The sequence below is a fragment of the Osmia lignaria genome, chromosome 1 (assembly GCF_051020975.1).
Source record: "Osmia lignaria lignaria isolate PbOS001 chromosome 1, iyOsmLign1, whole genome shotgun sequence".
In the NCBI taxonomy this organism is placed as follows: domain Eukaryota; kingdom Metazoa; phylum Arthropoda; class Insecta; order Hymenoptera; family Megachilidae; genus Osmia; species Osmia lignaria.
Genome location: NC_135032.1, coordinates 3,175 through 147,353, shown reverse-complemented (window position 1 = coordinate 147,353; position 144,179 = coordinate 3,175).

Below are 144,179 nucleotides of genomic sequence, written 5' to 3'. Positions count from 1 at the left end.
GGCCCCTTTCTTTGAGATAACTCTGCACTATTGCGAGCTGGAAATGCCACTTCCAGTTTAGCTGTGCAGAAGAAGAATAACAAGAAGAAGAAATATCCCGAAATATGTCCGTCAGGACCCTTCCCTTGAGATAAATCTGCAAATATCTCGGAAACGACGCGAGCTATGGCAAAATGTTAAGAGACCTTTTTTGTAGAGAATTATGTTTCCTACAATTTATGTTCTATGATATTTTTTGATCAGAAGCGTAGTTTTCGAGATATATCGAGATATTTAATAGTTCCGAAGCCGCACCAACATAATAGAGATACAGAAACACCGTGGCCCCTTTCTTCGGGATAACTCTGCACTATTGCGAGCTGGAAATGCCACTTCCAGTTTAGCTGTGCAGAAGAAGAACAACAAGAAGAAGAAATATCTCGAAATATATCCGTCAGGACCCTTCCCTTGAGATAAATCTGCAAATATCTCTGAAACGAAGCGAGCTATGGCAAAATGTTAAGAGACCTTATTTGTAGAGAATTAAGTGTCCTACTTTTTATGTTCTATGATATTTTTTGATCAGATGCGTAGTTCTCGAGATATATCAAGATATTTAAAAGTTCCGAAGCCGCACCAACATAATAGAGATACAGAAACACCGTGGCCCCTTTCTTTGACATAACTCTGCACTATTGCGAGCTGCAAATGCCACTTCCAGCTTAGCTGTGCAGAAGAAGAACAACAAGAAGAAGAAAAATCTCAAAATATGTCCGTCAGGCCCCTTCCCTTGAGATAAATCTGCAAATATCTCGGGAACGAAGCGAGCTATGGCAAAATGTTAAGAGACCTTATTTGTAGAAAATTAAGTGTCCTACTTTTTATGTTCTATGATATTTTTTGATCAGATGCGTAGTTCTCGAGATATATCAAGATATTTAAAAGTTCCGAAGCCGCACCAACATAATAGAGATACAGAAACACCGTGGCCCCTTTCTTCGGGATAACTCTGCACTATTGCGAGCTGGAAATGCCACTCCCAGCTTAGCTGTGCAGAAGAAGAACAACAAGAAGAAGAAATAACTCGAAATATGTCCGTCAGGCACCTTCCCTTGAGATAAATCTGCAAATATCTCGGAAACGAAGCGAGCTATGGCAAAATGTTAAGAGACCTTTTTTGTAGAGAATTATGTTTCCTACAATTTACGTTCTATGATATGTTTTGATCAGAAGCGTAGTTTTCGAGATATATCGAGATATTTAAAAGTTCCGAAGCCGCACCAACATAATAGAGATTCAGAAACACCGTGGCCCCTTTCTTTGAGATAACTCTGCACTATTGCGAGCTGGAAATGCCACTTCCAGTTTAGCTGTGCAGAAGAAGAACAACAAGAAGAAGAAATATCTCGAAATATGTCCGTCAGGCCCCTTCCCTTGAGATAAATCTGCAAATATCTCGGAAACGAAGCGAGCTATGGCATAATGTTAAGAGACCTTTTTTGTAGAGAATTAAGTGTTCTACTTTTTATGTTCTATGATATTTTTTGATCAGATGCGTAGTTCTCGAGATATATCAAGATATTTAAAAGTTCCGAAGCCGCACCAACATAATAGAGATACAGAAACACCGTGGCCCCTTTCTTTGAGATAACTCTGCACTATTGCGAGCTCCAAATGCCACTTCCAGCTTAGCTGTGCAGAAGAAGAACAACAAGAAGAAGAAAAATCTCAAAATATGTCCGTCAGGCCCCTTCCCTTGAGATAAATCTGCAAATATCTCGGGAACGAAGCGAGCTATGGCAAAATGCTAAGATACCTTTTTTGTAGAGAATTAAGTTTCCTACTTTTTATGTTCTATGATATTTTTGGATCAGATGCGTAGTTCTCGAGATATATGAAGATATTTAAAAGTTCCGAAGCCGCACCAACATAATAGAGATACAGAAACACCGTGGCCCCGTTCTTCGGGATAACTCTGCACTATTGCGAGCTGGAAATGCCACATCCAGTTTAGCTGTGCAGAAGAAGAACAACAAGAAGAAGAAATATCTCGAAATATGTCCGTCAGGACCCTTCCCTTGAGATAAATCTGCAAATATCTCGGAAACGAAGCGAGCTATGGCAAAATGTTAAGAGACCTTATTTGTAGAGAATTAAGTGTCCTACTTTTTATGTTCTATGATATTTTTTGATCAGTTGCGTAGTTCTCGAGATATATCAAGATATTTAAAAGTTCCGAAGCCGCACCAACATAATAGAGATACAGAAACACCGTGGCCCCTTTCTTTGAGATAACTCTGCACTATTGCGAGCTGCAAATGCCACTTCCAGCTTAGCTGTGCAGAAGAAGAACAACAAGAAGAAGAAATATCTCGAAATATGTCCGTCAGGCCCCTTCCCTTGAGATAAATCTGCAAATATCTCGGAAACGAAGCGAGCTATGGCAAAATGTTAAGAGACCTTTTTTGTCGAGAATTATGTTTCCTACAATTTATGTTTTATGATATTTTTTGATCAGAAGCGTAGTTTTCGAGATATATCGAGATATTTAAAAGTTCCGAAGCCGCACCAACATAATAGAGATACAGAAACACCGTGGCCCCTTTCTTCGGGATAACTCTGCACTATTGCGAGCTGGAAATGCCACTTCCAGCTTAGCTGTGCAGAAGAAGAACAACAAGAAGAAGAAATATTTCGAAATATGTCCGTCAGGCCCCTTCCCTTGAGATAAATCTGCAAATATCTTGGAAACGAAGCGATCTACGGCAAAATGTTAAGAGACCTTTTTTGTAGAAAATTAGGTTTCCTACTTTTTATGTTCTATGATATTTTTTGATCAGATGCGTAGTTCTCGAGATATATCAAGATATTTAAAAGTTCCGAAGCCGCACCAACATAATAGAGATACAGAAACACCGTGGCCCCTTTCTTTGAGATAACTCTGCACTATTGCGAGCTGCAAATGCCACTTCCAGCTTAGCTGTGCAGAAGAAGAACAACAAGAAGAAGAAATATCTCGAAATATGTCCGTCAGGCCCCTTCCCTTGAGATAAATCTGCAAATATCTGGGAAACGAAGCGAGCTATGGCAAAATGTTAAGAGACCTTTTTTGTCGAGAATTATGTTTCCTACAATTTATGTTTTATGATATTTTTTGATCAGAAGCGTAGTTTTCGAGATATATCGAGATATTTAAAAGTTCCGAAGCCGCACCAACATAATAGAGATACAGAAACACCGTGGCCCCTTTCTTCGGGATAACTCTGCACTATTGCGAGCTGGAAATGCCACTTCCAGCTTAGCTGTGCAGAAGAAGAACAACAAGAAGAAGAAATATTTCGAAATATGTCCGTCAGGCCCCTTCCCTTGAGATAAATCTGCAAATATCTCGGAAACGAAGCGATCTACGGCAAAATGTTAAGCGACCTTTTTTGTAGAAAATTAGGTTTCCTACTTTTTATGTTCTATGATATTTTTTGATCAGATGCGTAGTTCTCGAGATATATCAAGATATTTAAAAGTTCCGAAGCCGCACCAACATAATAGAGATACAGAAACACCGTGGCCCCTTTCTTTGAGATAACTCTGCACTATTGCGAGCTGCAAATGCCACTTCCAGCTTAGCTGTGCAGAAGAAGAACAACAAGAAGAAGAAATATCTCGAAATATGTCCGTCAGGCCCCTTCCCTTGAGATAAATCTGCAAATATCTCGGAAACGAAGCGAGCTATGGCAAAATGTTAAGAGACGTTTTTTGTCGAGAATTATGTTTCCTACAATTTATGTTTTATGATATTTTTTGATCAGAAGCGTAGTTTTCGAGATATATCGAGATATTTAAAAGTTCCGAAGCCGCACCAACATAATAGAGATACAGAAACACCGTGGCCCCTTTCTTCGGGATAACTCTGCACTATTGCGAGCTGGAAATGCCACTTCCAGCTTAGCTGTGCAGAAGAAGAACAACAAGAAGAAGAAATATTTCGAAATATGTCCGTCAGGCCCCTTCCCTTGAGATAAATCTGCAAATATCTCGGAAACGAAGCGATCTACGGCAAAATGTTAAGAGACCTTTTTTGTAGAAAATTAGGTTTCCTACTTTTTATGTTCTATGATATTTTTTGATCAGATGCGTAGTTCTCGAGATATATCAAGATATTTAAAAGTTCCGAAGCCGCACCAACATAATAGAGATACAGAAACACCGTGGCCCCTTTCTTTGAGATAACTCTGCACTATTGCGAGCTGCAAATGCCACTTCCAGCTTAGCTGTGCAGAAGAAGAACAACAAGAAGAAGAAAAATCTCAAAATATGTCCGTCAGGCCCCTTCCCTTGAGATAAATCTGCAAATATCTCGGGAACGAAGCGAGCTATGGCAAAATGCTAAGATACCTTTTTTGTAGAGAATTAAGTTTCCTACTTTTTATGTTCTATGATATTTTTGGATCAGATGCGTAGTTCTCGAGATATATGAAGATATTTAAAAGTTCCGAAGCCGCACCAACATAATAGAGATACAGAAACACCGTGGCCCCGTTCTTCGGGATAACTCTGCACTATTGCGAGCTGGAAATGCCACATCCAGTTTAGCTGTGCAGAAGAAGAACAACAAGAAGAAGAAATATCTCGAAATATGTCCGTCAGGACCCTTCCCTTGAGATAAATCTGCAAATATCTCGGAAACGAAGCGAGCTATGGCAAAATGTTAAGAGACCTTATTTGTAGAGAATTAAGTGTCCTACTTTTTATGTTCTATGATATTTTTTGATCAGTTGCGTAGTTCTCGAGATATATCAAGATATTTAAAAGTTCCGAAGCCGCACCAACATAATAGAGATACAGAAACACCGTGGCCCCTTTCTTTGAGATAACTCTGCACTATTGCGAGCTGCAAATGCCACTTCCAGCTTAGCTGTGCAGAAGAAGAACAACAAGAAGAAGAAATATCTCGAAATATGTCCGTCAGGCCCCTTCCCTTGAGATAAATCTGCAAATATCTCGGAAACGAAGCGAGCTATGGCAAAATGTTAAGAGACCTTTTTTGTCGAGAATTATGTTTCCTACAATTTATGTTTTATGATATTTTTTGATCAGAAGCGTAGTTTTCGAGATATATCGAGATATTTAAAAGTTCCGAAGCCGCACCAACATAATAGAGATACAGAAACACCGTGGCCCCTTTCTTCGGGATAACTCTGCACTATTGCGAGCTGGAAATGCCACTTCCAGCTTAGCTGTGCAGAAGAAGAACAACAAGAAGAAGAAATATTTCGAAATATGTCCGTCAGGCCCCTTCCCTTGAGATAAATCTGCAAATATCTTGGAAACGAAGCGATCTACGGCAAAATGTTAAGAGACCTTTTTTGTAGAAAATTAGGTTTCCTACTTTTTATGTTCTATGATATTTTTTGATCAGATGCGTAGTTCTCGAGATATATCAAGATATTTAAAAGTTCCGAAGCCGCACCAACATAATAGAGATACAGAAACACCGTGGCCCCTTTCTTTGAGATAACTCTGCACTATTGCGAGCTGCAAATGCCACTTCCAGCTTAGCTGTGCAGAAGAAGAACAACAAGAAGAAGAAATATCTCGAAATATGTCCGTCAGGCCCCTTCCCTTGAGATAAATCTGCAAATATCTCGGAAACGAAGCGAGCTATGGCAAAATGTTAAGAGACCTTTTTTGTCGAGAATTATGTTTCCTACAATTTATGTTTTATGATATTTTTTGATCAGAAGCGTAGTTTTCGAGATATATCGAGATATTTAAAAGTTCCGAAGCCGCACCAACATAATAGAGATACAGAAACACCGTGGCCCCTTTCTTCGGGATAACTCTGCACTATTGCGAGCTGGAAATGCCACTTCCAGCTTAGCTGTGCAGAAGAAGAACAACAAGAAGAAGAAATATTTCGAAATATGTCCGTCAGGCCCCTTCCCTTGAGATAAATCTGCAAATATCTCGGAAACGAAGCGATCTACGGCAAAATGTTAAGAGACCTTTTTTGTAGAAAATTAGGTTTCCTACTTTTTATGTTCTATGATATTTTTTGATCAGATGCGTAGTTCTCGAGATATATCAAGATATTTAAAAGTTCCGAAGCCGCACCAACATAATAGAGATACAGAAACACCGTGGCCCCTTTCTTTGAGATAACTCTGCACTATTGCGAGCTGCAAATGCCACTTCCAGCTTAGCTGTGCAGAAGAAGAACAACAAGAAGAAGAAACATCTCGAAATATGTCCGTCAGGCCCCTTCCCTTGAGATAAATCTGCAAATATCTCGGAAACGAAGCGAGCTATGGCAAAATGTTAAGAGACCTTTTTTGTCGAGAATTATGTTTCCTACAATTTATGTTTTATGATATTTTTTGATCAGAAGCGTAGTTTTCGAGATATATCGAGATATTTAAAAGTTCCGAAGCCGCACCAACATAATAGAGATACAGAAACACCGTGGCCCCTTTCTTCGGGATAACTCTGCACTATTGCGAGCTGGAAATGCCACTTCCAGCTTAGCTGTGCAGAAGAAGAACAACAAGAAGAAGAAATATTTCGAAATATGTCCGTCAGGCCCCTTCCCTTGAGATAAATCTGCAAATATCTCGGAAACGAAGCGATCTACGGCAAAATGTTAAGAGACCTTTTTTGTAGAAAATTAGGTTTCCTACTTTTTATGTTCTATGATATTTTTTGATCAGATGCGTAGTTCTCGAGATATATCAAGATATTTAAAAGTTCCGAAGCCGCACCAACATAATAGAGATACAGAAACACCGTGGCCCCTTTCTTTGAGATAACTCTGCACTATTGCGAGCTGCAAATGCCACTTCCAGCTTAGCTGTGCAGAAGAAGAACAACAAGAAGAAGAAAAATCTCAAAATATGTCCGTCAGGCCCCTTCCCTTGAGATAAATCTGCAAATATCTCGGGAACGAAGCGAGCTATGGCAAAATGCTAAGATACCTTTTTTGTAGAGAATTAAGTTTCCTACTTTTTATGTTCTATGATATTTTTGGATCAGATGCGTAGTTCTCGAGATATATGAAGATATTTAAAAGTTCCGAAGCCGCACCAACATAATAGAGATACAGAAACACCGTGGCCCCGTTCTTCGGGATAACTCTGCACTATTGCGAGCTGGAAATGCCACATCCAGTTTAGCTGTGCAGAAGAAGAACAACAAGAAGAAGAAATATCTCGAAATATGTCCGTCAGGACCCTTCCCTTGAGATAAATCTGCAAATATCTCGGAAACGAAGCGATCTACGGCAAAATGTTAAGAGACCTTTTTTGTAGAAAATTAGGTTTCCTACTTTTTATGTTCTATGATATTTTTTGATCAGATGCGTAGTTCTCGAGATATATCAAGATATTTAAAAGTTCCGAAGCCGCACCAACATAATAGAGATACAGAAACACCGTGGCCCCTTTCTTTGAGATAACTCTGCACTATTGCGAGCTGCAAATGCCACTTCCAGCTTAGCTGTGCAGAAGAAGAACAACAAGAAGAAGAAAAATCTCAAAATATGTCCGTCAGGCCCCTTCCCTTGAGATAAATCTGCAAATATCTCGGGAACGAAGCGAGCTATGGCAAAATGCTAAGATACCTTTTTTGTAGAGAATTAAGTTTCCTACTTTTTATGTTCTATGATATTTTTGGATCAGATGCGTAGTTCTCGAGATATATGAAGATATTTAAAAGTTCCGAAGCCGCACCAACATAATAGAGATACAGAAACACCGTGGCCCCGTTCTTCGGGATAACTCTGCACTATTGCGAGCTGGAAATGCCACATCCAGTTTAGCTGTGCAGAAGAAGAACAACAAGAAGAAGAAATATCTCGAAATATGTCCGTCAGGACCCTTCCCTTGAGATAAATCTGCAAATATCTCGGAAACGAAGCGAGCTATGGCAAAATGTTAAGAGACCTTATTTGTAGAGAATTAAGTGTCCTACTTTTTATGTTCTATGATATTTTTTGATCAGTTGCGTAGTTCTCGAGATATATCAAGATATTTAAAAGTTCCGAAGCCGCACCAACATAATAGAGATACAGAAACACCGTGGCCCCTTTCTTTGAGATAACTCTGCACTATTGCGAGCTGCAAATGCCACTTCCAGCTTAGCTGTGCAGAAGAAGAACAACAAGAAGAAGAAATATCTCGAAATATGTCCGTCAGGCCCCTTCCCTTGAGATAAATCTGCAAATATCTCGGAAACGAATCGAGCTATGGCAAAATGTTAAGAGACCTTTTTTGTCGAGAATTATGTTTCCTACAATTTATGTTTTATGATATTTTTTGATCAGAAGCGTAGTTTTCGAGATATATCGAGATATTTAAAAGTTCCGAAGCCGCACCAACATAATAGAGATACAGAAACACCGTGGCCCCTTTCTTCGGGATAACTCTGCACTATTGCGAGCTGGAAATGCCACTTCCAGCTTAGCTGTGCAGAAGAAGAACAACAAGAAGAAGAAATATTTCGAAATATGTCCGTCAGGCCCCTTCCCTTGAGATAAATCTGCAAATATCTTGGAAACGAAGCGATCTACGGCAAAATGTTAAGAGACCTTTTTTGTAGAAAATTAGGTTTCCTACTTTTTATGTTCTATGATATTTTTTGATCAGATGCGTAGTTCTCGAGATATATCAAGATATTTAAAAGTTCCGAAGCCGCACCAACATAATAGAGATACAGAAACACCGTGGCCCCTTTCTTTGAGATAACTCTGCACTATTGCGAGCTGCAAATGCCACTTCCAGCTTAGCTGTGCAGAAGAAGAACAACAAGAAGAAGAAATATCTCGAAATATGTCCGTCAGGCCCCTTCCCTTGAGATAAATCTGCAAATATCTCGGAAACGAAGCGAGCTATGGCAAAATGTTAAGAGACCTTTTTTGTCGAGAATTATGTTTCCTACAATTTATGTTTTATGATATTTTTTGATCAGAAGCGTAGTTTTCGAGATATATCGAGATATTTAAAAGTTCCGAAGCCGCACCAACATAATAGAGATACAGAAACACCGTGGCCCCTTTCTTCGGGATAACTCTGCACTATTGCGAGCTGGAAATGCCACTTCCAGCTTAGCTGTGCAGAAGAAGAACAACAAGAAGAAGAAATATTTCGAAATATGTCCGTCAGGCCCCTGCCCTTGAGATAAATCTGCAAATATCTCGGAAACGAAGCGATCTACGGCAAAATGTTAAGAGACCTTTTTTGTAGAAAATTAGGTTTCCTACTTTTTATGTTCTATGACATTTTTTGATCAGATGCGTAGTTCTCGAGATATATCAAGATATTTAAAAGTTCCGAAGCCGCACCAACATAATAGAGATACAGAAACACCGTGGCCCCTTTCTTTGAGATAACTCTGCACTATTGCGAGCTGCAAATGCCACTTCCAGCTTAGCTGTGCAGAAGAAGAACAACAAGAAGAAGAAAAATCTCAAAATATGTCCGTCAGGCCCCTTCCCTTGAGATAAATCTGCAAATATCTCGGGAACGAAGCGAGCTATGGCAAAATGCTAAGATACCTTTTTTGTAGAGAATTAAGTTTCCTACTTTTTATGTTCTATGATATTTTTGGATCAGATGCGTAGTTCTCGAGATATATTAAGATATTTAAAAGTTCCGAAGCCGCACCAACATAATAGAGATACAGAAACACCGTGGCCCCTTTCTTTGAGATAACTCTGCACTATTGCGAGCTGGAAATGCCACTTCCAGTTTAGCTGTGCAGAAGAAGAACAACAAGAAGAAGAAATATCTCGAAATATGTCCGTCAGGCCCCTTCCCTTGAGATAAATCTGCAAATATCTCGGAAACGAAGCGAGCTATGGCAAAATGTTGAGAGACCTTTTTTGTAGAGAATTAAGTTTCCTACTTTTTATGTTCTATGATATTTTTTGATCAGATGCGTAGTTCTCGAGATATATCAAGATATTTAAAAGTTCCGAAGCCGCACCAACATAATAGAGATACAGAAACACCGTGGCCCCTTTCTTTGAGATAACTCTGCACTACTGCGCGCTGCAAATGCCACTTCCAGCTTAGCTGTGCAGAAGAAGAACAACAAGAAGAAGAAATATCTCGAAATATGTCCGTCAGGCCCCTTCCCTTGAGATAAATCTGCAAATATCTCGGAAACGAAGCGAGCTATGGCAAAATGTTAAGAGACCTTTTTTGTAGAGAATGAAGTTTCCTACTTTTTATGTTCTATGATATTTTTTGATCAGATGCGTAGTTCTCGAGATATATCAAGATATTTCAAAGTTCCGAAGCCGCACCAACATAATAGAGATACAGAAACACCGTGGCCGCTTTCTTTGTGATAACTCTGCACTATTGCGAGCTGCAAATGCCACTTCCAGCTTAGCTGTGCAGAAGAAGAAGAACAAGAAGAAGAAATATCTCGAAATATGTCCGTCAGGCCCCTTCCCTTGAGATAAATCTGCAAATATCTCGGAAACCAAGCGAGCTATGGCAAAATGTTAAGAGACCTTTTTTGTAGAGAATTAAGTTTCCCACTTTTTATGTTATATGATATTTTTTGATCAGATGCGTAGTTCTCGAGATATATCAAGATATTTAAAAGTTCCGAAGCCGCACCAACATAATAGAGATACAGAAACACCGTGGCCCCTTTCTTTGAGATAACTCTGCACTATTGCGAGCTGCAAATGCCACTTCCCGCTTAGCTGTGCAGAAGCAGAAGAACAAGAAGAAGAAATATCTCGAAATATGTCCGTCAGGCCCCTTCCCTTGAGATAAATCTGCAAATATCTCGGAAACGAAGCGACCTATGGCAAAATGTTAAGAGACCTTTTTTGTAGACAATTAAGTTTCCTACTTTTTATGTTCTATGATATTTTTTGATCAGATGCGTAGTTCTCGAGATATATCCAGATATTTAAAAGTTCCGAAGCGGCACCAACATAATAGAGATACAGAAACACCGTGGCCCCTTTCTTTGAGGTAACTCTGCACTATTGCGAGCTGGAAATGCCACTTCCAGTTTAGCTGTGCAGAAGAAGACAACAAGAAGAAGAAATATCTCGAAATATGTCCGTCAGACCCCTTCCCTTGAGATAAATCTGCAAATATCTCGGAAACGAAGCGAGCTTTGGCAAAATGTTAAGAGACCTTTTTTGTAGAGAATTAAGTGTCCTACTTTTTATGTTCTATGATATTTTTTGATCAGATGCGTAGTTCTCGAGATATATCAAGATATTTAAAAGTTCCGAAGCCGCACCAACATAATAGAGATACAGAAACACCGTGGCCCCTTTCTTTGAGATAACTCTGCACTATTGCGAGCTGCAAATGCCACTTCCAGCTTAGCTGTGCAGAAGAAGAACAACAAGAAGAAGAAAAATCTCAAAATATGTCCGTCAGGCCCCTTCCCTTGAGATAAATCTGCAAATATCTCGGGAACGAAGCGAGCTATGGCAAAATGCTAAGACACCTTTTTTGTAGAGAATTAAGTTTCCTACTTTTTATGTTCTATGATATTTTTGGATCAGATGCGTAGTTCTCGAGATATATGAAGATATTTAAAAGTTCCGAAGCCGCACCAACATAATAGAGATACAGAAACACCGTGGCCCCGTTCTTCGGGATAACTCTGCACTATTGCGAGCTGGAAATGCCACTTCCAGTTTAGCTGTGCAGAAGAAGAACAACAAGAAGAAGAAATATCTCGAAATATGTCCGTCAGGACCCTTCCCTTGAGATAAATCTGCAAATATCTCGGAAACGAAGCGAGCTATGGCAAAATGTTAAGAGACCTTATTTGTAGAAAATTAAGTGTCCTACTTTTTATGTTCTATGATATTTTTTGATCAGATGCGTAGTTCTCGAGATATATCAAGATATTTAAAAGTTCCGAAGCCGCACCAACATAATAGAGATACAGAAACACCGTGGCCCCTTTCTTTGAGATAACTCTGCACTATTGCGAGCTGGAAATGCCACTTCCAGCTTAGCTGTGCAGAAGAAGAACAACAAGAAGAAGAAATATTTCGAAATATGTCCGTCAGGCCCCTTCTCTTGAGATAAATCTGCAAATATCTCGGAAACGAAGCGAGCTATGGCAAAATGTTAAGAGACCTTTTTTGTCGAGAATTATGTTTCCTACAATTTATGTTTTATGATATTTTTTGATCAGAAGCGTAGTTTTCGAGATATATCGAGATATTTAAAAGTTCCGAAGACGCACCAACATAATAGAGATACTGAAACACCGTGGCCCCTTTCTTCGGGATAACTCTGCACTATTGCGAGCTGGAAATGCCACTTCCAGCTTAGCTGTGCAGAAGAAGAACAACAAGAAGAAGAAATATTTCGAAATATGTCCGTCAGGCGCCTTCCCTTGAGATAAATCTGCAAATATCTCGGAAACGAAGCGATCTACGGCAAAATGTTAAGAGACCTTTTTTGTAGAACATTAGGTTTCCTCCTTTTTATGTTCTATGATATTTTTTGATCAGATGCGTAGTTCTCGAGATATATCAAGATATTTCAAAGTTCCGAAGCCGCACCAACATAATAGAGATACAGAAACACCGTGGCCCCTTTCTTTGAGATAACTCTGCACTATTGCGAGCTGCAAATGCCACTTCCAGCTTAGCTGTGCAGAAGAAGAACAACAAGAAGAAGAAATATTTCGAAATATGTCCGTCAGGACCCTTCCCTTGAGATAAATCTGCAAATATCTCGGAAACGAAGCGATCTACGGCAAAATGTTAAGAGACCTTTTTTGTAGAAAATTAGGTTTCCTACTTTTTATGTTCTATGATATTTTTTGATCAGATGCGTAGTTCTCGAGATATATCAAGATATTTAAAAGTTCCGAAGCCGCACCAACATAATAGAGATACAGAAACACCGTGGCCCCTTTCTTTGAGATAACTCTGCACTACTGCGAGCTGCAAATGCCACTCCCAGCTTAGCTGTGCAGAAGAAGAACAACAAGAAGAAGAAATAACTCGAAATATGTCCGTCAGGCACCTTCCCTTGAGATAAATCTGCAAATATCTCGGAAACGAAGCGAGCTATGGCAAAATGTTAAGAGACCTTTTTTGTAGAGAATTATGTTTCCTACAATTTACGTTCTATGATATGTTTTGATCAGAAGCGTAGTTTTCGAGATATATCGAGATATTTAAAAGTTCCGAAGCCGCACCAACATAATAGAGATTCAGAAACACCGTGGCCCCTTTCTTTGAGATAACTCTGCACTATTGCGAGCTGGAAATGCCACTTCCAGTTTAGCTGTGCAGAAGAAGAACAACAAGAAGAAGAAATATCTCGAAATATGTCCGTCAGGCTCCTTCCCTTGAGATAAATCTGCAAATATCTCGGAAACGAAGCGAGCTATGGCATAATGTTAAGAGACCTTTTTTGTAGAGAATTAAGTGTCCTACTTTTTATGTTCTATGATATTTTTTGATCAGATGCGTAGTTCTCGAGATATATCAAGATATTTAAAAGTTCCGAAGCCGCACCAACATAATAGAGATACAGAAACACCGTGGCCCCTTTCTTCGGGATAACTCTGCACTATTGCGAGCTGGAAATGCCACTTCCAGCTTAGCTGTGCAGAAGAAGAACAACAAGAAGAAGAAATATTTCGAAATATGTCCGTCAGGCCCCTTCCCTTGAGATAAATCTGCAAATATCTCGGAAACGAAGCGATCTACGGCAAAATGTTAAGAGACCTTTTTTGTAGAAAATTAGGTTTCCTACTTTTTATGTTCTATGATATTTTTTGATCAGATGCGTAGTTCTCGAGATATATCAAGATATTTAAAAGTTCCGAAGCCGCACCAACATAATAGAGATACAGAAACACCGTGGCCCCTTTCTTTGAGATAACTCTGCACTATTGCGAGCTGCAAATGCCACTTCCAGCTTAGCTGTGCAGAAGAAGAACAACAAGAAGAAGAAATATCTCGAAATATGTCCGTCAGGCCCCTTCCCTTGAGATAAATCTGCAAATATCTCGGAAACGAAGCGAGCTATGGCAAAATGTTAAGAGACCTTTTTTGTCGAGAATTATGTTTCCTACAATTTATGTTTTATGATATTTTTTGATCAGAAGCGTAGTTTTCGAGATATATCGAGATATTTAAAAGTTCCGAAGCCGCACCAACATAATAGAGATACAGAAACACCGTGGCCCCTTTCTTCGGGATAACTCTGCACTATTGCGAGCTGGAAATGCCACTTCCAGCTTAGCTGTGCAGAAGAAGAACAACAAGAAGAAGAAATATTTCGAAATATGTCCGTCAGGCCCCTTCCCTTGAGATAAATCTGCAAATATCTCGGAAACGAAGCGATCTACGGCAAAATGTTAAGAGACCTTTTTTGTAGAAAATTAGGTTTCCTACTTTTTATGTTCTATGATATTTTTTGATCAGATGCGTAGTTCTCGAGATATATCAAGATATTTAAAAGTTCCGAAGCCGCACCAACATAATAGAGATACAGAAACACCGTGGCCCCTTTCTTTGAGATAACTCTGCACTATTGCGAGGTGCAAATGCCACTTCCAGCTTAGCTGTGCAGAAGAAGAACAACAAGAAGAAGAAAAATCTCAAAATATGTCCGTCAGGCCCCTTCCCTTGAGATAAATCTGCAAATATCTCGGGAACGAAGCGAGCTATGGCAAAATGCTAAGATACCTTTTTTGTAGAGAATTAAGTTTCCTACTTTTTATGTTCTATGATATTTTTGGATCAGATGCGTAGTTCTCGAGATATATGAAGATATTTAAAAGTTCCGAAGCCGCACCAACATAATAGAGATACAGAAACACCGTGGCCCCGTTCTTCGGGATAACTCTGCACTATTGCGAGCTGGAAATGCCACATCCAGTTTAGCTGTGCAGAAGAAGAACAACAAGAAGAAGAAATATCTCGAAATATGTCCGTCAGGACCCTTCCCTTGAGATAAATCTGCAAATATCTCGGAAACGAAGCGAGCTATGGCAAAATGTTAAGAGACCTTTTTTGTAGAGAATGAAGTTTCCTACTTTTTATGTTCTATGATATTTTTTGATCAGATGCGTAGTTCTCGAGATATATCAAGATATTTCAAAGTTCCGAAGCCGCACCAACATAATAGAGATACAGAAACACCGTGGCCGCTTTCTTTGTGATAACTCTGCACTATTGCGAGCTGCAAATGCCACTTCCAGCTTAGCTGTGCAGAAGAAGAAGAACAAGAAGAAGAAATATCTCGAAATATGTCCGTCAGGCCCCTTCCCTTGAGATAAATCTGCAAATATCTCGGAAACCAAGCGAGCTATGGCAAAATGTTAAGAGACCTTTTTTGTAGAGAATTAAGTTTCCCACTTTTTATGTTATATGATATTTTTTGATCAGATGCGTAGTTCTCGAGATATATCAAGATATTTAAAAGTTCCGAAGCCGCACCAACATAATAGAGATACAGAAACACCGTGGCCCCTTTCTTTGAGATAACTCTGCACTATTGCGAGCTGCAAATGCCACTTCCCGCTTAGCTGTGCAGAAGCAGAAGAACAAGAAGAAGAAATATCTCGAAATATGTCCGTCAGGCCCCTTCCCTTGAGATAAATCTGCAAATATCTCGGAAACGAAGCGACCTATGGCAAAATGTTAAGAGACCTTTTTTGTAGACAATTAAGTTTCCTACTTTTTATGTTCTATGATATTTTTTGATCAGATGCGTAGTTCTCGAGATATATCCAGATATTTAAAAGTTCCGAAGCGGCACCAACATAATAGAGATACAGAAACACCGTGGCCCCTTTCTTTGAGGTAACTCTGCACTATTGCGAGCTGGAAATGCCACTTCCAGTTTAGCTGTGCAGAAGAAGACAACAAGAAGAAGAAATATCTCGAAATATGTCCGTCAGACCCCTTCCCTTGAGATAAATCTGCAAATATCTCGGAAACGAAGCGAGCTTTGGCAAAATGTTAAGAGACCTTTTTTGTAGAGAATTAAGTGTCCTACTTTTTATGTTCTATGATATTTTTTGATCAGATGCGTAGTTCTCGAGATATATCAAGATATTTAAAAGTTCCGAAGCCGCACCAACATAATAGAGATACAGAAACACCGTGGCCCCTTTCTTTGAGATAACTCTGCACTATTGCGAGCTGCAAATGCCACTTCCAGCTTAGCTGTGCAGAAGAAGAACAACAAGAAGAAGAAAAATCTCAAAATATGTCCGTCAGGCCCCTTCCCTTGAGATAAATCTGCAAATATCTCGGGAACGAAGCGAGCTATGGCAAAATGCTAAGACACCTTTTTTGTAGAGAATTAAGTTTCCTACTTTTTATGTTCTATGATATTTTTGGATCAGATGCGTAGTTCTCGAGATATATGAAGATATTTAAAAGTTCCGAAGCCGCACCAACATAATAGAGATACAGAAACACCGTGGCCCCGTTCTTCGGGATAACTCTGCACTATTGCGAGCTGGAAATGCCACTTCCAGTTTAGCTGTGCAGAAGAAGAACAACAAGAAGAAGAAATATCTCGAAATATGTCCGTCAGGACCCTTCCCTTGAGATAAATCTGCAAATATCTCGGAAACGAAGCGAGCTATGGCAAAATGTTAAGAGACCTTATTTGTAGAAAATTAAGTGTCCTACTTTTTATGTTCTATGATATTTTTTGATCAGATGCGTAGTTCTCGAGATATATCAAGATATTTAAAAGTTCCGAAGCCGCACCAACATAATAGAGATACAGAAACACCGTGGCCCCTTTCTTTGAGATAACTCTGCACTATTGCGAGCTGGAAATGCCACTTCCAGCTTAGCTGTGCAGAAGAAGAACAACAAGAAGAAGAAATATTTCGAAATATGTCCGTCAGGCCCCTTCTCTTGAGATAAATCTGCAAATATCTCGGAAACGAAGCGAGCTATGGCAAAATGTTAAGAGACCTTTTTTGTCGAGAATTATGTTTCCTACAATTTATGTTTTATGATATTTTTTGATCAGAAGCGTAGTTTTCGAGATATATCGAGATATTTAAAAGTTCCGAAGACGCACCAACATAATAGAGATACTGAAACACCGTGGCCCCTTTCTTCGGGATAACTCTGCACTATTGCGAGCTGGAAATGCCACTTCCAGCTTAGCTGTGCAGAAGAAGAACAACAAGAAGAAGAAATATTTCGAAATATGTCCGTCAGGCGCCTTCCCTTGAGATAAATCTGCAAATATCTCGGAAACGAAGCGATCTACGGCAAAATGTTAAGAGACCTTTTTTGTAGAACATTAGGTTTCCTCCTTTTTATGTTCTATGATATTTTTTGATCAGATGCGTAGTTCTCGAGATATATCAAGATATTTCAAAGTTCCGAAGCCGCACCAACATAATAGAGATACAGAAACACCGTGGCCCCTTTCTTTGAGATAACTCTGCACTATTGCGAGCTGCAAATGCCACTTCCAGCTTAGCTGTGCAGAAGAAGAACAACAAGAAGAAGAAATATTTCGAAATATGTCCGTCAGGACCCTTCCCTTGAGATAAATCTGCAAATATCTCGGAAACGAAGCGATCTACGGCAAAATGTTAAGAGACCTTTTTTGTAGAAAATTAGGTTTCCTACTTTTTATGTTCTATGATATTTTTTGATCAGATGCGTAGTTCTCGAGATATATCAAGATATTTAAAAGTTCCGAAGCCGCACCAACATAATAGAGATACAGAAACACCGTGGCCCCTTTCTTTGAGATAACTCTGCACTACTGCGAGCTGCAAATGCCACTCCCAGCTTAGCTGTGCAGAAGAAGAACAACAAGAAGAAGAAATAACTCGAAATATGTCCGTCAGGCACCTTCCCTTGAGATAAATCTGCAAATATCTCGGAAACGAAGCGAGCTATGGCAAAATGTTAAGAGACCTTTTTTGTAGAGAATTATGTTTCCTACAATTTACGTTCTATGATATGTTTTGATCAGAAGCGTAGTTTTCGAGATATATCGAGATATTTAAAAGTTCCGAAGCCGCACCAACATAATAGAGATTCAGAAACACCGTGGCCCCTTTCTTTGAGATAACTCTGCACTATTGCGAGCTGGAAATGCCACTTCCAGTTTAGCTGTGCAGAAGAAGAACAACAAGAAGAAGAAATATCTCGAAATATGTCCGTCAGGCTCCTTCCCTTGAGATAAATCTGCAAATATCTCGGAAACGAAGCGAGCTATGGCATAATGTTAAGAGACCTTTTTTGTAGAGAATTAAGTGTCCTACTTTTTATGTTCTATGATATTTTTTGATCAGATGCGTAGTTCTCGAGATATATCAAGATATTTAAAAGTTCCGAAGCCGCACCAACATAATAGAGATACAGAAACACCGTGGCCCCTTTCTTCGGGATAACTCTGCACTATTGCGAGCTGGAAATGCCACTTCCAGCTTAGCTGTGCAGAAGAAGAACAACAAGAAGAAGAAATATTTCGAAATATGTCCGTCAGGCCCCTTCCCTTGAGATAAATCTGCAAATATCTCGGAAACGAAGCGATCTACGGCAAAATGTTAAGAGACCTTTTTTGTAGAAAATTAGGTTTCCTACTTTTTATGTTCTATGATATTTTTTGATCAGATGCGTAGTTCTCGAGATATATCAAGATATTTAAAAGTTCCGAAGCCGCACCAACATAATAGAGATACAGAAACACCGTGGCCCCTTTCTTTGAGATAACTCTGCACTATTGCGAGCTGCAAATGCCACTTCCAGCTTAGCTGTGCAGAAGAAGAACAACAAGAAGAAGAAATATCTCGAAATATGTCCGTCAGGCCCCTTCCCTTGAGATAAATCTGCAAATATCTCGGAAACGAAGCGAGCTATGGCAAAATGTTAAGAGACCTTTTTTGTCGAGAATTATGTTTCCTACAATTTATGTTTTATGATATTTTTTGATCAGAAGCGTAGTTTTCGAGATATATCGAGATATTTAAAAGTTCCGAAGCCGCACCAACATAATAGAGATACAGAAACACCGTGGCCCCTTTCTTCGGGATAACTCTGCACTATTGCGAGCTGGAAATGCCACTTCCAGCTTAGCTGTGCAGAAGAAGAACAACAAGAAGAAGAAATATTTCGAAATATGTCCGTCAGGCCCCTTCCCTTGAGATAAATCTGCAAATATCTCGGAAACGAAGCGATCTACGGCAAAATGTTAAGAGACCTTTTTTGTAGAAAATTAGGTTTCCTACTTTTTATGTTCTATGATATTTTTTGATCAGATGCGTAGTTCTCGAGATATATCAAGATATTTAAAAGTTCCGAAGCCGCACCAACATAATAGAGATACAGAAACACCGTGGCCCCTTTCTTTGAGATAACTCTGCACTATTGCGAGGTGCAAATGCCACTTCCAGCTTAGCTGTGCAGAAGAAGAACAACAAGAAGAAGAAAAATCTCAAAATATGTCCGTCAGGCCCCTTCCCTTGAGATAAATCTGCAAATATCTCGGGAACGAAGCGAGCTATGGCAAAATGCTAAGATACCTTTTTTGTAGAGAATTAAGTTTCCTACTTTTTATGTTCTATGATATTTTTGGATCAGATGCGTAGTTCTCGAGATATATGAAGATATTTAAAAGTTCCGAAGCCGCACCAACATAATAGAGATACAGAAACACCGTGGCCCCGTTCTTCGGGATAACTCTGCACTATTGCGAGCTGGAAATGCCACATCCAGTTTAGCTGTGCAGAAGAAGAACAACAAGAAGAAGAAATATCTCGAAATATGTCCGTCAGGACCCTTCCCTTGAGATAAATCTGCAAATATCTCGGAAACGAAGCGAGCTATGGCAAAATGTTAAGAGACCTTTTTTGTAGAGAATGAAGTTTCCTACTTTTTATGTTCTATGATATTTTTTGATCAGATGCGTAGTTCTCGAGATATATCAAGATATTTCAAAGTTCCGAAGCCGCACCAACATAATAGAGATACAGAAACACCGTGGCCGCTTTCTTTGTGATAACTCTGCACTATTGCGAGCTGCAAATGCCACTTCCAGCTTAGCTGTGCAGAAGAAGAAGAACAAGAAGAAGAAATATCTCGAAATATGTCCGTCAGGCCCCTTCCCTTGAGATAAATCTGCAAATATCTCGGAAACCAAGCGAGCTATGGCAAAATGTTAAGAGACCTTTTTTGTAGAGAATTAAGTTTCCCACTTTTTATGTTATATGATATTTTTTGATCAGATGCGTAGTTCTCGAGATATATCAAGATATTTAAAAGTTCCGAAGCCGCACCAACATAATAGAGATACAGAAACACCGTGGCCCCTTTCTTTGAGATAACTCTGCACTATTGCGAGCTGCAAATGCCACTTCCAGCTTAGCTGTGCAGAAGAAGAACAACAAGAAGAAGAAATATCTCGAAATATGTCCGTCAGGCCCCTTCCCTTGAGATAAATCTGCAAATATCTCGGAAACGAAGCGAGCTATGGCAAAATGTTAAGAGACCTTTTTTGTCGAGAATTATGTTTCCTACAATTTATGTTTTATGATATTTTTTGATCAGAAGCGTAGTTTTCGAGATATATCGAGATATTTAAAAGTTCCGAAGCCGCACCAACATAATAGAGATACAGAAACACCGTGGCCCCTTTCTTCGGGATAACTCTGCACTATTGCGAGCTGGAAATGCCACTTCCAGCTTAGCTGTGCAGAAGAAGAACAACAAGAAGAAGAAATATTTCGAAATATGTCCGTCAGGCCCCTTCCCTTGAGATAAATCTGCAAATATCTCGGAAACGAAGCGATCTACGGCAAAATGTTAAGAGACCTTTTTTGTAGAAAATTAGGTTTCCTACTTTTTATGTTCTATGATATTTTTTGATCAGATGCGTAGTTCTCGAGATATATCAAGATATTTAAAAGTTCCGAAGCCGCACCAACATAATAGAGATACAGAAACACCGTGGCCCCTTTCTTTGAGATAACTCTGCACTATTGCGAGGTGCAAATGCCACTTCCAGCTTAGCTGTGCAGAAGAAGAACAACAAGAAGAAGAAAAATCTCAAAATATGTCCGTCAGGCCCCTTCCCTTGAGATAAATCTGCAAATATCTCGGGAACGAAGCGAGCTATGGCAAAATGCTAAGATACCTTTTTTGTAGAGAATTAAGTTTCCTACTTTTTATGTTCTATGATATTTTTGGATCAGATGCGTAGTTCTCGAGATATATGAAGATATTTAAAAGTTCCGAAGCCGCACCAACATAATAGAGATACAGAAACACCGTGGCCCCGTTCTTCGGGATAACTCTGCACTATTGCGAGCTGGAAATGCCACATCCAGTTTAGCTGTGCAGAAGAAGAACAACAAGAAGAAGAAATATCTCGAAATATGTCCGTCAGGACCCTTCCCTTGAGATAAATCTGCAAATATCTCGGAAACGAAGCGAGCTATGGCAAAATGTTAAGAGACCTTTTTTGTCGAGAATTATGTTTCCTACAATTTATGTTTTATGATATTTTTTGATCAGAAGCGTAGTTTTCGAGATATATCGAGATATTTAAAAGTTCCGAAGCCGCACCAACATAATAGAGATACAGAAACACCGTGGCCCCTTTCTTCGGGATAACTCTGCACTATTGCGAGCTGGAAATGCCACTTCCAGCTTAGCTGTGCAGAAGAAGAACAACAAGAAGAAGAAATATTTCGAAATATGTCCGTCAGGCCCCTGCCCTTGAGATAAATCTGCAAATATCTCGGAAACGAAGCGATCTACGGCAAAATGTTAAGAGACCTTTTTTGTAGAAAATTAGGTTTCCTACTTTTTATGTTCTATGACATTTTTTGATCAGATGCGTAGTTCTCGAGATATATCAAGATATTTAAAAGTTCCGAAGCCGCACCAACATAATAGAGATACAGAAACACCGTGGCCCCTTTCTTTGAGATAACTCTGCACTACTGCGCGCTGCAAATGCCACTTCCAGCTTAGCTGTGCAGAAGAAGAAGAACAAGAAGAAGAAATATCTCGAAATATGTCCGTCAGGCCCCTTCCCTTGAGATAAATCTGCAAATATCTCGGAAACCAAGCGAGCTATGGCAAAATGTTAAGAGACCTTTTTTGTAGAGAATTAAGTTTCCCACTTTTTATGTTATATGATATTTTTTGATCAGATGCGTAGTTCTCGAGATATATCAAGATATTTAAAAGTTCCGAAGCCGCACCAACATAATAGAGATACAGAAACACCGTGGCCCCTTTCTTTGAGATAACTCTGCACTATTGCGAGCTGCAAATGCCACTTCCCGCTTAGCTGTGCAGAAGCAGAAGAACAAGAAGAAGAAATATCTCGAAATATGTCCGTCAGGCCCCTTCCCTTGAGATAAATCTGCAAATATCTCGGAAACGAAGCGACCTATGGCAAAATGTTAAGAGACCTTTTTTGTAGACAATTAAGTTTCCTACTTTTTATGTTCTATGATATTTTTTGATCAGATGCGTAGTTCTCGAGATATATCCAGATATTTAAAAGTTCCGAAGCGGCACCAACATAATAGAGATACAGAAACACCGTGGCCCCTTTCTTTGAGGTAACTCTGCACTATTGCGAGCTGGAAATGCCACTTCCAGTTTAGCTGTGCAGAAGAAGAACAACAAGAAGAAGAAATATCTCGAAATATGTCCGTCAGACCCCTTCCCTTGAGATAAATCTGCAAATATCTCGGAAACGAAGCGAGCTTTGGCAAAATGTTAAGAGACCTTTTTTGTAGAGAATTAAGTGTCCTACTTTTTATGTTCTATGATATTTTTTGATCAGATGCGTAGTTCTCGAGATATATCAAGATATTTAAAAGTTCCGAAGCCGCACCAACATAATAGAGATACAGAAACACCGTGGCCCCTTTCTTTGAGATAACTCTGCACTATTGCGAGCTGCAAATGCCACTTCCAGCTTAGCTGTGCAGAAGAAGAACAACAAGAAGAAGAAAAATCTCAAAATATGTCCGTCAGGCCCCTTCCCTTGAGATAAATCTGCAAATATCTCGGGAACGAAGCGAGCTATGGCAAAATGCTAAGACACCTTTTTTGTAGAGAATTAAGTTTCCTACTTTTTATGTTCTATGATATTTTTTGATCAGATACGTAGTTCTCGAGATATATCAAGATATTTAAAAGTTCCGAAGCCGCACCAACATAATAGAGATACAGAAACACCGTGGCCCCTTTCTTTGAGATAACTCTGCACTACTGCGAGCTGCAAATGCCACTCCCAGCTTAGCTGTGCAGAAGAAGAACAACAAGAAGAAGAAATAACTCGAAATATGTCCGTCAGGCACCTTCCCTTGAGATAAATCTGCAAATATCTCGGAAACGAAGCGAGCTATGGCAAAATGTTAAGAGACCTTTTTTGTAGAGAATTATGTTTCCTACAATTTACGTTCTATGATATGTTTTGATCAGAAGCGTAGTTTTCGAGATATATCGAGATATTTAAAAGTTCCGAAGCCGCACCAACATAATAGAGATTCAGAAACACCGTGGCCCCTTTCTTTGAGATAACTCTGCACTATTGCGAGCTGGAAATGCCACTTCCAGTTTAGCTGTGCAGAAGAAGAACAACAAGAAGAAGAAATATCTCGAAATATGTCCGTCAGGACCCTTCCCTTGAGATAAATCTGCAAATATCTCGGAAACGAAGCGAGCTATGGCAAAATGTTAAGAGACCTTATTTGTAGAAAATTAAGTGTCCTACTTTTTATGTTCTATGATATTTTTTGATCAGATGCGTAGTTCTCGAGATATATCAAGATATTTAAAAGTTCCGAAGCCGCACCAACATAATAGAGATACAGAAACACCGTGGCCCCTTTCTTTGAGATAACTCTGCACTATTGCGAGCTGGAAATGCCACTTCCAGCTTAGCTGTGCAGAAGAAGAACAACAAGAAGAAGAAATATTTCGAAATATGTCCGTCAGGCCCCTTCTCTTGAGATAAATCTGCAAATATCTCGGAAACGAAGCGAGCTATGGCAAAATGTTAAGAGACCTTTTTTGTCGAGAATTATGTTTCCTACAATTTATGTTTTATGATATTTTTTGATCAGAAGCGTAGTTTTCGAGATATATCGAGATATTTAAAAGTTCCGAAGACGCACCAACATAATAGAGATACTGAAACACCGTGGCCCCTTTCTTCGGGATAACTCTGCACTATTGCGAGCTGGAAATGCCACTTCCAGCTTAGCTGTGCAGAAGAAGAACAACAAGAAGAAGAAATATTTCGAAATATGTCCGTCAGGCGCCTTCCCTTGAGATAAATCTGCAAATATCTCGGAAACGAAGCGATCTACGGCAAAATGTTAAGAGACCTTTTTTGTAGAACATTAGGTTTCCTCCTTTTTATGTTCTATGATATTTTTTGATCAGATGCGTAGTTCTCCAGATATATCAAGATATTTCAAAGTTCCGAAGCCGCACCAACATAATAGAGATACAGAAACACCGTGGCCCCTTTCTTTGAGATAACTCTGCACTATTGCGAGCTGCAAATGCCACTTCCAGCTTAGCTGTGCAGAAGAAGAACAACAAGAAGAAGAAATATTTCGAAATATGTCCGTCAGGACCCTTCCCTTGAGATAAATCTGCAAATATCTCGGAAACCAAGCGATCTACGGCAAAATGTTAAGAGACCTTTTTTGTAGAAAATTAGGTTTCCTACTTTTTATGTTCTATGATATTTTTTGATCAGATACGTAGTTCTCGAGATATATCAAGATATTTAAAAGTTCCGAAGCCGCACCAACATAATAGAGATACAGAAACACCGTGGCCCCTTTCTTTGAGATAACTCTGCACTACTGCGAGCTGCAAATGCCACTCCCAGCTTAGCTGTGCAGAAGAAGAACAACAAGAAGAAGAAATAACTCGAAATATGTCCGTCAGGCACCTTCCCTTGAGATAAATCTGCAAATATCTCGGAAACGAAGCGAGCTATGGCAAAATGTTAAGAGACCTTTTTTGTAGAGAATTATGTTTCCTACAATTTACGTTCTATGATATGTTTTGATCAGAAGCGTAGTTTTCGAGATATATCGAGATATTTAAAAGTTCCGAAGCCGCACCAACATAATAGAGATTCAGAAACACCGTGGCCCCTTTCTTTGAGATAACTCTGCACTATTGCGAGCTGGAAATGCCACTTCCAGTTTAGCTGTGCAGAAGAAGAACAACAAGAAGAAGAAATATCTCGAAATATGTCCGTCAGGCCCCTTCCCTTGAGATAAATCTGCAAATATCTCGGAAACGAAGCGAGCTATGGCATAATGTTAAGAGACCTTTTTTGTAGAGAATTAAGTGTCCTACTTTTTATGTTCTATGATATTTTTTGATCAGATGCGTAGTTCTCGAGATATATCAAGATATTTAAAAGTTCCGAAGCCGCACCAACATAATAGAGATACAGAAACACCGTGGCCCCTTTCTTTGAGATAACTCTGCACTATTGCGAGCTGCAAATGCCACTTCCAGCTTAGCTGTGCAGAAGAAGAACAACAAGAAGAAGAAAAATCTCAAAATATGTCCGTCAGGCCCCTTCCCTTGAGATAAATCTGCAAATATCTCGGGAACGAAGCGAGCTATGGCAAAATGCTAAGATACCTTTTTTGTAGAGAATTAAGTTTCCTACTTTTTATGTTCTATGATATTTTTGGATCAGATGCGTAGTTCTCGAGATATATGAAGATATTTAAAAGTTCCGAAGCCGCACCAACATAATAGAGATACAGAAACACCGTGGCCCCGTTCTTCGGGATAACTCTGCACTATTGCGAGCTGGAAATGCCACATCCAGTTTAGCTGTGCAGAAGAAGAACAACAAGAAGAAGAAATATCTCGAAATATGTCCGTCAGGACCCTTCCCTTGAGATAAATCTGCAAATATCTCGGAAACGAAGCGAGCTATGGCAAAATGTTAAGAGACCTTATTTGTAGAGAATTAAGTGTCCTACTTTTTATGTTCTATGATATTTTTTGATCAGTTGCGTAGTTCTCGAGATATATCAAGATATTTAAAAGTTCCGAAGCCGCACCAACATAATAGAGATACAGAAACACCGTGGCCCCTTTCTTTGAGATAACTCTGCACTATTGCGAGCTGCAAATGCCACTTCCAGCTTAGCTGTGCAGAAGAAGAACAACAAGAAGAAGAAATATCTCGAAATATGTCCGTCAGGCCCCTTCCCTTGAGATAAATCTGCAAATATCTCGGAAACGAAGCGAGCTATGGCAAAATGTTAAGAGACCTTTTTTGTCGAGAATTATGTTTGCTACAATTTATGTTTTATGATATTTTTTGATCAGAAGCGTAGTTTTCGAGATATATCGAGATATTTAAAAGTTCCGAAGCCGCACCAACATAATAGAGATACAGAAACACCGTGGCCCCTTTCTTCGGGATAACTCTGCACTATTGCGAGCTGGAAATGCCACTTCCAGCTTAGCTGTGCAGAAGAAGAACAACAAGAAGAAGAAATATTTCGAAATATGTCCGTCAGGCCCCTTCCCTTGAGATAAATCTGCAAATATCTTGGAAACGAAGCGATCTACGGCAAAATGTTAAGAGACCTTTTTTGTAGAAAATTAGGTTTCCTACTTTTTATGTTCTATGATATTTTTTGATCAGATGCGTAGTTCTCGAGATATATCAAGATATTTAAAAGTTCCGAAGCCGCACCAACATAATAGAGATACAGAAACACCGTGGCCCCTTTCTTTGAGATAACTCTGCACTATTGCGAGCTGGAAATGCCACTTCCAGTTTAGCTGTGCAGAAGAAGAATAACAAGAAGAAGAAATATCCCGAAATATGTCCGTCAGGACCATTCCCTTGAGATAAATCTGCAAATATCTCGGAAACGACGCGAGCTATGGCAAAATGTTAAGAGACCTTTTTTGTAGAGAATTATGTTTCCTACAATTTATGTTCTATGATATTTTTTGATCAGAAGCGTAGTTTTCGAGATATATCAAGATATTCAAAAGTTCCGAAGCCGCACCAACATAATAGAGATACAGAAACACCGTGGCCCCTTTCTTTGAGATAACTCTGCACTATTGCGAGCTGCAAATGCCACTTCCAGCTTAGCTGTGCAGAAGAAGAACAACAAGAAGAAGAAATATCTCGAAATATGTCCGTCAGGCCCCTGCCCTTGAGATAAATCTGCAAATATCTCGGAAACGAAGCGAGCTATGGCAAAATGTTAAGAGACCTTTTTTGTAGAGAATTAAGTGTCCTACTTTTTATGTTCTATGATATTTTTTGATCAGATGCGTAGTTCTCGAGATATATCAAGATATTTAAAAGTTCCGAAGCCGCACCAACATAATAGAGATACAGAAACACCGTGGCCCCTTTCTTTGAGATAACTCTGCACTATTGCGAGCTGCAAATGCCACTTCCAGCTTAGCTGTGCAGAAGAAGAACAACAAGAAGAAGAAAAATCTCAAAATATGTCCGTCAGGCCCCTTCCCTTGAGATAAATCTGCAAATATCTCGGGAACGAAGCGAGCTATGGCAAAATGCTAAGATACCTTTTTTGTAGAGAATTAAGTTTCCTACTTTTTATGTTCTATGATATTTTTGGATCAGATGCGTAGTTCTCGAGATATATTAAGATATTTAAAAGTTCCGAAGCCGCACCAACATAATAGAGATACAGAAACACCGTGGCCCCTTTCTTTGAGATAACTCTGCACTATTGCGAGCTGGAAATGCCACTTCCAGTTTAGCTGTGCAGAAGAAGAACAACAAGAAGAAGAAATATCTCGAAATATGTCCGTCAGGCCCCTTCCCTTGAGATAAATCTGCAAATATCTCGGAAACGAAGCGAGCTATGGCAAAATGTTGAGAGACCTTTTTTGTAGAGAATTAAGTTTCCTACTTTTTATGTTCTATGATATTTTTTGATGAGATGCGTAGTTCTCGAGATATATCAAGATATTTAAAAGTTCCGAAGCCGCACCAACATAATAGAGATACAGAAACACCGTGGCCCCTTTCTTTGAGATAACTCTGCACTATTGCGCGCTGCAAATGCCACTTCCAGCTTAGCTGTGCAGAAGAAGAACAACAAGAAGAAGAAATATCTCGAAATATGTCCGTCAGGCCCCTTCCCTTGAGATAAATCTGCAAATATCTCGGAAACGAAGCGAGCTATGGCAAAATGTTAAGAGACCTTTTTTGTAGAGAATGAAGTTTCCTACTTTTTATGTTCTATGATATTTTTTGATCAGATGCGTAGTTCTCGAGATATATCAAGATATTTCAAAGTTCCGAAGCCGCACCAACATAATAGAGATACAGAAACACCGTGGCCGCTTTCTTTGTGATAACTCTGCACTATTGCGAGCTGCAAATGCCACTTCCAGCTTAGCTGTGCAGAAGAAGAAGAACAAGAAGAAGAAATATCTCGAAATATGTCCGTCAGGCCCCTTCCCTTGAGATAAATCTGCAAATATCTCGGAAACCAAGCGAGCTATGGCAAAATGTTAAGAGACCTTTTTTGTAGAGAATTAAGTTTCCCACTTTTTATGTTATATGATATTTTTTGATCAGATGCGTAGTTCTCGAGATATATCAAGATATTTAAAAGTTCCGAAGCCGCACCAACATAATAGAGATACAGAAACACCGTGGCCCCTTTCTTTGAGATAACTCTGCACTATTGCGAGCTGCAAATGCCACTTCCCGCTTAGCTGTGCAGAAGCAGAAGAACAAGAAGAAGAAATATCTCGAAATATGTCCGTCAGGCCCCTTCCCTTGAGATAAATCTGCAAATATCTCGGAAACGAAGCGACCTATGGCAAAATGTTAAGAGACCTTTTTTGTAGACAATTAAGTTTCCTACTTTTTATGTTCTATGATATTTTTTGATCAGATGCGTAGTTCTCGAGATATATCCAGATATTTAAAAGTTCCGAAGCGGCACCAACATAATAGAGATACAGAAACACCGTGGCCCCTTTCTTTGAGGTAACTCTGCACTATTGCGAGCTGGAAATGCCACTTCCAGTTTAGCTGTGCAGAAGAAGAACAACAAGAAGAAGAAATATCTCGAAATATGTCCGTCAGACCCCTTCCCTTGAGATAAATCTGCAAATATCTCGGAAACGAAGCGAGCTTTGGCAAAATGTTAAGAGACCTTTTTTGTACAGAATTATGTTCCCTACAATTTACGTTCTATGATATTTTTTGATCAGAAGCGAAGTTTTCGAGATATATCGAGATATTTAAAAGATCCGAAGCCGCACCAACATAATAGAGATACAGAAACACCGTGGCCCCCGTTTCTTTGAGATAAATCTGCACTATTGCGACCTGCAAATGCCACTTCCAGCTTAGCTGTGCAGAAGAAGAACAACAAGAAGAAGAAATATCTCGAAATATGTCCGTCAAGCCCCTTCCCTTGAGATAAATCTGCAAATATCTCGGAAACGAAGCGAGCTATGGCAAAATGTTAAGATATCTTTTTTGTAGAGAATTAAGTTTCCTACTTTTTATGTTCTATGATATTTTTTGATCAGATGCGTAGTTCTCGAGATATATCAAGATATTTAAAAGTTCCGAAGCTGCACCATCATAATAGAGGTACAGAAACACCGTGGCCCCTTTCTTTGAGATAACTCTGCACTATTGCGAGCTGCAAATGCCACTTCCAGCTTAGCTGTGCAGAAGAAGAACAACAAGAAGAAGAAATATTTCGAAATATGTCCGTCAGGCCCCTTCCCTTGAGATAAATCTGCAAATATCTCGGAAACGAAGCGATCAACGGCAAAATGTTAAGAGACCTTTTTTGTAGAAAATTACGTTTCCTACTTTTTATCTTCTATGATATTTTTTGATCAGATGCGTAGTTCTCAAGATATATCCAGATATTTAAAAGTTGCGAAGCGGCACCAACATAATAGAGATACAGAAACACCGTGGCCCCTTTCTTTGAGGTAACTCTGCAGTATTGCGAGCTGGAAATGCCACTTCCAGTTTAGCTGTGCAGAAGAAGAACAACAAGAAGAAGAAATATCACGAAATATGTCCGTCAGGACCCTTCCCTTGAGATAAACCCGCAAATATCTCGGAAACGAAGCGAGCTATGGCAAAACGTTAAGAGACCTTGTTTGTAGAGAATTATGTTTCCTACAATTTATGTTCTATGATATTTTTTAATCAGAAGCGTAGTTTTCGAGATATATCGAGATATTTAAAAGTTCCGAAGCCGCACCAACATAATAGAGATACAGAAACACCGTGGCCCCTTTCTTTGAGATAACTCTGCACTACTGCGAGCTGCAAATGCCACTTCCAGCTTAGCTGTGCAGAAGAAGAACAACAAGAAGAAGAAATATCTCGAAATATGTCCGTCAGGCCTCTTCCCTTGAGATATATCTGCAAATATCTCGGAAACGAAACGAGCTATGGCAAAATCTTAAGAGACCTTTTTTGTAGAGAATTATGTTTCCTACAATTTATGTTCTATGACATTTTTTGATCAGAAGCGTAGTTTTCGAGATATATCGAGATATTTAAAAGTTCCGAAGCCGCACCAACATAATAGAGATACAGAAACACCGTGGCCCCTTTCTTTGAGGTAACTCTGCACTATTGCGAGCTGGAAATGCCACTTCCAGTTTAGCTGTGCAGAAGAAGAACAACAAGAAGAAGAAATATCTCGAAATATGTCCGTCAGACCCCTTCCCTTGAGATAAATCTGCAAATATCTCGGAAACGAAGCGAGCTATGGCAAAACGTTAACAGACCTTTTTTGTAGAGAATTATGTTTCCTACGATTTATGTTCTATGATATTTTTTGATCAGAAGCGTAGTTTTCGAGATATATCGAGATATTTAAAAGTTCCGAAGCCGCACCAACATAATAGAGATACAGAAACACCGTGGCCCCTTTCTTTGAGATAACTCTGCACTATTGCGAGCTGGAAATGCCACTTCCAGTTTAGCTGTGCAGAAGAAGAACAACTAGAAGAAGAAATATCCCGAAATATGTCCGTCAGGACCCTTCCCTTGATATAAATCTGCAAATATCTCGGAAACGAAGCGAGCTATGGCAAAATATTAAGAGACCTTTTTTGTAGAGAATTAAGTTTCCTGCTTTTTATGTTCTATGATATTATTTGATCAGATGCGTAGTTCTCGAGATATATCAAGATATTTAAAAGTTCCGAAGCCGCACCAACATAATAGAGATACAGAAACACCGTGGCCCCTTTCTTTCAGATAACTCTGCACTATTGCGAGCTGGAAATGCCACTTCCAGTTTAGCTGTGCAGAAGAAGAACAACAAGATGAAGAAATATCTCGAAATATGTCCGTCAGGCCCCTTCCCTTGAGATATATCTGCAAATATCTCGGAAACGAAGCGAGCTATGGCAAAATGTTAAGAGACCTTTTTTGTAGAGAATTATGTTTCCTACAATTTATGTTCTATGATATTTTTTGATCAGACGCGTAGTTTTCGAGATATATCGAGATATTTAAAAGTTCCGAAGCCGCACCAACATAATAGAGATACAGAAACACCGTGGCCCCTTTCTTTGAGATAACTCTGCACTATTGCGAGCTGCAAATGCCACTTCCAGCTTAGCTGTGCAGACGAAGAACAACAAGAAGAAGAAATATCTCGAAATATGTCCGTCAGGCCCCTTCCCTTGAGATAAATCTGCACATATCTCGGAAACGAAGCGAGCTATGGCAAAATGTTGAGAGACCTTTTTTGTAGAGAATTAAGTTTCCTACTTTTTATGTTCTATGATACTTTTTGATCAGATGCGTAGTTCTCGAGATATATCAAGATATTTAAAAGTTCCGAAGCCGCACCAACATGATAGAGATACAGAAACACCGTGGCCCCTTTCTTTGAGATAACTCTGCACTATTGCGAGCTGGAAATGCCACTTCCAGTTTAGCTGTGCAGAAGAAGAACAACAAGAAGAAGAAATATCTCCAAATATGTCCGTCAGGCCCCTTCCCTTGAGATATATCTGCAAATATCTCGGAAACGAAACGAGCTATGGCAAAATCTTAAGAGACCTTTTTTGTAGAAAATTATGTTTCCTACAAGTTATGTTCTATGATATTTTTTGATCAGATGCGTAGTTCTCGAGATGTATCAAGATATTTAAAAGTTCCGAAGCCGCACCAACATAATAGAGATACAGAAACACCGTGGCCCCTTTCTTTGAGATAACTCTGCACTATTGCGAGCTGCAAATGCCACTTCCAGCTTAGCTGTGCAGAAGAGGAAGAACAAGAAGAAGAAATATCTCGAAATATGTCCGTCAGGCCCCTTCCCTTGAGATAAATCTGCAAATATCTCGGAAACGAAGCGAGCTATGGCAAAATGTTAAGAGACCTTTTTTGTAGAGAATTAAGTTTCCTACTTTTTATGTTGTATGATATTTTTTGATCAGATGCGTAGTTCTCGAGATGTATCGAGATATTTAAAAGTTCCGAAGCCGCACCAACATAATAGAGATACAGAAACACCGTGGCCCCTTCCTTTCAGATAACTCTGCACTATTGCGAGCTGGAAATGCCACTTCCAGTTTAGCTGTGCAGAAGAAGAACAACAAGAAGAAGAAATATCTCGAAATATGTCCGTCAGGCCCCTTCCCTTGAGATATATCTGCAAATATCTCGGAAACGAAGCGAGCTATGGCAAAATGTTAAGAGACCTTTTTTGTAGAGAATTATGTTTCCTACAAGTTATGTTCTATGATATTTTTTGATCAGATGCGTAGTTCTCGAGATATATCAAGATATTTAAAAGTTCCGAAGCCGCACCAACATAATAGAGATACAGAAACACCGTGGCCCCTTTCTTTGAGATAACTCTGCACTAGTGCGAGCCGCAAATGCCACTTCCAGCTTAGCTGTGCAGAAGAAGAACAACAAGACGAAGAAATATCTCGAAATATGTCCGTCAGGCCCCTTCCCTCGAGATAAATCTGCACATATCTCGGAAACGAAGCGAGCTATGGCAAAATGTTAAGAGACCTTTTCTGTAGAGAATTAAGTTTCCTACTTTTTATGTTCTATGATATTTTTTGATCAGATGCGTAGTTCTCGAGATATATCAAGATATTTAAAAGTTCCGAAGCCGCACCAACATAATAGAGATACAGAAACACCGTGGCCCCTTTCTTTGAGATAACTCTGCACTATTGCGAGCTGGAAATGCCACTTCCAGTTTAGCTGTGCAGAAGAAGAACAACAAGAAGAAGAAATATCCCGAAATATGTCCGTCAGGACCCTTCCCTTGATATAAATCTGCAAATATCTCGGAAACGAAGGGAGCTATGGCAAAATGTTAAGAGACCTTATTTGTAGAGAATTAAGTTTCCTACTTTTTATGTGCTATGATATTTTTTGATCAGATGCGTAGTTCTCGAGATATATCAAGATATTTAAAAGTTCTGAATCCGCACCAACATAATAGAGATACAGAAACACCGTGGCCCCTTTCTTTGAGATAACTCTGCACTATTGCGAGCTGCAAATGCCACTTCCAGCTTAGCTGTGCAGAAGAGGAAGAACAAGAAGAAGAAATATCTCGAAATATGTCCGTCAGGCCCCTTCCCTTGAGATAAATCTGCAAATATCTCGGAAACGAAGCGAGCTATGGCAAAATGTTAAGAGACCTTTTTTGTAGAGAATTAAGTTTCCTACTTTTTATGTTGTATGATATTTTTTGATCAGATGCGTAGTTCTCGAGATGTATCGAGATATTTAAAAGTTCCGAAGCCGCACCAACATAATAGAGATACAGAAACACCGTGGCCCCTTTCTTTCAGATAACTCTGCACTATTGCGAGCTGGAAATGCCACTTCCCGTTTAGCTGTGCAGAAGAAGAACAACAAGAAGAAGAAATATCTCGAAATATGTCCGTCAGGCCCCTTCCCTTGAGATATATCTGCAAATATCTCGGAAACGAAGCGAGCTATGGCAAAATGTTAAGAGACCTTTTTTGTAGAGAATTATGTTTCCTACAATTTATGTTGTATGATATTTTTTGATCAGAAGCGTAGTTTTCGAGATATATCGAGATATTTAAAAGTTCCGAAGCCGCACCAACATAATAGAGATACAGAAACACCGTGGCCCCATTCTTTGAGATAACTCTGCACTATTGCGTGCTGCAAATGCCACTTCCAGCTTAGCTGTGCAGAAGAAGAACAACAAGAGGAAGAAATATCTCGAAATATGTCCGTCAGGCCCCTTCCCTTGAGATAAATCTGCACATATCTCGGAAACGAAGCGAGCTATGGCAAAATGTTAAGAGACCTTATTTGTAGAGAATTAAGTTTCCTACTTTTTATGTTCTATGATATTTTTTGATCAGATGCGTAGTTCTCGAGATATATCAAGATATTTAAAAGTTCCGAAGCCGCACCAACATAATAGAGATACAGAAACACCGTGGCCCCTTTCTTTCAGATAACTCTGCACTATTGCGAGCTGTAAATGCCACGTACAGCTTAGCTGTGCAGAAGAAGAACAACAACAAGAAGAAATATCTCGAAATATGTCCGTCAGGCCCCTTCCCTTGAGATAAATCTGCAAATATCTCGGAAACGAAGCGAGCTATGGCAAAATGTTAGGAGACCTTTTTTGTAGAGAATTAAGTTTCCTACTTTTTGTGTTCTATGATATTTTTTGATCAGATGCGTAGTTCTCGAGATGTATCAAGATATTTAAAAGTTCCGAAGCCGCACCAACATAATAGAGATACAGAAACACCGTGGCCCCTTTCTTTGAGATAACTCTGCACCAGTGCGAGCCGCAAATGCCGCTTCCAGCTTAGTTGTGCAGAAGAAGAACAACAAGTAGAAGAAATATCTCGAAATATGTCCGTCAGGCCCCTTCCCTCGAGATAAATCTGCAAATATCTCAGAAACGAAGCGAGCTATGGCAAAATGTTAAGAGACCTTTTTTGTATAGAATTATGTTCCCTACAATTTATGTTGTATGATATTTTTTGATCAGAAGCGTAGTTTTCGAGATATATCGAGATATTTAAAAGTTCCGAAGCCGCACCAACATAATAGAGATACAGAAACACCGTGGCCCCTTTCTTTGAGATAACTCTGCACTAGTGCGAGCCGCAAATGCCACTTCCAGCTTAGCTGTGCAGAAGAAGAACAACAAGAAGAAGAAATATCTCGAAATATGTCCGACAGGCCCCTTCCCTCGAGATAAATCTGCAAATATCTCGGAAACGAAGCGAGCTATGGCAAAATGTTAAGAGACCTTTTTTGTAGAGAATTAAGTTTCCTACTTGTTATGTTCTATGATATTTTTTGATCAGATGCGTAGTTCTCGAGATGTATCAAGATATTTAAAAGTTCCGAAGCCGCACCAACATAATAGAGATACAGAAACACCGTGGCCCCTTTCTTTGAGATAACTCTGCACTATTGCGAGCTGCAAATGCCACTTCCAGCTTAGCTGTGCAGAAGAGGAAGAACAAGAAGAAGAAATATCTCGAAATATGTCCGTCAGGCCCCTTCCCTTGAGATAAATCTGCAAATATCTCGGAAACGAAGCGAGCTATGGCAAAATGTTAAGAGACCTTTTTTGTAGAGAATTAAGTTTCCTACTTTTTATGTTGTATGATATTTTTTGATCAGATGCGTAGTTCTCGAGATGTATCGAGATATTTAAAAGTTCCGAAGCCGCACCAACATAATAGAGATACAGAAACACCGTGGCCCCTTTCTTTCAGATAACTCTGCACTATTGCGAGCTGGAAATGCCACTTCCCGTTTAGCTGTGCAGAAGAAGAACAACAAGAAGAAGAAATATCTCGAAATATGTCCGTCAGGCCCCTTCCCTTGAGATATATCTGCAAATATCTCGGAAACGAAGCGAGCTATGGCAAAATGTTAAGAGACCTTTTTTGTAGAGAATTATGTTTCCTACAATTTATGTTGTATGATATTTTTTGATCAGAAGCGTAGTTTTCGAGATATATCGAGATATTTAAAAGTTCCGAAGCCGCACCAACATAATAGAGATACAGAAACACCGTGGCCCCATTCTTTGAGATAACTCTGCACTATTGCGAGCTGCAAATGCCACTTCCAGCTTAGCTGTGCAGAAGAAGAACAACAAGAGGAAGAAATATCTCGAAATATGTCCGTCAGGCCCCTTCCCTTGAGATAAATCTGCACATATCTCGGAAACGAAGCGAGCTATGGCAAAATGTTAAGAGACCTTATTTGTAGAGAATTAAGTGTCCTACTTTTTATGTTCTATGATATTTTTTGATCAGATGCGTAGTTCTCGAGATATATCAAGATATTTAAAAGTTCCGAAGCCGCACCAACATAATAGAGATACAGAAACACCGTGGCCCCTTTCTTTCAGATAACTCTGCACTAGTGCGAGCCGCAAATGCCACTTCCAGCTTAGCTGTGCAGAAGAAGAACAACAAGAAGAAGAAATATCTCGAAATATGTCCGTCAGGCCCCTTCCCTCGAGATAAATCTGCAAATATCTCGGAAACGAAGCGAGCTATGGCAAAATGTTAAGAGACCTTTTTTGTAGAGAATTAAGTTTCCTACTTGTTATGTTCTATGATATTTTTTGATCAGATGCGTAGTTCTCGAGATGTATCAAGATATTTAAAAGTTCCGAAGCCGCACCAACATAATAGAGATACAGAAACACCGTGGCCCCTTTCTTTGAGATAACTCTGCACTATTGCGAGCTGCAAATGCCACTTCCAGCTTAGCTGTGCAGAAGAGGAAGAACAAGAAGAAGAAATATCTCGAAATATGTCCGTCAGGCCCCTTCCCTTGAGATAAATCTGCAAATATCTCGGAAACGAAGCGAGCTATGGCAAAATGTTAAGAGACCTTTTTTGTAGAGAATTAAGTTTCCTACTTTTTATGTTGTATGATATTTTTTGATCAGATGCGTAGTTCTCGAGATGTATCGAGATATTTAAAAGTTCCGAAGCCGCACCAACATAATAGAGATACAGAAACACCGTGGCCCCTTTCTTTCAGATAACTCTGCACTATTGCGAGCTGGAAATGCCACTTCCCGTTTAGCTGTGCAGAAGAAGAACAACAAGAAGAAGAAATATCTCGAAATATGTCCGTCAGGCCCCTTCCCTTGAGATATATCTGCAAATATCTCGGAAACGAAGCGAGCTATGGCAAAATGTTAAGAGACCTTTTTTGTAGAGAATTATGTTTCCTACAATTTATGTTGTATGATATTTTTTGATCAGAAGCGTAGTTTTCGAGATATATCGAGATATTTAAAAGTTCCGAAGCCGCACCAACATAATAGAGATACAGAAACACCGTGGCCCCATTCTTTGAGATAACTCTGCACTATTGCGAGCTGCAAATGCCACTTCCAGCTTAGCTGTGCAGAAGAAGAACAACAAGAGGAAGAAATATCTCGAAATATGTCCGTCAGGCCCCTTCCCTTGAGATAAATCTGCACATATCTCGGAAACGAAGCGAGCTATGGCAAAATGTTAAGAGACCTTATTTGTAGAGAATTAAGTTTCCTACTTTTTATGTTCTATGATATTTTTTGATCAGATGCGTAGTTCTCGAGATATATCAAGATATTTAAAAGTTCCGAAGCCGCACCAACATAATGGAGATACAGAAACACCGTGGCCCCTTTCTTTCAGATAACTCTGCACTATTGCGAGCTGTAAATGCCACGTACAGCTTAGCTGTGCAGAAGAAGAACAACAAGAAGAAGAAATATCTCGAAATATGTCCGTCAGGCCCCTTCCCTTGAGATAAATCTGCAAATATCTCGGAAACGAAGCGAGCTATGGCAAAATGTTAGGAGACCTTTTTTGTAGAGAATTAAGTTTCCTACTTTTTGTGTTCTATGATATTTTTTGATCAGATGCGTAGTTCTCGAGATGTATCAAGATATTTAAAAGTTCCGAAGCCGCACCAACATAATAGAGATACAGAAACACCGTGGCCCCTTTCTTTGAGATAACTCTGCACTAGTGCGAGCCGCAAATGCCGCTTCCAGCTTAGCTGTGCAGAAGAAGAACAACAAGTAGAAGAAATATCTCGAAATATGTCCGTCAGGCCCCTTCCCTCGAGATAAATCTGCAAATATCTTGGAAACGAAGCGAGCTATGGCAAAATGTTAAGAGACCTTCTTTGTAGGGAATTATGTTCCCTACAATTTATGTTGTATGATATTTTTTGATCAGAAGCGTAGTTTTCGAGATATATCGAGATATTTAAAAGTTCCGAAGCCGCACCAACATAATAGAGATACAGAAACACCGTGGCCCCTTTCTTTCAGATAACTCTGCACTATTGCGAGCTGGAAATGCCACTTCCAGTTTAGCTGTGCAGAAGAAGAACAACAAGAAGAAGAAATATGTCGAAATATGTCCGTCAGGCCCCTTCCCTTGAGATATATCTGCAAATATCTCGGAAACGAAGCGAGCTATGGCAAAATGTTAAGAGACCTTTTTTGTAGAGAATTATGTTTCCTACAAGTTCTGTTCTATGCTATTTTTTGATCAGATGCGTAGTTCTCGAGATATATCAAGATATTTAAAAGTTCCGAAGCCGCACCAACATAATAGAGATACAGAAACACCGTGGCCCCTTTCTTTGAGATAACTCTGCGCTATTGCGAGCTGGAAATGCCACTTCCAGTTTAGCTGTGCAGAAGAAGAACAACAAGAAGAAGAAATATCTCGAAATATGTCCGTCAGGCCCCTTCCCTCGAGATAAATCTGCAAATATCTCGGAAACGAAGCGAGCTATGGCAAAATGTTAAGAGAGCTTTTTTGTAGAGAATTAAGTTTCCTACTTTTTATGTTCTATGATATTTTTTGATCAGATGCGTAGTTCTCGAGATGTATCGAGATATTTAAAAGTTCCGAAGCCGCACCAACATAATAGAGATACAGAAACACCGTGGCCCCTTTCTTCGAGATAACTCTGCACTAGTGCGAGCCGCAAATGCCGCTTCCAGCTTAGCTGTGCAGAAGAAGAACAACAAGAAGAAGAAATATCTCGACATATGTCCGTCAGGCCCCTTCCCTCGAGATAAATCTGCAAATATCTCGGAAACGAAGCGAGCTATGGCAACATGTTGAGAGACCTTTTTTGTAGAGAATTAAGTTTCCTACTTGTTATGTTCTATGATATTTTTTGATCAGATGCGTAGTTCTCGAGATGTATCAAGATATTTAAAAGTTCCGAAGCCGCACCAACATAATAGAGATACAGAAACACCGTGGCCCCTTTCTTTGAGATAACTCTGCGCTATTGCGAGCTGGAAATGCCACTTCCAGTTTAGCTGTGCAGAAGAAGAACAACAAGAAGAAGAAATATCTCGAAATATGTCCGTCAGGCCCCTTCCCTTGAGATATATCTGCAAATATCTCGGAAACGAAGCGAGCTATGGCAAAATGTTAGGAGACCTTTTTTGTAGAGAATTAAGTTTCCTACTTTTTGTGTTCTATGATATTTTTTGATCAGATGCGTAGTTCTCGAGATGTATCAAGATATTTAAAAGTTCCGAAGCCGCACCAACATAATAGAGATACAGAAACAACGTGGCCCCTTTCTTTGAGATAACTCTGCACTGGTGCGAGCCGCAAATGCCGCTTCCAGCTTAGCTGTGCAGAAGAAGAACAACAAGTAGAAGAAATATCTCGAAATATGTCCGTCAGGCCCCTTCCCTCGAGATAAATCTGCAAATATCTTGGAAACGAAGCGAGCTATGGCAAAATGGTAAGAGACCTTTTTTGTAGGGAATTATGTTCCCTACAATTTATGTTGTATGATATTTTTTGATCAGAAGCGTAGTTTTCGAGATATATCGAGATATTTAAAAGTTCCGAAGCCGCACCAACATAATAGAGATACAGAAACACCGTGGCCCCTTTCTTTCAGATAACTCTGCACTATTGCGAGCTGGAAATGCCACTTCCAGTTTAGCTGTGCAGAAGAAGAACAACAAGAAGAAGAAATATCTCGAAATATGTCCGTCAGGCCCCTTCCCTTGAGATATATCTGCAAATATCTCGGAAACGAAGCGAGCTATGGCAAAATGTTAAGAGACCTTTTTTGTAGAGAATTATGTTTCCTACAAGTTATGTTCTATGATATTTTTTGATCAGATGCGTAGTTCTCGAGATATATCAAGATATTTAAAAGTTCCGAAGCCGCACCAACATAATAGGGATACAGAAACACCGTGGCCCCTTTCTTTCAGATAACTCTGCACTATTGCGAGCTGTAAATGCCACGTACAGCTTAGCTGTGCAGAAGAAGAACAACAAGAAGAAGAAATATCTCGAAATATGTCCGTCAGGCCCCTTCCCTTGAGATATATCTGCAAATATCTCGGAAACGAAGCGAGCTATGGCAAAATGTTAAGAGACCTTTTTTGTAGAGAATTATGTTTCCTACAAGTTATGTTCTATGCTATTTTTTGATCAGATGCGTAGTTCTCGAGATATATCAAGATATTTAAAAGTTCCGAAGCCGCACCAACATAATAGAGATACAGAAACACCGTGGCCCCTTTCTTTGAGATAACTCTGCGCTATTGCGAGCTGGAAATGCCACTTCCAGTTTAGCTGTGCAGAAGAAGAACAACAAGAAGAAGAAATATCTCGAAATATGTCCGTCAGGCCCCTTCCCTTGGGATATATCTGCAAATATCTCGGAAACGAACCGAGCTATGGCAAAATGTTAAGAGACCTTTTTTGTAGAGAATTATGTTTCCTACAGTTTATGTTCTATGATATTTCTTGATCAGAAGCGTAGTTTTCGAGATATATCGAGATATTTAAAAGTTCCGAAGCCGCACCAACATAATAGAGATACAGAAACACCGTGGCCCCTTTCTTCGAGATAACTCTGCACTATTGCGAGCCGCAAATGCCGCTTCCAGCTTAGCTGTGCAGAAGAAGAACAACAAGAAGAAGAAATATCTCGAAATATGTCCGTCAGGCCCCTTCCCTCGAGATAAATCTGCAAATATCTCGGAAACGAAGCGAGCTATGGCAAAATGTTAAGAGAGCTTTTTTGTAGAGAATTAAGTTTCCTACTTTTTATGTTCTATGATATTTTTTGATCAGATGCGTAGTTCTCGAGATGTATCGAGATATTTAAAAGTTCCGAAGCCGCACCAACATAATAGAGATACAGAAACACCGTGGCCCCTTTCTTTGAGATAACTCTGCACTAGTGCGAGCCGCAAATGCCACTTCCAGCTTAGCTGTGCAGAAGAAGAACAACAAGAAGAAGAAATATCTCGAAATATGTCCGTCAGGCCCCTTCCCTCGAGATAAATCTGCAAATATCTCGGAAACGAAGCGAGCTATGGCAACATGTTGAGAGACCTTTTTTGTAGAGAATTAAGTTTCCTACTTGTTATGTTCTATGATATTTTTTGATCAGATGCGTAGTTCTCGAGATGTATCAAGATATTTAAAAGTTCCGAAGCCGCACCAACATAATAGAGATACAGAAACACCGTGGCCCCTTTCTTTGAGATAACTCTGCGCTATTGCGAGCTGGAAATGCCACTTCCAGTTTAGCTGTGCAGAAGAAGAACAACAAGAAGAAGAAATATCTCGAAATATGTCCGTCAGGCCCCTTCCCTTGAGATATATCTGCAAATATCTCGGAAACGAAGCGAGCTATGGCAAAATGTTAAGAGACCTTTTTTGTAGAGAATTATGTTTCCTACAAGTTATGTTCTATGATATTTTTTGATCAGAAGCGTAGTTTTTGAGATATATCGAGATATTTAAAAGTTCCGAAGCCGCACCAACATAATAGAGATACAGAAACACCGTGGCCCCTTTCTTTGAGATAACTCTGCACTATTGCGAGCTGCAAATGCCACTTCCAGCTTAGCTGTGCAGAGGAAGAACAACAAGAAGAAGAAATATCTCGAAATATGTCCGTCAGGCCCCTTCCCTTGAGATAAATCTGCATATATCTCGGAAACGAAGCGAGCTATGGCAACATGTTAAGAGACCTTTTTTGGAGAGAATTAAGTTTCCTACTTTTTATGTTCTATGATATTTTTTGATCAGATGCGTAGTTCTCGAGATATATCAAGATATTTAAAAGTTCCGAAGCCGCACCAACATAATAGAGATACAGAAACACCGTGGCCCCTTTCTTTGAGATAACTCTGCACTATTGCGAGCTGCAAATGCCACTTCCAGCTTAGCTGTGCAGAAGAAGAACAACAAGAAGAAGAAATATCTCGAAATATGTCCGTCAGGCCCCTTCCCTTGAGATGAATCTGCAAATATCTCGGAAACGAAGCGAGCTATGGCAAAATGTTAAGAGACCTTTTTTGTAGAGAATTAAGTTTCCTACTTTTTGTGTTCTATGATATTTTTTGATCAGATGCGTAGTTCTCGAGATATATCAAGATATTTAAAAGTTCCGAAGCCGCACCAACATAATAGAGATACAGAAACACCGTGGCCCCTTTCTTTGAGATAACTCTGCACTAGTGCGAGCCGCAAATGCCACTTCCAGTTTAGCTGTGCAGAAGAAGAACAACAAGAAGAAGAAATATCTCGAAATATGTCCGTCAGGCCCCTTCCCTTGGGATATATCTGCAAATATCTCGGAAACGAACCGAGCTATGGCAAATTGTTAAGAGACCTTTTTTGTAGAGAATTAAGTTTCCTACTTTTTATGTTCTACGATATTTTATGATCAGATGCGTAGTTCTCGAGATATATCAAGATATTTTAAAGTTCCGAAGCCGCACCAACATAATAGAGATACAGAAACACCGTGGCCCCTTTCTTTCAGATAACTCTGCACTATTGCGAGCTGGAAATGCCACTTCCAGTTTAGCTGTGCAGAAGAAGAACAACAAGAAGAAGAAATATCTCGAAATATGTCCGTCAGGCCTCTTCCCTTGAGATATATCTGCAAATATCTCGGAAACGAAGCGAGCTATGGCAAAATGTTAAGAGACCTTTTTTGTAGAGAATTATGTTTGCTACAATTTATGTTGTATGATATTTTTTGATCAGAAGCGTAGTTTTCGAGATATATCGAGATATTTAAAAGTTCCGAAGCCGCACCAACATAATAGAGATACAGAAACACCGTGGCCCCTTTCTTTGAGATAACTCTGCACTATTGCGAGCTGCAAATGCCACTTCCAGCTTAGCTGTGCAGAAGAAGAACAACAAGAAGAAGAAATATCTCGAAATATGTCCGTCAGGCCCCTTCCCTTGAGATAAATCTGCACATATCTCGGAAACGAAGCGAGCTATGGCAACATGTTAAGAGACCTTTTTTGTAGAGAATTAAGTTTCCTACTTTTTACGTTCTATGATACTTTTTGATCAGATGCGTAGTTCTCGAGATATATCAAGATACTTAAAAGTTCCGAAGCCGCACCAACATAATAGAGATACAGAAACACCGTGGCCCCTTTCTTTGAGATAACTCTGCACTATTGCCAGCTGGAAATGCCACTTCCAGTTTAGCTGTGCAGAAGAAGAAATATCTCGAAATATGTCCGTCAGGCCCCTTCCCTTGAGATATATCTGCAAATATCTCGGAAACGAAACGAGCTATGGCAAAATCATAAGAGACCTTTTTTGTAGAGAATTATGTTTCCTACAATTTATGTTCTATGATATTTTTTGATCAGAAGCGTAGTTTTCGAGATATATCGAGATATTTAAAAGTTCCGAAGCCGCACCAACATAATAGAGATACAGAAACACCGTGGCCCCTTTCTTTGAGATAACTCTGCACTAGTGCGAGCCGCAAATGCCACTTCCAGCTTAGCTGTGCAGAAGAAGAACAACAAGAAGAAGAAATATCTCGAAATATGTCCGTCAGGCCCCTTCCCTTGAGATAAATCTGCAAATATCTCGGAAACGAAGCGAGCTATGGCAAAATGTTAAGAGACCTTATTTGTAGAGAATTAAGTTTCCTACTTTTTATGTTCTATGATATTTTTTGATCAGATGCGTAGTTCTCGAGATATATCAAGATATTTAAAAGTTCCAAAGCCGCGCCAACATAATAGAGATACAGAAACACCGTGGCCCCTTTCTTTCAGATAACTCTGCACTATTGCGAGCTGGAAATGCCACTTCCAGTTTAGCTGTGCAGAAGAAGAACAACAAGAAGAAGAAATATCTCGAAATATGTCCGTCAGGCCCCTTCCCTTGAGATATATCTGCAAATATCTCGGAAACGAAGCGAGCTATGGCAACATGTTAAGAGACCTTTTTTGTAGAGAATTATGTTTCCTACAAGTTATGTTCTATGATATTTTTTGATCAGAAGCGTAGTTTTCGAGATATATCGAGATATTTAAAAGTTCCGAAGCCGCACCAACATAATAGAGATACAGAAACACCGTGGCCCCTTTCTTTGAGATAACTCTGCACTATTGCGAGCTGCAAATGCCACTTCCAGCTTAGCTGTGCAGAAGAAGAACAACAAGAAGAAGAAATATCTCGAAATATGTCCGTCAGGCCCCTTCCCTTGAGATAAATCTGCACGAAGCGAGCTATGGCAAAATGTTAAGAGACCTTTTTTGTAGAGAATTATGTTTCCTACAAGTTATCTTCTATGATATTTTTTGATCAGATGCGTAGTTCTCGAGATATATCAAGATATTTAAAAGTTCCGAAGCCGCACCAACATAATAGAGATACAGAAACACCGTGGCCCCTTTCTTTCAGATAACTCTGCACTATTGCGAGCTGTAAATGCCACGTACAGCTTAGCTGTGCAGAAGAAGAACAACAAGAAGAAGAAATATCTCGAAATATGTCCGTCAGGCCCCTTCCCTTGAGATATATCTGCAAATATCTCGGAAACGAAGCGAGCTATGGCAAAATGTTAAGAGACCTTTTTTGTAGAGAATTATGTTTCCTACAAGTTATGTTCTATGCTATTTTTTGATCAGATGCGTAGTTCTCGAGATATATCAAGATATTTAAAAGTTCCGAAGCCGCACCAACATAATAGAGATACAGAAACACCGTGGCCCCTTTCTTTGAGATAACTCTGCGCTATTGCGAGCTGGAAATGCCACTTCCAGTTTAGCTGTGCAGAAGAAGAACAACAAGAAGAAGAAATATCTCGAAATATGTCCGTCAGGCCCCTTCCCTTGGGATATATCTGCAAATATCTCGGAAACGAACCGAGCTATGGCAAAATGTTAAGAGACCTTTTTTGTAGAGAATTATGTTTCCTACAGTTTATGTTCTATGATATTTCTTGATCAGAAGCGTAGTTTTCGAGATATATCGAGATATTTAAAAGTTCCGAAGCCGCACCAACATAATAGAGATACAGAAACACCGTGGCCCCTTTCTTCGAGATAACTCTGCACTATTGCGAGCCGCAAATGCCGCTTCCAGCTTAGCTGTGCAGAAGAAGAACAACAAGAAGAAGAAATATCTCGAAATATGTCCGTCAGGCCCCTTCCCTCGAGATAAATCTGCAAATATCTCGGAAACGAAGCGAGCTATGGCAAAATGTTAAGAGAGCTTTTTTGTAGAGAATTAAGTTTCCTACTTTTTATGTTCTATGATATTTTTTGATCAGATGCGTAGTTCTCGAGATGTATCGAGATATTTAAAAGTTCCGAAGCCGCACCAACATAATAGAGATACAGAAACACCGTGGCCCCTTTCTTTGAGATAACTCTGCACTAGTGCGAGCCGCAAATGCCACTTCCAGCTTAGCTGTGCAGAAGAAGAACAACAAGAAGAAGAAATATCTCGAAATATGTCCGTCAGGCCCCTTCCCTCGAGATAAATCTGCAAATATCTCGGAAACGAAGCGAGCTATGGCAACATGTTGAGAGTCCTTTTTTGTAGAGAATTAAGTTTCCTACTTGTTATGTTCTATGATATTTTTTGATCAGATGCGTAGTTCTCGAGATGTATCAAGATATTTAAAAGTTCCGAAGCCGCACCAACATAATAGAGATACAGAAACACCGTGGCCCCTTTCTTTGAGATAACTCTGCGCTATTGCGAGCTGGAAATGCCACTTCCAGTTTAGCTGTGCAGAAGAAGAACAACAAGAAGAAGAAATATCTCGAAATATGTCCGTCAGGCCCCTTCCCTTGAGATATATCTGCAAATATCTCGGAAACGAAGCGAGCTATGGCAAAATGTTAAGAGACCTTTTTTGTAGAGAATTATGTTTCCTACAAGTTATGTTCTATGATATTTTTTGATCAGAAGCGTAGTTTTTGAGATATATCGAGATATTTAAAAGTTCCGAAGCCGCACCAACATAATAGAGATACAGAAACACCGTGGCCCCTTTCTTTGAGATAACTCTGCACTATTGCGAGCTGCAAATGCCACTTCCAGCTTAGCTGTGCAGAGGAAGAACAACAAGAAGAAGAAATATCTCGAAATATGTCCGTCAGGCCCCTTCCCTTGAGATAAATCTGCATATATCTCGGAAACGAAGCGAGCTATGGCAACATGTTAAGAGACCTTTTTTGGAGAGAATTAAGTTTCCTACTTTTTATGTTCTATGATATTTTTTGATCAGATGCGTAGTTCTCGAGATATATCAAGATATTTAAAAGTTCCGAAGCCGCACCAACATAATAGAGATACAGAAACACCGTGGCCCCTTTCTTTGAGATAACTCTGCACTATTGCGAGCTGCAAATGCCACTTCCAGCTTAGCTGTGCAGAAGAAGAACAACAAGAAGAAGAAATATCTCGAAATATGTCCGTCAGGCCCCTTCCCTTGAGATAAATCTGCAAATATCTCGGAAACGAAGCGAGCTATGGCAAAATGTTAAGAGACCTTTTTTGTAGAGAATTAAGTTTCCTACTTTTTGTGTTCTATGATATTTTTTGATCAGATGCGTAGTTCTCGAGATATATCAAGATATTTAAAAGTTCCGAAGCCGCACCAACATAATAGAGATACAGAAACACCGTGGCCCCTTTCTTTGAGATAACTCTGCACTAGTGCGAGCCGCAAATGCCACTTCCAGTTTAGCTGTGCAGAAGAAGAACAACAAGAAGAAGAAATATCTCGAAATATGTCCGTCAGGCCCCTTCCCTTGGGATATATCTGCAAATATCTCGGAAACGAACCGAGCTATGGCAAATTGTTAAGAGACCTTTTTTGTAGAGAATTAAGTTTCCTACTTTTTATGTTCTACGATATTTTATGATCAGATGCGTAGTTCTCGAGATATATCAAGATATTTTAAAGTTCCGAAGCCGCACCAACATAATAGAGATACAGAAACACCGTGGCCCCTTTCTTTCAGATAACTCTGCACTATTGCGAGCTGGAAATGCCACTTCCAGTTTAGCTGTGCAGAAGAAGAACAACAAGAAGAAGAAATATCTCGAAATATGTCCGTCAGGCCTCTTCCCTTGAGATATATCTGCAAATATCTCGGAAACGAAGCGAGCTATGGCAAAATGTTAAGAGACCTTTTTTGTAGAGAATTATGTTTGCTACAATTTATGTTGTATGATATTTTTTGATCAGAAGCGTAGTTTTCGAGATATATCGAGATATTTAAAAGTTCCGAAGCCGCACCAACATAATAGAGATACAGAAACACCGTGGCCCCTTTCTTTGAGATAACTCTGCACTATTGCGAGCTGCAAATGCCACTTCCAGCTTAGCTGTGCAGAAGAAGAACAACAAGAAGAAGAAATATCTCGAAATATGTCCGTCAGGCCCCTTCCCTTGAGATAAATCTGCACATATCTCGGAAACGAAGCGAGCTATGGCAACATGTTAAGAGACCTTTTTTGTAGAGAATTAAGTTTCCTACTTTTTACGTTCTATGATACTTTTTGATCAGATGCGTAGTTCTCGAGATATATCAAGATACTTAAAAGTTCCGAAGCCGCACCAACATAATAGAGATACAGAAACACCGTGGCCCCTTTCTTTGAGATAACTCTGCACTATTGCGAGCTGGAAATGCCACTTCCAGTTTAGCTGTGCAGAAGAAGAAATATCTCGAAATATGTCCGTCAGGCCCCTTCCCTTGAGATATATCTGCAAATATCTCGGAAACGAAACGAGCTATGGCAAAATCATAAGAGACCTTTTTTGTAGAGAATTATGTTTCCTACAATTTATGTTCTATGATATTTTTTGATCAGAAGCGTAGTTTTCGAGATATATCGAGATATTTAAAAGTTCCGAAGCCGCACCAACATAATAGAGATACAGAAACACCGTGGCCCCTTTCTTTGAGATAACTCTGCACTAGTGCGAGCCGCAAATGCCACTTCCAGCTTAGCTGTGCAGAAGAAGAACAACAAGAAGAAGAAATATCTCGAAATATGTCCGTCAGGCCCCTTCCCTTGAGATAAATCTGCAAATATCTCGGAAACGAAGCGAGCTATGGCAAAATGTTAAGAGACCTTATTTGTAGAGAATTAAGTTTCCTACTTTTTATGTTCTATGATATTTTTTGATCAGATGCGTAGTTCTCGAGATATATCAAGATATTTAAAAGTTCCAAAGCCGCGCCAACATAATAGAGATACAGAAACACCGTGGCCCCTTTCTTTCAGATAACTCTGCACTATTGCGAGCTGGAAATGCCACTTCCAGTTTAGCTGTGCAGAAGAAGAACAACAAGAAGAAGAAATATCTCGAAATATGTCCGTCAGGCCCCTTCCCTTGAGATATATCTGCAAATATCTCGGAAACGAAGCGAGCTATGGCAACATGTTAAGAGACCTTTTTTGTAGAGAATTAAGTTTCCTACTTTTTACGTTCTATGATACTTTTTGATCAGATGCGTAGTTCTCGAGATATATCAAGATACTTAAAAGTTCCGAAGCCGCACCAACATAATAGAGATACAGAAACACCGTGGCCCCTTTCTTTGAGATAACTCTGCACTATTGCGAGCTGGAAATGCCACTTCCAGTTTAGCTGTGCAGAAGAAGAAATATCTCGAAATATGTCCGTCAGGCCCCTTCCCTTGAGATATATCTGCAAATATCTCGGAAACGAAACGAGCTATGGCAAAATCATAAGAGACCTTTTTTGTAGAGAATTATGTTTCCTACAATTTATGTTCTATGATATTTTTTGATCAGAAGCGTAGTTTTCGAGATATATCGAGATATTTAAAAGTTCCGAAGCCGCACCAACATAATAGAGATACAGAAACACCGTGGCCCCTTTCTTTGAGATAACTCTGCACTAGTGCGAGCCGCAAATGCCACTTCCAGCTTAGCTGTGCAGAAGAAGAACAACAAGAAGAAGAAATATCTCGAAATATGTCCGTCAGGCCCCTTCCCTTGAGATAAATCTGCAAATATCTCGGAAACGAAGCGAGCTATGGCAAAATGTTAAGAGACCTTATTTGTAGAGAATTAAGTTTCCTACTTTTTATGTTCTATGATATTTTTTGATCAGATGCGTAGTTCTCGAGATATATCAAGATATTTAAAAGTTCCGAAGCCGCGCCAACATAATAGAGATACAGAAACACCGTGGCCCCTTTCTTTCAGATAACTCTGCACTATTGCGAGCTGGAAATGCCACTTCCAGTTTAGCTGTGCAGAAGAAGAACAACAAGAAGAAGAAATATCTCGAAATATGTCCGTCAGGCCCCTTCCCTTGAGATAAATCTGCACATATCTCGGAAACGAAGCGAGCTATGGCAACATGTTAAGAGACCTTTTTTGTAGAGAATTAAGTTTCCTACTTTTTACGTTCTATGATACTTTTTGATCAGATGCGTAGTTCTCGAGATATATCAAGATACTTAAAAGTTCCGAAGCCGCACCAACATAATAGAGATACAGAAACACCGTGGCCCCTTTCTTTGAGATAACTCTGCACTATTGCGAGCTGGAAATGCCACTTCCAGTTTAGCTGTGCAGAAGAAGAAATATCTCGAAATATGTCCGTCAGGCCCCTTCCCTTGAGATATATCTGCAAATATCTCGGAAACGAAACGAGCTATGGCAAAATCATAAGAGACCTTTTTTGTAGAGAATTATGTTTCCTACAATTTATGTTCTATGATATTTTTTGATCAGAAGCGTAGTTTTCGAGATATATCGAGATATTTAAAAGTTCCGAAGCCGCACCAACATAATAGAGATACAGAAACACCGTGGCCCCTTTCTTTGAGATAACTCTGCACTAGTGCGAGCCGCAAATGCCACTTCCAGCTTAGCTGTGCAGAAGAAGAACAACAAGAAGAAGAAATATCTCGAAATATGTCCGTCAGGCCCCTTCCCTTGAGATAAATCTGCAAATATCTCGGAAACGAAGCGAGCTATGGCAAAATGTTAAGAGACCTTATTTGTAGAGAATTAAGTTTCCTACTTTTTATGTTCTATGATATTTTTTGATCAGATGCGTAGTTCTCGAGATATATCAAGATATTTAAAGGTTCCGAAGCCGCGCCAACATAATAGAGATACAGAAACACCGTGGCCCCTTTCTTTCAGATAACTCTGCACTATTGCGAGCTGGAAATGCCACTTCCAGTTTAGCTGTGCAGAAGAAGAACAACAAGAAGAAGAAATATCTCGAAATATGTCCGTCAGGCCCCTTCCCTTGAGATATATCTGCAAATATCTCGGAAACGAAGCGAGCTATGGCAAAATGTTAAGAGACCTTTTTTGTAGAGAATTATGTTTCCTACAAGTTATGTTCTATGATATTTTTTGATCAGAAGCGTAGTTTTCGAGATATATCGAGATATTTAAAAGTTCCGAAGCCGCACCAACATAATAGAGATACAGAAACACCGTGGCCCCTTTCTTTGAGATAACTCTGCACTATTGCGAGCTGCAAATGCCACTTCCAGCTTAGCTGTGCAGAAGAAGAACAACAAGAAGAAGAAATATCTCGAAATATGTCCGTCAGGCCCCTTCCCTTGAGATAAATCTGCACATATCTCGGAAACGAAGCGAGCTATGGCAACATGTTAAGAGACCTTTTTTGTAGAGAATTAAGTTTCCTACTTTTTACGTTCTATGATACTTTTTGATCAGATGCGTAGTTCTCGAGATATATCAAGATACTTAAAAGTTCCGAAGCCGCACCAACATAATAGAGATACAGAAACACCGTGGCCCCTTTCTTTGAGATAACTCTGCACTATTGCGAGCTGGAAATGCCACTTCCAGTTTAGCTGTGCAGAAGAAGAAATATCTCGAAATATGTCCGTCAGGCCCCTTCCCTTGAGATATATCTGCAAATATCTCGGAAACGAAACGAGCTATGGCAAAATCATAAGAGACCTTTTTTGTAGAGAATTATGTTTCCTACAATTTATGTTCTATGATATTTTTTGATCAGAAGCGTAGTTTTCGAGATATATCGAGATATTTAAAAGTTCCGAAGCCGCACCAACATAATAGAGATACAGAAACACCGTGGCCCCTTTCTTTGAGATAACTCTGCACTAGTGCGAGCCGCAAATGCCACTTCCAGCTTAGCTGTGCAGAAGAAGAACAACAAGAAGAAGAAATATCTCGAAATATGTCCGTCAGGCCCCTTCCCTTGAGATAAATCTGCAAATATCTCGGAAACGAAGCGAGCTATGGCAAAATGTTAAGAGACCTTATTTGTAGAGAATTAAGTTTCCTACTTTTTATGTTCTATGATATTTTTTGATCAGATGCGTAGTTCTCGAGATATATCAAGATATTTAAAAGTTCCGAAGCCGCGCCAACATAATAGAGATACAGAAACACCGTGGCCCCTTTCTTTCAGATAACTCTGCACTATTGCGAGCTGGAAATGCCACTTCCAGTTTAGCTGTGCAGAAGAAGAACAACAAGAAGAAGAAATATCTCGAAATATGTCCGTCAGGCCCCTTCCCTTGAGATATATCTGCAAATATCTCGGAAACGAAGCGAGCTATGGCAAAATGTTAAGAGACCTTTTTTGTAGAGAATTATGTTTCCTACAAGTTATGTTCTATGATATTTTTTGATCAGAAGCGTAGTTTTCGAGATATATCGAGATATTTAAAAGTTCCGAAGCCGCACCAACATAATAGAGATACAGAAACACCGTGGCCCCTTTCTTTGAGATAACTCTGCACTATTGCGAGCTGCAAATGCCACTTCCAGCTTAGCTGTGCAGAAGAAGAACAACAAGAAGAAGAAATATCTCGAAATATGTCCGTCAGGCCCCTTCCCTTGAGATAAATCTGCATATATCTCGGAAACGAAGCGAGCTATGGCAAAATGTTAAGAGACGTTTTTTGTAGAGAATTAAGTTTCCTACTTTTTATGTTCTATGATATTTTTTGATCAGATGCGTAGTTCTCGAGATATACCAAGATATTTAAAAGTTCCGAAGCCGCACCAACATAATAGAGATACAGAAACACCGTGGCCCCTTTCTTTGAGATAACTCTGCACTATTGCGAGCTGTAAATGCCACGTCCAGCTTAGCTGTGCAGAAGAAGAACAACAAGAAGAAGAAATATCTCGAAATATGTCCGTCAGGCCCCTTCCCTTGAGATAAATCTGCAAATATCTCGGAAACGAAGCGAGCTATGGCAAAATGTTAAGAGACCTTTTTTGTAGAGAATTAAGTTTCCTACTTTTTATGTTCTATGATATTTTTTGATCAGATGCGTAGTTCTCGAGATATATCAAGATATTTAAAAGTTCCGAAGCCGCACCAACATAATAGAGATACAGAAACACCGTGGCCCCTTTCTTTGAGATAACTCTGCACTATTGCGAGCTGTAAATGCCACGTCCAGCTTAGCTGTGCAGAAGAAGAACAACAAGAAGAAGAAATATCTCGAAATATGTCCGTCAGGCCCCTTCCCTTGAGATAAATCTGCAAATATCTCGTAAACGAAGCGAGCTATGGCGAAATGTTAAGAGACCTTTTTTGTAGAGAATTAAGTTTCCTACTTTTTGTGTTCTATGATATTTTTTGATCAGATGCGTAGTTCTCGAGATGTATCAAGATATTTAAAAGTTCCGAAGCCGCACCAACATAATAGAGATACAGAAACACCGTGGCCCCTTTCTTTGAGATAACTCTGCGCTATTGCGAGCTGGAAATGCCACTTCCAGTTTAGCTGTGCAGGAGAAGAACAACAAGAAGAAGAAATATCTCGAAATATGTCCGTCAGGCCCCTTCCCTTGGGATATATCTGCAAATATCTCGGAAACGAACCGAGCTATGGCAAATTGTTAAGAGACCTTTTTTGTAGAGAATTATGTTTCCTACAAGTTATGTTCTATGATATTTTTTGATCAGAAGCGTAGTTTTCGAGATATATCGAGATATTTAAAAGTTCCGAAGCCGCACCAACATAATAGAGATACAGAAACACCGTGGCCCCTTTCTTTGAGATAACTCTGCACTATTGCGAGCTGCAAATGCCACTTCCAGCTTAGCTGTGCAGAAGAAGAACAACAAGAAGAAGAAATATCTCGAAATATGTCCGTCAGGCCCCTTCCCTTGAGATAAATCTGCATATATCTCGGAAACGAAGCGAGCTATGGCAAAATGTTAAAAGACCTTTTTTGTAGAGAATTAAGTTTCCTACTTTTTATGTTCTATGATATTTTTTGATCAGATGCGTAGTTCTCGAGATATATCAAGATATTTAAAAGTTCCGAAGCCGCACCAACATAATAGAGGTACAGAAACACCGTGGCCCCTTTCTTTGAGATAACTGTGCACTATTGCGAGCTGCAAATGCCACTTCCAGCTTAGCTGTGCAGAAGAAGAACAACAAGAAGAAGAAATATCTCGAAATATGTCCGTCAGGCCCCTTCCCTCGAGATATATCTGCAAATAGATCGGAAACGATACGAGGTATGGCAAAATGTTAAGAGACCTTTTTTGTAGAGAATTATGTTTCCTACAATTTATGTTCTATGATATTTTTTGATCAGAAGCGTAGTTTTCGAGATATATCGAGATATTTAAAAGTTCCGAAGCCGCACCAACATAATAGAGATACAGAAACACCGTGGCCCCTTTCTTTGAGATGACTCTGCACTATTGCGAGCTGCAAATGCCACTTCCAGCTTAGCTGTGCAGAAGAAGAACAACAAGAAGAAGAAATATCTCGAAATATGTCCGTCAGGCCCCTTCCCTTGAGATAAATCTGCACATATCTCGGAAACGAAGCGAGCTATGGCAACATGTTGAGAGACCTTTTTTGGAGAGAATTAAGTTTCCTACTTTTTATGTTCTATGATACTTTTTGATCAGATGCGTAGTTCTCGAGATATATCAAGATTTTTAAAAGTTACGAAGCCGCACCAACATAATAGAGATACAGAAACACCGTGGCCCCTTTCTTTGAGATAACTCTGCACTATTGCGAGCTGGAGATGCCACTTCCAGTTTAGCTGTGGAGAAGAAGAACAACAAGAAGAAGAAATATCTCGAAATATGTCCGTCAGGCCCCTTCCCTTGAGATATATCTGCAAATATCTCGGAAACGAAACGAGCTATGGCAAAATCTTAAGAGACCTTTTTTGTAGAGAATTATGTTTCCTACAATCTATATTCTATGATATTTTTTGATCAGAAGCGTAGTTTTCGAGATATATCGAGATATTTAAAAGTTCCGCAGCCGCACCAACATAATAGAGATACAGAAACACCGTGGCCCCTCTCTTTGAGATAACTCTGCACTAGTGCGAGCCGCAAATGCCACTTCCAGCTTAGCTGTGCAGAAGAAGAACAACAAGAAGAAGAAATATCTCGAAATATGTCCGTCAGGCCCCTTCCCTCGAGATAAATCTGCAAATATCTCGGAAACGAAGCGAGCTATGGCAAAATGTTAAGAGACCTTTTTTGTAGAGAATTAAGTTTCCTACTTTTTATGTTCTATGATATTTTTTGATCAGATGCGTAGTTCTCGAGATATATCCAGATATTTAAAAGTTCCGAAGCGGCACCAACATAATAGAGATACAGAAACACCGTGGCCCCTTTCTTTGAGGTAACTCTGCACTATTGCGAGCTGCAAATGCCACTTCCAGCTTAGCTGTGCAGAAGAAGAACAACAAGAAGAAGAAATATCTCGAAATATGTCCGTCAGGCCCCTTCCCTTGAGATAAATCTGCAAATATCTCGGAAACGAAGCGAGCTATGGCAAAATGTTAAGAGACCTTTTTTGTAGAGAATTATGTTTGCTACAATTTACGTTCTATGATATTTTTTGATCAGAAGCGTAGTTTTCGAGATATATCGAGATATTTGAAAGATCCGAAGCCGCACCAACATAATAGAGATACAGAAACACCGTGGCCCCTTTCTTTGAGATAACTCTGCACTATTGCGAGCTGCAAATGCCACTTCCAGCTTAGCTGTGCAGAAGAAGAAGAACAAGAAGAAGTAATATCTCGAAATATGTCCGTCAGGCCCCTTCCCTTGAGATAAATCTGCAAATATCTCGGAAACGAAGCGAGCTATGGCAAAATGATAAGAGACCTTTTTTGTAGAGAATTAAGTTTCCTACTTTTTATGTTCATTGATATTTTTTGATCAGATGCGTAGTTCTCGAGATACATCCAGATATTTAAAAGTTCCGAAGCGGCACCAACATAATAGAGATACAGAAACACTGTGGCCCCTTTCTTTGAGGTAACTCTGCTCTATTGCGAGCTGTAAATGCCACTTCCAGCTTAGCTGTGCAGAAGAAGAACAACAAGAAGAAGAAATATCTCGAAATATGTCCGTCAGGCCCCTTCCCTCGAGATAAATCTGCAAATATCTCGGAAACCAAGCGAGCTATGGCAAAATGTTAAGAGACCTTTTTTGTAGAGAATTAAGTTTCCTACTTTTTATGTTCTATGATATTTTTTGATCAGATGCGTAGTTCTCGAGATATATCCAGATATTTAAAAGTTCCGAGGCGGCACCAACATAATAGAGATACAGAAACACCGTGGCCCCTTTCTTTGAGGTAACTCTGCACTATTGCGAGCTGCAAATGCCACTTCCAGCTTAGCTGTGCAGAAGAAGAACAACAAGAAGAAGAAATATCTCGAAATATGTCCGTCAGGCCCCTTCCCTTGAGATAAATCTGCAAATATCTCGGAAATGAAGCGAGCTATGGCAAAATGTTAAGAGACCTTTTTTGTAGAGAATTATGTTTCCTACAATTTACGTTCTATGATATTTTTTGATCAGAAGCGTAGTTTTCGAGATATATCGAGATATTTAAAAGTTCCGAAGCCGCACCAACATAATAGAGATACAGAAACACCGTGGCCCCTTTCTTCGAGATAACTCTGGACTATTGCGAGCCGCAAATGCCGCTTCCAGCTTAGCTGTGCAGAAGAAGAACAACAAGAAGAAGAAATATCTCGAAATATGTCCGTCAGGCCCCATCCCTTGAGATATATCTGCAAATATCTCGGAAACGAAACGAGCTATGGCAAAATGTTAAGAGACCTTTTTTGTAGAGAATTATGTTTCCTACAATTTATGTTCTATGATATTTTTTGATCAGAAGCGTAGTTTTCGAGATATATCGAGATATTTAAAAGTTCCGAAGCCGCACCAACATAATAGAGATACAGAAACACCGTGGCCCCTTTCTTTGAGATAACTCTGCACTATTGCGAGCTGCAAATGCCACTTCCAGCTTAGCTGTGCAGAAGAAGAACAACAAGAAGAAGAAATATCTCGAAATATGTCCGTCAGGCCCCTTCCCTCGAGATAAATCTGCAAATATCTCGGAAACGAAGCGAGCTATGGCAAAATGTTAAGAGACCTTTTTTGTAGAGAATTAAGTTTCCTATTTTTTATGTTCTATGATATTTTTTGATCAGATGCGTAGTTCTCGAGATGTATCAAGATATTTAAAAGTTCCGAAGCCGCACCAACATAATAGAGATACAGAAACACCGTGGCCCCTTTCTTTGAGATAACTCTGCACTAGTGCGAGCCGCAGATGCCACTTCCAGCTTAGCTGTGCAGAAGAAGAACAACAAGAAGAAGAAATATCTCGAAATATGTCCGTCAGGCCCCTTCCCTCGAGATAAATCTGCAAATATCTCGGAAACGAAGCGAGCTATGGCAAAATGTTAAGAGACCTTTTTTGTAGAGAATTAAGTTTCCTACTTTTTATGTTCTATGATATTTTTTGATCAGATGCGTAGTTCTCGAGATATATCAAGATATTTAAAAGTTCCGAAGCCGCACCAACATAATAGAGATATAGAAACACCGTGGCCCCTTTCTTTGAGATAACTCTGCACTATTGCGAGCTGCAAATGCCACTTCCAGCTTAGCTGTGCAGAAGAAGAACAACAAGAAGAAGAAATATCTCGAAATATGTCCGTCAGGCCCCTTCCCTTGAGATAAATCTGCAAATATCTCGGAAACGAAGCGAGCTATGGCAAAATGTTAAGAGACCTTATTTGTAGAGAATTAAGTTTCCTACTTTTTATGTTCTATGATATTTTTTGATCAGATGCGTAGTTCTCGAGATATATCCAGATATTTAAAAGCTCCGAAGCGGCACCAACATAATAGAGATACAGAAACACCGTGGCCCCTTTCTTTGAGGTAACTCTGCACTATTGCGAGCTGCAAATGCCACTTCCAGCTTAGCTGTGCAGAAGAAGAACAACAAGAAGAAGAAATATCTCGAAATATGTCCGTCAGGCCCCTTCCCTTGAGATAAATCCGCAAATATCTCGGAAACGAAGCGAGCTATGGCAAAATGTTAAGAGACCTTTTTTGTAGAGAATTATGTTTCCTACAATTTACGTTCTATGATATTTTTTGATCAGAAGCGTAGTTTTCGAGATATATCGAGATATTTGAAAGATCCGAAGCCGCACCAACATAATAGAGATACAGAAACACCGTGGCCCCTTTCTTTGAGATAACTCTGCACTATTGCGAGCTGCAAATGCCACTTCCAGCTTAGCTGTGCAGAAGAAGAAGAACAAGAAGAAGTAATATCTCGAAATATGTCCGTCAGGCCCCTTCCCTTGAGATAAATCTGCAAATATCTCGGAAACGAAGCGAGCTATGGCAAAATGATAAGAGACCTTTTTTGTAGAGAATTAAGTTTCCTACTTTTTATGTTCTATGATATTTTTTGATCAGATGCGTAGTTCTCGAGATACATCCAGATATTTAAAAGTTCCGAAGCGGCACCAACATAATAGAGATACAGAAACACTGTGGCCCCTTTCTTTGAGGTAACTCTGCTCTATTGCGAGCTGTAAATGCCACTTCCAGCTTAGCTGTGCAGAAGAAGAACAACAAGAAGAAGAAATATCTCGAAATATGTCCGTCAGGCCCCTTCCCTCGAGATAAATCTGCAAATATCTCGGAAACGAAGCGAGCTATGGCAAAATGTTAAGAGACCTTTTTTGTAGAGAATTAAGTTTCCTACTTTTTATGTTCTATGATATTTTTTGATCAGATGCGTAGTTCTCGAGATATATCAAGATATTTAAAAGTTCCGAAGCCGCACCAACATAATAGAGATATAGAAACACCGTGGCCCCTTTCTTTGAGATAACTCTGCACTATTGCGAGCTGCAAATGCCACTTCCAGCTTAGCTGTGCAGAAGAAGAACAACAAGAAGAAGAAATATCTCGAAATATGTCCGTCAGGCCCCTTCCCTTGAGATAAATCTGCAAATATCTCGGAAACGAAGCGAGCTATGGCAAAATGTTAAGAGACCTTATTTGTAGAGAATTAAGTTTCCTACTTTTTATGTTCTATGATATTTTTTGATCAGATGCGTAGTTCTCGAGATATATCCAGATATTTAAAAGCTCCGAAGCGGCACCAACATAATAGAGATACAGAAACACCGTGGCCCCTTTCTTTGAGGTAACTCTGCACTATTGCGAGCTGCAAATGCCACTTCCAGCTTAGCTGTGCAGAAGAAGAACAACAAGAAGAAGAAATATCTCGAAATATGTCCGTCAGGCCCCTTCCCTTGAGATAAATCTGCAAATATCTCGGAAACGAAGCGAGCTATGGCAAAATGTTAAGAGACCTTTTTTGTAGAGAATTAGGTTTCCTACAATTTACGTTCTATGATATTTTTTGATCAGAAGCGTAGTTTTCGAGATATATCGAGATATTTGAAAGATCCGAAGCCGCACCAACATAATAGAGATACAGAAACACCGTGGCCCCTTTCTTTGAGATAACTCTGCACTATTGCGAGCTGCAAATGCCACTTCCAGCTTAGCTGTGCAGAAGAAGAAGAACAAGAAGAAGTAATATCTCGAAATATGTCCGTCAGGCCCCTTCCCTTGAGATAAATCTGCAAATATCTCGGAAACGAAGCGAGCTATGGCAAAATGATAAGAGACCTTTTTTGTAGAGAATTAAGTTTCCTACTTTTTATGTTCTATGATATTTTTTGATCAGATGCGTAGTTCTCGAGATACATCCAGATATTTAAAAGTTCCGAAGCGGCACCAACATAATAGAGATACAGAAACACTGTGGCCCCTTTCTTTGAGGTAACTCTGCTCTATTGCGAGCTGTAAATGCCACTTCCAGCTTAGCTGTGCAGAAGAAGAACAACAAGAAGAAGAAATATCTCGAAATATGTCCGTCAGGCCCCTTCCCTCGAGATAAATCTGCAAATATCTCGGAAACCAAGCGAGCTATGGCAAAATGTTAAGAGACCTTTTTTGTAGAGAATTAAGTTTCCTACTTTTTATGTTCTATGATATTTTTTGATCAGATGCGTAGTTCTCGAGATATATCCAGATATTTAAAAGTTCCGAGGCGGCACCAACATAATAGAGATACAGAAACACCGTGGCCCCTTTCTTTGAGGTAACTCTGCACTATTGCGAGCTGCAAATGCCACTTCCAGCTTAGCTGTGCAGAAGAAGAACAACAAGAAGAAGAAATATCTCGAAATATGTCCGTCAGGCCCCTTCCCTTGAGATAAATCTGCAAATATCTCGGAAACGAAGCGAGCTATGGCAAAATGTTAAGAGACCTTTTTTGTAGAGAATTATGTTTCCTACAATTTACGTTCTATGATATTTTTTGATCAGAAGCGTAGTTTTCGAGATATATCGAGATATTTAAAAGTTCCGAAGCCGCACCAACATAATAGAGATACAGAAACACCGTGGCCCCTTTCTTCGAGATAACTCTGGACTATTGCGAGCCGCAAATGCCGCTTCCAGCTTAGCTGTGCAGAAGAAGAACAACAAGAAGAAGAAATATCTCGAAATATGTCCGTCAGGCCCCATCCCTTGAGATATATCTGCAAATATCTCGGAAACGAAACGAGCTATGGCAAAATGTTAAGAGACCTTTTTTGTAGAGAATTATGTTTCCTACAATTTATGTTCTATGATATTTTTTGATCAGAAGCGTAGTTTTCGAGATATATCGAGATATTTAAAAGTTCCGAAGCCGCACCAACATAATAGAGATACAGAAACACCGTGGCCCCTTTCTTTGAGATAACTCTGCACTATTGCGAGCTGCAAATGCCACTTCCAGCTTAGCTGTGCAGAAGAAGAACAACAAGAAGAAGAAATATCTCGAAATATGTCCGTCAGGCCCCTTCCCTCGAGATAAATCTGCAAATATCTCGGAAACGAAGCGAGCTATGGCAAAATGTTAAGAGACCTTTTTTGTAGAGAATTAAGTTTCCTACTTTTTATGTTCTATGATATTTTTTGATCAGATGCGTAGTTCTCGAGATGTATCAAGATATTTAAAAGTTCGAAGCCGCACCAACATAATAGAGATACAGAAACACCGTGGCCCCTTTCTTTGAGATAACTCTGCACTAGTGCGAGCCGCAGATGCCACTTCCAGCTTAGCTGTGCAGAAGAAGAACAACAAGAAGAAGAAATATCTCGAAATATGTCCGTCAGGCCCCTTCCCTCGAGATAAATCTGCAAATATCTCGGAAACGAAGCGAGCTATGGCAAAATGTTAAGCGACCTTTTTTGTAGAGAATTAAGTTTCCTACTTTTTATGTTCTATGATATTTTTTGATCAGATGCGTAGTTCTCGAGATATATCAAGATATTTAAAAGTTCCGAAGCCGCACCAACATAATAGAGATACAGAAACACCGTGGCCCCTTTCTTTGAGATAACTCTGCACTATTGCGAGCTGCAAATGCCACTTCCAGCTTAGCTGTGCAGAAGAAGAACAACAAGAAGAAGAAATATCTCGAAATATGTCCGTCAGGCCCCTTCCCTTGAGATAAATCTGCAAATATCTCGGAAACGAAGAGAGCTATGGCAAAATGTTAAGAGACCTTATTTGTAGAGAATTAAGTTTCCTACTTTTTATGTTCTATGATATTTTTTGATCAGATGCGTAGTTCTCGAGATATATCAAGATATTTAAAAGTTCCGAAGCCGCACCAACATAATATAGATACAGCAACACCGTGGCCCGTTTCTTTCAGATAACTCTGCACTATTACGAGCTGGAAATGCCACTTCCAGTTTAGCTGTGCAGAAGAAGAACAACAAGAAGAAGAAATATCTCGAAATATGTCCGTCAGGCCCCTTCCCTTGAGATATATCTGCAAATATCTCGGAAACGAAACGAGCTATGGCAAAATGTTAATAGACCTTTTTTGTAGAGAATCATGTTTCCTACAATTTACGTTCTATGATATTTTTTGATCAGAAGCGTAGTTTTCGAGATATATCGAGATATTTAAAAGATCCGAAGCCGCACCAACATAATAGAGATACACAAACACCGTGGCCCCTTTCTTTGAGATAACTCTGCACTATTGCGACCTGCAAATGCCACTTCCAGCTTAGCTGTGCAGAAGAAGAACAACAAGAAGAAGAAATATTTCGAAATATGTCCGTCAGGCCCCTTCCCTTGAGATAAATCTGCAAATAGCTCGGAAACGAAGCGAGCTATGGCAAAATGTTAAGAGACCATTTTTGTAGAGAATTAAGTTTCCTACTTTTTATGTTCTATGATATTTTTTGATCAGATGCGTAGTTCTCGAGATATATCAAGATATTTAAAAGTTCCGAAGCCGCACCAACATAATAGAGATACAGAAACACCGTGGCCCCTTTCTATGAGATAACTCTGCACTACTGCGAGCTGCAAATGCCACTTCGAGCTTAGCTGTGCAGAAGAAGAACAACAAGAAGAAGAAATATCTCGAAATATGTCCGTCAGACCCCTTCCCTTGAGATAAATGTGCAAATATCTCGGAAACGAAGCGAGCTATGGCAAAATGTTAAGAGACCTTTTCTGTAGAGAATTATGTTTCCTACAATTTACGTTTTATGATATATTTTGATCAGACGCGTAGTTTTCGAGATATATCGAGATATTTAAAAGATCCGAAGCCGCACCAACATAATAGAGATACAGAAACACCGTGGCCCCTTTCTTTGAGATACCTCTGCACTCTTGCGAGCTGCAAATGCCACTTCCAGCTTAGCTGTGCAGAAGAAGAACAACAAGAAGAAGAAATATTTCGAAATATGTCCGTCAGGCCCCTTCCCTTGAGATAAATCTGGAAATATCTCGGAAACGAAGCGAGCTATGGCAAAATGTTAAGAGACCTTTTTTGTAGAGAATTAAGTTTCCTACTTTTTATGTTCTATGATATTTTTTGATCAGATGCGTAGTTCTCGAGATATATCCAGATATTTAAAAGTTCCGAAGCGGCACCAACATAATAGAGATACAGAAACACCGTGGCCCCTTTCTTTGAGGTAACTCTGCACTATTGCGAGCTGCAAATGCCACTTCCAGCTTAGCTGTGCAGAAGAAGAACAACAAGAAGAAGAAATATCTCAAGATATGTCCGTCAGGCCCCTTCCCTTGAGATAAATCTGCAAATATCTCGGAAACGAAGCGAGCTATGGCAAAATGTTAAGATACCTTTTTTGTAGAGAATTAAGTTTCCTACTTTTTATGTTCTATGATATTCTTTGATCAGATGCGTAGTTCTCGAGATATATCAAGATATTTAAAAGTTCCGAAGCTGCACCAACATAATAGAGATACAGAAACACCGTGGCCCCTTTCTTTGAGATAACTCTGCACTAGTGCGAGCCGCAATAGCCACTTCCAGCTTAGCTGTGCAGAAGAAGAACAACAAGAAGAAGAAATATCTCGAAATATGTCCGTTGGGCCCCTTCCCTTGAGATAAATGTGCAAATATCTCGGAAACGAAGCGAGCTATGGCAAAATGTTGAGAGACCTTTTTTGTAGAGAATTAAGTTTCCTGCTATTTATCTTCTATGATATTTTTTGATCAGATGCGTAGTTCTCGAGATATATCAAGATATTTAAAAGTTCCGAAGCCGCACCAACATAATAGAGATACAGAAACACCGTGGCCCCTTTCTTTGAGATAACTCTGCACTATTGCGAGCTGCAAATGCCACTTCCAGCTTAGCTGTGCAGAAGAAGAACAACAAGAAGAAGAAATATCTCGAAATATGTCCGTCAGGCCCCTTCCCTTGAGATAAATCTGCAAATATCTCGGAAACGAAGCGAGCTATGGCAAAATGTTAAGAGACCTTTTTTGTAGAGAATTATGTTTCCTACAATTTATGTTCTATGATATTTTTTGATCAGAAGCGTAGTTTTCGAGATATATCGAGATATTTAAAAGTTCCGAAGCCGCACCAACATAATAGAGATACAGAAACACCGTGGCCCCTTTCTTTGAGATAACTCTGCACTATTGCGAGCTGCAAATGCCACTTCCAGCTTAGCTGTGCAGAAGAAGAACAACAAGAAGAAGAAATATCTCGAAATATGTCCGTCAGGCCCCTTCCCTTGAGATAAATCTGCACATATCTCGGAAACGAAGCGAGCTATGGCAACATGTTGAGAGACCTTTTTTGGAGAGAATTAAGTTTCCTACTTTTTATGTTCTATGATACTTTTTGATCAGATGCGTAGTTCTCGAGATATATCAAGATATTTAAAAGTTACGAAGCCGCACCAACATAATAGAGATACAGAAACACCGTGGCCCCTTTCTTTGAGATAACTCTGCACTATTGCGAGCTGGAAATGCCACTTCCAGTTTAGCTGTGCAGAAGAAGAACAACAAGAAGAAGAAATATCTCGAAATATGTCCGTCAGGCCCCTTCCCTTGAGATATATCTGCAAATATCTCGGAAACGAAACGAGCTATGGCAAAATGTTAAGAGACCTTTTTTGTAGAGAATTATGTTTCCTACAATTTATGTTCTATGATATTTTTTGATCAGAAGCGTAGTTTTCGAGATATATCGAGATATTTAAAAGTTCCGAAGCCGCACCAACATAATAGAGATACAGAAACACCGTGGCCCCTTTCTTTGAGATAACTCTGCACTATTGCGAGCTGCAAATGCCACTTCCAGCTTAGCTGTGCAGAAGAAGAACAACAAGAAGAAGAAATATCTCGAAATATGTCCGTCAGGCCCCTTCCCTTGAGATAAATCTGCACATATCTCGGAAACGAAGCGAGCTATGGCAACATGTTGAGAGACCTTTTTTGGAGAGAATCAAGTTTCCTACTTTTTATGTTCTATGATACTTTTTGATCAGATGCGTAGTTCTCGAGATATATCAAGATATTTAAAAGTTACGAAGCCGCACCAACATAATAGAGATACAGAAACACCGTGGCCCCTTTCTTTGAGATAACTCTGCACTATTGCGAGCTGGAAATGCCACTTTCAGTTTAGCTGTGCAGAAGAAGAACAACAAGAAGAAGAAATATCTCGAAATATGTCCGTCAGGCCCCTTCCCTTGAGATATATCTGCAAATATCTCGGAAACGAAACGAGCTATGGCAAAATCGTAAGAGACCTTTTTTGTAGAGAATTATGTTTCCTACAATTTATGTTCTATGATATTTTTTGATCAGAAGCGTAGTTTTCGAGATATATCGAGATATTTAAAAGTTCCGAAGCCGCACCAACATAATAGAGATACAGAAACACCGTGGCCCCTTTCTTCGAGATAACTCTGCACTAGTGCGAGCTGCAAATGCCACTTCCAGCTTAGCTGTGCAGAAGAAGAAGAACAAGAAGAAGAAATATCTCGAAATATGTCCGTCAGGCCCCTTCCCTTGAGATAAATCTGCAAATATCTCGGAAACGAAGCGAGCTATGGCAAAATGTTAAGAGACCTTTTTTGTAGAGAATTAAGTTTCCTACTTTTTATGTTCTATGATATTTTTTGATCAGATGCGGAGTTCTCGAGATATATCCAGATATTTAAAAGCTCCGAAGCCGCACCAACATAATAGAGATACAGAAACACCGTGGCCCCTTTCTTCGGGATAACTCTGCACTATTGCGAGCTGGAAATGCCACTTCCAGTTTAGCTGTGCAGAGGAAGAACAACAAGAAGAAGAAATATCTCGAAATATGTCCGTCAGGCCCCTTCCCTTGAGATAAATCTGCAAATATCTCGGAAACCAAGCGAACTATGGCAAAATGTTAAGAGACCTTTTTTGTAGAGAATTAGGTTTCCCACTTTTTATGTTCTATGATATTTTTTGATCAGATGCGTAGTTCTCGAGATATATCAAGATATTTAAAAGTTCCGAAGCCGCACCAACATAATAGAGATACAGAAACACCGTGGCCCCTTTCTTCGGGATAACTCTGCACTATTGCGAGCTGGAAATGCCACTTCCAGTTTAGCTGTGCAGAGGAAGAACAACAAGAAGAAGAAATATCTCGAAATATGTCCGTCAGGCCCCTTCCCTCGAGATAAATCTGCAAATATCTCGGAAACGAAGCGAGCTATGGCAAAATGTTAAGAGACCTTTTTTGTAGAGAATTAAGTTTCCTGCTTTTTATGTTTTATGATATTTTTTGATCAGATGCGTAGTTCTCGAGATATATCAAGATATTTAAAAGTTCCGAAGCCGCACCAACATAATAGAGATACAGAAACACCGTGGCCCCTTTCTTTGAGATAACTCTGCACTATTGCGAGCTGCAAATGCCACTTCCAGCTTAGCTGTGCAGAAGAAGAACAACAAGAAGAAGAAATATCTCGAAATATGTCCGTCAGGCCCCTTCCCTTGAGATAAATCTGCAAATATCTCGGAAACGAAGCGAGCTATGGCAAAATGTTAAGAGACCTTTTTTGTAGAGAATTATGTTTCCTACTTTTTATGTTCTATGATATTTTTTGATCAGATGCGTAGTTCTCGAGATATATCAAGATATTTAAAAGTTCCGAAGCCGCACCAACATAATAGAGATACAGAAACACCGTGGCCCCTTTCTTTGAGATAACTCTGCACTATTGCGAGCTGCAAATGCCACTTCCAGCTTAGCTGTGCAGAGGAAGAACAACAAGAAGAAGAAATATCTCGAAATATGTCCGTCAGGCCCGTTCCTTTGAGCTGAATCTGCAAATATCTCGGAAACGAAGCGAGCTATGGCAAAATGTTAAGAGACGTTTTTTGTAGAGTATTAAGTTTCCTACTTTTTATGTTCTATGATATTTTTTGATCAGATGCGTAGTTCTCGAGATATATCAAGATATTTATAAGTTCCGAAGCCGCACCAACATAATAGAGATACAGAAACTCCGTGGCCCCTTTCTTTGAGATAACTCTGCACTATTGCGAGCTGCAAATGCCACTTCCAGCTTAGCTGTGCAGAGGAAGCACAACAAGAAGAAGAAATATCTCGAAATATGTCCGTCAGGCCCCTTCCCTTGAGATAAATCTGCAAATATCTCGGAAACGAAGCGAGCTATGGCAAAATGTTAAGAGAGCTTTTTGGTAGAGAATTAAGCTTCCTACTCTTTTTGTTCTATGATATTTTTTGATCAGGTGCGTAGTTCTCGAGATATATCAAGATATTTAACAGTTCCGAAGCTGCACCAACATAATAGAGGTACAGAAACACCGTGGCCTCTTTCTTTGAGATAACTCTGCACTATTGCGACCTGCAAATGCCACTTCCAGCTTAGCTGTGCAGAAGAAGAACAACAAGAAGAAGAAATATTTCGAAATATGTCCGTCAGGCCCCTTCCCTTGCGATAAATCTGCAAATAGCTCGGAAACGAAGCGAGCTATGGCAAAATGTTAAGATACCTTTTTTGTAGAGAATTAAGTTTCCTACTTTTTATGTTCTATGATATTTTTTGATCAGATGCGTAGTTCTCGAGATATATCAAGATATTTAAAAGTTCCGAAGCTGCACCAACATAATAGTGGTACAGAAACACCGTGGCCCCTTTCTTTGAGATAACTCTGCACTATTGCGAGCTGCAAATGCCACTTCCAGCTTAGCTGTGCAGAAGAAGAACAACAAGAAGGAGAAATATTTCGAAATATGTCCGTCAGGCCCCTTCCCTTGAGATAAATCTGCAAATATCTCGGAAACGAAGCGATCTACGGCAAAATGTTAAGAGACCTTTTTTGTAGAAAATTAGGTTTCCTACTTTTTATGTTCTATGATATTTTTTGATCAGATGCGTAGTTCTCGAGATATATCCAGATATTTAAAAGTTCCGAAGCGGCACCAACATAATAGAGATACAGAAACACCGTGGCCCCTTTCTTTGAGGTAACTCTGCACTATTGCGAGCTGCAAATGCCACTTCCAGCTTAGCTGTGCAGAAGAAGAACAACAAGAAGAAGAAATATTTCGAAATATGTCCGTCAGGCCCCTTCCCTTGAGATAAATCTGCAAATATCTCGGAAACGAAGCGATCTACGGCAAAATGTTAAGAGACCTTTTTTGTAGAAAATTAGGTTTCCTACTTTTTATGTTCTATGATATTTTTTGATCAGATGCGTAGTTCTCGAGATATATCAAGATATTTAAAAGTTCCGAAGCCGCACCAACATAATAGAGATACAGAAACACCGTGGCCCCTTTCTTTGAGGTAACTCTGCACTATTGCGAGCTGCAAATGCCACTTCCAGCTTAGCTGTGCAGAAGAAGAACAACAAGAAGAAGAAATATCCCGAAATATGTCCGTCAGGACCCTTCCCTTGAGAGAAATCTGCAAATATCTCGGAAACGAAACGAGCTATGGCAAAATGTTAAGAGACCTTTTTTGTAGAGAATTATGTTTCCTACAATTTATGTTCTATGATATTTTTTGATCAGAAGCGTAGTTTTCGAGATATATCGAGATATTTAAAAGTTCCGAAGCCGCACCAACATAATAGAGATACAGAAACACCGTGGCCCCTTTCTTCGGGATAACTCTGCACTATTGCGAGCTGGAAATGCCACTTCCAGTTTAGCTGTGCAGAAGAAGAACAACAAGAAGAAGAAATATCTCGAAATATGTCCGTCAGGCCCCTTCCCTTGAGATAAATCTGCAAATATCTCGGAAACGAAGCGAGCTATGGCAAAATGTTAAGAGACCTTTTTTGTAGAGAATTAAGTTTCCTACTTTTTATGTTCTATGATATTTTTTGATCAGATGCGTAGTTCTCGAGATATATCCAGATATTTAAAAGTTCCGAAGCGGCATCAACATAATAGAGATACAGAAACACCGTGGCCCCTTTCTTTGAGGTAACTCTGCACTATTGCGAGCTGGAAATGCCACTTCCAGTTTAGCTGTGCAGAAGAAGAACAACAAGAAGAAGAAATATCTCGAAATATGTCCGTCAGGACCCTTCCCTTGAGATAAATCTGCAAATATCTCGGAAACGAAGCGAGCTATGGCAAAACGTTAAGAGACCTTTTTTGTAGAGAATTATGTTTCCTACAATTTATGTTCTATGATATTTTTTGATCAGAAGCGTAGTTTTCGAGATATAACGAGATATTTAAAAGTTCCGAAGCCGCACCAACATAATAGAGATACAGAAACACCGTGGCCCCTTTCTTTGAGGTAACTCTGCACTATTGCGAGCTGGAAATGCTACTTCCAGTTTAGCTGTGCAGAAGAAGAACAACAAGAAGAAGAAATATCTCGAAATATGTCCGTCAAGCCCCTTCCCTTGAGATAAATCTGCAAATATCTCGGAAACGAAGCGAGCTATGGCAAAATGTTAAGATACCTTTTTTGTAGAGAATCAAGTTTCCTACTTTTTATGTTCTATGATATTTTTTGATCAGATGCGTAGTTCTCGAGATATATCAAGATATTTAAAAGTTCCGAAGCTGCACCAACATAATAGAGGTACAGAAACACCGTGGCCCCTTTCTTTGAGATAACTCTGCACTATTGCGAGCTGCAAATGCCACTTCCAGCTTAGCTGTGCAGAAGAAGAACAACAAGAAGAAGAAATATTTCGAAATATGTCCGTCAGGCCCCTTCCCTTGAGATAAATCTGCAAATATCTCGGAAACGAAGCGATCTACGGCAAAATGTTAAGAGACCTTTTTTGTAGAAAATTAGGTTTCCTACTTTTTATGTTCTATGATATTTTTTGATCAGATGCGTAGTTCTCGAGATATATCCAGATATTTAAAAGTTCCGAAGCGGCACCAACATAATAGAGATACAGAAACACCGTGGCCCCTTTCTTTGAGGTAACTCTGCACTATTGCGAGCTGCAAATGCCACTTCCAGCTTAGCTGTGCAGAAGAAGAACAACAAGAAGAAGAAATATCCCGAAATATGCCCGTCAGGACCCTTCCCTTGAGAGAAATCTGCAAATATCTCGGAAACGAAGCGATCTACGGCAAAATGTTAAGAGACCTTTTTTGTAGAAAATTAGGTTTCCTACTTTTTATGTTCTATGGTATTTTTTGATCAGATGCGTAGTTCTCGAGATATATCCAGATATTTAAAAGTTCCGAAGCGGCACCAACATAATAGAGATACAGAAACACCGTGGCCCCTTTCTTTGAGGTAACTCTGCACTATTGCGAGCTGCAAATGCCACTTCCAGCTTAGCTGTGCAGAAGAAGAACAACAAGAAGAAGAAATATCCCGAAATATGTCCGTCAGGACCCTTCCCTTGAGAGAAATCTGCAAATATCTCGGAAACGAAGCGAGCTATGGCAAAATGTTAAGAGACCTTTTTTGTAGAGAATTATGTTTCCTACAATTTATGTTCTATGATATTTTTTGATCAGAAGCGTAGTTTTCGAGATATATCGAGATATTTAAAAGTTCCGAAGCCGCACCAACATAATAGAGATACAGAAACACCGTGGCCCCTTTCTTTGAGGTAACTCTGCACTATTGCGAGCTGGAAATGCCACTTCCAGTTTAGCTGTGCAGAAGAAGAACAACAAGAAGAAGAAATATCTCGAAATATGTCCGTCAGGACCCTTCCCTTGAGATAAATCTGCAAATATCTCGGAAACGAAGCGAGCTATGGCAAAACGTTTAGAGACCTTTTTTGTAGAGAATTATGTTTCCTACAATTTATGTTCTATGATATTTTTTGATCAGAAGCGTAGTTTTCGAGATATAACGAGATATTTAAAAGTTCCGAAGCCGCACCAACATAATAGAGATACAGAAACACCGTGGCCCCTTTCTTTGAGATAACTCTGCACTAGTGCGAGCCGCAAATGCCGCTTCCAGCTTAGCTGTGCAGAAGAAGAACAACAAGAAGAAGAAATATCTCGAAATATGTCCGTCAGGCCCCTTCCCTCGAGATAAATCTGCAAATATCTCGGAAACGAAGCGAGCTATGGCAAAATGTTAAGAGACCTTTTTTGTAGAGAATTAAGTTTCCTACTTTTTATGTTCTATGATATTTTTTGATCAGATGCGTAGTTCTCGAGATATATCAAGATATTTAAAAGTTCCGAAGCGGCACCAACATAATAGATACAGAAACACCGTGGCCCCTTTCTTTGAGATAACTCTGCACTATTGCGAGCTGCAAATGCCACTTCCAGCTTAGCTGTGCAGAAGAAGAACAACAAGAAGAAGAAAAATCTCAAAATATGTCCGTCAGGCCCCTTCCCTTGAGATAAATCTGCAAATATCTCGGGAACGAAACGATCTATGGCAAAATGCTAAGATACCTTTTTTGTAGAGAATTAAGTTTCCTACTTTTTATGTTGTATGATATTTTTGGATCAGATGCGTAGTTTTCGAGATATATCGAGATATTTGAAAGATCCGAAGCCGCACCAACATAATAGAGATACAGAAACACCGTGGCCCCCGTTTCTTTGAGATAACTCTGCACTATTGCGACCTGCAAATGCCACTTCCAGCTTAGCTGTGCAGAAGAAGAACAACAAGAAGAAGAAATATCTCGAAATATGTCCGTCAAGCCCCTTCCCTTGAGATAAATCTGCAAATATCTCGGAAACGAAGCGAGCTATGGCAAAATGTTAAGATACCTTTTTTGTAGAGAATTAAGTTTCCTACTTTTTATGTTCTATGATATTTTTTGATCAGATGCGTAGTTCTCGAGATATATCAAGATATTTAAAAGTTCCGATGCTGCACCAACATAATAGAGGTACAGAAACACCGTGGCCCCTTTCTTTGAGATAACTCTGCACTATTGCGAGCTGCAAATGCCACTTCCAGCTTAGCTGCGCAGAAGAAGAACAACAAGAAGAAGAAATATCTCGAAATATGTCCGTCAGGCCCCTTCCCTTGAGATAAATCTGCAAATATCTCGGAAACGAAGCGAGCTATGGCAAAATGTTAAGAGACCTTTTTTGTAGAGAATTAAGTTTCCCACTTTTTATGTTCTATGATATTTTTTGATCAGATGCGTAGTTCTCGAGATATATCAAGATATTTAAAAGTTCCGAAGCCGCACCAACATAATAGAGATACAAAAACACTGTGGCCCCTTTCTTTGAGATAACTCTGCACTACTGCGAGCTGCAAATGCCACTTCCAGCTTAGCTGTGCAGAAGAAGAACAACAAGAAGAAGAAATATCTCGAAATATGTCCGTCAGGCCCCTTCCCTTGAGATATATCTGCAAATATCTCGGAAACGAAGCGCGCTATGGTAAAATGTTAAGAGACCTTTTTTGTAGAGAATTAAGTTTCCTACTTTTTATGTTCTATGATATTTTTTGATCAGATGCGTAGTTCTCGAGATATATCTAGATATTTAAAAGTTCCGAAGCGGCATCAACATAATAGAGATACAGAAACACCGTGGCCCCTTTCTTTGAGGTAACTCTGCACTATTGCGAGCTGGAAATGCCACTTCCAGTTTAGCTGTGCAGAAGAAGAACAACAAGAAGAAGAAATATCTCGAAATATGTCCGTCAGGACCCTTCCCTTGAGATAAATCTGCAAATATCTCGGAAACGAAGCGAGCTATGGCAAAACGTTAAGAGACCTTTTTTGTAGAGAATTATGTTTCCTACAATTTATGTTCTATGATATTTTTTGATCAGAAGCGTAGTTTTCGAGATATAACGAGATATTTAAAAGTTCCGAAGCCGCACCAACATAATAGAGATACAGAAACACCGTGGCCCCTTTCTTTGAGGTAACTCTGCACTATTGCGAGCTGGAAATGCCACTTCCAGTTTAGCTGTGCAGAAGAAGAACAACAAGAAGAAGAAATATCTCGAAATATGTCCGTCAGGCCCCTTCCCTTGAGATAAATCTGCAAATATCTCGGAAACGAAGCGAGCTATGGCAAAATGTTAAGAGACCTTTTTTGTAGAGAATTAAGTTTCCTACTTTTTATGTTGTATGATATTTTTGGATCAGATGCGTAGTTTTCGAGATATATCGAGATATTTGAAAGATCCGAAGCCGCACCAACATAATAGAGATACAGAAACACCGTGGCCCCCGTTTCTTTGAGATAACTCTGCACTATTGCGACCTGCAAATGCCACTTCCAGCTTAGCTGTGCAGAAGAAGAACAACAAGAAGAAGAAATATCTCGAAATATGTCCGTCAAGCCCCTTCCCTTGAGATAAATCTGCAAATATCTCGGAAACGAAGCGAGCTATGGCAAAATGTTAAGATACCTTTTTTGTAGAGAATTAAGTTTCCTACTTTTTATGTTCTATGATATTTTTTGATCAGATGCGTAGTTCTCGAGATATATCAAGATATTTAAAAGTTCCGATGCTGCACCAACATAATAGAGGTACAGAAACACCGTGGCCCCTTTCTTTGAGATAACTCTGCACTATTGCGAGCTGCAAATGCCACTTCCACCTTAGCTGTGCAGAAGAAGAACAACAAGAAGAAGAAATATTTCGAAATATGTCCGTCAGGCCCCTTCCCTTGAGATAAATCTGCAAATATCTCGGAAACGAAGCGATCTACGGCAAAATGTTAAGAGACCTTTTTTGTAGAAAATTAGGTTTCCTACTTTTTATGTTCTATGATATTTTTTGAACAGATGCGTAGTTCTCGAGGTATATCCAGATATTTAAAAGTTCCGAAGCGGCACCAACATAATAGAGATACAGAAACACCGTGGCCCCTTTCTTTGAGGTAACTCTGCACTATTGCGAGCTGCAAATGCCACTTCCAGCTTAGCTGTGCAGAAGAAGAACAACAAGAAGAAGAAATATTTCGAAATATGTCCGTCAGGCCCCTTTCCTTGAGATAAATCTGCAAATATCTCGGAAACGAAGCGATCTACGGCAAAATGTTAAGAGACCTTTTTTGTAGAAAATTAGGTTTCCTACTTTTTATGTTCTATGATATTTTTTGATCAGATGCGTAGTTCTCGAGATATATCCAGATATTTAAAAGTTCCGAAGCGGCACCAACATAATAGAGATACAGAAACACCGTGGCCCCTTTCTTTGAGGTAACTCTGCACTATTGCGAGCTGCAAATGCCACTTCCAGCTTAGCTGTGCAGAAGAAGAACAACAAGAAGAAAAAATATCTCGAAATATGTCCGTCAGGCCCCTTCCCTTGAGATAAATCTGCAAATATCTCGGAAACGAAGCGAGCTATGGCAAAATGTTAAGAGACCTTTTTTGTAGAGAATTAAGTTTCCCACTTTTTATGTTCTATGATATTTTTTGATCAGATGCGTAGTTCTCGAGATATATCAAGATATTTAAAAGTTCCGAAGCCGCACCAACATAATAGAGATACAAAAACACTGTGGCCCCTTTCTTTGAGATAACTCTGCACTACTGCGAGCTGCAAATGCCACTTCCAGCTTAGCTGTGCAGAAGAAGAACAACAAGAAGAAGAAATATTTCGAAATATGTCCGTCAGGCCCCTTTCCTTGAGATAAATCTGCAAATATCTCGGAAACGAAGCGATCTACGGCAAAATGTTAAGAGACCTTTTTTGTAGAAAATTAGGTTTCCTACTTTTTATGTTCTATGATATTTTTTGATCAGATGCGTAGTTCTCGAGATATATCCAGATATTTAAAAGTTCCGAAGCGGCACCAACATAATAGAGATACAGAAACACCGTGGCCCCTTTCTTTGAGGTAACTCTGCACTATTGCGAGCTGCAAATGCCACTTCCAGCTTAGCTGTGCAGAAGAAGAACAACAAGAAGAAAAAATATCTCGAAATATGTCCGTCAGGCCCCTTCCCTTGAGATAAATCTGCAAATATCTCGGAAACGAAGCGAGCTATGGCAAAATGTTAAGAGACCTTTTTTGTAGAGAATTAAGTTTCCCACTTTTTATGTTCTATGATATTTTTTGATCAGATGCGTAGTTCTCGAGATATATCAAGATATTTAAAAGTTCCGAAGCCGCACCAACATAATAGAGATACAAAAACACTGTGGCCCCTTTCTTTGAGATAACTCTGCACTACTGCGAGCTGCAAATGCCACTTCCAGCTTAGCTGTGCAGAAGAAGAACAACAAGAAGAAGAAATATCTCGAAATATGTCCGTCTGGACCCTTCCCTTGAGATAAATCTGCAAATATCTCGGAAACGAAGCGAGCTATGGCAAAACGTTAAGAGACCTTTTTTGTAGAGAATTATGTTTCCTACAATTTATGTTCTATGATATTTTTTGATCAGAAGCGTAGTTTTCGAGATATAACGAGATATTTAAAAGTTCCGAAGCCGCACCAACATAATAGAGATACAGAAACACCGTGGCCCCTTTCTTTGAGGTAACTCTGCACTATTGCGAGCTGGAAATGCCACTTCCAGTTTAGCTGTGCAGAAGAAGAACAACAAGAAGAAGAAATATCTCGAAATATGTCCGTCAGGCCCCTTCCCTTGAGATAAATCTGCAAATATCTCGGAAACGAAGCGAGCTATGGCAAAATGTTAAGAGACCTTTTTTGTAGAGAATTAAGTTTCCTACTTTTTATGTTCTATGATATTTTTTGATCAGATGCGTAGTTCTCGAGATATATCAAGATATTTAAAAGTTCCGAAGCCGCACCAACATAATAGAGATACAGAAACACCGTGGCCCCTTTCTTTGAGATAACTCTGCACTAGTGCGAGCTGCAAATGCCACTTCCAGCTTAGCTGTGCAGAAGAAGAACAACAAGAAGAAGAAATATCTCGAAATATGTCCGTCAGGCCCCTTCCCTTGAGATATATCTGCAAATATCTCGGAAACGAAGCGAGCTATGGTAAAATGTTAAGAGACCTTTTTTGTAGAGAATTAAGTTTCCTACTTTTTATGTTCTATGATATGTTTTGATCAGATGCGTAGTTCTCGAGATATATCTAGATATTTAAAAGTTCCGAAGCGGCATCAACATAATAGAGATACAGAAACACCGTGGCCCCTTTCTTTGAGGTAACTCTGCACTATTGCGAGCTGGAAATGCCACTTCCAGTTTAGCTGTGCAGAAGAAGAACAACAAGAAGAAGAAATATCTCGAAATATGTCCGTCAGGACCCTTCCCTTGAGATAAATCTGCAAATATCTCGGAAACGAAGCGAGCTATGGCAAAACGTTTAGAGACCTTTTTTGTAGAGAATTATGTTTCCTACAATTCATGTTCTATGATATTTTTTGATCAGAAGCGTAGTTTTCGAGATATAACGAGATATTTAAAAGTTCCGAAGCCGCACCAACATAATAGAGATACAGAAACACCGTGGCCCCTTTCTTTGAGATAACTCTGCACTAGTGCGAGCCGCAAATGCCGCTTCCAGCTTAGCTGTGCAGAAGAAGAACAACAAGAAGAAGAAATATCTCGAAATATGTCCGTCAGTCCCCTTCCCTCGAGATAAATCTGCAAATATCTCGGGAACGAAACGAGCTATGGCAAAATGCTAAGATACCTTTTTTGTAGAGAATTAAGTTTCCTACTTTTTATGTTCTATGATATTTTTTGATCAGATGCGTAGTTCTCGAGATATATCAAGATATTTAAAAGTTCCGAAGCCGCACCAACATAATAGAGATACAGAAACACCGCGGCCCCTTTCTTTGAGATAACTCTGCACTATTGCGCGCTGCAAATGCCACTTCCAGCTTTGCTGTGCAGAAGAAGAACAACAAGAAGAAGAAATATCTCGAAATATGTCCGTCAGGCCCCTTCCCTTGAGATAAATCTGCAAATATCTCGGAAACGAAGCGAGCTATGGCAAAATGTTAAGAGACCTTCTTTATAGAGAATTATGTTTCCTACAATTTATGTTCTATGATATTTTTTGATCAGAAGCGTAGTTTTCGAGATATATCGAGATATTTGAAAGATCCGAAGCCGCACCAACATAATAGAGATACAGAAACACCGTGGCCCCCGTTTCTTTGAGATAACTCTGCACTATTGCGACCTGCAAATGCCACTTCCAGCTTAGCTGTGCAGAAGAAGAACAACAAGAAGAAGAAATATCTCGAAATATGTCCGTCAAGCCCCTTCCCTTGAGATAAATCCGCAAATATCTCGGAAACGAAGCGAGCTATGGCAAAATGTTAAGATACCTTTTTTGTAGAGAATTAAGTTTCCTACTTTTTATGTTCTATGATATTTTTTGATCAGATGCGTAGTTCTCGAGATATATCAAGATATTTAAAAGTTCCGAAGCTGCACCAACATAATAGAGGTACAGAAACACCGTGGCCCCTTTCTTTGAGATAACTCTGCACTATTGCGAGCTGCAAATGCCACTTCCAGCTTAGCTGTGCAGAAGAAGAACAACAAGAAGGAGAAGTATTTCGAAATATGTCCGTCAGGCCCCTTCCCTTGAGATAAATCTGCAAATATCTCGGAAACGAAGCGATCTACGGCAAAATGTTAAGAGACCTTTTTTGTAGAAAATTAGGTTTCCTACTTTTTATGTTCTATCATATTTTTTGATCAGATGCGTAGTTCTCGAGATATATCCAGATATTTAAAAGTTCCGAAGCGGCACCAACATAATAGAGATACAGAAACACCGTGGCCCCTTTCTTTGAGGTAACTCTGCACTATTGCGAGCTGCAAATGCCACTTCCAGCTTAGCTGTGCAGAAGAAGAACAACAAGAAGAAGAAATATTTCGAAATATGTCCGTCAGGCCCCTTCCCTTGAGATAAATCTGCAAATATCTCGGAAACGAAGCGATCTACGGCAAAATGTTAAGAGACCTTTTTTGTAGAAAATTAGGTTTCCTACTTTTTATGTTCTATGATATTTTTTGATCAGATGCGTAGTTCTCGAGATATATCAAGATATTTAAAAGTTCCGAAGCCGCACCAACATAATAGAGATACAGAAACACTGTGGCCCCTTTCTTTGAGATAACTCTGCACTACTGCGAGCTGCAAATGCCACTTCCAGCTTAGCTGTGCAGAAGAAGAACAACAAGAAGAAGAAATATCTCGAAATATGTCCGTCAGGACCCTTCCCTTGAGATAAATCTGCAAATATCTCGGAAACGAAGCGAGCTATGGCAAAACGTTAAGAGACCTTTTTTGTAGAGAATTATGTTTCCTACAATTTATGTTCTATGATATTTTTTGATCAGAAGCGTAGTTTTCGAGATATAACGAGATATTTAAAAGTTCCGAAGCCGCACCAACATAATAGAGATACAGAAACACCGTGGCCACTTTCTTTGAGATAACTATGCACTAGTGCGAGCCGCAAATGCCGCTTCCAGCTTAGCTGTGCAGAAGAAGAACAACAAGAAGAAGAAATATCTCGAAATATGTCCGTCAGGCCCCTTCCCTTGAGATAAATCTGCAAATATCTCGGGAACGAAGCGAGCTATGGCAAAATGCTAAGATACCTTTTTTGTAGAGAATTAAGTTTCCTACTTTTTATGTTGTATGATATTTTTGGATCAGATGCGTAGTTCTCGAGATATATCAAGATATTTAAAAGTTCCGAAGCCGCACCAACATAATAGAGATACAGAAACACCGTGGCCCCTTTCTTTGAGATAACTCTGCACTATTGCGCGCTGCAAATGCCACTTCCAGCTTTGCTGTGCAGAAGAAGAACAACAAGAAGAAGAAATATCTCGAAATATGTCCGTCAGGCCCCTTCCCTTGAGATACATCTGCAAATATCTCGGAAACGAAGCGAGCTATGGCAAAATGTTAAGAGACCTTTTTTGTAGAGAATTATGTTTCCTACTTTTTATGTTCTATGATATTTTTTGATCAGACGCGTAGTTCTCGAGATATATCAAGATATTTAAAAGTTCCGAAGCCGCACCAACATAATAGAGATACAGAAACACCGTGGCCCCTTTCTTTGAGATAACTCCGCACTATTGCGAGCTGCAAATGCCACTTCCAGCTTACCTGTGCAGAAGAAGAACAACAAGAAGAAGAAATATCTCAAAATATGTCCGTCAGGCCCCTTCCCTTGAGATAAATCTGCAAATATCTCGGAAACGAAGCGAGCTATGGCAAAATGTTAAGAGACCTTATTTGTAGAGAATTAAGTTTCCTACTTTTTATGGTCTGTGATATTTTTTGAGCAGATGCGTAGTTCTCGAGATATATCAAGATATTTAAAAGTTCCGAAGCCGCACCAACATAATAGAGATACAGAAACACCGTGGCCCCTTTCTTTGAGATAACTCTGCACTATTGCGAGCTGGAAATGCCACTTCCAGTTTAGCTGTGCAGAAGAAGAACAACAAGAAGAAGAAATATCTCGAAATATGTCCGTTAGGCCCCTTCCCTTGAGATAAATCTGCAAATATCTCGGAAACGAAGCGAGCTATGGCAAAATGTTAAGAGACCTTTTTTGTAGAGAATTAAGTTTCCTACAATTTATGTTCTATGATATTTTTTGATCAGAAGCGTAGTTTTCGAGATATATCGAGATATTTAAAAGTTCCGAAGCCGCACCAACATAATAGAGATACAGAAACACCGTGGCCCCTTTCTTTGAGATAACTCTGCACTAGTGCGCGCCGCAAATGCCACTTCCAGCTTAGCTGTGCAGAAGAAGAACAACAAGAAGAAGAAATATCTCGAAATATGTCCGTCAGGCCCCTTCCCTTGAGATAAATCTGCAAATATCTCGGAAACGAAGCGAGCTATGGCAAAATGTTAAAAGACCTTTTTTGTAGAGAATTAAGTTTCCTACTTTTTATGTTCTATGATATTTTTTGATCAGATGCGTAGTTCTCGAGATATATCAAGATATTTAAAAGTTCCGAAGCCGCACCAACATAATAGAGATACAGAAACACCGTGGCCCCTTTCTTTGAGATAACTCTGCACTATTGCGAGCTGCAAATGCCACTTCCAGCTTGGCTGTGCAGAAGAAGAACAACAAGAAGAAGAAATATCTCGAAATATGTCCGTCAGGCCCCTTCCCTTGAGATATATCTGCAAATATCTCGGAAACGAAGCGAGCTATGGCAAAATGTTAAGAGACCTTTTTTGTAGAGAATTATGTTTCCTACAATTTATGTTCTATGATATTTTTTGATCAGATGCGTAGTTCTCGAGATATATCAAGATATTTAAAAGTTCCGAAGCCGCACCAACATAATAGAGATACAGAAACACCGTGGCCCCTTTCTTTGAGATAACTCTGCACTATTGCGAGCTGCAAATGCCACTTCCAGCTTAGCTGTGCAGAGGAAGAACAACAAGAAGAAGAAATATCTCGAAATATGTCCGTCAGGCCCCGTTCCTTTGAGCTGAATCTGCAAATATCTCGGAAACGAAGCGAGCTATTGCAAAATGTTAAGAGACGTCTTTTGTAGAGAATTATGTTTCCTACAATTTATGTTCTACGATATTTTTTGATCAGAAGCGTAGTTTTCGAGATATATCGAGATATTTAAAAGTTCCGAAGCCGCACCAACATAATAGAGATACAGAAACACCGTGGCCCCTTTCTTTGAGATAACTCTGCACTATTGCGAGCTGCAAATGCCACTTCCAGCTTAGCTGTGCAGAGGAAGAACAACAAGAAGAAGAAATATCTCGAAATATGTCCCTCAGGCCCCGTTCCTTTGAGCTGAATCTGCAAATATCTCGGAAACGAAGCGAGCTATGGCAAAATGTTAAGAGACGTCTTTTGTAGAGAATTATGTTTCCTACAATTTATGTTCTACGATATTTTTTGATCAGAAGCGTAGTTTTGGAGATATATCGAGATATTTAAAAGTTCCGAAGCCGCACCAACATAATAGAGATACAGAAACACCGTGGCCCCTTTCTTTGAGATAACTCTGCACTAGTGCGAGCCGCAAATGCCACTTCCAGTTTAGCTGTGCAGAAGAAGAACAACAAGAAGAAGAAATATCTCGAAATATGTCCGTCAGGCCCCTTCCCTTGAGATACATCTGCAAATATCTCGGAAACGAAGAGAGCAATGGCAAAATGTTAAGAGACCTTTTTTGTAGAGAATTAAGTTTCCCACTTTTTATGTTCTATGATATTTTTTGATCAGATGCGTAGTTCTCAAGATATATCAAGATATTTAAAAGTTCCGAAGCCGCACCAACATAATAGAGATACAGAAACACCGTGGCCCCTTTCTTTGAGATAACTCTGCACTATTGCGAGCTGTAAATGCCACTTCCAGCTTAGCTGTGCAGAAGAAGAACAACAAGAAGAAGAAATATCTCGAAATATGTCCGTCAGGCCCCTTCCCTTGAGATATATCTGCAAATATCTCGGAAACGAAGCGAGCTATGGCAAAATGTTAAGAGACCTTTTTTGTAGAGAATTATGTTTCCTACAATTTATGTTCTATGATATTTTTTGATCAGATGCGTAGTTCTCGAGATATATCAAGATATTTAAAAGTTCCGAAGCCGCACCAACATAATAGAGATACAGAAACACCGTGGCCCCTTTCTTTGAGATAACTCTGCACTATTGAGAGCTGCAAATGCCACTTCCAGCTTAGCTGTGCAGAGGAAGAACAACAAGAAGAAGAAATATCTCGAAATATGTCCGTCAGGCCCCGTCCCTTGAGATAAATCGGCAAATATCTCGGAAACGAAGCGAGCTATGGCAAAATGTTTAGAGACCTTTCTTGTAGAGAATTAAGTTTCCTACTTTTGATGTAGTATGATATTTTTTGATCAGATGCGTAGTTCTCGAGATATATCAAGATATTTAAAAGTTCCGAAGCCGCACCAACATAATAGAGATACAGAAACACCGTGGCCCCTTTCTTTGAGATAACTCTGCACTAGTGCGAGCCGCAAATGCCACTTCCAGCTTAGCTGTGCAGAAGAAGAACAACAAGAAGAAGAAATATCTCGAAATATGTCCGTCAGGCCCCTTCCCTTGAGATAAATCTGCAAATATCTCGGAAACGAAGCGAGCTATGGCAATATGTTAGGAGACGTTTTTTGTAGAGAATTATGTTTCCTACAATTTATGTTCTATGATATTTTTTGATCAGAAGCGTAGTTTTCGAGATATATCGAGATATTTAAAAGTTCCGAAGCCGCACCAACATAATAGAGATACAGAAACACCGTGGCCCCTTTCTTTGAGATAACTCTGCACTATTGCGAGCCGTAAATGCCACTTCCAGCTTAGCTGTGCAGAAGAAGAACAACAAGAAGAAGAAATATCTCGAAATATGTCCGTCAGGCCCCTTCCCTTGAGATGTATCTGCAAATATCTCGGAAACGAAGCGAGCTATGGCAAAATGTTAAGAGACCTTTTTTGTAGAGAATTATGTTTGCTACAATTTATGTTCTATGATATTTTTTGATCAGAAGCGTAGTTTTCGATATATATCGAGATATTTAAAAGTTCCGAAGCCGCACCAACATAATAGAGATACAGAAACACCGTGGCCCCTTTCTTTGAGATAACTCTGCACTATTGCGAGCTGGAAATGCCACTTCCAGTTTAGCTGTGCAGAAGAAGAACAACAAGAAGAAGAAATATCTCGAAATATGTCCGTCAGGCCCCTTCCCTTGAGATATATCTGCAAATATCTCGGAAACGAAGCGAGCTATGGCAAAATGTTAAGAGACCTTTTTTGTAGAGAATTAAGCTTCCTACTTTTTATCTTCTATGATATTTTTTGATCAGATGCGTAGTTCTCGAGATATGTCAAGATATTTAAAAGTTCCGAAGCCGCACCAACATAATAGAGATACAGAAACACCGTGGCCCCTCTCTTTGAGATAACTCTGCACTATTGCGAGCTGCAAATGCCACTTCCAGCTTAGCTGTGCAGAACAAGAACAACAAGAAGAAGAAATATCTCGAAATATGTCCGTCAGGCCCCTTCCCTTGAGGTAAATCTGCAAATATCTCGGAAACGAAGCGAGCTATGGCAAAATGTTTAGAGACCTTTCTTGTAGAGAATTAAGTTTCCTACTTTTGATGTAGTATGATATTTTTTGATCAGATGCGTAGTTCTCGAGATATATCAAGATATTTAAAAGTTCCGAAGCCGCACCAACATAATAGAGATACAGAAACACCGTGGCCCCTTTCTTTGAGATAACTCTGCACTATTGCGAGCTGCAAATGCCACTTCCAGCTTAGCTGTGCAGAAGAAGAACAACAAGAAGAAGAAATATCTCGAAATATGTCCGTCAGGCCCCTTCCCTTGAGATAAATCTGCAAATATCTCGGAAACGAAGCGAGCTATGGCAAAATGTTAAGAGACCTTTTTTGTAGAGAATTATGTTTCCTACAATTTATGTTCTATGATATTTTTTGATCAGAGGCGTAGTTTTCGAGATATATCGAGATATTTAAAAGTTCCGAAGCCTCACCAACATAATAGAGATACAGAAACACCGTGGCCCCTTTCTTTGAGATAACTCTGCACTATTGCGAGCTGTAAATGCCACTTCCAGCTTAGCTGTGCAGAAGAAGAACAACAAGAAGAAGAAATATCTCGAAATATGTCCGTCAGGCCCCTTCCCTTGAGATGTATCTGCAAATATCTCGGAAACGAAGCGAGCTATGGCAAAATGTTAAGAGACCTTTTTTGTAGAGAATTATGTTTCCTACAATTTATGTTCTATGATATTTTTTGATCAGAAGCGTAGTTTTCGAGATATATCGAGATATTTAAAAGTTCCGAAGCCGCACCAACATAATAGAGATACAGAAACACCGTGGCCCCTTTCTTTGAGATAACTCTGCACTAGTGCGAGCCGCAAATGCCACTTCCAGCTTAGCTGTGCAGAAGAAGAACAACAAGAAGAAATATCTCGAAATATGTCCGTCAGGCCCCTTCCCATGAGATAAATCTGCAAATATCTCGGAAACGAAGCGAGCTATGGCAAAATGTTAAGAGACCTTTTATGTAGAGAATTAAGTTTCCTACTTTTTATCTTCTATGATATTTTTTGATCAGATGCGTAGTTCTCGAGATATATCAAGATATTTAAAAGTTCCGAAGCCGCACCAACATAATAGAGATACAGAAACACCGTGGCCCCTTTCTTTGAGATAACTCTGCACTATTGCGAGCTGCAAATGCCACTTCCAGCTTAGCTGTGCAGAAGAAGAACAACAAGAAGAAGAAATATCTCGAAATATGTCCGTCAGGCCCCTTCCCTTGAGATAAATCTGCAAATATCTCGGAAACGAAGCGAGCTATGGCAAAATGTTGAGAGACCTTTTTTGTAGAGAATTATGTTTCCTACAATTTATGTTCTATGATATTTTTTGATCAGAAGCGTAGTTTTCGAGATATATCGAGATATTTAAAAGTTGCGAAGCCGCACCAACATAATAGAGATACAGAAACACCGTGGCCCCTTTCTTTGAGATAACTCTGCACTAGTGCGAGCCGCAAATGCCACTTCCAGCTTAGCTGTGCAGAAGAAGAACAACAAGAAGAAGAAATATCTCGAAATATGTCCGTCAGGCCCCTTCCCTTGAGATAAATCTGCAAATATCTCGGAAACGAAGCGAGCTATGGCAAAATGTTAAGAGACCTTTTTTGTAGAGAATTAAGTTTCCTACTTTTTATGTTGTATGATATTTTTTGATCAGATGCGTAGTTCTCGAGATATATCAAGATATTTAAAAGTTCCGAAGCCGCACCAACATAATAGAGATACAGAAACACCGTGGCCCCTTTCTTTGAGATAACTCTGCACTATTGCGAGCTGCAAATGCCACTTCCAGCTTAGCTGTGCAGAAGAAGAACAACAAGAAGAAGAAATATCTCGACATATGTCCGTCAGGCCCCTTCCCTTGAGATATATCTGCAAATATCTCGGAAACGAAGCGAGCTATGGCAATATGTTAAGAGACGTTTTTTGTAGAGAATTATGTTTCCTACAATTTATGTTCTATGATATTTTTTGATCAGAAGCGTAGTTTTCGAGATATATCGAGATATTTAAAAGTTCCGAAGCCTCACCAACATAATAGAGATACAGAAACACCGTGGCCCTTTTCTTTGAGATAACTCTGCACTATTGCGAGCTGTAAATGCCACTTCCAGCTTAGCTGTGCAGAAGAAGAACAACAAGAAGAAGAAATATCTCGAAATATGTCCGTCAGGCCCCTTCCCTTGAGATGTATCTGCAAATATCTCGGAAACGAAGCGAGCTATGGCAAAATGTTAAGAGACCTTTTTTGTAGAGAATTATGTTTCCTACAATTTATGTTCTATGATATTTTTTGATCAGAAGCGTAGTTTTCGAGATATATCGAGATATTTAAAAGTTCCGAAGCCGCACCAACATAATAGAGATACAGAAACACCGTGGCCCCTTTCTTTGAGATAACTCTGCACTAGTGCGAGCCGCAAATGCCACTTCCAGCTTAGCTGTGCAGAAGAAGAGCAACAAGAAGAAATATCTCGAAATATGTCCGTCAGGCCCCTTCCCTTGAGATAAATCTGCAAATATCTCGGAAACGAAGCGAGCTATGGCAAAATGTCAAGAGACCTTTTTTGTAGAGAATTAAGTTTCCTACTTTTTATCTTCTATGATATTTTTTGATCAGAAGCGTAGTTTTCGAGATATATCGAGATATTTAAAAGTTGCGAAGCCGCACCAACATAATAGAGATACAGAAACACCGTGGCCCCTTTCTTTGAGATAACTCTGCACTAGTGCGAGCCGCAAATGCCACTTCCAGCTTAGCTGTGCAGAAGAAGAACAACAAGAAGAAGAAATATCTCGAAATATGTCCCTCAGGCCCCTTCCCTTGAGATAAATCTGCAAATATCTCGGAAACGAAGCGAGCTATGGCAAAATGTTAAGAGACCTTTTTTGTAGAGAATTAAGTTTCCTACTTTTTATGTTGTATGATATTTTTTGATCAGATGCGTAGTTCTCGAGATATATCAAGATATTTAAAAGTTCCGAAGCCGCACCAACATAATAGAGATACAGAAACACCGTGGCCCCTTTCTTTGAGATAACTCTGCACTATTGCGAGCTGCAAATGCCACTTCCAGCTTAGCTGTGCAGAAGAAGAACAACAAGAAGAAGAAATATCTCGAAATATGTCCGTCAGGCCCCTTCCCTTGAGATATATCTGCAAATATCTCGGAAACGAAGCGAGCTATGGCAATATGTTAAGAGACGTTTTTTGTAGAGAATTATGTTTCCTACAATTTATGTTCTATGATATTTTTTGATCAGAAGCGTAGTTTTCGAGATATATCGAGATATTTAAAAGTTCCGAAGCCGCACCAACATAATAGAGATACAGAAACACCGTGGCCCCTTTCTTTGAGATAACTCTGCACTAGTGCGAGCCGCAAATGCCACTTCCAGCTTAGCTGTGCAGAAGAAGAACAACAAGAAGAAATATCTCGAAATATGTCCGTCAGGCCCCTTCCCTTGAGATAAATCTGCAAATATCTCGGAAACGAAGCGAGCTATTGCAAAATGTTAAGAGACCTTTTTTGTAGAGGATTAAGTTTCCTACTTTTTATCTTCTATGATATTTTTTGATCAGAAGCGTAGTTTTCGAGATATATCGAGATATTTAAAAGTTGCGAAGCCGCACCAACATAATAGAGATACAGAAACACCGTGGCCCCTTTCTTTGAGATAACTCTGCACTAGTGCGAGCCGCAAATGCCACTTCCAGCTTAGCTGTGCAGAAGAAGAACAACAAGAAGAAGAAATATCTCGAAATATGTCCGTCAGGCCCCTTCCCTTGAGATAAATCTGCAAATATCTCGGAAACGAAGCGAGCTATGGCAAAATGTTAAGAGACCTTTTTTGTAGAGAATTAAGTTTCCTACTTTTTATGTTGTATGATATTTTTTGATCAGATGCGTAGTTCTCGAGATATATCAAGATATTTAAAAGTTCCGAAGCCGCACCAACATAATAGAGATACAGAAACACCGTGGCCCCTTTCTTTGAGATAACTCAGCACTATTGCGAGCTGCAAATGCCACTTCCAGCTTAGCTGTGCAGAGGAAGAACAACAAGAAGAAGAAATATCTCGAAATATGTCCGTCAGGCCCCGTTCCTTTGAGCTGAATCTGCAAATATCTCGGAAACGAAGCGAGCTATGGCAAAATGTTAAGAGACCTTTTTTGTAGAGAATTAAGCTTCCTACTTTTTATCTTCTATGATATTTTTTGATCAGATGCGTAGTTCTCGAGATATGTCAAGATATTTAAAAGTTCCGAAGCCGCACCAACATAATAGAGATACAGAAACACCGTGGCCCCTCTCTTTGAGATAACTCTGCACTATTGCGAGCTGCAAATGCCACTTCCAGCTTAGCTGTGCAGAACAAGAACAACAAGAAGAAGAAATATCTCGAAATATGTCCGTCAGGCCCCTTCCCTTGAGATAAATCTGCAAATATCTCGGAAACGAAGCGAGCTATGGCAAAATGTTTAGAGACCTTTCTTGTAGAGAATTAAGTTTCCTACTTTTGATGTAGTATGATATTTTTTGATCAGATGCGTAGTTCTCGAGATATATCAAGATATTTAAAAGTTCCGAAGCCGCACCAACATAATAGAGATACAGAAACACCGTGGCCCCTTTCTTTGAGATAACTCTGCACTATTGCGAGCTGCAAATGCCACTTCCAGCTTAGCTGTGCAGAAGAAGAACAACAAGAAGAAGAAATATCTCGAAATATGTCCGTCAGGCCCCTTCCCTTGAGATAAATCTGCAAATATCTCGGAAACGAAGCGAGCTATGGCAAAATGTTAAGAGACCTTTTTTGTAGAGAATTATGTTTGCTACAATTTATGTTCTATGATATTTTTTGATCAGAGGCGTAGTTTTCGAGATATATCGAGATATTTAAAAGTTCCGAAGCCTCACCAACATAATAGAGATACAGAAACACCGTGGCCCCTTTCTTTGAGATAACTCTGCACTATTGCGAGCTGTAAATGCCACTTCCAGCTTAGCTGTGCAGAAGAAGAACAACAAGAAGAAGAAATATCTCGAAATATGTCCGTCAGGCCCCTTCCCTTGAGATGTATCTGCAAATATCTCGGAAACGAAGCGAGCTATGGCAAAATGTTAAGAGACCTTTTTTGTAGAGAATTATGTTTCCTACAATTTATGTTCTATGATATTTTTTGATCAGAAGCGTAGTTTTCGAGATATATCGAGATATTTAAAAGTTCCGAAGCCGCACCAACATAATAGAGATACAGAAACACCGTGGCCCCTTTCTTTGAGATAACTCTGCACTAGTGCGAGCCGCAAATGCCACTTCCAGCTTAGCTGTGCAGAAGAAGAACAACAAGAAGAAATATCTCGAAATATGTCCGTCAGGCCCCTTCCCTTGAGATAAATCTGCAAATATCTCGGAAACGAAGCGAGCTATGGCAAAATGTTAAGACACCTTTTATGTAGAGAATTAAGTTTCCTACTTTTTATCTTCTATGATATTTTTTGATCAGATGCGTAGTTCTCGAGATATATCAAGATATTTAAAAGTTCCGAAGCCGCACCAACATAATAGAGATACAGAAACACCGTGGCCCCTTTCTTTGAGATAACTCTGCACTATTGCGAGCTGCAAATGCCACTTCCAGCTTAGCTGTGCAGAAGAAGCACAACAAGAAGAAGAAATATCTCGAAATATGTCCGTCAGGCCCCTTCCCTTGAGATAAATCTGCAAATATCTCGGAAACGAAGCGAGCTATGGCAAAATGTTGAGAGACCTTTTTTGTAGAGAATTATGTTTCCTACAATTTATGTTCTATGATATTTTTTGATCAGAAGCGTAGTTTTCGAGATATATCGAGATATTTAAAAGTTGCGAAGCCGCACCAACATAATAGAGATACAGAAACACCGTGGCCCCTTTCTTTGAGATAACTCTGCACTAGTGCGAGCCGCAAATGCCACTTCCAGCTTAGCTGTGCAGAAGAAGAACAACAAGAAGAAGAAATATCTCGAAATATGTCCGTCAGGCCCCTTCCCTTGAGATAAATCTGCAAATATCTCGGAAACGAAGCGAGCTATGGCAAAATGTTAAGAGACCTTTTTTGTAGAGAATTAAGTTTCCTACTTTTTATGTTGTATGATATTTTTTGATCAGATGCGTAGTTCTCGAGATATATCAAGATATTTAAAAGTTCCGAAGCCGCACCAACATAATAGAGATACAGAAACACCGTGGCCCCTTTCTTTGAGATAACTCTGCACTATTGCGAGCTGCAAATGCCACTTCCAGCTTAGCTGTGCAGAAGAAGAACAACAAGAAGAAGAAATATCTCGAAATATGTCCGTCAGGCCCCTTCCCTTGAGATATATCTGCAAATATCTCGGAAACGAAGCGAGCTATGGCAATATGTTAAGAGACGTTTTTTGTAGAGAATTATGTTTCCTACAATTTATGTTCTATGATATTTTTTGATCAGAAGCGTAGTTTTCGAGATATATCGAGATATTTAAAAGTTCCGAAGCCGCACCAACATAATAGAGATACAGAAACACCGTGGCCCCTTTCTTTGAGATAACTCTGCACTAGTGCGAGCCGCAAATGCCACTTCCAGCTTAGCTGTGCAGAAGAAGAACAACAAGAAGAAATATCTCGAAATATGTCCGTCAGGCCCCTTCCCTTGAGATAAATCTGCAAATATCTCGGAAACGAAGCGAGCTATTGCAAAATGTTAAGAGACCTTTTTTGTAGAGAATTAAGTTTCCTACTTTTTATCTTCTATGATATTTTTTGATCAGAAGCGTAGTTTTCGAGATATATCGAGATATTTAAAAGTTGCGAAGCCGCACCAACATAATAGAGATACAGAAACACCGTGGCCCCTTTCTTTGAGATAACTCTGCACTAGTGCGAGCCGCAAATGCCACTTCCAGCTTAGCTGTGCAGAAGAAGAACAACAAGAAGAAGAAATATCTCGAAATATGTCCGTCAGGCCCCTTCCCTTGAGATAAATCTGCAAATATCTCGGGAACGAAGCGAGCTATGGCAAAATGTTAAGAGACCTTTTTTGTAGAGAATTAAGTTTCCTACTTTTTATGTTGTATGATATTTTTTGATCAGATGCGTAGTTCTCGAGATATATCAAGATATTTAAAAGTTCCGAAGCCGCACCAACATAATAGAGATACAGAAACACCGTGGCCCCTTTCTTTGAGATAACTCTGCACTATTGCGAGCTGCAAATGCCACTTCCAGCTTAGCTGTGCAGAGGAAGAACAACAAGAAGAAGAAATATCTCGAAATATGTCCGTCAGGCCCCGTTCCTTTGAGCTGAATCTGCAAATATCTCGGAAACGAAGCGAGCTATGGCAAAATGTTAAGAGACCTTTTTTGTAGAGAATTAAGCTTCCTACTTTTTATCTTCTATGATATTTTTTGATCAGATGCGTAGTTCTCGAGATATGTCAAGATATTTAAAAGTTCCGAAGCCGCACCAACATAATAGAGATACAGAAACACCGTGGCCCCTCTCTTTGAGATAACTCTGCACTATTGCGAGCTGCAAATGCCACTTCCAGCTTAGCTGTGCAGAACAAGAACAACAAGAAGAAGAAATATCTCGAAATATGTCCGTCAGGCCCCTTCCCTTGAGATAAATCTGCAAATATCTCGGAAACGAAGCGAGCTATGGCAAAATGTTTAGAGACCTTTCTTGTAGAGAATTAAGTTTCCTACTTTTGATGTAGTATGATATTTTTTGATCAGATGCGTAGTTCTCGAGATATATCAAGATATTTAAAAGTTCCGAAGCCGCACCAACATAATAGAGATACAGAAACACCGTGGCCCCTTTCTTTGAGATAACTCTGCACTATTGCGAGCTGCAAATGCCACTACCAGCTTAGCTGTGCAGAAGAAGAACAACAAGAAGAAGAAATATCTCGAAATATGTCCGTCAGGCCCCTTCCCTTGAGATAAATCTGCAAATATCTCGGAAACGAAGCGAGCTATGGCAAAATGTTAAGAGACCTTTTTTGTAGAGAATTATGTTTGCTACAATTTATGTTCTATGATATTTTTTGATCAGAGGCGTAGTTTTCGAGATATATCGAGATATTTAAAAGTTCCGAAGCCTCACCAACATAATAGAGATACAGAAACACCGTGGCCCCTTTCTTTGAGATAACTCTGCACTATTGCGAGCTGTAAATGCCACTTCCAGCTTAGCTGTGCAGAAGAAGAACAACAAGAAAAAGAAATATCTCGAAATATGTCCGTCAGGCCCCTTCCCTTGAGATGTATCTGCAAATATCTCGGAAACGAAGCGAGCTATGGCAAAATGTTAAGAGACCTTTTTTGTAGAGAATTATCTTTCCTACAATTTATGTTCTATGATATTTTTTGATCAGAAGCGTAGTTTTCGAGATATATCGAGATATTTAAAAGTTCCGAAGCCGCACCAACATAATAGAGATACAGAAACACCGTGGCCCCTTTCTTTGAGATAACTCTGCACTAGTGCGAGCCGCAAATGCCACTTCCAGCTTAGCTGTGCAGAAGAAGAACAACAAGAAGAAATATCTCGAAATATGTCCGTCAGGCCCCTTCCCTTGAGATAAATCTGCAAATATCTCGGAAACGAAGCGAGCTATGGCAAAATGTTAAGAGACCTTTTATGTAGAGAATTAAGTTTCCTACTTTTTATGTTGTATGATATTTTTTGATCAGATGCGTAGTTCTCGAGATATATCAAGATATTTAAAAGTTCCGAAGCCGCACCAACATAATAGAGATACAGAAACACCGTGGCCCCTTTCTTTGAGATAACTCTGCACTATTGCGAGCTGCAAATGCCACTTCCAGCTTAGCTGTGCAGAAGAAGAACAACAAGAAGAAGAAATATCTCGAAATATGTCCGTCAGGCCCCTTCCCTTGAGATATATCTGCAAATATCTCGGAAACGAAGCGAGCTATGGCAATATGTTAAGAGACGTTTTTTGTAGAGAATTATGTTTCCTACAATTTATGTTCTATGATATTTTTTGATCAGAAGCGTAGTTTTCGAGATATATCGAGATATTTAAAAGTTCCGAAGCCGCACCAACATAATAGAGATACAGAAACACCGTGGCCCCTTTCTTTGAGATAACTCTGCACTAGTGCGAGCCGCAAATGCCACTTCCAGCTTAGCTGTGCAGAAGAAGAACAACAAGAAGAAATATCTCGAAATATGTCCGTCAGGCCCCTTCCCTTGAGATAAATCTGCAAATATCTCGGAAACGAAGCGAGCTATGGCAAAATGTTAAGAGACCTTTTTTGTAGAGAATTAAGTTTCCTACTTTTTATCTTCTATGATATTTTTTGATCAGAAGCGTAGTTTTCGAGATATATCGAGATATTTAAAAGTTGCGAAGCCGCACCAACATAATAGAGATACAGAAACACCGTGGACCCTTTCTTTGAGATAACTCTGCACTAGTGCGAGCCGCAAATGCCACTTCCAGCTTAGCTGTGCAGAAGAAGAACAACAAGAAGAAGAAATATCTCGAAATATGTCCGTCAGGCCCCTTCCCTTGAGATAAATCTGCAAATATCTCGGAAACGAAGCGAGCTATGGCAAAATGTTAAGAGACCTTTTTTGTAGAGAATTAAGTTTCCTACTTTTTATGTTGTATGATATTTTTTGATCAGATGCGTAGTTCTCGAGATATATCAAGATATTTAAAAGTTCCGAAGCCGCACCAACATAATAGAGATACAGAAACACCGTGGCCCCTTTCTTTGAGATAACTCTGCACTATTGCGAGCTGCAAATGCCACTTCCAGCTTAGCTGTGCAGAGGAAGAACAACAAGAAGAAGAAATATCTCGAAATATGTCCGTCAGGCCCCGTTCCTTTGAGCTGAATCTGCAAATATCTCGGAAACGAAGCGAGCTATGGCAAAATGTTAAGAGACCTTTTTTGTAGAGAATTAAGCTTCCTACTTTTTATCCTCTATGATATTTTTTGATCAGATGCGTAGTTCTCGAGATATGTCAAGATATTTAAAAGTTCCGAAGCCGCACCAACATAATAGAGATACAGAAACACCGTGGCCCCTCTCTTTGAGATAACTCTGCACTATTGCGAGCTGCAATGCCACTTCCAGCTTAGCTGTGCAGAACAAGAACAACAAGAAGAAGAAATATCTCGAAATATGTCCGTCAGGCCCCTTCCCTTGAGATAAATCTGCAAATATCTCGGAAACGAAGAGAGCTATGGCAAAATGTTTAGAGACCTTTCTTGTAGAGAATTAAGTTTCCTACTTTTGATGTAGTATGATATTTTTTGATCAGATGCGTAGTTCTCGAGATATATCAAAATATTTAAAAGTTCCGAAGCCGCACCAACATAATAGGGATACAGAAACACCGTGGCCCCTTTCTTTGAGATAACTCTGCACTAGTGCGAGCCGCAAATGCCACTTCCAGCTTAGCTGTGCAGAAGAAGAACAACAAGAAGAAGAAATATCTCGAAATATGTCCGTCAGGCCCCTTCCCTTGAGATAAATCTGCAAATATCTCGGAAACGAAGCGAGCTATGGCAAAATGTTAAGAGACCTTTTTTGTAGAGAATTAAGTTTCCTACTTTTTATCTTCTATGATATTTTTTGATCAGAAGCGTAGTTTTCGAGATATATCGAGATATTTAAAAGTTGCGAAGCCGCACCAACATAATAGAGATACAGAAACACCGTGGCCCCTTTCTTTGAGATAACCCTGCACTAGTGCGAGCCGCAAATGCCACTTCCAGCTTAGCTGTGCAGAAGAAGAACAACAAGAAGAAGAAATATCTCGAAATATGTCCGTCAGGCCCCTTCCCTTGAGATATATCTGCAAATATCTCGGAAACGAAGCGAGCTATGGCAATATGTTAAGAGACGTTTTTTGTAGAGAATTATGTTTCCTACAATTTATGTTCTATGATATTTTTTGATCAGAAGCGTAGTTTTCGAGATATATCGAGATATTTAAAAGTTCCGAAGCCTCGCCAACATAATAGAGATACAGAAACACCGTGGCCCCTTTCTTTGAAATAACTCTGCACTATTGCGAGCTGTAAATGCCACTTCCAGCTTAGCTGTGCAGAAGAAGAACAACAAGAAGAAGAAATATCTCGAAATATGTCCGTCAGGCCCCTTCCCTTGAGATGTATCTGCAAATATCTCGGAAACGAAGCGAGCTATGGCAAAATGTTAAGAGACCTTTTTTGTAGAGAATTATGTTTCCTACAATTTATGTTCTATGATATTTTTTGATCAGAAGCGTAGTTTTCGAGATATATCGAGATATTTAAAAGTTCCGAAGCCGCACCAACATAATAGAGATACAGAAACACCGTGGCCCCTTTCTTTGAGATAACTCTGCACTAGTGCGAGCCGCAAATGCCACTTCCAGCTTAGCTGTGCAGAAGAAGAACAACAAGAAGAAATATCTCGAAATATGTCCGTCAGGCCCCTTCCCTTGAGATAAATCTGCAAATATCTCGGAAACGAAGCGAGCTATGGCAAAATGTTAAGAGACCTTTTTTGTAGAGAATTAGGTGTCCTACTTTTTATCTTCTATGATATTTTTTGATCAGAAGCGTAGTTTTCGAGATATATCGAGATATTTAAAAGTTGCGAAGCCGCACCAACATAATAGAGATACAGAAACACCGTGGCCCCTTTCTTTGAGATAACTCTGCACTAGTGCTAGCCGCAAATGCCACTTCCAGCTTAGCTGTGCAGAAGAAGAACAACAAGAAGAAGAAATATCTCGAAATATGTCCGTCAGGCCCCTTCCCTTGAGATAAATCTGCAAATATCTCGGAAACGAAGCGAGCTATGGCAAAATGTTAAGAGACCTTTTTTGTAGAGAATTAAGTTTCCTACTTTTTATGTTGTATAATATTTTTTGATCAGATCCGTAGTTCTCGAGATATATCAAGATATTTAAAAGTTCCGAAGCCGCACCAACATAATAGAGATACAGAAACACCGTGGCCCCTTTCTTTGAGATAACTCTGCACTATTGCGAGCTGCAAATGCCACTTCCAGCTTAGCTGTGCAGAAGAAGAACAACAAGAAGAAGAAATATCTCGAAATATGTCCGTCAGGCCCCTTCCCTTGAGATATATCTGCAAATATCTCGGAAACGAAGCGAGCTATGGCAATATGTTAAGAGACGTTTTTTGTAGAGAATTAAGTTTTCTACAATTTATGTTCTATGATATTTTTTGATCAGAAGCGTAGTTTTCGAGATATATCGAGATATTTAAAAGTTCCGAAGCCGCACCAACATAATAGAGATACAGAAACACCGTGGCCCCTTTCTTTGAGATAACTCTGCACTATTGCGAGCTGCAAATGCCACTTCCAGCTTAGCTGTGCAGAAGAAGAACAACAAGAAGAAGAAATATCTCGAAATATGTCCGTTAGGCCCCTTCCCTTGAGATAAATCTGCAAATATCTCGGAAATGAAGCGAGCTATGGCAAAATAATAAGAGACCTTTTCTGTAGAGAATTAAGTTTCCTACTTTTTATGTTCTATGATATTTTTTGATCAGAAGCGTAGTTTTCGAGATATATCGAGATATTTAAAAGTTCCGAAGCCGCACCAACATAATAGAGATACAGAAACACCGTGGCCCCTTTCTTTGAGATAACTCTGCACTAGTGCGAGCCGCAAATGCCACTTCCATCTTAGCTGTGCAGAAGAAGAACAACAAGAAGAAGAAATATCTCGAAATATGTCCGTCAGGCCCGTTCCTTTGAGCTGAATCTGCAAATATCTCGGAAACGAAGCGAGCTATGGCAAAATGTTAAGAGACCTTTTTTGTAGAGAATTAAGTTTCCTACTTTTTATGTTCTATGATATTTTTTGATCAGATGCGTAGTTCTCGAGATATATCGAGATATTTAAAAGTTCCGAAGCCGCACCAACATAATAGAGATACAGAAACACCGTGGCCCCTTTCTATGAGATCACTCTGCACTATTGCGAGCTGTAAATGCCACCTCCAGCTTAGCTGTGCAGAAGAAGAACAATAAGAAGAAGAAATATCTCGAAATATGTCCGTCAGGCCCCTTCCCTTGAGATAAATCTGCAAATATCTCGGAAACGAAGTGAGCTATGGCAAAATGTTAAGAGACTTTATTTGTAGAGAATTAAGTTTCCTACTTTTTATGTTCTATGATATTTTTTGATCAGATGCGTAGTTCTCGAGATATATCAAGATATTTAAAAGTTCCGAAGCCGCACCAACATAATAGAGATACAGAAACACCGTGGCCCCTTTCTTTGAGATAACTCTGCACTATTGCGAGCTGCAAATGCCACTTCCAGCTTAGCTGTGCAGAAGAAGAACAACAAGAAGAAGAAATATCTCGAAATATGTCCGTCAGGCCCCTTCCCTTGAGATGTATCTGCAAATATCTCGGAAACGAAGCGAGCTATGGCAAAATGTTAAGAGACCTTTTTTGTAGAGAATTACGTTTCCTACAATTTATGTTCTATGATATTTTTTGATCAGAAGCGTAGTTTTCGAGATATATCGAGATATTTAAAAGTTCCGAAGCCGCACCAACATAATAGAGATACAGAAACACCGTGGCCCCTTTCTTCGAGATAACTCTGCACTAGTGCGAGCCGCAAATGCCGCTTCCAGCTTAGCTGTGCAGAAGAAGAACAACAAGAAGAAGAAATATCTCGAAATATGTCCGTCAGGCCCCTTCTCTCGAGATAAATCTGCAAATATCTCGGAAACGAAGCGAGCTATGGCAAAATGTTAAGAGACCTTATTTGTAGAGAATTAAGTTTCCTACTTTTTGTGTAGTATGATATTTTTTGATCAGATGCGTAGTTCTCGAGATATATCAAGATATTTAAAAGTTCCGAAGCCGCACCAACATAATAGAGATACTGAAACACCGTGGCCCCTTTCTTTGAGATAACTCTGCACTAGTGCGAGCCGCAAATGCCACTTCCAGCTTAGCTGTGCAGAAGAAGAACAACAAGAAGAAGAAATATCTCGAAATATGTCCGTCAGGCCCCTTCCCTTGAGATAAATCTGCAAATATCTCGGAAACGAAGCGAGCTATGGCAAAATGTTAAGAGACCTTTTTTGTAGAAAATTATGTTTCCTACTTTTTATCTTCTATGATATTTTTTGATCAGATGCGTAGTTCTCGAGATATATCAAGATATTTAAAAGCTCCGAAGCCGCACCAACATAATAGAGATACAGAAACACCGTGGCCCCGTTCTTTGAGATAACTCTGCACTATTGCGAGCTGCAAATGCCACTTCCAGCTTAGCTGTGCAGAAGAAGAACAACAAGAAGAAGAAATATCTCGAAATATGTCCGTTAGGCCCCTTCCCTTGAGATAAATCTGCAAATATCTCGGAAATGAAGCGAGCTATGGCAAAATAATAAGAGACCTTTTCTGTAGAGAATTAAGTTTCCTACTTTTTATGTTCTGTGATATTTTTTGATCAGAAGCGTAGTTTTCGAGATATATCGAGATATTTAAAAGTTCCGAAGCCGCACCAACATAATAGAGATACAGAAACACCGTGGCCCCTTTCTTTGAGATAACTCTGCACTAGTGCGAGCGGCAAATGCCACTTCCATCTTAGCTGTGCAGAAGAAGAACAACAAGAAGAAGAAATATCTCGAAATATGTCCGTCAGGCCCGTTCCTTTGAGCTGAATCTGCAAATATCTCGGAAACGAAGCGAGCTATGGCAAAATGTTAAGAGACCTTTTTTGTAGAGAATTAAGTTTCCTACTTTTTATGTTGTATGATATTTTTTGATCAGATGCGTAGTTCTCGAGATATATCAAGATATTTAAAAGTTCCGAAGCCGCACCAACATAATAGAGATACAGAAACACCGTGGCCCCTTTCTCTGAGATAACTCTGCACTATTGCGAGCTGCAAATGCCACTTCCAGCTTAGCTGTGCAGAAGAAGAACAACAAGAAGAAGAAATATCTCGAAATATGTCCGTCAGGCCCCTTCCCTTGAGATATATCTGCAAATATCTCGGAAACGAAGCGAGCTATGGCAAAATGTTAAGAGACTTTATTTGTAGAGAATTAAGTTTCCTACTTTTTATGTTCTATGATATTTTTTGAGCAGATGCGTAGTTCTCGAGATATATCGAGATATTTAAAAGTTCCGAAGCCGCACCAACATAATAGAGATACAGAAACACCGTGGCCCCTTTCTATGAGATAACTCTGCACTATTGCGAGCTGTAAATGCCACTTCCAGCTTAGCTGTGCAGAAGAAGAACAACAAGAAGAAGAAATATCTCGAAATATGTCCGTCAGGCCCCTTCCCTTGAGATAAATCTGCAAATATCTCGGAAACGAAGCGAGCTATGGCAAAATGTTAAGAGACTTTATTTGTAGAGAATTAAGTTTCCTACTTTTTATGTTCTATGATATTTTTTGATCAGATGCGTAGTTCTCGAGATATATCGAGATATTTTGTTACGTGGCCGACGGCTTGGCAGCGCGCGTGGCTATCAGAGGCTTTCTGATTGGCGGCCGCGTAACTTATTTTATTATCAATACAACCCGAGCGGTAAGATTGTATTGTGGTAGGAACTGTCACAAGGTTTCACTGGGTTTAAAGGAGAATGCTAATGTGGGTTTGACACAGCAATGTATATATTCTGCAATCTTGGTCTATTACAGATGTTGTTGTCGCGAATATAGGTGTATAATGTGATATATTACCTATTTCCACTATGCTCGGTGTTCACGCACTGGCAATGCGGGGGTGTTGTGTGTGGTTGATTGTAATGCCAAATAGAAACACGACTCGCGGATTCTATAAGGTGAATGTTGCTCGAAGGGGACTTCAACCCGATCTCACTAATAGTAACCAACTCACTACCGTACACGACGTGCTCGACACGAGATGAACTCTGGTACTGCCCCCGATCGTTGGTACGAACGGGTTTATATACTAATTAAGAAGGGTGGTCTGGTTACTATTCGAGTGATCAGGCTGGGTCCACCTGCCTCTGCGACAGTTTAGAGTGGTTGCATCTGCTATTTGATTACGGCGGACCCATTGCTTTCCCAAGTGTTTGGTTCTGCTATCGGTGGGCCTTCTGTTTATTACGAGAGTAAATGGTCGGTTTGCCCGAGAGTTTTCCTTTCCAGATGTTTAAGCTTATTTGAAAGGAGACACGTTTGATAAAAACGGTCTGTCTACGTGACACCTCCCCCCTTAGATGAAACATCGCGGTAATCGTGATGCTTTCAATTGGAAAGGAAAACACTCACTAGAATGTGTTGAAGTTTTGGTGTTGTAATGCAATATGTCGGGTGTTATGTGTGATGTGTGTGTACTTATCGCTACGTGTGATGGTTGGTGATGCTGCTAACTGCGGTATGAAGTCGAAGCGTACGTCTGGGTCCAGGCTGCCTCGATCGGATTTGTCTCTCGGTGTACCAGGTTGGTACTATTACAGGCGGTGGTATGGGTTGGTTTGCTCTTTGGTATTCCATTTCCATGATGATGGCGGCAATACACTCCTCGCAGTGGTAGGCGGCCTGCAACTCCATCAGGGGCGCGCTGCAAATATCGCAGGCCCCAGGCGGATATGCCGTTGGTAGTGGATAGTGTACCTCCACCATGTCATAGATCCTTGCTGCTCCAAGGGCTGCTTCGAGAGCACACTGCATACAGACAATGCCAACGTCTAATCTGTAGCAAGTGCTGCGCATGCACAGGCGGGCCGTCAAGTTCATCAGCAGCTCGATGCGACTGGTGTCCCTCTCAGTTGGTTGTTCCCTGATGTAGCACATTTCGGTCCGCTCAGATAAGTGTTTTGGAAGAATGGTGTTGTGGTCTGCTTTTATACCCGGCCTGGAACCGCGTATCTCATGCCCAACCACGCCTCCGCCACGTTGAATGGTGGTTGTCCTGGTAGACGATCGAGGGCTACATCTGCCACGACCTCACCCTCGCCTCTGATGTTGGTTAGCAGACCCCTCCTTCCTTCCAACACCCTCTTGGCCTGCTCTATCTTCCAGGTCCTGCATACAGGGCGGATACCCCGTACCCGTACCTTGAAGGCCTGCCACGGTAGATTTTGAAAGCGTGGCGGCAAGGTCCGAAGTTGGTCGACCGGTGCCCTTACCACCTTGCCGTGGTCACGAAGAGCCACCTCGAACTGGCCGTCCACCAGGTGTTGAACTTCTCCTCGGACCCAAGTACCTTCTTTACTTCTGTACGCCACCAGACGTCCAGTGGTCAGTCTTCCCTGGTTTGGAAAGTGGAGGTGGCCGCGGTCGCTCATGTACCGATACAGGTCCCGGTACAGTCGCCTAGCTTCTTCCCGACCGTCGTCCACCTGCGCCCAGAATTCTACCGGATTGTCCACGTGGACAATTCCGATCCGAACAGAACTGCTCAAAACTATATTTTTGATGGTGTTCATTTTCTTGAGGATGTCTACTGATGAGACTATGGTGCCGAGAACTGCTTATATAGTCTGAAAACCCTTATCTTACCCCACTCTTATTTCGACTCTTAGAGGAGGGATGTGTAGGAGTGGCTACGGCCCCTTAGAATATTGTGGCACTTGGTCTAGGTGCTGAAGATTTTTCCCTTGGTAAATTTATATTATTTGAATTTGATTCTTCTGAGTTTTTAGGTATTTCTTCCAGTTGCAATTCAATTTCGTTCGGTTTGTCCAAAGGTTTTAGTTTATTAATGATTTTGTGTATATTACTTTTTATTATTGTCCCAATTATTAATAGTAGGATCAAAGATACTACTCCAAACGAGGAAAATGTTGATATTTTTATACGATTTGTGGAAATTTCTTGAAGTTCCAATTCTTTCGCCCGATGCTCCAATTCCTCTAGGTTTGGTGCTGTCGGAAGGTTCTTCCAATTTGTGATTACTTGATCTGTATTAGTGTAATTGGTTTCTAAAACTGATAGGTGATGTTCTGTTATTTTCGGAATGATTACTGATAAATTGTATGACGCTGATGGGTAATGTATAATATTTTCCATGGTTACTATTGTGTCCATTGCTTTTAATTGCATCGCATTTACTGTGGCTCTACATCCCGGTTCGAGGTTGAAAATTCCAGTATTATAAATGTTTGCTATAGTTGGTTTTTCCCCTTTACAATATACCTGGGCCTTTTTATGGGTTGGCATAAAGAAAAACCAGGTAGCAGGAGCGCTTAACACTTGCCAGAATGGTTGAAGCTTGGTGGTTACCCTTACATCGCAGGTTTCCCAGTTTATGGCGGATGGGTTCAAAAGCAAGGTAGATTCGCAGGTTGCATGACCTTCTACCTGATATAATGGTAATGTTGATGGTCCTATTAACTGATTATTATGAACTCGGCAAACTCCAAGATATTCCTCGGTAGGTAAAAAGTATTGCTGCTCATCTGTAGTGACTGCAATGTATGAAATTTGTGGTTGTATGTACGTAACTACTTCTTTTTCTTTAATAACCTGCTTTGATGGACAAGGATAGATTTTATACAAATTGAACACCTTTTGTTCCAAAAGCGGTATGGTGAGTTCAAATAATACTCTGCCTTTTGCAAATACTACATTTAATTTCGTTAGTTTCTCGATTTGTTCAGTTAATAATTCTTCTGGAGATAATGGAAATTCATAAGTTAAAGATTGTTTGATCTTTAATGCTGACTTCAATAATTGCTGTGGTGAAAAAACGGCAGGATGCATTATTCCTTGTTTCGCTAATAATATTGCGTCTATTAATAATAGTAAATTAGTGCTGTAGTCGTCCAATCCTCTTTCTAATTCTAAAATGGTATCCCTTATAGCTGTTTCAAAACGGAGTTGGGCAATTTCGGACCTAGTGTCTTCTAAGAATCGCGAATGTTCTGATGCAGCTTTTATCAGCTCAGATGTAACCTGTGTTAAATTTACTAATCTTTCGTGTATGGCTGAAAACTCCCCTTTCACAATGTGTATTTGCTTCGAGTTGAGTTCCGTTATTTCAAGTTGATTTTTATATAACTTATTCAATTCCTGGTTGTAAAAATCTGCGTCTTCTTGAGTTAAGGTTCCAAATAATGCTTTGTTGATTGTGCCAATAAATCCGAATGGTGCATTGCGTCGTAATGGTCGTCTTTTTGGAAAGGCATCGTTTCCTATTGCTGTTTGTATTAGATTCCTATACTGCATAGTGTTTTCTTCTCTTTTAAGTAACCGTGGTCCTACTTCCATGCTGAGGCAAGTTTCTAAACCGTGTTTTTTGCAAAGTTGGTTCATGGCCAGAATTATCTGTTCTACTGGTGGTGCATGTGCAAGGTATTTATCAACATCCAATGACGTGACCAATCGCCATTGCGATTGATATGTCCGTATGTCTGACAATTTATCGTAAAACAAACCCGTTGATTGCGCCAGTGGTAACACCTTTGAACCGCCTTTAATCGCTGTCTGACTCATAACCAGAGCCAGAGGTATCAGAAGTAGTTGTGCCGGAATCATGATTTCCCGTTATTTCCGTTTTTTCCGCTGTGGATGGAAAATAAGCGTGTTTTAATTTATCTTGGTGTTTTGTTATCGTTTTGTCAGGTGTTCGCAATACAATGTTGTTCATATCTGTTACATTAATGATCTCATATGGCCCTACATAATGTGGATCAAATTTACTAATTCGTGGTTCTAGCAATGCATAAGCATAATCGCCTACATTGAATTCTACCGGTCGGGAATGTTTATCATAGTACTTCTTCGAACGGTGCTTGGAAGCAATCAAATTATCGGCTGCTATGTTGCGGATTTTTATAGTATGAGTTATTAATTCTGTTAAATAGTCGCCATATAATTTTAACCTTTCGCCAGTTGGAAACGAACTTGGTTCACGGGCTGGTTTTCCAAATATTAATTCATATGGAGAGAAATTTGTTGCTTCATGTACGGAAGTATTATAAGAAAACATGGCAAATGGTATTAATAGGTCCCAATCTTCATAATTATCCATGTAATGTTTAAGATATTCTGTTAGTACTATATGACTTCGTTCTAGTGATCCATTAGTTTGTGGTCTGTATCCAGAAGTTGTGATTTGTTTGATTTTGAATATTTCTGAAAGATTTTTCATTAAGCTTCCGATAAAACTAGTTCCCTTGTCTGTTAATATTGCTCGTGGTGTTCCATATATGGCAATAAAATGTCTCGCGAAAGCGTCTGCTATTGTGGCTGCTCTAATGTTTGGTATTGCTACTGCTATACAATATTTCGTTAAACAATCTTGCATTGTGAGAATGTATTTATTTCCGCTAGGCGTTAAAGGTAAAGGTCCTACGGTGTCTAAAGCAACTTTATCAAATGGTTCTATCGGGGTATCGGTAATTAACATTGGTTGATGAGTTTTTGCTCTAACTAATTTCTCTTCTTGACAGCTTGGACATTTCCTGATATAATTTCGTATTTCGTTGTGCATTTCTGGCCATTGATATTTCGCTCTGATGCGTTTATATGTTTTTGTGACTCCTTTATGTCCTCCTATCAAACTGTCGTGAGCTTCGCGAATTATTTGTAATCGATCTTCTTCTGATGGTGTAATCGTTGAACAATTGCATATGATGATTTTCTGTGTTGTACCGTTGAAAACGTCCTTTATTAATTTAGTTAATTCATTGGTTGGTAATTTATGAAAATCTCCGACTGCTGATATTCTAAATGATTTAATTGGATTTTGATCTAAATGCTGTTTCAGTGTTTGTAGTCCGTTTAGTATATCTTCACTTTTAATGGTGTCGTAAAAATTATCTGATATTATTATACTGTAAACTTTGTATGAGCCATTTGCTGATTCTATTACGTCTCCTTTCTGCGGTTTCTTTGACATGAGCTGTTGTAAATCTATTGCTTCTGTGTCCAGTAACAGTTTTCCAATGGGGGTTACCAATTTACAGTCCGCAGGTATGAAATGTGCGTAATGACCTTCCTCGGTGGTCAGGGTGTTTGGAGAGATAATAACCTCAAGTGTCTGTGAAGGTTGCACTTTTCTTCGCAGGTCATCTCCCTCCGTGGAAAGAGTGTCTGTGTCAAGAAGTGTGAGCGGATAAGGGTCAACGGTACGGTCAAAGTTTTTCTGTGGTTGCTGGATTGCCGTTCCTATTGTTTCGTTAACAGGTTGTGGTTGTAAAATTCCCTCATTTGTTACAAGTGATAATGGTGTATGGTTAAGTAAATCCTGTTGCGGGTTTGCGATTATCGTGTTTTCCGTAATGGTATTTTCTGATGGTTCTTCGAATGAAATCAAGTTTACGTCTTCTTCTGTCGATGTGATTTTAGTAGAATTTGCTTGCGGATGAAAGTTTATTGTTTCCATGTGTTCATCTGGCATACTTATCTCGTGCGATAAGTTAGGTAAGACTCTCGGTCTATCTGCTATTGGAGAATGTTGAACCTTCCCACGGGCTGGTTCTTCATCAGAGCTAGTGTTTTCCTCTTGATATTTCGGTCTCCTTTCCCTGTCCCTTTGTAGTTGCCGCACACGAAATCCTATGGAATCCGTGTCGATTTCTGGTTTCTGTCCTATGTGCTTGTAATCGGGGTCTTGAGGATCTCGGGGTATAAGTGGTAAGCAAGATGGTACTGGGTTACGTGATAATGCGTCTGCGTTCTTGTTCGTCTTTCCTGCTTTATGGATAACCTGATATTCGTACTCTAAGAGTCTGAGTCTCCACTTCATAAGTCGTGATGTCGGATCCTTGACAGAGTGTAACCAGACTAACGGTCGGTGATCTGTGACGAGTGTGAATTTTGTTCCATAAAGATACGGTCTGAAATATTGTACTGCGTAAACCATTGCAAGACATTCCTTTTCTGTAGCAGAATAATTCCTTTCGGCTTTATTTAAGGTACGAGATGCGTAGGCAATTGGTAGATCGTTTCCTATTTCTCCTTGACTAAGTACAGCTCCAATTGCGTAATCTGATGCGTCAGTGGTAACAATGAACGGTCGATTAAAATCCGGATATTGTAAAATTGGTTGTGTACAGAGTTCGTCGCGTAAATTTTCAAAACTTTTTTGCTGGTCTTCGGTCCACTTAAAACGAATTCCTTTACCTAATAACTGAACTAATGGTTTTGATTTAATAGAATAATCTTTTATGAAACGGCGATAATATCCTGTCAGTCCCAAGAACTGCTGGACATTTTTCTGTGTTTTAAAACTGTAAACCGTTTTTCATCTTGATCTGTGCGTGGTGAATTTGAACGATAAGAAGGTGAATTCGATTGATTCCTGGATCGCACAGTCCATGCTGATGTACGTGGTCGTCCTTCTCTCTCGTCTTCAGAGTTAGATGGTCTCCTCTGTCGATCTCTATATCGATCGTGTCGTGTTGGAGATTGAGGGTATGAAATTTCATTTCGACGTTCGTTGCTGTGGTGATCCCTGTTGTTCCAGCCTCCTGGTGATGTGTTTCGTGCCAAATCACGACGACTTCTTAATTTCCTGTCTACCTCTAGCACAGCGTCAAAAGCTTCCTCTAAGTTTTTAATGTCTCTATTTTGTGCTGATACCTTAAAAGAGATGCGGTCTGGTAATCCATCTAGGAAATTTTCTAAAATATCCATTTCCATTTGTTTAATATTTTCCTCTGAATGTCTAGGATATTTCTCTTTAATCGCTCCTCTTGTACAATAAACAAGATGGCTTGTTCTATCGATGTAGTTTCTCAAACTTTCGTATTCCCTAATTTGAAGCCTGGCAATTTCTGTTTGAAATTGCGATAAGCTCTTTCCTGGTCCAAATCTTCTCTTCAAATGCTTGATCAACGCGGATACCGAAGTGAATTGATGTTCTAAAGTACTTCTTCGCGCCGGACCGGTGAGTTTAGTTAAAATAATTGTAAGGTATTCCCTTTCTGTTCCCTCAGGAATCAAGGTCAATCCATCTTCTACCAGTTGTGCAAAACGTGATAAAGGTGGATTCTCACCATCAAATGTTGGTATTGTTAACGCAACATTTTGTATGCAGGATCTTTGTGTCAAAAGTGTCATAGAATTTGCGATCGAAACTGTTAAGTTCATAAGATCGGCTGAAGAAATATTGGCTTGTTCATTCGCCATGTTGAATGAATTTGTTGGTTAAAGAATGTAACTAGGAAAACTAGTATATACCTCTTGTTACCCGATTGACTAGGAAAACTAGTATACAATCGTTGTTCAACAAAGTAATAGCCGTGTGTCAAATTCCACGAAAGTAATTATGCCAGTGAAAATGAGCTATGTGACTAAATCCCACCGCTGTCACCAGTTCTGTTACGTGGCCGACGGCTTGGCAGCGCGCGTGGCTATCAGAGGCTTTCTGATTGGCGGCCGCGTAACTTATTTTATTATCAATACAACCCGAGCGGTAAGATTGTATTGTGGTAGGAACTGTCACAAGGTTTCACTGGGTTTAAAGGAGAATGCTAATGTGGGTTTGACACAGCAATGTATATATTCTGCAATCTTGGTCTATTACAGATGTTGTTGTCGCGAATATAGGTGTATAATGTGATATATTACCTATTTCCACTATGCTCGGTGTTCACGCACTGGCAATGCGGGGGTGTTGTGTGTGGTTGATTGTAATGCCAAATAGAAACACGACTCGCGGATTCTATAAGGTGAATGTTGCTCGAAGGGGACTTCAACCCGATCTCACTAATAGTAACCAACTCACTACCGTACACGACGTGCTCGACACGAGATGAACTCTGGTACTGCCCCCGATCGTTGGTACGAACGGGTTTATATACTAATTAAGAAGGGTGGTCTGGTTACTATTCGAGTGATCAGGCTGGGTCCACCTGCCTCTGCGACAGTTTAGAGTGGTTGCATCTGCTATTTGATTACGGCGGACCCATTGCTTTCCCAAGTGTTTGGTTCTGCTATCGGTGGGCCTTCTGTTTATTACGAGAGTAAATGGTCGGTTTGCCCGAGAGTTTTCCTTTCCAGATGTTTAAGCTTATTTGAAAGGAGACACGTTTGATAAAAACGGTCTGTCTACGTGACAATTTAAAAGTTCCGAAGCCGCACCAACATAATAGAGATACAGAAACACCGTGGCCCCTTTCTATGAGATAACTCTGCACTATTGCGAGCTGTGAATGCCACTTCCAGCTTAGCTGTGCAGAAGAAGAACAACAAGAAGAAGAAATATCTCGAAATATGTCCGTCAGGCCCCTTCCCTTGAGATAAATCTGCAAATATCTCGGAAACGAAGTGAGCTATGGCAAAATGTTAAGAGACTTTATTTGTAGAGAATTAAGTTTCCTACTTTTTATGTTCTATGATATTTTTTGATCAGAAGCGTAGTTCTCGAGATATATCAAGATATTTAAAAGTTCCGAAGCTGCACCAACATAATAGAGATACAGAAACACCGTGGCCCCTTTCTTTGAGATAACTCTGCACTATTGCGAGCTGCAAATGCCACTTCCAGCTTAGCTGTGCAGAAGAAGAACAACAAGAAGAAGAAATATCTCGAAATATGTCCGTCAGGCCCCTTCCCTTGAGATGTATCTGCAAATATCTCGGAAACGAAGCGAGCTATGGCAAAATGTTAAGAGACCTTTTTTGTAGAGAATTACGTTTCCTACAATTTATGTTCTATGATATTTTTTGATCAGAAGCGTAGTTTTCGAGATATATCGAGATATTTAAAAGTTCCGAAGCCGCACCAACATAATAGAGATACAGAAACACCGTGGCCCCGTTCTTTGAGATAACTCTGCACTATTGCGAGCTGCAAATGCCACTTCCAGCTTAGCTGTGCTGAAGAAGAACAACAAGAAGAAGAAATATCTCGAAATATGTCCGTCAGGCCCCTTCCCTTGAGATAAATCTGCAAATATCTCGGAAACGAAGCGAGCTATGGCAAAATGTTAAGAGACCTTTTTTGTAGAGAATTAAGTTTTCTACTTTTTATGTTCTATGATATTTTTTGATCAGATGCGTAGTTCTCGAGATATATCAAGATATTTAAAAGTTCCGAAGCCGCACCAACATAATAGAGATACTGAAACACCGTGGCCCCTTTCTTTGAGATAACTCTGCACTAGTGCGAGCCGCAAATGCCACTTCCAGCTTAGCTGTGCAGAAGAAGAACAACAAGAAGAAGAAATATCTCGAAATATGTCCGTCAGGCCCCTTCCCTTGAGATAAATCTGCAAATATCTCGGAAACGAAGCGAGCTATGGCAAAATGTTGAGAGACCTTTTTTGTAGAGAATTAAGTTTCCTACCTTTTATGTTCTATGATATTCTTTGATCAGATGCGTAGTTCTCGAGATATATCAAGATATTTAAAAGTTCCGAAGCCGCACCAACATAATAGAGATACAGAAACACCGTGGCCCCTTTCTTTGAGATAACTCTGCACTATTGCGAACTGCAAATGCCACTTCCAGCTTAGCTGTGCAGAAGAAGAACAACAAGGAGAAGAAATATCTCGAAATATGTCCGTCAGGCCCCTTCCCTTGGGATGTATCTGCAAATATCTCGAAAACGAAGCGAGCTATGCGAAAATGTTAAGAGACCTTTTTTGTAGAGAATTACGTTTCCTACAATTTATGTTCTATGATATTTTTTGATCAGAAGCGTAGTTTTCGAGATATATCGAGATATTTAAAAGTTCCGAAGCCGCACCAACATAATAGAGATACAGAAACACCGTGGCCCCGTTCTTTGAGATAACTCTGCACTATTGCGAGCTGCAAATGCCACTTCCAGCTTAGCTGTGCAGAAGAAGAACAACAAGAAGATGAAATATCTCGAAATATGTCCGTCAGGCCCGTTCCTTTGAGCTGAATCTGCAAATATCTCGGAAACGAAGCTAGCTATGGCAAAATGTTAAGAGACGTTTTTTGTAGAGAATTAAGTTTCCTACTTTTTATGTTCTATGATATTTTTTGATCAGATGCGTAGATCTCGAGATATATCAAGATATTTAAAAGTTCCGAAGCCGCACCAACATAATAGAGATACAGAAACACCGTGGCCCCTTTCTTTGAGATAACTCTGCACTATTGCGAGCTGCAAATGCCACTTCCAGCTTAGCTGTGCAGAAGAAGAACAACAAGAAGAAGAAATATCTCGAAATATGTCCGTTAGGCCCCTTCCCTTGAGATAAATCTGCAAATATCTCGGAAATGAAGCGAGCTATGGCAAAATGATAAGAGACCTTTTCTGTAGAGAATTAAGTTTCCTACTTTTTATGTTCTATGATATTTTTTGATCAGATGCGTAGTTCTCGAGATATATCAAGATATTTAAAAGTTCCGAAGCCGCACCAACATAATAGAGATACAGAAACACCGTGGCCCCTTTCTTTGAGATAACGCTGCACTATTGCGAGCTGCAAATGCCACTTCCAGCTTAGCTGTGCAGAAGAAGAACAACAAGAAGAAGAAATATCTCGAAATATGTCCGTCAGGCCCGTTCCTTTGAGCTGAATCTGCAAATAGCTCGGAAACGAAGCGAGCTATGGCAAAATGTTAAGAGACGTTTTTTGTAGAGAATTATGTTTCCTACAATTTATGTTCTATGATATTTTTTGATCAGAAGCGTAGTTTTCGAGATATATCGAGATGTTTAAAAGTTCCGAAGCCGCAACAACATAATAGAGATACAGAAACACCGTGGCCCCTTTCTTTGAGATAACTCTGCACTAGTGCGAGCCGCAAACGCCACTTCCAGCTTAGCTGTGCAGAAGAAGAACAACAACAAGAAGAAATATTTCGAAGTATGTCCGTCAGGCCCCTTCCCTAGAGATGTATCTGCAAATATCTCGGAAACGAAGCGAGCTATGGCAAAATGTTGAGAGACCTTTTTTGTAGAGAATTATGTTTCCTACAATTTATGTTCTATGATATTTTTTGATCAGAAGCGTAGTTTTCGAGATATATCGAGATATTTAAAAGTTCCGAAGCCGCACCAACATAATAGAGATACAGAAACACCGTGGCCCCGTTCTTTGAGATAACTCTGCACTATTGCGAGCTGCAAATGCCACTTCCAGCTTAGCTGTGCTGAAGAAGAACAACAAGAAGAAGAAATATCTCGAAATATGTCCGTCAGGCCCCTTCCCTTGAGATAAATCTGCAAATATCTCGGAAACGAAGCGAGCTATTGCAAAATGTTAAGAGACCTTTTTTGTAGAGAATTAAGTTTTGTACTTTTTATTTTCTATGATATTTTTTGATCAGATGCGTAGTTCTCGAGATATATCAAGATATTTAAAAGTTCCGAAGCCGCACCAACATAATAGAGATACAGAAACACCGTGGACCCTTTCCTTGAGATAACTCTGCACTATTGCGAGCTGCAAATGCCACTTCCAGCTTAGCTGTGCAGAAGAAGAACAACAAGAAGAAGAAATATCTCGAAATATGTCCGTCAGGCCCCTTCCCTTGAGATAAATCTGCAAATATCTCGGAAACGAAGCGAGCTATGGCAAAATGTTAAGAGACCTTTTTTGTAGAGAATTAAGTTTCCTACTATTTATGTTCTATGATATTTTTTGATCAGATGCGTAGTTCTCGAGATATATCAAGATATTTAAAAGTTCCGAAGCCGCACCAACATTATAGAGATACAGAAACACCGTGGCCCCTTTCTTTGAGATAACTCTGCACTATTGCGAGCTGCAAATGCCACTTCCAGCTTCGCTGTGCAGAAGAAGAACAACAAGAAGAAGAAATATCTCGAAATATGTCCGTTAGGCCCCTTCCCTTGAGATAAATCTGCAAATATCTCGGAAATGAAGCGAGCTATGGCAAAATGACAAGAGATCTTTTCTGTAGAGAATTAAGTTTCCTACTTTTTATGTTCTATGATATTTTTTGACCAGATGCGTAGTTCTCGAGATATATCAAGATATTTAAAAGTTCCGAAGCCGCACCAACATAATAGAGATACAGAAACACCGTGGCCCCTTTCTTTGAGATAACTCTGCACTATTGCGAGCTGCAAATGCCACTTCCAGCTTAGCTGTGCAGAAGAAGAACAACAAGAAGAAGAAATATCTCGAAATATGTCCGTCAGGCCCGTTCCTTTGAGCTGAATCTGCAAATATCTCGGAAACGAAGCGAGCTATGGCAAAATGTTAAGACACGTTTTTTGTAGAGAATTATGTTTCCTACAATTTATGTTCTATGATATTTTTTGATCAGAAGCGTAGTTTTCGAGATATATCGAGATATTTAAAAGTTCCGAAGCCGCAACAACATAATAGAGATACAGAAACACCGTGGCCCCTTTCTTTGAGATAACTCTGCACTAGTGCGAGCCGCAAATGCCACTTCCAGCTTAGCTGTGCAGAAGAAGAACAACAACAAGAAGAAATATCTCGAAATATGTCCGTCAGGCCCCTTCCCTTGAGATGTATCTGCAAATATCTCGGAAACGAAGCGAGCTATGGCAAAATGTTAAGAGACCTTTTTTGTAGAGAATTATGTTTCCTACAATTTATGTTCCATGATATTTTTTGATCAGAAGCGTAGTTTTCGAGATATATCGACATATTTAAAAGTTCCGAAGCCGCAATAACTTAATAGAGATACAGAAACACCGTGGCCCCTTTCTTTGAGATAACTCTGCACTAGTGCGAGCCGCAAATGCCACTTCCAGCTTAGCTGTGCAGAAGAAGAACAACAACAAGAAGAAATATCTCGAAATATGTCCGTCAGGCCCCTTCCCTTGAGATGTATCTGCAAATATCTCGGAAACGAAGCGAGCTATGGCAAAATGTTAAGAGACCTTTTTTGTAGAGAATTATGTTTCCTACAATTTATGTTCTATGATATTTTTTGATCAGAAGCGTAGTTTTCGAGATATATCGAGATATTTAAAAGTTCCGAAGCCGCACCAACATAATAGAGATACAGAAACACCGTGGCCCCGTTCTTTGAGATAACTCTGCACTATTGCGAGCTGCAAATGCCACTTCCAGCTTAGCTGTGCTGAAGAAGAACAACAAGAAGAAGAAATATCTCGAAATATGTCCGTCAGGCCCCTTCCCTTGAGATAAATCTGCAAATATCTCGGAAACGAAGCGAGCTATGGCAAAATGTTAAGAGACCTTTTTTGTAGAGAATTAAGTTTTGTACTTTTTATTTTCTATGATAGTTTTTGATCAGATGCGTAGTTCTCGAGATATATCAAGATATTTATAAGTTCCGAAGCCGCAACAACATAATAGAGATACAGAAACACCGTGGCCCCTTTCTTTGAGATAACTCTGCACTAGTGCGAGCCGCAAACGCCACTTCCAGCTTAGCTGTGCAGAAGAAGAACAACAACAAGAAGAAATATTTCGAAGTATGTCCGTCAGGCCCCTTCCCTAGAGATGTATCTGCAAATATCTCGGAAACGAAGCGAGCTATGGCAAAATGTTGAGAGACCTTTTTTGTAGAGAATTATGTTTCCTACAATTTATGTTCTATGATATTTTTTGATCAGAAGCGTAGTTTTCGAGATATATCGAGATATTTAAAAGTTCCGAAGCCGCACCAACATAATAGAGATACAGAAACACCGTGGCCCCGTTCTTTGAGATAACTCTGCACTATTGCGAGCTGCAAATGCCACTTCCAGCTTAGCTGTGCTGAAGAAGAACAACAAGAAGAAGAAATATCTCGAAATATGTCCGTCAGGCCCCTTCCCTTGAGATAAATCTGCAAATATCTCGGAAACGAAGCGAGCTATTGCAAAATGTTAAGAGACCTTTTTTGTAGAGAATTAAGTTTTGTACTTTTTATTTTCTATGATATTTTTTGAGCAGATGCGTAGTTCTCGAGATATATCAAGATATTTAAAAGTTCCGAAGCCGCACCAACATAATAGAGATACAGAAACACCGTGGACCCTTTCCTTGAGATAACTCTGCACTATTGCGAGCTGCAAATGCCACTTCCAGCTTAGCTGTGCAGAAGAAGAACAACAAGAAGAAGAAATATCTCGAAATATGTCCGTCAGGCCCCTTCCCTTGAGATAAATCTGCAAATATCTCGGAAACGAAGCGAGCTATGGCAAAATGTTAAGAGACCTTTTTTGTAGAGAATTAAGTTTCCTACTATTTATGTTCTATGATATTTTTTGATCAGATGCGTAGTTCTCGAGATATATCAAGATATTTAAAAGTTCCGAAGCCGCACCAACATTATAGAGATACAGAAACACCGTGGCCCCTTTCTTTGAGATAACTCTGCACTATTGCGAGCTGCAAATGCCACTTCCAGCTTCGCTGTGCAGAAGAAGAACAACAAGAAGAAGAAATATCTCGAAATATGTCCGTTAGGCCCCTTCCCTTGAGATAAATCTGCAAATATCTCGGAAATGAAGCGAGCTATGGCAAAATGACAAGAGATCTTTTCTGTAGAGAATTAAGTTTCCTACTTTTTATGTTCTATGATATTTTTTGACCAGATGCGTAGTTCTCGTGATATATCAAGATATTTAAAAGTTCCGAAGCCGCACCAACATAATAGAGATACAGAAACACCGTGGCCCCTTTCTTTGAGATAACTCTGCACTATTGCGAGCTGCAAATGCCACTTCCAGCTTAGCTGTGCAGAAGAAGAACAACAAGAAGAAGAAATATCTCGAAATATGTCCGTCAGGCCCGTTCCTTTGAGCTGAATCTGCAAATATCTCGGAAACGAAGCGAGCTATGGCAAAATGTTAAGACACGTTTTTTGTAGAGAATTATGTTTCCTACAATTTATGTTCTATGATATTTTTTGATCAGAAGCGTAGTTTTCGAGATATATCGAGATATTTAAAAGTTCCGAAGCCGCAACAACATAATAGAGATACAGAAACACCGTGGCCCCTTTCTTTGAGATAACTCTGCACTAGTGCGAGCCGCAAATGCCACTTCCAGCTTAGCTGTGCAGAAGAAGAACAACAACAAGAAGAAATATCTCGAAATATGTCCGTCAGGCCCCTTCCCTTGAGATGTATCTGCAAATATCTCGGAAACGAAGCGAGCTATGGCAAAATGTTAAGAGACCTTTTTTGTAGAGAATTATGTTTCCTACAATTTATGTTCCATGATATTTTTTGATCAGAAGCGTAGTTTTCGAGATATATCGAGATATTTAAAAGTTCCGAAGCCGCAACAACTTAATAGAGATACAGAAACACCGTGGCCCCTTTCTTTGAGATAACTCTGCACTAGTGCGAGCCGCAAATGCCACTTCCAGCTTAGCTGTGCAGAAGAAGAACAACAACAAGAAGAAATATCTCGAAATATGTCCGTCAGGCCCCTTCCCTTGAGATGTATCTGCAAATATCTCGGAAACGAAGCGAGCTATGGCAAAATGTTTAGAGACCTTTTTTGTAGAGAATTATGTTTCCTACAATTTATGTTCTATGATATTTTTTGATCAGAAGCGTAGTTTTCGAGATATATCGAGATATTTAAAAGTTCCGAAGCCGCACCAACATAATAGAGATACAGAAACACCGTGGCCCCGTTCTTTGAGATAACTCTGCACTATTGCGAGCTGCAAATGCCACTTCCAGCTTAGCTGTGCTGAAGAAGAACAACAAGAAGAAGAAATATCTCGAAATATGTCCGTCAGGCCCCTTCCCTTGAGATAAATCTGCAAATATCTCGGAAACGAAGCGAGCTATGGCAAAATGTTAAGAGACCTTTTTTGTAGAGAATTAAGTTTTGTACTTTTTATTTTCTATGATAGTTTTTGATCAGATGCGTAGTTCTCGAGATATATCAAGATATTTATAAGTTCCGAAGCCGCACCAACATAATAGAGATACAGAAACACCGTGGCCCCTTTCTTTGAGATAACTCTGCACTATTGCGAGCTGCAAATGCCACTTCCAGCTTAGCTGTGCAGAAGAAGAACAACAAGAAGAAGAAATATCTCGAAATATGTCCGTCAGGCCCGTTCCTTTGAGCTGAATCTGCAAATATCTCGGAAACGAAGCGAGCTATGGCAAAATGTTAAGAGACGTTTTTTGTAGAGAATTATGTTTCCTACAATTTATGTTCTATGATATTTTTTGATCAGAAGCGTAGTTTTCGAGATATATCGAGATATTTAAAAGTTCCGAAGCCGCAACAACATAATAGAGATACAGAAACACCGTGGCCCCTTTCTTTGAGATAACTCTGCACTAGTGCGAGCCGCAAATGCCACTTCCAGCTTAGCTGTGCAGAAGAAGAACAACAACAAGAAGAAATATCTCGAAATATGTCCGTCAGGCCCCTTCCCTTGAGATGTATCTGCAAATATCTCGGAAACGAAGCGAGCTATGGCAAAATGTTAAGAGACCTTTTTTGTAGAGAATTATGTTTCCTACAATTTATGTTCCATGATATTTTTTGATCAGAAGCGTAGTTTTCGAGATATATCGAGATATTTAAAAGTTCCGAAGCCGCAACAACTTAATAGAGATACAGAAACACCGTGGCCCCTTTCTTTGAGATAACTCTGCACTAGTGCGAGCCGCAAATGCCACTTCCAGCTTAGCTGTGCAGAAGAAGAACAACAACAAGAAGAAATATCTCGAAATATGTCCGTCAGGCCCCTTCCCTTGAGATGTATCTGCAAATATCTCGGAAACGAAGCGAGCTATGGCAAAATGTTAAGAGACCTTTTTTGTAGAGAATTATGTTTCCTACAATTTATGTTCTATGATATTTTTTGATCAGAAGCGTAGTTTTCGAGATATATCGAGATATTTAAAAGTTCCGAAGCCGCACCAACATAATAGAGATACAGAAACACCGTGGCCCCGTTCTTTGAGATAACTCTGCACTATTGCGAGCTGCAAATGCCACTTCCAGCTTAGCTGTGCTGAAGAAGAACAACAAGAAGAAGAAATATCTCGAAATATGTCCGTCAGGCCCCTTCCCTTGAGATAAATCTGCAAATATCTCGGAAACGAAGCGAGCTATGGCAAAATGTTAAGAGACCTTTTTTGTAGAGAATTAAGTTTTGTACTTTTTATTTTCTATGATAGTTTTTGATCAGATGCGTAGTTCTCGAGATATATCAAGATATTTAAAAGTTCCGAAGCCGCACCAACATAATAGAGATACAGAAACACCGTGGCCCCTTTCTTTCAGATAACTCTGCACTATTGCGAGCTGCAAATGCCACTTCCAGCTTAGCTGTGCAGAAGAAGAACAACAAGAAGAAGAAATATCTCGAAATATGTCCGTCAGGTCCGTTCCTTTGAGCTGAATCTGCAAATATCTCGGAAACGAAGCGAGCTATGGCAAAATGTTAAGAGACGTTTTTTGTAGAGAATTATGTTTCCTACAATTTATGCTCCATGATATTTTTTGATCAGAAGCGTAGTTTTCGAGATATATCGAGATATTTAAAAGTTCCGAAGCCGCACCAACATAATAGAGATACAGAAACACCGTGGCCCCTTTCTTCGAGATAACTCTGTACTAGTGCGAGCCGCAAATGCCGCTTCCAGCTTAGCTGTGCAGAAGAAGAACAACAAGAAGAAGAAATATCTCGAAATATGTCCGTCAGGCCCCTTCCCTCGAGATAAATCTGCAAATATCTCGGAAACGAAGCGAGCTATGGCAAAATGTTAAGAGACCTTATTTGTAGAGAATTAAGTTTCCTACTTTTTATGTTCTATGATATTATTTGATCAGATGCGTAGTTCTCGAGATATATCGAGATATTTAAAAGTTCCGAAGCCGCACCAACATAATAGAGATACAGAAACACCGTGGCCCCTTTCTTTGAGATAACTCTGCACTATTGCGAGCTGCAAATGCCACTTCCAGCTTAGCTGTGCAGAAGAAGAACAACAAGAAGAAGAAATATCTCGAAATATGTCCGTCAGGCCCCTTCCCTTGAGATAAATCTGCAAATATCTCCGAAACGAAGCGAGCTATGGCAAAATGTTAAGAGACCTTTTTTGTAGAAAATTCAGTTTCCTACTTTTTATCTTCTATGATATTTTTTGATCAGATGCGTAGTTCTCGAGATATATCAAGATATTTAAAAGTTCCGAAGCCGCACCAACATAATAGAGATACAGAAACACCGTGGCCCCTCTCTTTGAGATAACTCTGCACTATTGCGAGCTGCAAATGCCACTTCCAGCTTAGCTGTGCAGAAGAAGAACAACAAGAAGAAGAAATATCTCGAAATATGTCCGTCAGGCCCCTTCCCTTGAGATAAATCTGCAAATATCTCGGAAACGAAGCGAGCTATGGCAAAATGTTAAGAGACCTTTTTTGTAGAAAATTATGTTTCCTACTTTTTACCTTCTATGATATTTTTTGATCAGATGCGTAGTTCTCGAGATATATCAAGATATTTAAAAGTTCCGTAGCCGCACCAACATAATAGAGATACAGAAACACCGTGGCCCCTTTCTTTGAGATAACTCTGCACTATTGCGAGCTGCAAATGCCACTTCCAGCTTAGCTGTGCAGAAGAAGAACAACAAGAAGAAGAAATATCTCGAAATATGTCCGTCAGGCCCCTTCCCTTGAGATGTATCTGCAAATATCTCGGAAACGAAGCGAGCTATGGGAAAATGTTAAGAGACCTTTTTTGTAGAGAATTACGTTTCCTACAATTTATGTTCTATGATATTTTTTGATCAGAAGCGTAGTTTTCGAGATATATCGAGATATTTAAAAGTTCCGAAGCCGCACCAACATAATAGAGATACAGAAACACCGTGGCCCCGTTCTTTGAGATAACTCTGCACTATTGCGAGCTGCAAATGCCACTTCCAGCTTAGCTGTGCTTTAGAAGAACAACAAGAAGAAGAAATATCTCGAAATATGTCCGTCAGGCCCCTTCCCTTGAGATAAATCTGCAAATATCTCGGAAACGAAGCGAGCTATGGCAAAATGTTAAGAGACCTTTTTTGTAGAGAATTAAGTTTTGTACTTTTTATTTTCTATGATATTTTTTGATCAGATGCGTAGTTCTCGAGATATATCAAGATATTTAAAAGTTCCGAAGCCGCACCAACATAATAGAGATACAGAAACACCGTGGCCCCTTTCTTTCAGATAACTCTGCACTATTGCGAGCTGCAAATGCCACTTCCAGCTTAGCTGTGCAGAAGAAGAACAACAAGAAGAAGAAATATCTCGAAATATGTCCGTCAGGTCCGTTCCTTTCAGCTGAATCTGCAAATATCTCGGAAACGAAGCGAGCTATGGCAAAATGTTAAGAGACGTTTTTTGTAGAGAATTATGTTTCCTACAATTTATGTTCCATGATATTTTTTGATCAGAAGCGTAGTTTTCGAGATATATCGAGATATTTAAAAGTTCCGAAGCCGCACCAACATAATAGAGATACAGAAACACCGTGGCCCCTTTCTTCGAGATAACTCTGTACTAGTGCGAGCCGCAAATGCCGCTTCCAGCTTAGCTGTGCAGAAGAAGAACAACAAGAAGAAGAAATATCTCGAAATATGTCCGTCAGGCCCCTTCCCTCGAGATAAATCTGCAAATATCTCGGAAACGAAGCGAGCTATGGCAAAATGTTTAGAGACCTTTCTTGTAGAGAATTAAGTTTCCTACTTTTTGTGTAGTATGATATTTTTTGATCAGATGCGTAGTTCTCGAGATATATCAAGATATTTAAAAGTTCCGAAGCCGCACCAACATAATAGAGATACAGAAACACCGTGGCCCCTTTCTTCGGGATAACTCTGCACAATTGCGAGCTGGAAATGCCACTTCCAGTTTAGCTGTGCAGAGGAAGAACAACAAGAAGAAGAAATATCTCGAAATATGTCCGTCAGGCCCCTTCCCTTGAGATAAATCTGCAAATATCTCCGAAACGAAGCGAGCTATGGCAAAATGTTAAGAGACCTTTTTTGTAGAAAATTCAGTTTCCTACTTTTTATCTTCTATGATATTTTTTGATCAGATGCGTAGTTCTCGAGATATATCAAGATATTTAAAAGTTCCGAAGCCGCACCAACATAATAGAGATACAGAAACACCGTGGCCCCTCTCTTTGAGATAACTCTGCACTATTGCGAGCTGCAAATGCCACTTCCAGCTTAGCTGTGCAGAAGAAGAACAACAAGAAGAAGAAATATCTCGAAATATGTCCGTCAGGCCCCTTCCCTTGAGATAAATCTGCAAATATCTCGGAAACGAAGCGAGCTATGGCAAAATGTTTAGAGACCTTTTTTGTAGAGAATTACGTTTCCTACAATTTATGTTCTATGATATTTTTTGATCAGAAGCGTAGTTTTCGAGATATATCGAGATATTTAAAAGTTCCGAAGCCGCACCAACATAATAGAGATACAGAAACGCCGTGGCCCCTTTCTTTGAGATAACTCTGCACTATTGCGAGCTGTAAATGCCACTTCCAGCTTAGCTGTGCAGAAGAAGAACAACAAGAAGAAGGAATATCTCGAAATATGTCCGTCAGGCCCCTTCCCTTGAGATAAAGCTGCAAATATCTCGGAAACGAAGCGAGCTATGGCAAAATGTTAAGAGACATTTTTTGTAGAGAATTAAGTTTCCTACTTTTTATGTTCTATGATATTTTTTGATCAGATGCGAAGTTCTCGAGATATATCAAGATATTTAAAAGTTTCGAAGCCGCACCAACATAATAGAGATACAGAAACACCGTGGCCCCTTTCTTTGAGATAACTCTGCACTATTGCGAGCTGGAAATGCCACTTCCAGTTTAGCTGTGCAGAAGAAGAACAACAAGAAGAAGAAATATCTCGAAATATGTCCGTCAGGCCCCTTCCCTTGAGATATATCTGCAAATATCTCGGAAACGAAGCGAGCTATGGCAAAATGTTAAGAGACCTTTTTTGTAGAGAATTATGTTTCCTACAATTTATGTTCTATGATATTTTTTGAGCAGAAGAGTAGTTTTCGAGATATATCGAGATATTTAAAAGTTCCGAAGCCGCACCAACATAATAGAGATACAGAAACACCGTGGCCCCTTTCTTTGAGATAACTCTGCACTATTGCGAGCGGCAAATGCCACTTCCAGCTTAGCTGCGCAGAAGAAGAACAACAAGAAGAAGAAATATCTCGAAATATGTCCGTCAGGCCCCTTCCCTTGAGATAAATCTGCATATATCTCGGAAACGAAGCGAGCTCTGGCAAAATGTTAAGAGACCTTTTTTGTAGAGAATTAAGTTTTCTACTTTTTATGTTCTATGATATTTTTTGATCAGATGCGTAGTGCTCGAGATATATCAAGATATTTAAAAGTTCCGTAGCTGCACCAACATAATAGAGGTACAGAAACACCGTGGCCTCCTTCTTTGAGATAACTCTGCACTATTGCGAGCTGCAAATGCCACTTCCAGCTTAGCTGTGCAGAAGAAGAACAACAAGAAGAAGAAATATCTCGAAATATGTCCGTCAGGCCCCTTCCCTTGAGATAAATCTGCAAATATCTCGGAAACGAAGCGAGCTATGGCAAAATGTTAAGAGACCTTTTTCGTAGAGAATTAAGTTTCCTACTTTTTATGTTCTATGATATTTTTTGATCAGATGCGTAGTTCTCGAGATATGTCTAGATACTTAAAAGTTCCGAAGCCGCACCAACATAATAGAGATACAGAAACACCGTGGCCCCTTTCTTTGAGATAACTCTGCACTATTGCAAGCTGTAAATGCCACTTCCAGCTTAGCTGTGCAGAAGAAGAACAACAAGAAGAAGAAATATCTCGAAATATGTCCGTCAGGCCCGTTCCTTTGAGCTGAATCTGCAAATATCTCGGAAACGAAGCGAGCTATGGCAAAATCTTAAGAGACGTTTTTTGTAGGGAATTATGTTTCCTACAATTTATGTTCTATGATATTTTTTGATCAGAAGCGTAGTTCTCGAGATATATCGAGATATTTAAAAGTTCCGAAGCCGCACCAACATAATAGAGATACAGAAACCCGTGGCCCCTTTCTTTGAGATAACTCTGCACTATTGCGAGCGGCAAATGCCACTTCCAGCTTAGCTGCGCAGAAGAAGAACAACAAGAAGAAGAAATATCTCGAAATATGTCCGTCAGGCCCCTTCCCTTGAGATAAATCTGCATATATCTCGGAAACGAAGCGAGCTCTGGCAAAATGTTAAGAGACCTTTTTTGTAGAGAATTAAGTTTTCTACTTTTTATGTTCTATGATATTTTTTGATCAGATGCGTAGTGCTCGAGATATATCAAGATATTTAAAAGTTCCGTAGCTGCACCAACATAATAGAGGTACAGAAACACCGTGGCCTCCTTCTTTGAGATAACTCTGCACTATTGCGAGCTGCAAATGCCACTTCCAGCTTAGCTGTGCAGAAGAAGAACAACAAGAAGAAGAAATATCTCGAAATATGTCCGTCAGGCCCCTTCCCTTGAGATAAATCTGCAAATATCTCGGAAACGAAGCGAGCTATGGCAAAATGTTAAGAGACCTTTTTCGTAGAGAATTAAGTTTCCTACTTTTTATGTTCTATGATATTTTTTGATCAGATGCGTAGTTCTCGAGATATGTCTAGATACTTAAAAGTTCCGAAGCCGCACCAACATAATAGAGATACAGAAACACCGTGGCCCCTTTCTTTGAGATAACTCTGCACTATTGCAAGCTGTAAATGCCACTTCCAGCTTAGCTGTGCAGAAGAAGAACAACAAGAAGAAGAAATATCTCGAAATATGTCCGTCAGGCCCGTTCCTTTGAGCTGAATCTGCAAATATCTCGGAAACGAAGCGAGCTATGGCAAAATCTTAAGAGACGTTTTTTGTAGGGAATTATGTTTCCTACAATTTATGTTCTATGATATTTTTTGATCAGAAGCGTAGTTCTCGAGATATATCGAGATATTTAAAAGTTCCGAAGCCGCACCAACATAATAGAGATACAGAAACCCGTGGCCCCTTTCTTTGAGATAACTCTGCACTAGTGCGAGCCGCAAATGCCACTTCCAGCTTAGCTGTGCAGAAGAAGAACAACAAGAAGAAGAAATATCTCGAAATATGTCCGTCAGGCCCCTTCCCTTGAGATAAATCTGCAAATATCTCGGAAACGAAGCGAGCTATGGCAAAATGTTAAGAGACCTTTTTCGTAGAGAATTAAGTTTTCTACTTTTTATGTTCTATGATATTTTTTGATCAGAAGCGTAGTTCTCGAGATATATCGAGATATTTAAAAGTTCCGAAGCCGCACCAACATAATAGAGATACAGAAACACCGTGGCCCCTTTCTTTGAGATAACTCTGCACTAGTGCGAGCCGCAAATGCCACTTCCAGCTTAGCTGTGCAGAAGAAGAACAACAAGAAGAAGAAATATCTCGAAATATGTCCGTCAGGCCCCTTCCCTTGAGATAAATCTGCAAATATCTCGGAAACGAAGCGAGCTATGGCAAAATGTTAAGAGACATTTTTCGTAGAGAATTAAGTTTTCTACTTTTTATGTTCTATGATATTCTTTGATCAGATGCGTAGTTCTCGAGATATATCAAGATATTTAAAAGTTCCGAAGCCGCACCAACATAATAGAGATACAGAAACACCGTGGCCCCTTTCTTTGAGATAACTCTGCACTATTGCGAGCTGCAAATGCCACTTCCAGCTTAGCTGGGCAGAAGAAGAACAACAAGAAGAAGAAATATCTCGAAATATGTCCGTCAGGCCCCTTCCCTTGAGATAAATCTGCAAATATCTCGGAAACGAAGCGAGCTATTTCAAAATGTTAAGAGACCTTATTTGTAGAGAATTAAGTTTGCTACTTTTTATGTTCTATGATATTTTTTGATCAGATGCGTAGTTCTCGAGATATATCAAGATATTTAAAAGTTCCGAAGCCGCACCAACATAATAGAGATACAGAAACACCGTGGCCCCTTTCTTTGAGATAACTCTGCACTAGTGCGAGCCGCAAATGCCACTTCCAGCTTAGCTGTGCAGAAGAAGAACAACAAGAAGAAGAAATATCTCGAAATATATCCGTCAGGCCCCTTCCCTTGAGATAAATCTGCAAATATCTCGGAAACGAAGCGAGCTATGGCAAAATGTTAAGAGACCTTTTTCGTAGAGAATTAAGTTTTCTACTTTTTATGTTCTATGATATTCTTTGATCAGATGCGTAGTTCTCGAGATATATCAAGATATTTAAAAGTTCCGAAGCCGCACCAACATAATAGAGATACAGAAACACCGTGGCCCCTTTCTTTGAGATAACTCTGCACAAGTGCGAGCCGCAAATGCCACTTCCAGCTTAGCTGTGCAGAAGAAGAACAACAAGAAGAAGAAATATCTCGAAATATGTCCGTCAGGCCCCTTCCCTTGAGATAAATCTGCAAATATCTCGGAAACGAAGCGAGCTATGGCAAAATGTTCAGAGACCTTTCTTGTAGAGAATTATGTTTCCTACAATTTATGTTCTATGATATTTTTTGATCAGAAGCGTAGTTTTCGAGATATATTGAGATATTTAAAAGTTCCGAAGCCGCACCAACATAATAGAGATACAGAAACACCGTGGCCCCTTTCTTTCAGATAACTCTGCACTATTGCGAGCTGGAAATGCCACTTCCAGTTTAGCTGTGCAGAAGAAGAACAACAAGAAGAAGAAATATCTCGAAATATGTCCGTCAGGCCCCTTCCCTTGAGATACATCTGCAAATATCTCGGAAACGAAGCGAGCTATGGCAAAATGTTCAGAGACCTTTTTTGTAGGAAATTAAGTTTCCTACTATTCATGTTCTGTGATGTTTTTTGATCAGATGCTTAGTTTTCGAGATATATCAAGATATTGAAAAGTTCCGAAGCCGCACCAACATAATAGCGATACAGAAACACCGTGGCCCCTTTCTTTGAGATAACCCTGCACTGTTGCGAGCTGCAAATGCCACGTCCAGCTTAGCTGTGCAGAAGAAGAACAACAAGAAGAAGAAATATCTCGAAATATGTCCGTCAGGCCCCTTCCCTTGAGATAAATCTGCAAATATCTCGGAAACGAAGCGAGCTATGGCAAAATCTTAAGAGACGTTTTTTGTAGAGAATTATGTTTCCTACAATTTATGTTCTATGATATTTTTTGATCAGAAGCGTAGTTCTCGAGATATATCGAGATATTTAAAAGTTCCGAAGCCGCACCAACATAATAGAGATACAGAAACACCGTGGCCCCTTTCTTTGAGATAACTCTGCACTAGTGCGAGCCGCAAATGCCACTTCCAGCTTAGCTGTGCAGAAGAAGAACAACAAGAAGAAGAAATATCTCGAAATATGTCCGTCAGGCCCCTTCCCTTGAGATAAATCTGCAAATATCTCGGAAACGAAGCGAGCTATGGCAAAATGTTAAGAGACCTTTTTCGTAGAGAATTAAGTTTTCTACTTTTTATGTTCTATGATATTTTTTGATCAGAAGCGTAGTTCTCGAGATATATCGAGATATTTAAAAGTTCCGAAGCCGCACCAACATAATAGAGATACAGAAACACCGTGGCCCCTTTCTTTGAGATAACTCTGCACTAGTGCGAGCCGCAAATGCCACTTCCAGCTTAGCTGTGCAGAAGAAGAACAACAAGAAGAAGAAATATCTCGAAATATGTCCGTCAGGCCCCTTCCCTTGAGATAAATCTGCAAATATCTCGGAAACGAAGCGAGCTATGGCAAAATGTTAAGAGACATTTTTCGTAGAGAATTAAGTTTTCTACTTTTTATGTTCTATGATATTCTTTGATCAGATGCGTAGTTCTCGAGATATATCAAGATATTTAAAAGTTCCGAAGCCGCACCAACATAATAGAGATACAGAAACACCGTGGCCCCTTTCTTTGAGATAACTCTGCACTATTGCGAGCTGCAAATGCCACTTCCAGCTTAGCTGGGCAGAAGAAGAACAGCAAGAAGAAGAAATATCTCGAAATATGTCCGTCAGGCCCCTTCCCTTGAGATAAATCTGCAAATATCTCGGAAACGAAGCGAGCTATGGCAAAGTGTTGCGAGACCTTTTTTGTAGGAAGTTAAGTTTCCTACTATTTATGTTCTATGATATCTTTTGGTCAGATGCGTAGTTTTCGAGATATATCGAGATAATTAAAAGTTCCGAAGCCGCACCACATAATAGAGACACAGAAACACCGTGGCCCCTTTCTTTGACATAACTCTGCACTATTGCGAGCTGCAAATGCCACTTCCAGCTTAGCTGTGCAGCAGAAGCACAACAAGAACAAGAAATATCTCGGAATATGTCCGTCAGGCCCCTTCACTTGAGGTACATCTGCAAATATCTCGGAAACGATGCGAGCTATGGCCAAATGTTGAGAGACCTTTTTTGTAGGAAATTAAGTTTCCTACTCTTTATGTTCTATGATATTTTTTGGTCAGATGCGTAGTTTTCGAGATATATCGAGATATTTAAAAGTTCCGAAGCCGCACCAACATAATAATGATACAGAAACACCGTGGATCCTTTCTTTGATATAACTCTGCACTATTGCGGACTGGAAATGCCACTTCCAGTTTGGCTGTGCAGAAGAAGAACAACAAGAAGAAGAAATATCTCGAAATATGTCCGTCAGGCCCCTTCCTTTGAGCTAAATCTGCAAATATCTCGGAAACGATGCGAGCTGTGGCAAAATGTTGAGAGACCTTTTTTGTAGGAAATTAAGTTTCCTACTATTTATGTTGTATGATATTTTTGATCAGACGCGTAGTTTTCGAGATATATCAAGATATTTAAAAGTTCCGAAGCCGCACCAACATAATAGAGATACAGAAACACCGCGACCCCTTTCTTTGAGATAACTCTGCACTATTGCGAGCTGCAAATGCCAGTTCCAGATTAGCTGTGCAGAAGAAGAACAACAAGAAGAAGAAATATCTCGAAATATGTCCGTCAGGCCCCTTCCTTTGAGCTAAATCTGCAAATATCTCGGAAACGATGCGAGCTATTGCCAAATGTTGAGAGACCTTTTTTGTAGGAAATTAAGTTTCCTACTATTTATGTTCTATGATATTTTTTGGTCAGATGCGTAGTTTTCGAGATATATCGAGATATTTAAAAGTTCCGAAGCCGCACCAACATAATAAAGATACAGAAAAACCGTGGCCCCTTTCGGTGAGATAACTCTGCCCTATTGCGAGCAGCAAATGCCAGTTCCAGCTTAGCTGTACAGAAGAAGCACAGCAAGAACAAGAAATATCTCGGAATATGTCCGTCAGACCCCTTCCCTTGAGATAAATCTGCAAATATCTCGGAAACGAAGCGAGCTATGGCAAAATGTTAACAGACCTTTTTTATAGAGAATTAAGTTTCCTACTTTTTATGTTCTATGATATTTTTTGATCAGATGCGTAGTTCTCGAGATATATCAAGATATTTAAAAGTTGCGAAGCCGCACCAACATAATAGAGATACAGAAACACCGTGGCCCCTTTCGGTGAGATAACTCTGCCCTATTGAGAGCAGCAAATGCCAGTTCCAGCTTAGCTGTACAGAAGAAGCACAGCAAGAACAAGAAATATCTCGGAATATGTCCGTCAGGCCCCTCCCTTTGAGCTAAATCTGCAAATATCTCGGAAACCATGCGAGCTCTGGCAAAATGTTGAGAGACCTTTTTTGTAGGAAATTAAGTTTCCTACTATTTATGTTCTATGATATTTTTTGATCAGACGCGTAGTTTTCGAGATATATCAAGATATTTAAAAGTTCCGAAGCCGCACCAACATAATAGAGATACAGAAACACCGCGGCCCCTTTCTTTGAGATAACTCTGCACTATTGCGAGCTGCAAATGCCAGTTCCAGATTAGCTGTGCAGAAGAAGAACAACAAGAAGAAGAAATATCTCGAAATATGTCCGTCAGGCCCCTTCCTTTGAGCTAAATCTGCAAATATCTCGGAAACGATGCGAGCTATGGCCAAATGTTGAGAGACCTTTTTTGTAGGAAATTAAGTTTCCTACTATTTATGTTCTATGATATTTTTTGGTCAGATGCGTAGTTTTCGAGACTTATCGAGATATTTAAAAGTTCCGAAGCCGCACCAACATAATAAAGATACAGAAAAACCGTGGATCCTTTCTTTGAGATAACTCTGCACTATTGCGAGCTGCAAATGCCACTTCCAGCTTAGCTGTGCAGAAGAAGAACAACAAGAAGAAGAAATATCTCGAAATATGTCCGTCAGGCCCCTTCCTTTGAGCTAAATCTGCAAATATCTCGGAAACGATGCGAGCTATTGCCAAATGTTGAGAGACCTTTTTTGTAGGAAATTAAGTTTCCTACTATTTATGTTCTATGATATTTTTTGGTCAGATGCGTAGTTTTCGAGATATATCGAGATATTTAAAAGTTCCGAAGCCGCACCAACATAATAAAGATACAGAAAAACCGTGGCCCCTTTCGGTGAGATAACTCTGCCCTATTGCGAGCAGCAAATGCCAGTTCCAGCTTAGCTGTACAGAAGAAGCACAGCAAGAACAAGAAATATCTCGGAATATGTCCGTCAGACCCCTTCCCTTGAGATAAATCTGCAAATATCTCGGAAACGAAGCGAGCTATGGCAAAATGTTAACAGACCTTTTTTATAGAGAATTAAGTTTCCTACTTTTTATGTTCTATGATATTTTTTGATCAGATGCGTAGTTCTCGAGATATATCAAGATATTAGAAGTTCCGAAGCCGCACCAACATAATAGAGATACAGAAACACCGTGGCCCCTTTCGGTGAGATAACTCTGCCGTATTGCGAGCAGCAAATGCCAGTTCCAGCTTAGCTGTACAGAAGAAGCACAGCAAGAACAAGAAATATCTCGGAATATGTCCGTCAGGCCCCTTCCTTTGAGATAAATCTGCAAATATCTCGGAAACGATGCGAGCTCTGGCAAAATGTTGAGAGACCTTTTTTGTAGGAAATTAAGTTTTCTACTGTTTATGTTCTATGATGTTTTTTGATCAGATGCGTAGTTTTCGAGATATATCGAGATATTTAAAAGTTCCGAAGCCGCACCAGCATAATAAAGATACAGAAACACCGTGGATCCTTTCTTTGAGATAACTCTGCACTATTTCGGGCTGGAAATGCCACTTCCAGTTTGGCTGTGCAGAAGAAGAACAACAAGAAGAAGAAATATCTCGAAATATGTCCGTCAGACCCCTTCCCTTGAGATAAATCTGCAAATATCTCGGAAACGAAGCGAGCTATGGCAAAATGTTAACAGACCTTTTTTATAGAGAATTAAGTTTCCTACTTTTTATGTTCTATGATATTTTTTGATCAGATGCGTAGTTCTCGAGATATATCAAGATATTAGAAGTTCCGAAGCCGCACCAACATAATAGAGATACAGAAACACCGTGGCCCCTTTCGGTGAGATAACTCTGCCGTATTGCGAGCAGCAAATGCCAGTTCCAGCTTAGCTGTACAGAAGAAGCACAGCAAGAACAAGAAATATCTCGGAATATGTCCGTCAGGCCCCTTCCTTTGAGATAAATCTGCAAATATCTCGGAAACGATGCGAGCTCTGGCAAAATGTTGAGAGACCTTTTTTGTAGGAAATTAAGTTTTCTACTGTTTATGTTCTATGATGTTTTTTGATCAGATGCGTAGTTTTCGAGATATATCGAGATATTTAAAAGTTCCGAAGCCGCACCAGCATAATAAAGATACAGATACACCGTGGATCCTTTCTTTGAGATAACTCTGCACTATTTCGGGCTGGAAATGCCACTTCCAGTTTGGCTGTGCAGAAGAAGAACAACAAGAAGAAGAAATATCTCGAAATATGTCCGTCAGGCCCCTTCCTTTGAGTTAAATCTGCAAATATCTCGGAAACGATGCAAGCTATGGCAAAGTGTTGCGAGACCTTTTTTGTAGGAAATTAAGTTTCCTACTATTTATGTTCTATGATATCTTTTGGTCAGATGCGTAGTTTTCGAGATATATCGAGATATTTAAAAGTTCCGAAGCCGCACCACATAATAGAGACACAGAAACACCGTGGCCCCTTTCTGTGACATAACCCTGCACTATTGCGAGCTGCAAATGCCACTTCCAGCTTAGCTGTGCAGCAGAAGCACAACAAGAACAAGAAATATGTCGGAATATGTCCGTCAGGCCCCTTCACTTGAGGTACATCTGCAAATATCTCGGAAACGACGCGAGCTATGGCCAAATGTTGAGAGACCTTTTTTGTAGGAAATTAAGTTTCCTACTCTTTATGTTCTATGATATTTTTTGGTCAGATGCGTAGTTTTCGAGATATATCGAGATATTTAAAAGTTCCGAAGCCGCACCAACATAATAATGATACAGAAACACCGTGGATCCTTTCTTTGATATAACTCTGCACTATTGCGGACTGGAAATGCCACTTCCAGTTTGGCTGTGCAGAAGAAGAACAACAAGAAGAAGAAATATCTCGAAATATGTCCGTCAGGCCCCTTCCTTTGAGCTAAATCTGCAAATATCTCGGAAACGATGCGAGCTGTGGCAAAATGTTGAGAGAGCTTTTTTGTAGGAAATTAAGTTTCCTACTATTTATGTTGTATGATATTTTTGATCAGACGCGTAGTTTTCGAGATATATCAAGATATTTAAAAGTTCCGAAGCCGCACCAACATAATAGAGATACAGAAACACCGTGGCCCCTTTCTTTGAGATAACTCTGCACTATTGCGAGCTGCAAATGCCAGTTCCAGCTTAGCTGTGCAGAAGAAGAACAACAGGAAGAAGAAATATCTCGAAATATGTCCGTCAGGCCCCTTCCCTTGAGATAAATCTGCAAATATCTCGGAAACGAAGCGAGCTATGGCAAAATGTTAAGAGACCTTTTTTGTAGAGAATTATGTTTCCTACTATTCATGTTCTATGATGTTTTTTGATCAGATGCTTAGTTTTCGACATATATCAAGATATTTAAAAGTTCCGAAGCCGCACCAACTTAATAGAGATACAGAAACACCGTGGCCCCTTTCTGTGAGATAACTCTGCACTATTGCGAGCAGCAAATGCCAGTTCCAGCTTAGCTGGGCAGAAGAAGCACAACAAGAACAAGAAATATCTCGGAATATGTCCGTCAGGCCCCTTCCCTTGAGCTATATCTGCAAATATCTCGGAAACGATGCGAGCTGTGGCAAAATGTTGAGAGACCTTTTTTGTAGGAAATTAAGTTTCCTACTATTTATGTTCTATGATATTTTTTGGTCAGATGCGTAGTTTTCGAGATATATCGAGATATTTAAAAGTTCCGAAGCCGCACCAGCATAATAAAGATACAGAAAAACCGTGGATCCTTTCTTTGAGATAACTCTGCACTATTTCGGGCTGGAAATGCCACTTCCAGTTTGGCTGTGCAGAAGAAGAACAAGAAGAAGAAATATCTCGAAATATGTCCGTCAGGCCCCTTCCTTTGAGCTAAATCTGCAAATATCTCGGAAACGATGCGAGTTGTGGCAAAGTGTTGCGAGACCTTTTTTGTAGCAAATCAAGTTTCCTACTATTTATGTTCTATGATATCTTTTGGTCAGATGCGTAGTTTTCGAGATATATCAAGATATTTAAAAGTTCCGAAGCCGCACCAACTTAATAGAGATACAGAAACACCGTGGCCCCTTTCTGTGAGATAACTCTGCACTATTGCCAGCAGCAAATGCCACTTCCAGCTTAGCTGTGCAGCAGAAGCACAACAAGAACAAGAAATATCTCGGAATATGTCCGTCAGGCCCCTTCACTTGAGCTACATCTGCAAATATCTCGGAAACGATGCGAGCTATTGCCAAATGTTGAGAGACCTTTTTTGTAGGAAATTAAGTTTCCTACTATTTATGTTCTATGATATTTTTTGGTCAGATGCGTAGTTTTCGAGATATATCGAGATATTTAAAAGTTCCGAAGCCGCACCACATAATAGAGACACAGAAACACCGTGGCCCCTTTCTTTGAGATAACTCTGCACTATTGCGGGCTGGAAATGCCACTTCCAGTTTGGCTGTGCAGAAGAAGAACAACAAGAACAAGAGATATCTCGGGATATGTCCGTGAGGCCCCTTTTCTTGAGCTAAATTTGCAAATATCTCGGAAACGATGCGTGCTATGGCAAAATGTTAAGACACCTTTTTTGTAGGAAATTAAGTTTCCTACTATTCCCCACAGATCAATGTACATTTGATAACAATATCATTATTACTATATCTACATGCGATATCATGTAATATATTGATTCATTCCCACAGATCAATGTACATTTAATAACAATATCATTATTACCACATCTACATTAGATATATTGTAATATACTGATTCAATCCCACAGATCAATGTATACTTGGTAACAATATCATTATTACCATATCTACGTTAGTTATAATGTCATATACAGATTCATTCCCACAGATCAATGTACATTTAATATCAATATCATTGGTACTATATCTACATTCGATATAATGTAATATACTGATTCATTCCCACAGATCAATGTACATTTAATAACAATATCATTATTACTATATCTACATTCGATATAATGTAATATACTTATTCGTTCCCACCGATCAATGTACATTCAATAACAATATCATCAGTACTATATCTACATTAGATATGTAATATACATTTAATAACAATATCATTATTACCATACCTACATTAGATATAATGTATTATACGGATTCCTTAGCACACATCAATGTACATTTAATATCAATATCATTGGTACTATATCTACATTCGATATAATGTCATATACAGATTCATTCAGACAGATCAATGTACCTACATTTAGTACCAATGTCATTATTACGATATCTACTATAGATATAATGTAATATACTTGTTCCTTCCTACAGATCAATGTACATTTAATAACAATATCATTAGTACTATATCTACATTCGATATAATGTAATATACTTATTCGTTCCCACCGATCTATGTACATTTAATAACAATATCATTAGTACTATATCTACATTAGATATGTAATATACGTTTAATAACAATATGATTATTACCATACGTACATTAGATATAATGTAATATACTGATTCATTCCCACAAATCAATGTACATTTAATAACAATATCATTAGTACTATATCTACATTCGATATAATGTCGTAAGGTGATACATTCCAACAGATCAATGTACCTACATTTAGTACCAATGTCATTATTACTATATCTATATGAGATATAGTTTAATATACCGAATGCTACCCACAGATCAATGTACATTTAATGACAATATCATTAGAACTATATCTACATTAGATATAATGTCATATAGAGATTCATTCCCACAAATCAATGTACATATAATGACAATATCATTACTACCTTATCTACATTCGATATAATGTCGTAAGGTGATACATTCCAACAGATCAATGTACCTACATTTAGTACCAATGTCATTATTACCATATCTACTATAGATATAATTTGATATACTTAATGCTACCCACAGATCAATGTACATTTAATGACAATATCATTAGCACTACATCTACATTCGATATAATGTAATATACTTGTTCAATCCCACAGATTAATGTACCTTTAGTAAGTATATCATTATTACCACATCTATTAGATATAATGTAATATACTGATCCCTTCCCACAGGTCAATGTACATTTAATAACAATATCATTAGCACTATATCTACATTGCATATAATGTAGTATACTGATTCATTCCCATAGATCAATGCACATTTAATAACAATATCATTATTACTATATCTACTTTAGATATAATGTCATATCCAGATTCATTCCCACAGATCAATGTACATTTAATAAGAATATCATTAGTTATATATCTACATTCGATATAATGTAATATACTGATTGCTACCCACAGATCAATGTACATTTAATAACAATATCATTAGCATTATATCTACCTTCGATGTAATGTAATATACTGATTTGTTCGCACAGATCAATAAACATTTAATAACAATATGATTAGTACTATATCTACATTAGATAAAATGTAATATACCGATACCTTCCCACAGATCAATGTACATTTAATAACAATATCATTATTACTATATCTACATTAGATATGTAATATAGATTGACAAACAGTGCCATTATTACCATATCTGCGTTGCACATAATGTAATACAGTGATTCCTTTCCCCAGATCAATGTACATTTAATAACAATATGATTAGTTAATGATATTGTTATTAAATGTACATTGATCTGTGGGAATGAATCAATATATTACATTATATCGAATGTAGATATGGTAATAATGATATTGTTATTAAATGTACATGACATATCTAATGTAGATATAGTACCTAATGATATTGTTATTAAATGTACATTGATCTGTGGGAATGAATCAGTATATTACATTATATCGAATGTAGATATAGTACCAATGATGTTGTTATTAAATGTACATTGATTTGTGGGTAGTAGTCAGTATATCACATTGTATCTAATGTAGATATGGTAGTAATGATAGTCTTATTAAATCTACATTACATATCTAATGTAGATATAGTACTAATGATATTGTTATTAAATGTACATTGATCTGTGGGAATGAATCTGTAAATGCCATTATATCTAATGTAGATGTAGTAATAATGATATTGTTTTTAAATGTACATTGATCTGTGGGAATGAATCTGTATATGACATTATATCTAATGTAGATATAGTAATAATGATATTGTTATTCAATGTGCATTGATCTGTGGGAATGAATCAGTATATTACATTATATGCAATGTAGATGTAGTGCTAATGATATTGTTATTAAATGTACATTGATCTTTGGAGAATTTTACGATATCGGTGACGGTTGAACAATTACAGCCCGCTTTGACCCATTTCTCGCTGAAAACGCACTCCCTTGCACAATTTTGCTTCGGTTTGGGTCCTTGTGCACTATATCGGACCCATATAGCACATTTCCGTCGATGGTTTGGCGATATCAGCGACGGTTTAACAATTACAGCCCGATATGACCCATTTCTCGCTGAAAACGTACTCGCTTGCACGATGTTGCTTCGGTTTGTGTTGTTCTGCACTATATCGGACCCAAATAGCACATTTCCGTCTCGAGTTTGACGATATCAGCGACGGTTTAACAATTACAGCCCGATTTGACCCATTTCTCGCTGAAAATGCACTCCCTTGTACGATTTTGGTCCGGTTTGTGTCGTTGTGCATTATATCGTACCCAAATAGCATATTTCCGTCGAGAGTTTGACGATATCACGATTTGACACATTTCTCGCTGAAAACGCACTCCCTTGCAGGATTTTGCTCCGCTTTGTGTCGTTCTGCACGATATCGGACCCATATAGCACATTTCCGTCGAGAGTTTGACGATATCATCGACGGTTCACCAATTACAGCCCGATTTGACCCATTTCTCGCTGAAAACGCACTCCCTTGCACGATTTTGCGCCGGTTAATGTCGTTTTGCACAATATCGTACCCAAATAGCACATTTCCGTCGAGAGTTTGACGATATCACGATCTGACCCATTTCTCGCTGAAAACGCACTCCCTTGCACGATTTTGGTCCGGTTTGTGTCGTTTTGCACTATATCGTACCCAAATAGCACATTTCCGGCGAGAGTTTGACGATATCACGATTTGACCCATTTCTCGCTATAAACGCACTCCCTTGAACGATTCTGGTCCGGTTTGTGTCGTTTTGCACTATATCGTACCCAGATAGCACATTTCCGTCGAGAGTCTGACGATATCACGATTTGACCCATTTCTCGCTGAAAACGCACTCCCTTGCACGATTTTGGTCCGGTTTGTGTCGTTTTGCACTATATCGTACGCAAATAGCTCATTTCCGTCGAGAGTTTGACGCTATCACGATTTGACCCATTTCTCGCTGAAAACGCACTCCCTTGCACGATTTTGCTCTGGTTGGTGTCGATCTGCACTATATCGTACCCAAATAGCACATTTCCGTCGAGAGTTTGACGATATCAGTGACGGTTCAACAATTACAGCCCGATTTGTCCCATTTCTCGCTGTAAACACACTACCTTGCACGATTTTGGTCCGGTTTGTGTCGTTTTGCACTATTTCGGACCCAAATAGCACATTTCCGTCGAGGGTTCGACGATGTCAGCGACGGTTCAACAATCACAGCCCGATTTGTCCCATTTCTCGCTGTAAACACACTACCTTGCACGATTTTGCTCCGGTTTGTTTCGTTCTGCACTATATCGGACCCATATAGCACATTTCCGTTGAGAGTTTTCGATATCAGTGACGATTAAGCAATTACAGTCCGATTTGACCCATTTCTCGCTGAAAACGTATTCGCTTGCACGATATTGCTTCGGTTTGTGTTGTTCTGCACTACATCGTACCCAACTAGCACATTTCCGGCGAGAGTTTGGCGATATCACGATTTGACCCATTTCTCGCTGAAAACGCACTCCCTTGCACGATTTTGCTTCGGTTTGTGTTGTTCAGCACTATATCGGACCCAAGTAGCACATTTCCGTCTCGAGTTTGACGATATCAGTGACGGTTTAACAATTACAGCCCGATTTGACCCATTTCTCGCTGAAAACGCACTCCCTTGTACGATTTTGGTCCGGTTTGTGTCGTTTTGCACTATATCGTACCCAAATAGCACATTTCCGTCGAGAGTTTGACGATATCACGATTTGACCCATTTCTCGCTGAAAACGCGCCCCCTTGCACGATTTTGCTCCGGTTTGGGTCGTCGTGCACTATATCGGACCCATATAGCACATTTCCGTCGAGGGTTTGACGATCTCAGCGACGGGTCAACAATTACAGCCCGATCTGACCCATTTCTCGCTGAAAACGCACTCGCTTGCACGATTCTGCACCGGTTTGTGTCGTTCTGCACTGTATCGTACCCAAATAGCACATTTCCGGCGAGAGTTTGACGGTATCACGATTTGACCAATTTCTCGCTGAAAACGCACTCCCTTGCACGATTTTGCTCTGGTTTGTGTCGATCTGCACTATATCGTACGCAAATAGCACATTTCCGTCGAGAGCTTGACGATATCAGTGACGGTTAAACAATTACAGCCCGATTTGACCCATTTCTCGCTGAAAATGCACTCCCTTGTACGATTTTGGTCCGGTTTGTGTCGTTTTGCACTATTTCGGACCCAAATAGCACATTTCCGTCGAGGGTTCGACGATCTCAGCGACGGTTCAACAATTACAGCCCGATTTGTCCCATTTCTCGCTGTAAACACACTACCTTGCACGATTTTGGTCCGGTTTGTGTCGTTTTGCACTATATCGTACCCAAATAGCACATTTCCGGCGAGAGTTTGACGATATCACGATTTGACCCATTTCTCGCAGAAAACGCACTACCTTGCACGATTTTGCTTCGGTTTGTGTTGTTCAGCACTATATCTGACCCAAATAGCACATTTCCGTCTCGAGTTTGACGATATCAGTGACGGTTTAACAATTACAGACCGATTTGACCCATTTCTCGCTGAAAACGCACTCCCTTGTACGATTTTGGTCCGGTTTGTGTCGTTTTGCACTAGATCGTACCCAAGTAGCACATTTCCGTCGAGAGTTTGACGATATCACGATTTGACCCATTTCTCGCTGAAAATGCACTCCCTTGCACGATTTTGCTCCGGTTTGTTTCGTTCTGCACTATATCGGACCCATATAGCACATTTCCGTTGAGAGTTTTCGATATCAGTGACGATTAAGCAATTACAGCCCGATTTGACCCATTTCTCGCTGAAAATGCACTCCCTTGTACGATTTTGGTCCGGTTTGTGTCGTTGTGCATTATATCGTACCCAAATAGCATATTTCCGTCGAGAGTTTGACGATATCACGATTTGACACATTTCTCGCTGAAAACGCACTCCCTTGCAGGATTTTGCTCCGCTTTGTGTCGTTCTGCACGATATCGGACCCATATAGCACATTTCCGTCGAGAGTTTGACGATATCATCGACGGTTCACCAATTACAGCCCGATTTGACCCATTTCTCGCTGAAAACGCACTCCCTTGCACGATTTTGCGCCGGTTAATGTCGTTTTGCACAATATCGTACCCAAATAGCACATTTCCGTCGAGAGTTTGACGATATCAGCGACGGTTCAACAATTACAGCCCGACCTGGCCCATTTCTCGCTGAAAAGTCACTCCCTTGCACGATTTTGCTCCGGTGTGGATCGTTGTGCATTATATCGTACCCAAATAGCACATTTCCGTCGAGAGTTTGACGATATCAGCGACGGTTTAACAATTACAGCCCGATTTGACCCATTTCTCGCTGAAAACGCACTCCCTTGTACGATTATGGTCCGGTTTGTGTCGTTTTGCACTATTTCGGACCCAAACAGCACATTTCCGTCGAGAGTTTGACGATATCACGATTTGACCTATTTCTCGCTGAAAACGCACTCCCTTGCACGATTTTGCTCCGGTTTGTGTTGTTCTGCACTAGATCGGACCCATATAGCACATTTCCGTCGAGAGTTTGACGATGTCAGTGACGGTTTATCAATTACAGCCCGATTTGACGCATTTCTCGCTGAAAACGCACTCCCTTGCACGATTTTGCTCCGGTTTGTGTTGTTCTGCACTATATCGGACCCATATAGCACATTTCCGTCGAGAGTTTGACGATATCAGTGACGGTTTAACAATTACAGCCCGGTTTGACCCATTTCTCGTTGAAAACGCACTCCCTTGTACGATTTTGGTCCGGTTTGTGTCGTTTTGCACTATATCGAACCCAAATAGCACATTTCCGTCGAGAGTGTGACGATATCAGCGACGGTTCAACAATTGCAGCCCGATTTGACCCATTTCTCACTGCAAACGCACTCCCTTGCACGATTTTGCTCCGGTTTGTATTGTTCTGTACTATATCGGACCCGAATAGCACATTTCCGTCCAGACTTTGACGATAACAGCCACGGTTCAACAATTACAGCCCGATTAGACGCATTTCTCACTGAGAACGCACTCCCTTGTACGATTCTGCTCCTGTTTGTCTCGTTTTGCACTATTTCGAACCCAAATAGCACATTTCCGTCGAGAGTTTGACGACATCAGTGACGGTGTAACAATTACAGCCTGATTTGACCCATTTCTCGCTGAAAACGCACACCCTTGCACGATTTTGCTCCGGTTTGGTTCGTTTTGCGCTACTTCGGACTCAAATAGCACATTTCCGTCGAGAGTTTGACGATATCGGTGACGGTTTAACAATTACAGCCCGATTTGACCCATTTCTCGCTGAAAACGCACTCCCTTGCACGATTTTGCTCCGGTTTGGGTCGTCGTGCACTATATCCGACCCATATAGCACATTTCCGTCGAGGGTTTGGCGATCTCAGCGACGGGTCAACAATTACAGCCCGATCTGACCCATTTCTCGCTGAAAACGCACTCGCTTGCACGATTCTGCTCCGGTTTGTGTCGTTCTGCACTATATCGTACCCAAATAGCACATTTCCGTCGAGAGTTTGACGATATCACGATTTGACCTATTTCTCGCTGAAAACGCACTCCCTTGCACGATTTTGCTCCGGTTTGTGTTGTTCTGCAGTAGATCGGACCCATATAGCACATTTCCGTCGAGAGTTTGACGATGTCAGTGACGGTTTATCAATTACAGCCCGATTTGACGCATTTCTCGCTGAAAACGCACTCCCTTGCTCGATTTTGCTCCGGTTTGTGTCGTTCTGCACTATATCGTACCCAAATAGCACATTTCCGTCGAGAGTTCGACGATATCAGCGACGGTTTAACAATTACAGCCCGATTTGACCCATTTCTCGCTGAAAACGCACTCCCTTGTTCGATTTTGGTCCGGTTTGTGTCGTTTTGCACTATATCGAACCCAAATAGCACATTTCCGTCGAGAGTGTGACGATATCACGATTTGACCCATTTCTCGCTGAAAACGCACTCCCTTGCACGATTTTGCTCCGGTTTGGGTCGTCGTGCACTATATCCGACCCATATAGCACATTTCCGTCGAGGGTTTGACGATCTCAGCGACGGGTCAACAATTACAGCCCGATCTGACCCATTTCTCGCTGAAAACGCACTCGCTTGCACGATTCTGCTCCGGTTTGTGTCCTTCTGCACTATATCGTAACCAAATAGCACATTTCCGTCGAGAGTTTGACGATATCAGGATTTGACCTATTTCTCGCTGAAAACGCACTCCCTTGCACGATTTTGCTACGGTTTGTGTTGTTCTGCACTAGATCGGACCCATATAGCACATTTCCGTCGAGAGTTTGACGATGTTAGTGACGGTTTATCAATTACAGCCCGATTTGACGCATTTCTCGCTGAAAACGCACTCCCTTGCTCGATTTTGCTCCGGTTTGTGTCGTTCTGCACTATATCGTACCCAAATAGCACATTTCCGTCGAGAGTTTGACGATATCAGCGACGGTTTAACAATTACAGCCCGATTTGACCCATTTTTCGCTGAGAACGCACTCCCTTGCACGATTTTGCACCGGTTTGGGTCCTTGTGCACTATATCGGACCCATATAGCACATTTTCGTCGATGGTTTGGCGATATCACGATTTGACCCATTTCTCGCTGGAAACGCACTCCCTTGCACGATTTTGCTACGGTTTGGGTCGGTGTGCACTATATCGGACCCATATAGCACATTTCCGTCGAGAGTTTGACGATATCAGCGACGGTTTAACAATTACAGCCCGATTTAACCCATTTCTCGCTGAAAACGCACTCCCTTGTACGATTTGGTCCGGTTGGTGTCGTTGTGCATTATATCGTACCCAAATAGCATATTTCCGTCGAGGGTATGACGATATCACGATTCGACCCATTTCTCGCTGAAAACGCACTCCCTTGTACGATTTCGGTCCGGTTTGTGTCGTTCTGCATTATATCGCACCCAAATGGCACATTTCCGTCGAGAGTTTGACGATATCACGATTTAACCCATTTCTCGCTGAAAACGCACTCCCTTGCACGATTTTGCTCCGGTTTGTGTCGTTCTGCACTATATCGTACCCAAATAGCACATTTCCGTCGAGAGTTTGACGATATCAGTGACGGTTAAACAATTACAGCCCGATTTGACCCATTTCTCGCTGAAAACGCACTCCCTTGTACGATTTTGGTCCGGTTTGTGTCGTTTTGCACTATATCGAACCCAAATAGCACATTTCCGTCGAGAGTTTGACGATATCAGTGACGGTTCAACAATTACAGCCCGATTTGTCCCATTTCTCGCTGTAAACACACTACCTTGCACGATTTTGGTCCGGTTTGTGTCGTTTTGCACTATTTCGGACCCAAATAGCACATTTCCGTCGAGGGTTCGACGATGTCAGCGACGGTTCAACAATCACAGCCCGATTTGTCCCATTTCTCGCTGTAAACACACTACCTTGCACGATTTTGCTCCGGTTTGTTTCGTTCTGCACTATATCGGACCCATATAGCACATTTCCGTTGAGAGTTTTCGATATCAGTGACGATTAAGCAATTACAGTCCGATTTGACCCATTTCTCGCTGAAAACGTATTCGCTTGCACGATATTGCTTCGGTTTGTGTTGTTCTGCACTACATCGTACCCAACTAGCACATTTCCGGCGAGAGTTTGGCGATATCACGATTTGACCCATTTCTCGCTGAAAACGCACTCCCTTGCACGATTTTGCTTCGGTTTGTGTTGTTCAGCACTATATCGGACCCAAGTAGCACATTTCCGTCTCGAGTTTGACGATATCAGTGACGGTTTAACAATTACAGCCCGATTTGACCCATTTCTCGCTGAAAACGCACTCCCTTGTACGATTTTGGTCCGGTTTGTGTCGTTTTGCACTATATCGTACCCAAATAGCACATTTCCGTCGAGAGTTTGACGATATCACGATTTGACCCATTTCTCGCTGAAAACGCGCCCCCTTGCACGATTTTGCTCCGGTTTGGGTCGTCGTGCACTATATCGGACCCATATAGCACATTTCCGTCGAGGGTTTGACGATCTCAGCGACGGGTCAACAATTACAGCCCGATCTGACCCATTTCTCGCTGAAAACGCACTCGCTTGCACGATTCTGCACCGGTTTGTGTCGTTCTGCACTGTATCGTACCCAAATAGCACATTTCCGGCGAGAGTTTGACGGTATCACGATTTGACCAATTTCTCGCTGAAAACGCACTCCCTTGCACGATTTTGCTCTGGTTTGTGTCGATCTGCACTATATCGTACGCAAATAGCACATTTCCGTCGAGAGCTTGACGATATCAGTGACGGTTAAACAATTACAGCCCGATTTGACCCATTTCTCGCTGAAAATGCACTCCCTTGTACGATTTTGGTCCGGTTTGTGTCGTTTTGCACTATTTCGGACCCAAATAGCACATTTCCGTCGAGGGTTCGACGATCTCAGCGACGGTTCAACAATTACAGCCCGATTTGTCCCATTTCTCGCTGTAAACACACTACCTTGCACGATTTTGGTCCGGTTTGTGTCGTTTTGCACTATATCGTACCCAAAATAGCACATTTCCGGCGAGAGTTTGACGATATCACGATTTGACCCATTTCTCGCAGAAAACGCACTACCTTGCACGATTTTGCTTCGGTTTGTGTTGTTCAGCACTATATCTGACCCAAATAGCACATTTCCGTCTCGAGTTTGACGATATCAGTGACGGTTTAACAATTACAGACCGATTTGACCCATTCTCGCTGAAACGCACTCCCTTGTAGATAAACATAAAAATAGCTACGATTTTGGTCCGGTTTGTGTCGTTTTGCACTAAGTCGTACCCAAGTAGCCACATTTCCGTCGAGAGTTTGACGATATCACGATTTACCCTTTCTCGCTGAAAATGCCTCCCTTGGCACGATTTTGCTCCGGTTTGTTTCGTTCTTGCACTATATCGGACCCATATAGCACATTTCCGTTGAGAGTTTTCGATATCAGTGACGATTAAGCAATTACAGCCCGATTTGACCCATTTCTCGCTGAAAATGCACTCCCTTGTACGATTTTGGTCCGGGTTTGTGTCGTTGTGCATTATATCGTACCCAAATAGCATATTTCCGTCGAGAGTTTGACGATATCACGATTTGACACATTTCTCGCTGAAAACGCACTCCCTTGCAGGATTTTGCTCCGCTTTGTGTCGTTCTGCACGATATCGGACCCATATAGCACATTTCCGTCGAGAGTTTGACGATATCATCGACGGTTCACCAATTACAGCCCGATTTGACCCATTTCTCGCTGAAAACGCACTCCCTTGCACGATTTTGCGCCGGTTAATGTCGTTTTGCCACAATATCGTACCCAAATAGCACATTTCCGTCGAGAGTTTGACGATATCAGCGACGGTTCAACAATTACAGCCCGACCTGGCCCCATTTCTCGCTGAAAAGTCACTCCCTTGCACGATTTTGCTCCGGTGTGGATCGTTGCTGCATTATATCGTACCCAAATAGCACATTTCCGTCGAGAGTTTGACGATATCAGCGACGGTTTAACAATTACAGCCCGATTTGACCCATTTCTCGCTGAAAACGCACTCCCTTGTACGATTATGGTCCGGTTTGTGTCGTTTTGCACTATTTCGGACCCAAACAGCACATTTCCGTCGAGAGTTTGACGATATCACGATTGACCTATTTCTCGCTGAAAACCGCACTCCCTTGCACGATTTTGCTCCGGTTTGTGTTGTTCTGCACTAGATCGGACCCATATAGCACATTTCCGTCGAGAGTTTGACGATGTCAGTGACGGTTTATCAATTACAGCCCGATTTGACGCATTTCTCGCTGAAAACGCACTCCCTTGCACGATTTTGCTCCGGTTTGTGTTGTTCTGCACTATATCGGACCCATATAGCACATTTCCGTCGAGAGTTTGACGATATCAGTGACGGTTTAACAATTACAGCCCGGTTTGACCCATTTCTCGTTGAAAACGCACTCCCTTGTACGATTTTGGTCCGGTTTGTGTCGTTTTGCACTATATCGAACCCAAATAGCACATTTCCGTCGAGAGTGTGACGATATCAGCGACGGTTCAACAATTGCAGCCCGATTTGACCCCATTTCTCACTGCAAACGCACTCCCTTGCACGATTTTGCTCCGGTTTGTATTGTTCTGTACTATATCGGACCCGAATAGCACATTTCCGTCCAGACTTTGACGATAACAGCCACGGTTCAACAATTACAGCCCGATTAGACGCATTTCTCACTGAGAACGCACTCCCTTGTACGATTCTGCTCCTGTTTGTCTCGTTTTGCACTATTTCGAACCCAAATAGCACATTTCCGTCGAGAGTTTGACGACATCAGTGACGGTGTAACAATTACAGCCTGATTTGACCCATTTCTCGGCTGAAAACGCACACCCTTGCACGATTTTGCTCCGGTTTGGTTCGTTTTGCGCTACTTCGGACTCAAATAGCACATTTCCGTCGAGAGTTTGACGATATCGGTGACGGTTTAACAATTACAGCCCGATTTGACCCATTTCTCGCTGAAAACGCACTCCCTTGCACGATTTTGCTCCGGTTTGGGTCGTCGTGCACTATATCCGACCCATATAGCACATTTCCGTCGAGGGTTTGGCGATCTCAGCGACGGGTCAACAATTACAGCCCGATCTGACCCATTTCTCGCTGAAAACGCACTCGCTTGCACGATTCTGCTCCGGTTTGTGTCGTTCTGCACTATATCGTACCCAAATAGCACATTTCCGTCGAGAGTTTGACGATATCACGATTTGACCTATTTCTCGCTGAAAACGCACTCCCTTGCACGATTTTGCTCCGGTTGTGTTGTTCTGCAGTAGATCGGACCCATATAGCACAATTTCCGTCGAGAGTTTTGACGATGTCAGTGACGGTTTATCAATTACAGCCCGATTTGACGCATTTCTCGCTGAAAACGCACTCCCTTGCTCGATTTTGCTCCGGTTTGTGTCGTTCTGCACTATATCGTACCCAAATAGCACATTTCCGTCGAGAGTTCGACGATATCAGCGACGGTTTAACAATTACAGCCCGATTTGACCCATTTCTCGCTGAAAACGCACTCCCTTGTTCGATTTTGGTCCGGTTTGTGTCGTTTTGCACTATATCGAACCCAAATAGCACATTCCGTCGAGAGTGTGACGATATCACGATTTGACCCATTTCTCGCTGAAAACGCACTCCCTTGCACGATTTTGCTCCGGTTTGGTCGTCGTGCACTATATCCGACCCATATAGCACATTTCCGTCGAGGGTTTGACGATCTCAGCGACGGGTCAACAATTACAGCCCGATCTGACCCATTTCTCGCTGAAAACGCACTCGCTTGCACGATTCTGCTCCGGTTTGTGTCCTTCTGCACTATATCGTAACCAAATAGCACATTTCCGTCGAGAGTTTGACGATATCAGGATTTGACCTATTTCTCGCTGAAAACGCACTCCCTTGCACGATTTTGCTACGGTTTGTGTTGTTCTGCACTAGATCGGACCCATATAGCACATTTCCGTCGAGAGTTTGGACGATGTTAGTGACGGTTTATCAATTACAGCCCGATTGACGCATTTCTCGCTGAAAACGCACTCCCTTGCTCGATTTTGCTCCG